This window comes from Rana temporaria, chromosome 3 (genome assembly GCF_905171775.1).
Source record: "Rana temporaria chromosome 3, aRanTem1.1, whole genome shotgun sequence".
Classification (NCBI taxonomy): domain Eukaryota; kingdom Metazoa; phylum Chordata; class Amphibia; order Anura; family Ranidae; genus Rana; species Rana temporaria.
The window spans coordinates 225,983,672-226,127,850 of NC_053491.1; the positions used below are offsets into that span (position 1 = coordinate 225,983,672).

General features: G+C 44.2%; 3 protein-coding genes across 4 annotated transcripts; all 3 read right to left on the reverse strand.

Annotated features, from left to right (window-relative positions):
* Positions 1-24,470: 24,470 nt before the first annotated feature.
* On the reverse strand, positions 24,471-65,710 carry B4GALT7 (beta-1,4-galactosyltransferase 7). 2 transcript variants are annotated; one of them, XM_040344379.1, is made up of 6 exons: positions 65,608-65,710; positions 46,230-46,568; positions 42,868-43,093; positions 32,625-32,708; positions 26,675-26,779; positions 24,471-24,756 (listed from the first exon to the last, which is right to left on the reverse strand). In XM_040344379.1, coding segments are annotated over exons 1-6 (912 nt in total). In that variant the 5' UTR covers positions 65,610-65,710; the 3' UTR covers positions 24,471-24,600. The 2 variants fall into 2 exon arrangements, with proteins under 2 accessions (XP_040200313.1, XP_040200312.1); XM_040344378.1 differs by lacking the exon at positions 65,608-65,710 and adding an exon at positions 60,382-61,023.
* A 16,811-nt stretch (positions 65,711-82,521) lies between these two features.
* TMED9 (transmembrane p24 trafficking protein 9) lies at positions 82,522-104,251 on the reverse strand. The gene is made up of 5 exons (XM_040344380.1): positions 104,071-104,251; positions 94,298-94,398; positions 94,089-94,214; positions 91,719-91,865; positions 82,522-83,518 (listed from the first exon to the last, which is right to left on the reverse strand). The coding sequence occupies exons 1-5, from the start codon at positions 104,198-104,200 to the stop codon at positions 83,369-83,371; spliced, it is 654 nt and encodes a 217-aa protein (XP_040200314.1). The 5' UTR covers positions 104,201-104,251; the 3' UTR covers positions 82,522-83,368.
* Positions 104,252-111,009: 6,758 nt separating this feature from the next.
* LMAN2 (lectin, mannose binding 2) lies at positions 111,010-122,595 on the reverse strand. Its single transcript, XM_040344381.1, has 8 exons — positions 122,416-122,595; positions 116,319-116,437; positions 116,108-116,225; positions 115,942-116,021; positions 114,117-114,278; positions 113,519-113,633; positions 113,309-113,428; positions 111,010-111,901 (listed from the first exon to the last, which is right to left on the reverse strand). The coding sequence occupies exons 1-8, from the start codon at positions 122,552-122,554 to the stop codon at positions 111,741-111,743; spliced, it is 1,014 nt and encodes a 337-aa protein (XP_040200315.1). The 5' UTR covers positions 122,555-122,595; the 3' UTR covers positions 111,010-111,740.
* Between the last annotated feature and the right edge of the window lie 21,584 nt (positions 122,596-144,179).

Here is a 144,179-nt window from a genome sequence, read left to right on the forward strand (position 1 = left end):
CTTTAGCCCAGATAAGGAGTTCACTTTATCATTCCTATATCTGCCAGTCCTGTCACTATTGGTTTCTATTGGCGCCCCTGTACTTGTATTAAGTTTTAATCACTTAACTGTCCTTGTTTGTCCCCTGTAGTCACAACTGTTGCAGTGCCAGATTGTGGCCCTAGGGCGGTTCTGGTGCTGGCTCGGCTCCTTGGGAGTATGTAGAGCAGGGGTCAAGTCCTGGGGAAAAAAGTGTGGGAACTCCAACCCAAGATCCACTCCCCCATCAAAAAAAAAAATGATACGCTCATATGCATAATTACTAAACCTCAAGTTCTTTCTAAATCCCACGATAACTCGCGACAGACCTCCGCAATGTCTCCTGGGAACAATGACAAAAGCTCCCAGGAGACATTGCGTCATCGAGGAAGTGACGCAATACCCGCACACCACCCGATACACAGGAAGCGGCCAGTAACATAAAGGATTACTAAGGTTCGCTTGCCCCTGACAGTGACTCGAGCTGGGCATCGCCGCTTAGTGAAGGATCGGCTCAGCTGCTCTAGTCCTGCAAAGGGAACTGAGTTCCTGCTGTGACAAAAGTGCAGGAACTTCGTTCCCACGCGTTCCCGCAGGACTTGAGCCCTGATCTAGAGCCACTATACAATCCAGGTTACCATTACTTCACCTGAAGACGCCAATGTTTAGCGAAACATGTAGGGACCTTTCACCTGTAACCTCAGTAGGCCTTCAATACCCTGGCCAGTGCTATCTGTATACTGTTGCTCTGCTGTTTTTAATGCACCTGTGAATGTACTGTATGTTTTAAAATATTTTTTGTAATAAAACTATATACGTTTTTTAAGTACTGTTTGTAATTTTCATCTGCTTAGGCACCATTATAATCCCAATCCCCTATCCCCCTTTTTGTTTAAATAATTACTCTGGATGAGGTGGCAAATTCTTTGAGGACACTCGAGCCATATTCCATTATATATTTTTTCTTCTAAAGAAACCATGCCCTTCTCCAAATATAAATGATGATTTTGCTGAGAATGAAGACCTCATTGATGTGAAAACATACAGCAGTGAGAACTGTCTAAGCAAGCTACAATATACACATTAAATAGTGTGGATAGACAAATCTGCAATGCTGGCTAATATATATTCTTACAACTGACATCCTCGGCTAGCAGAATGCCTAAAAGGCGGCATAGTGGTGTAGTGGGTAGCACTCTCACCTAGCAGTAGAAAGAGTCGCTGGTTCAAAACCCAACCACAATACTACCTGCCTGGAGTTTACATGTTCTCCCTGTGCCTGCGTGGGTTTCCTCTGGTTTCCTCCCACACTCCAAAGACATGCTGGTAGGTTAATTGGCTTCTGTCTAAATATATGAATGTGAGTTAGGGACTTTAGATTGTAAGCTCCTTGATGTAAATGTATATGTAAAGTGCTGCATAAACTGATGGCGCTATATAAATACCATAAATAATAAACAGTGGCTACACCTGATGTAGGCGCCCTGTTTGGCCAAATTAAAAAATAGATGATGCTGACAAGGTCAACCACCCCACCAATTTTGGCCACTTCGGCAGGATCTTACTTCAATGTGATGTAATGAAACCCTGTGATTTTCCTTTTCTTGTGGTAAATGGCTTCCAGTGGCTCCAACAATTACAATTGAGTTGTTTTGAACAGAACAATGTTGATCTTACCTCAAACTCCTGGAGTGCACAACCCTGTGTTATAGCATGGGCTTAGCAAGTTGCTACGATCTTACCCAGTGACAGTTTTGCTTTACCTGTGGTAAATGACTTCCAGTGGCTAAAACTGTGAGAAGTGAGTTATTATAAATTATTTAATTATTCATACCTCTGGTAGTAACTAAGCTATTTCAGTGGTAATTAGCATTCAGTTACCTTTATAGTTAATAAGGTTAACAGGCTCTGACATGTTCATACCTTTCTAATTGTACATGAGGCTTGGCTCTGAAAACCACTCTGTTGTATGAACTTGCAGCCTGATGCCATCGTTTTTTTTTTTTTTTTTTTACAATGCTTGACCCTGCCTTACAGTAAAATAGTGCCTTGTCAATGCAGATTTACAACTCCAGTTCCAAAAAGTTGGGATGCTCTGTCTCCGTAAAAACAGAATGCAAAGATTTTCAAACCTCATCTACCCATATTTTATTTACAATAGAAAACCAAAAACATATTAAATGTTTAAATTGAGAAAATTTACAATTTTAGGAAAGAAATAATATAATTTTGAAATCGATTGCAGCAACATGTCTCAAAAAAGTTGGGACAGGGCCATGTTTACTGTGGTGTAGCATCCCCTCTTCTTTTAACAACACTGTAAACATGTGGGTACTCAGGAGACCAGTTGCTGAAGTTTTGGGAGAGGAGTTTTTCAATACTGCCTGATATAGGATTCTATAGCATCAGGCATGGCATCCGCCTGGTCCACCACCACCATCTTCACTTTGCATGCACAGTTCTACATAGCCCAAAAGCCTTGTGGGATAAGTGATGTGGGCACACCAGCAGGCTTTAGGCAGGAAGGTTTGGGGGGGGGGGGGGGGGTCATCATTCTGCAAAAAAAAGGCAAAATCACAGAAAAGGGTATCACCCCCCCCCTCCCCCTCCTTTTTTTTCTTTGCTGAAAGGTGGGAAGGAGGGGTACAATGAACATGTAACAAGCAGAAGTGAGTGAACGTGTGCATCTCTGCACAGGAGATCCAGCTACAGGATTGAGCTGCTTGTACAATGTGGACCATACTTTGTTACAGATGAGTTAGGTCACTAAAGTTATACAGAACCTAAACTTTAGGTTTAAAGGAGTTATTAAGGCAGAAGGTTTTTTATCTTAATGCATTCTATTCATTAAGATAGAAAACCTTCTGTGTGTAGCAGCCCCCCATCACCCCCCTAATTACTTACCTGAGCCCCTTCTCTCTCCAGTGATGTCCATGATCCCCTTATCCATCCAGGACACTCCTCCTGATTGGCTGAGACAGAGCAGCGGTGCCATTGGCTCCCGCAGCTGTCAAAGTCAGTCAGCCGGCATTCCCCCTTTGAGCGACTATGCATGTGCCCGGCTACTGTCCCCCATGCCATCTCCTTGCTATATGCCCTGATACACTCCTTGCGTGATGAAGGGAAGCCGAGGTTCATACGGGAGTGGGAGGGAGACCTCCAGCACGTCTTCACTGAGCCCCAGCTGGACCACATGTATAGACTCACGCACTCGAGCGCGGTTGATACGAGGATGCAGGAAAACAGCTATAAGGTACTCACCAGATGGTATAGGGTGCCATCTAACCTTTCTAAGATATACCCCTCTCGTTCTGATGCCTGCTGGCGAGACTGTGGCCACAGGGGCACCTTCCTTCACGTTTGGTGGGAGTGCCCCAAGCTGCGCCCCTTTTGGCAGGACGTCCACGCACAGATCAAGCTTGTCCTGGACGTGGAGCTACCAGATTCCCCGTTAGAGTCCTTGCTCCACTTCCCTACTGTTCCGGTTAGTCAGTATCGCAAGTCTGCACTGCCTCATCTGCTCAATGCGGCCCGGCGGCTGATTCCGATCCATTGGAAGACACCCCGGATACCAACCCGCTCTGAGTGGGTGGATAAGGTCAATAAAATTATGGAGGCCGAGAAGTGGATGGCGCAGTGTAAGGACAAATATGATAAGTTCTATTCGATATGGGCCACTTGGATACACTACGTGGGCCCAGATGTGCTGCCTGTGCCTGGGCCCTCTCCGGGGGTGACTTCCTCTGGCGGGGGGCCCGGATCTGGAGAGAGGGGTGTTCTTGGAGGTCCTGATAAAGACGGGGAATGTTAAAGCCTATATGGATTTACCACAGTTTTCTCTACACTTTGATGTGCACGTAGCAGATGCTTCCCCCCCCCCCCTCCACTTCCTGTTTTTTCTGTACTGTCTTGTTGTCTCTTTTTTATTTTCGACGTCCGTCTGTCTGTCTGTGTGGCCCCTCTCTGTGTTCCCTCTCCCCGTTCCCTCACTGCATGTGGGTCAGGTACTCAAAGGTATGTTCTGCTTGTTATGGTTAGCGGAGGTGTTTACCTTCCACGGGGATGTGCTTGGGTAGGGCGGGTGGGGTGACCCACGATGAAGCAGGTTTATAATGTGACTTTTATATGTTGCTAAATTTTCCCCCTGACGTATTCCCAGGTATAGGCACACCCTGAATGTATTCTGCCACTGTGTTGCACTTGAATGCCCGATACAGGATTCGTTGTGACATGCAGTTTATTTGTTTTATCCCATTTATTGAGCCATGTTGGCCGATTGTATGTACGTATGTTTTTTCTTTAAAAAAAATTGGAAGAATAAAGATTATATAAAAAAAGTCAGTCAGCCAATCAGGGGAGAGAGGGGGCGGGCCAGGTCGGGGCTCTGTGCCTGAATGGATACTGGGAGCTCTGACTCTGCTTGGGTGCCCCCTGTATCAAGCGGCTGGCTGAGGGGCACTTAAAGGATGAGGGGGCTAGGAGCAGCGATGAGGGACCTGAGAAGAGGAAGATCCAGGCTGCTCTGTGCAAAACCAACTGCACAGAGGAGGTAAGTATAACATGTTTTTTACTGTATTGAAAAAAAACAAGCACAAGGCTTTATAATCACTTTAAAGTGTTACTTAAAGCAAAACTTGTTTTGTTTTGGATGGAGTGGAGAGGGAGTAGAACACCTGATTTTATTGCCGTCTGTGCCCATATCAGGGAGATTCACCCTCTCTATGTGTCCTGTTTAGTGTTATGAATTCAATTGAAAATCTGTGGAATGACTTGAAGACTGCAGTCCACAAAGGGTCACCATCAAATTGAACTGAACTTGCGCAGTTTTTCAAAGAATATTGCAAAGCCTATGTGCGATGTGCAAAGTTAGTAGAAACATATCCCAACAAATTAAAGGCTGTAATTAAAGCAACAAAATACTGACATAAGGGGTGTAATCTTTTTTGTGTGTGTGTAATACCAACAAGTTACATGACACAACGGGGAGGGAAAATGGCTAATTGGGCCCAATTTAGAAATTTTTTCTTAGGGGTGTACTCACTTTTGTTTCCAGCGGTTTAGACATTAAGGACTGTGTGTTGAATTATTTTGAGCAGACAGCAAATTTACACTGTTATACAAGCTGTACACTCACTACTTTACATTGTAGAAAAGTGTAATTTCTTCAGCGTTGTCACATTAAAAGATATAATAAAATATTTACCAAAAGGTGAGGGGTGTACTCACTTTTGTGAGCTACTGTGTCTATTTATCTATCTATCTATATAGATAGATAGATACACACACAGTACTGTGCAAAAGTTTTAGGCAGGTATGAAAAACCGAAGTTAGGCTTACCGGTAACTCTGTTTTCAAGAGTCTTCCAGGACAGCCCTGTAGATGTAGCTCCTCCCTCCGGGACAGGAAACACAATCACCCCCAATCATAAAAGGCGGTCCTCCAGGTCCTCTCCTCAGTTCATCCAAGAATTCCTGAAGGACTCTGAAAAACATAATCTTACCAACACATCGTTAGTACAAACTTCCATTTCCAGTTTAGAATAATATACACCGGGTGGGAAGCCAGGCTGTCCTGGAAGACTCTTGAAAACAGAGTTACCGGTAAGCCTAACTTCGGTTTTACCCTTTCGTCTTCCAGGACAGCCCTGTAGATGATAGACAAGAAACTTACTTATCAGGGTGGGGTTACTGCTTGGAGGACCCTCCTACCAAATGCCTGATCCTTCTCAGACATCAAGTCCAGGCGATAGTGCTTGGCGAAGGTAGTATAACTTGACCACGTTGCCGCCTTGCAAATCTCTTCTGGTGAGGCCCCGCCCCTCTCGGCCCATGAACTCGAAACTGCTCTAGTCGAGTGTGCTTTAACAAATGGGGCTTGTAGGCCCTCTAACTCATAAGCCTTCTCTATTGCCATCCTGATCCATCTGGCAATAGAGGATTTAGATGCCTTATGTCCCTTCTTACTACCTGAAAAATTAACAAAAAGGGAATCGCTTTTCCTAAACTCCTTGGAAGTTTCTAAGTAAACTAAAAGGCACCTCCTAACATCTAGTAAGTTTTGGGGTGCTCCCTCTGAGTCTGAGGTGGAACAAAAAGAAGGAAGGACAATGTCCTGTGTCCTATGGAATTTGGACACAACCTTAGGAAGAAAACTGGGGTCTGTTTTCAAAATAATCCTATCATCAAAAATTAACAAAAAAGGCTCCAAAATTGAAAGAGCCTGTAGCTCACTCACCCGTCTGGCTGAGGTCACTGCCACCAAGAGGACCGTTTTAAGTGTGATCCATTTCAGGATGGATTCCTCCAGAGGTTCAAAAGGTTTGCCTGAAAGTGCTCTGAGCACCAATGAAAGATCCCAAGAAGGACAGGTCGAAACCCTCACTGGCCTAGATCTTGATAAGGCCTTGAAAAAACTCCTAACGTATGAATTCTGCTGAAGGGAACACTGCAAGAAGACACTCAGGGCTGCTACCTGTACTTTTAGGGTGCTAGGGGAGAGACCCAGATCTACCCCAGCCTGCAAAAAATCCAGAATAGCTGGAATACCTGGATGATCTAACTCTTGTTCTCTCATCCAGGAACAAAATCTCTTCCAGAATTTGGCATAGATTGCTCTTGTAACTGGCTTTCTGCACTGTAATAAGGTGTTTATTACTTTCTCTGAGAAACCCTCTGCTCTCAATAACTGTTCCTCAGATACCACGCAGTTAGACTCAATCTGTCTATCTGCGGGTGAAGGATTGGACCCTGCGAGATCAGATCCTTCCGGATTGGAAGGGGAAACGGAGGAAGAATGCATAGTTCCTTCAGGATTGCGAACCAAGGCCTCTTTGGCCAACAGGGCGCGATCAAAATCAAGTCTGTCGCCTCCAACCGAAATTTCTGGAGCACTGCTGCTATCATCCTTACTGGGGGGAAGGCGTAGCAAATGTTGAACTTCCAGGGATTGGTAAATGCGTCTATCCTTAAGGCCTGGTCTCTGGGATGTATTGAGAAGAACTGGGTTACCTTCCTGTTCTTTTCTGAGGCAAAAAGATCTATTTCCGGAAGACCCCACCTCTGTGTTATCTGAGTAAATACTTCTTCGTTCAGGGACCATTCGTCCTGCTTCACTGGCTGGCGACTTAAGTAATCTGCCAGAGAGTTTTGAGTACCCTTTAGGTGGACTGCTGTCAGTGAAAACAAGTTGGTCTCCGCCCAGGAGAGGATTTTGTTGGATATTTCTTGCAAAGCCGGACTTCTTGTCCCTCCCTGCTTGTTCAGGTACGCAACAGCCGCTGCGTTGTCCAAACGAACTTGCAGGTGATGTCCTACCAAACTTCCCTGAAATGACTCTATTGTTCTTAGGATTGCCAACAGCTCTCTTTGGTTGGAAGAACGACTTGCCTCCGCTGGAGACCATGCTCCCTGGGCTACTGCTTCCCCTAGGTGGGCTCCCCAGCCCCAGGCACTTGCGTCCGTAGTCACTATTACTTCCACCGGGAAGGACCAGTCTAGACCCTTGCTCAGGTTGTGATGTCTTCGCCACCACCACAACTTCCTTTTTACTTTGGCTGAAATTGGAATCAGCGACTCTAAATCCTGACTTTGGCCACTCCAGAGACGGAGCATAAGTTCCTGTAATGGGCGTTGATGATGTCTTGCCCAAGGAACTGCAGGGAAACAGGATGTCATGAACCCCAGGACTCTCATTACCTCTCTGATTGAAATCCACTGATTGGACTGTAGTTGGGCAACGGCCTGACTTACTTTGGTAACCTTTTCCTCGGGGAGATACATTTTTCTCTTTACCGAAGATATCTTGTACCCCAGGTATACCACTTCCTGGGATGGCACCAACTGGGATTTGTCCCGGTTGATTATCCACCCGAGTGAGGAGAGATATTCCTGTGCAACCAGTAAATCCTTTTCTAACTGTTGAGCCGATCTGGCTACAAACAGTAGATCGTCCAGATATGGGATTACTGTGATAGCTTGATCTCTGAGAGGGACAAGAGCTTCTGCCAGAACCTTGGTAAATATTCTCGGAGACGAGGATAGACCAAAGGGCAGAGCTTGGAACTGGAAGTGTTGAATCCCTAGGGTTACACTTACTGCTACCCTGAGAAATTTTTGGTAATCTGGATGTATAGGGATGTGCAGATAAGCATCCCTGAGATCCAGGGTCGCCATGTAACACCCCGGGAACAGACATCTTGCAACTGTAAAGATCGACTCCATCCTGAACCTTTTGTACTTTACAAATCTGTTCAGGGGCCGAAGGTTCAGGATCATCCTGAACTTCCCTGATGGTTTCTTTACTATGAAGACATGGGAATATACTCCCTGTCCCTGTTCCTCCAGGGGCACCGGAATTAGAACTCTCTGATCCACTAATTCTCCTAGCGACAGCATGAGAGCTTCTGCCTTTGCCTTTTCCCTGGGTGGATGAGTCACCCTGAAGTTCCAGTGAGGCAGTGACGCAAACTTCAGCCTGTATCCGTTCTCTATTAGGTTTAGAATAAACGGGCTTGAAGTTGCCTTGGTCCATTGTGGGAGGAACTGCCCCAACCTTCCTCCCACGGGGACACAGGAGTCATTGCGGTTTTGGGGGGGTTGAGGAGGATTAAACAGGATTCCTCCTCTACCACGCCCCTTGTGGCCTGCCCAATGCTTCTTGGGTTGGCCTTCCTTCTTCTGGTTTTGCCAAAAGTTTGAACCCCTGAAGCCACGAAAAAAACTCTTTCCCTCAGCTTTTTTCTTTTTCTCAGGAAAGGCCTTCTTCCTGTCCTGAGTACGTTCCAAAGCCTCTTGGAGGCCGGGTCCAAAAAGGTGATCTCCTGAAAACGGAAGACCACGCAATTTTAATTTTGAGGCGGCATCTCCCGTCCAAGTTTTTAGCCATACTGATCTTCTGGCTGCATTGACCAAGGCTGCTGACCTGGCAGCCAACTTTACTGACTCCTCTGAGGCGTCAGCTAGAAAACCCACTGCCTTGAACAAGAGTGGAAAAGACTTTAAAAGCTCTTGTCTAGAGGTACCGGCCAAGATGTGTGCCTGTAACTGGGTGAGCCAACACTCTAGGTTTCTTGCTATACAAGTAGCCGATAGAGCTGGCTTTAAACTGATCGCAGAGGCGTCCCAAGCTCTTTTCAATAGTAGGTCCCCCCTTTTGTCCATTGGGTCCCTAAGGGAACCTAGGTCATCAAATGCCAAATCTGTCCTCCTGGAGACCTTGGCTAAAGGGGCATCCAGTCTAGGAACCTTGTTCCAAGGATGAGACACATCTGATTCGAATGGAAACCTACGTTTGAGGCTGCCTGAAAAAAAGGGTCTTCTTTCAGGTTGTTCCCACTCTCGCAGAATCATATCAATCAAAGACTTATGAACCGGAAAAACCTTGGTTCTGGTAGCATTCCCCTGATACATGAGGTCATGCCGTGAGAGCTGAACCTGTTCCTCCTGGATATCCAAAGTGTCATAGATGGCATTCAGGAGATCCCCCACATCATCTAATGATAATTTGTATCTGGCCGCCCTGGAGGAATCCTCCTCTCCCTCTGATTCAGATGCTGAACCTGCCTGAGAGGAAACAACTGATCTGGGAGTTCTGTCTCTAATTTCCTCCTCTTCCTCCTGAATCTGTAAGGAAGGAGCACTAGAGGCCCTAGTTAGGGACGGGGCTGGAGCCTGCATCCTGTCTATCAGTCCCTTAAACGACTGAAATGTGGATGCCATTTCATCCTTAAAAGATGATAACATTTGGTTACAAGTGGTTAACGAACTTTCCTTAACCAAGCTATTAACACAGTCAGGACATAAAGGCTTATCCCAGTTCGAACTTAGCTTTGTCCCACACACTGCACATTTCTTCCTAGGAGGCTGGTTCTTATCATGGGCCTTGACCTGTTAAAATAAACAACACAGTTTGACCACATTACCACCAGCTAAACCTTCATTCACCACTGTGACAAGGTTTCCTAGAAGGTGCAAAAAACCTCCACCAAACAGGCTCACCACCTAGGGGGGGGGTATCTGGGGTAACAATCCCCTACCTAACAGAGTAAGCCATGTGCCGTCACCAGGCCTTACCTGAGAGGTACCGGTGCCTGCTGGACCAGGATCGGAAATAGCCGCTGCTGCCTCCATGGTCCTGTGTTATTCGTTTTCAGTCTCCCTGAACAAACACCAGCGCCGGGTCCTTCGAGTCTCCTCCGCACCCTTTTTTGAAGCAGGAACGATACTCCCGGGCGCCCCCTGATGACGCGCTTCTGCCGAGAATACTCCTTCCTCTCTTTGGAACGCATGGAACCCGCCCCCTTATCGAATACCGGAAGTGGCGCGCCGATTCGATGGCGTCTCTCACCCTCGCAGCCACGCCACCCGGATCACTTCAGGGGACGGATCCCGCCGTCAACGGGGTCCGACTCTCGCCGAGCTCACGGCGGAGGAGACTCCAGCCACGCTCTCTACCCCTAGGGCCAGAGGAGTGCTGAAGGTCTGAGGTAGGTTCTCTCACATACAAAAAAAGCAAGATACGTTCCCAGATTGTATCTCCTCCCGTCCGGCAGGAAACACAAAAAACTGAGGAGAGGACCTGGAGGACCGCCTTTTATGATTGGGGGTGATTGTGTTTCCTGTCCCGGAGGGAGGAGCTACATCTACAGGGCTGTCCTGGAAGACGAAAGGGTAAAAATTGTATAAATGAAGAATGCTTACAGAAATAGAAGTCTTAATAGTTTATATTTATTGATAAACAAGCTGGAAAGTAAATGAACAGAGGAGAGATCCAAATCAATATTTGGTGTGGCCACCCTTTGCATTTCCCATTGCTCCAAACATGTTGGAGAATGATAAGAAATACAGATAGATATTTACCCATTATGCCATACCATCAGGGAGGCGTGTGATTGGCCCCAAATTTATTCTGCAGCAGGAGAACGACCCAAACATACAGCCAATGGGCTAGATTCAGCAAGCAGATACGGCGGCGTATCTCCAGATCTCCAGATACGCCGCCGTAATTTAAAATCTGCGCCATCGTATCTTTACGCCGATTCTCAAAGGCAGATACGTTCAAAAAATAGGCTTCCTCCGCCGATGTAACTTGAATACGGCGGCGTATAATTGTGTGCAATTTTACGCTGGCCGCTAGGGGCGCTTCCGTTGTTTTCGGCGTTGAATATGCAAATGACCTAGATACGCTGATTCACAAACATACGTACGCCCGGCGCAATTTAGTTACGTTGTTTACGTTAGGCTTTTTCGGCGTAAGGTTACTCCTGCTATTAGGAGGCGAAGCCAATGTTAAGTATGGACGTCGTTCCCGCTTCAAATTTTGAATTTTTTACGTCATTTGCGTAAGTCGTTCGCGAATAGGGCTGGACGTAATTTACATTCACGTCGAAACCAATATGTCGTTGCGCCGTACTTGGGAGCAATGCACACTGGGATATGTACACGGACGGCGCATGCGCCGTTCGTAAAAAACGGCAATCACGTCAGGTCATCATACATTAACATAAAACACGCCCCCATATCCACATTTGAATTACGCGCGCTAACGCCGGCCCCATTTACGCTACGCCGCCGTAACTTAGAAGGCAAGTGCTTTGTGAATACAGCACTTGCCTCTATAACTTACGGCGGCGTAGCGCAAATACGATACGCTGCGCCGCCGGAACTATGCGCGCCCCTACCTGAATCTAGCCCAATGTCATTAAGAACAATCTTCAGCATAAAGAACAAGGAGACCTGGAAGTGATGGTTTGGCCCCCACAGAGCCCTGGTATCAACATCATCGAGTCTGTCTGGGATTACATGAACAGACAGAAGGATTTGAGGCAGCCTACATCCACAGAAGATCCATGGTTAGTTATCCAATATGTTTGGAACAACCTACCTGCTGAGTTCCTTTAAAATTTTATGCAAGGAGGTTTGAAGACAAAGGATGGTCACACCAAATATTTATTTGATTTAGATTTTTCTTCTGTTCGCTTACTTTGCATTTTGTAAATTTATAAAAAATAAACAATTAAAATATATATTTTCGAAAGCATTCTTACTTTACAGCATTTCTTCACACCTGCCTAAATCTTTTGCACAGTACTGCATATATACTATATTACCAAAAGTATTGGGACGCCTGCCTTTACACGCACATGAACTTTAATGGCATCCCAGTCAATATTGAGTTGGCCCAACCTGTGCAACCATAACAGCTTCAACTCTTCTGGGAAGGCTGTCAAGAAGGTTTAGGAGTGTGTCTATTGGAATGTTTGACCATTCTTCCAGAAGTACATTTGTGAGGTCAGGCATTGATGTCAATGAGAAGGCCATGCTCACAGTCTCCACTCTAATTCATCCCAAAGGTGTTCTATCGGGTTGAGGTGAGGACTCTGTACAGGTCAGTCAAGTTCCTCCACCCCAAACTCACTCATCCATGTCTTTGTAGACCTTGCTTTGTGCACTGGTGTGCAGTCATGTTGGAACAGGAAGGGGCCATCCCCAAACTGTTCCCACAAAGTTGGGAGCATGAAATTGTCCAAAATGTTTTATGCTGACAACTTAAGAGTTCCCTTCACTGGAACTAAGGGGCCAAGCCCAACCCCTCATAAAAAATAAAACCCACACCATAATCCCCCCTCCACCAAATGTTTTGGACCAGTGCAAAAAGCAAGGTCCATAAAGACATAAATTAGCAAGTTTGGGGTGGAGGAACTTGACTGGCCTGCACCGAGTCCTGACCTCAACCCGACAGAACACTTTTGAACCCTATGGACTACGACTGGGGTGCCATTAACCATTTGCTTACTAGGCACTTAACACCCCCCCCCCCTGCCCAGACCAACCTAAATGAAATTTTTATAATTTTTTTTTTTCTCCCACAAATAGAGCTTTCTTTTGGTGGTATTGGATCACCTCTGCGGTTTTTATTTTTTGTTTAAAAAAATAAAGAAAGACAGAATAAAAACAAAATAAATAAAAAAGCGTTTTATATTTTATTATAACATTTTGCAAACAGGTAATTTTTCTCCTTCATTGATGTACGCTGATGAGGCTGCATTGATGGGCACCGATAAGGGGGCACTGAGAGGTGACACATAGGTGGCACTGAAGGGTATTGATAGATGGCACTGAGAAGTGGCAATGATGGGCGGCAGTGATGAACACAGATGAGTGACAGTGATGGGCACTGATCGGCACTGGTAGGTGACACTAGTAGGCAGGGTGGCACTGATTGGCACCACTGGTGGGCATTGATAGGTGGCACTGGTGGGCATTGATATGTGGCACTGTTTTGCACTGTTGGGCACTGATTTGTGGCACTGTGGGCACTGGCAGGCAATACTGGTTGGCACAGATGAGGAGGATCTGCCTTATCCTCTGTCAGCGCAAGGAGAAAAAAAAACATTACAGAGCTTCTGTTTGCATCACGTGATCAGCTGTCACTGGCTGACAGCTGATCACGTGGTAAGGGGCCAGAATCGCCAATCACCACCATTACTAGTAAAAATTATAATAAAAATGTCATAAATCTATCCCCTATTTTGTAGGCGCTATAACTTTTGCGCAAACCAATCAATATACGCTTATTGTGACTTTTTTAACAAAAATATGTAGAAGATATTATTGGCCTAAACTAATGAAGAAATTAGTTTTTTGGATATTTATTATAGCAAAAAGTAAAAAATATTGTGTTTTTTCAAAATTGCCGGTCTTTTTTTGCTTATAGGGCAAAAAATAAAAACCACAGAGGTGATCAAAACCCACCAAAAGAAAGCTTTATTTGGGGGGGGGGGGGGGAAAGGACATCAATTTTGTGTACAGCATCACAGGACCGCGCAATTGTCTGTTAAAACCACGCAGTGCCTTATCACAAAAAAATGGCCTGGTCATTAAGGGGGTAAATCCTTCCAGGGGTAAAGTTCTTAAAGCTCCAAAACGCTCAACAATCAAAATCCCATGTATTTAAATGGTGGCTGTTCTCATATGAGCATTCAGGCACTTGCAGCCCAATGCCCGAGGCTCTAAAAGCTACATGGGGTACCTTTCAGGAATATTTGGAGATTTTTAGCCCCATAGACTTCAGTTGTAACACCTGAAAACCCTAAAAGTATTTGCTTTTTTCAGGCGTATGTGCACAAAGCTTGAAATATGGATATGTACTCAAAAATGCCCAAATAAATGCCTGCAAATGAATAAAAAAAAACGCTCTGCTCGGGTGAGAAATGTATAAAAAAAATCGCTCTGCTCAGGGTGAGAAAGCATCCCCAGAGGCAGGCTGTTTTAGCACCCAATACAGTTCTTATCTGTATGATATGTATTCATAAATGTACAAAAGTATATGTAATATAAAAAGTATGACATGTGTGCCACCTGCTGGTCAAATGCTGCATGTGCTAATATAGTGTAGACCATGTCAATCAAAATCTATTCATGGGTACAGTTTTCCAGCAATCAATTTTATCTGACACCTTAAATACCAGGGAGACAGGGGGAGTCAGGGGGACATTTTTTAATAACTTATGTTGACATTCTTTTACAAACAGCTATTGCAAAAAAAATAATAATAATAATAATAATAATAATAAGATAGGGCAGAGCTAGGGAGATTAAATAAGATGTATTCATTAATTTAAACTTGATTTGTTAATTTCCAAAACTGCTTTTTTGCCCATGAATATTTGTAAAATATACAATGTAGCCCTTTGTACTGAAACGTTTGGAGACCCCCCTACTGTAATGTATATGTCCACCTATTCTTTTCAGTCTGTAATCTGGTGATCCTGAGATATTGTCTTTGCCGTCTCTCACACTGAGAAGTCCTGATATAAAAATAAAAAAAAGCCAGAACTAAGTGTTTTCTTACACTTTCAAATTCTGCTTCGAGTATGCAAATTAGCTAGATGCGCGAATTCCCAAGTGTACGCGTGGCCGACGCAGTAAAGTTACGCCGTTTACGTTAGGCTTTTCCCGGCGTATAGTTGCCCCTGCTATATGAGGCATAAGTGCGGCGTAACAATGTTAAGTATGGCCGTCGTTCCCGCGTCGAAATTTTAAAAGGTTACGTTGTTTGCGTAAGTCGTCCGTGAATGGGGCTGGATGTCATTTACGTTCACGTCGAAACCAATGACGTCCTTGCGTCGTACTTTGGAGCAATGCACACTGGGAAATTCCACGGACGGCGCATGCGTCGTTCCGCAAAAACGTCAATCACATCGGGTCACAGTAGTTTTACATAAAACAAGCCCCCCTGATCCAAATTTGAATTAGGCGGGCTTACGCCGGCCGATTTACGCTACGCCGCCGCAACTTACGGAGAAAGTGCTTTTTAGAATACAGCACTTGCCAGTCTAAGTTACGGCGGCGTAACGTAAATCGGATACGTTACGCCGCCGTAGAGATACGCCGCTGGACGTGAATCTGGGCCTCTGTGTGCAGAGCAACTTTAAAATTGTGTACGCCTGTGAAATAGAGACAAACTATGGTACCTAACAGTATCCATAGGCAACACTTTAAAAGCCTTTACACTTACAGGTTTATAATTAAATGTGAGCTCTGGCGCTAGAATTATTGATTGAAGTGCACAGCTTGTATAACAGTGTAAATTTGCTGTCCCCTCAAAATAATTTAACACAGCCATTAATGTCTAAACCGCTGACAACAAAAGCATGATCCCCTCCCTTCAGAGACTGGGCCGCAGGGCAGTATTCAAACACGATAACGACCCCAAACACACCTCCAAGACTACCACTGCCTTACTAAAGAAGCTGAGGGTAAAGGTGATGGACTGGCCAAGCATGTTTCCAGACCTAATCCCTATTGAGCATCTGTGGGGCTTCCTCAAATGGAATGTGGAGGAGCGCAATGTCTCTAACATCCACCAGCTCTGTGATGTCATCATGAAGGAGTGGAAGAAAACTCCAGTATCAACCTGTGAAGCTCTGGTGAACTCCATTCCCAAGAGGGTTAAGGCAGTGCTGGAAAATAATGGTGGCCACACAAAATATTGACACCTTGGGCCCAATTTGGACATTTTTACCTTTTGTTGCCAGTGGTTTAGACATTAAGGGCTGTGTGTTCAGTTATTTTGAGAGGACAGCACATTTACACTGTTATACAAGCTGTACACTCACTACTTTACATTGTAGCAACGTGTCATTTCTTCAGTGTTGTCACATGAAAAGATATAATAAAATATTTACAAAAATGTGAGGGGTGTACTCACTTTTGTGAGATACTGTATATGCTGGACCAGAAACTGTTAAACATCTTTTTCGTGTTTAAGAAAAAGAAAATGAATACAATTACAATACGGATTGACCTCTTGGTAGTTTGATTGGCAAATACTCTGTCATGCAACACTGTACCCAAATAGATTTTTGATCATTTGAAACAGAGTTTCCTTTTGGCGTTATTTACACATGTTGGAGTGACAAGGTTAAAGGGGTTGTAAAGGAAAAAAATGTTTTCCCTAAATAGCTTCCTTTACCTTAGTGCAGTTCTCCATCACTTACCTCATCCTTCCATTTTGCTTTTAAATGTCCTTATTTCTTCTGAGAAATCCTCACTTCCTGTTCTTCTGTCTGTAACCCGCAAGAGGCTGGTGTGGAGAAAGCGTCTTGAGGGGGGAGGGGGCGAGCAGGCAAGTCAGGACACTCTCTACTTTGCAGAAAGAGAAAGGAGCTGTGTGTTAGTGGGCATCCTGACCCTCCTGCTCACCCCCTTCCCCCTCAAGAGGCTTTCTCCACACCAGGAAGAAAGCCTTGCATTACTGTGTGGAGTTACAGACAGAAGAACAGGAAGTGAGGATTTCTCAGAAGAAATAAGGACATTTAAAAGCAAAATGGAAGGATGAGGTAAGTGAAGGAGGACTAAGGTAAAGGAAGCTATTTAGGGGGAAAAAAATTCCTTTACAACCCCTTTAAACATGGACATTTGTATTGGTACAATGTTGCTGTCATTGTGCTGTATGCTGGGTGTCCAGGGTGCCCTTGTGCCTTTAAGAAGGAATTGACTCCCTCCAGGCTCACCTGCCTCTGCCTATCATTTTTATTGCATGTGCTTCTACTATGGAAGCTCTCGAAATTTACAGTTAGGACTGCAGATAATACTGGGGTGCCGTGAAGTGACTCTGCAGCCTATGCATGGATTTGCAAATGTATGCCAACTAAACCAGTTTTTTAACTCAGAATATTAGACAGGACAATTCAGTTGGTTGCAGGCTGGTTGGTAAGTTGAGCTGGGAATTTTCTTTGGTTTTGTTTCAGATACATCGTCCTTCCATGTGCTCCTTGCTGCAAAGGCCTGTTATATGTGGGGGCAGTGGTCATTTATTTGTACTGCCTATAAAAAGATATTAGCCTGGTTACTTCTGGCATCTATAGTTGTAGTTACTATCCCAAGACAAATCATGCAGCTAGGAAAGTTACAGGAAAATCAGACCAGTGACTTAAAAAAACCAAAGACCTTGGATCAACAACCAGAAATTTCAAATGAGAGTTCAGGAACAGTTGCCTACAAGTTTTCTCAGTATGAGTTTCCTTTCATTAAAAAACACAAGCTAGATATACTGTATAGGCTGCTGAAGTTCTTAAAAATCTTGGCTAATACTGTAAAACTTGAGCTTGGTCAGTGGCGGTGCGTGTATAGAGGGCGATGGAGCGCCACCCCCTCTGGCTCCCGCACACGCCACTGATCACAATATACATAGATTCATTCATTGCATTGCATAAATCCATGTATTGGCACCGAATATTCAGATGGCCGGCCCCCTGGTGAGCGCCGGCCATCTGAATAACAGGCGTCTTAGCCAATCAGGTTCACTGGTTCTAGTTACCGGTAACCTGATTGGCTGAAGCGTCACCGAGGGCGGGAGAAGACACCGAGGGACGGTAGAAGCACGGCTGACCCCAGAAAGGTAAGTACCAGGCGGGGGGGGGGGGGGGGGGTTTTACAGGTCATTTCACAGAGGCAGCTAGCATTTTACTGGGCACAGTAGCGACAATTGCGGGGCACAGTGGCTACAATTGCTGGGCACAGTGGTGACAATTGCTGGGCACAGTGGTAACAATTGCTGGGCACAGTGGTAACAATTGCTGGGCACAGTGGTAACAATTGATGGGCACAGTGGTAACAATTGATGACACAGTGGCTGCGTTTGGCATGGCACAGTGGTGACAATTGATGGCACAGTGGCTGCGTTTGATGGCATGGCATAGTGGTGACAATTGCTGGGCACAGTGGTGACAATTGATGGCACAATGGTAACAATTGATGGCACAGTGGTAACAATTGATGGCACAGTGGTGACAATTGATGGGCACAGTGGCTGCGTTTGATGGCATGGCACAGTGATGACAATTGATGGGCACAGTGGCGATAAATGATGGCACAGTGGCTGCGTTTGATGGCATGGCACAGTGGCTGCATTTGATGGGCACAGTGGCTGCATTTGATGGGCACAGTGGCTGCATTTGATGGGCACAGTGGTTGCAATTGATGGGCAAAGTGAGGCTGCAATTGTTTTTTTATTTCATTTGTTTGCGCCCCCCCAAAAATGTTGAGCACCAGCCGCCACTGAACTTGGTCCTCCTCTATAACCCATTACACTGAAGAATGAATAGGGATGCTTGGGAAGGATCAAATTTGCATAGGACTGGCAGTTCACTTACCTGTCAACTACAGCACAGAAATTCTGTAGGACACACATAGGAATAATGATCTAGTGTAGCAGTCTATAAACGTTCCAAACAAAGAGCCAGTTTACTGTCCTTCAGACTTTAGGTGGGCCGAACTGTGGCCACTGAAATTAGAAAAATGTCCTGGCATCAGTAGGAGAAAGCAATGCCCCATTATTGGTGTCATTGGGTGGGAAAAATCATGTCCCATCATTGGTGTAACTGAGCCCAATCCTTGGTGTCATTGTGAGGAATTGTGCACCTCTGTTAGCATCAGTGGAGGGAATATTGCCCTAACAGCTGAACAGAATCAAGCAAAGGACCACATCCGGCCCCAGGGCCACAGTTTGGAGACCACTGATCATAGTGCTTTAAACACAGTGCACAGTGTCAAACGCCTATCGTGGAACGGGACCAGGAGGAAGCTGCGAGTTTTAAAAAATGGATGCCCAAAGTACACTGACTCCTCCAGTATAAGCCGAGAGGAGTATTTTCAGCCCTAAAAAAAGGGCTGAAAAACTTGGCTTATACGCGAGTATATACGGTAAGTGTCCTTATTTTAAAAGTCAGCAGCTGCAGTATTTGTAGCTGCTGACTAAAACATTTTTTAAAAAAATTGATGGACCTCTGCTTTAAGGACTTTGTTACAGACCACACTTTTCATAGGTGCGTTGTTGTGGCAGTCTGGTTACACACACAATTTTTAAAACAGTTTTTTGTTGCATACATTTTCAAACTGTATAGATTTTGTTTTTTCGCATTATCCTTAAAGTGTGCAGAGCATTTTTTATTTAATTACCAGCATGTATGTGTTTTTACAGTTTTCTACTATATATTTTACATGGTAATCAACCATGTCCCAATAGAAATATCATCAATTGTGCTCTTCTACTCTAATCTAAACATACGGTAATAATAGTTAGAAACAATTTGCTACAATGGAAACCACTTGGATCAAATTTTAACCATCAAAAGAAAGTGCCCATGGGAAATCTGCAGAACAGGGTTAAAATTGTATCACTCCACTTTACAGGCACAAAAATCCAGTTTAAACTGTTCCCCCATTTAATGAATTCAGAGGTTTGAGTTGCATATATTTGCACAAATACCTGTAAAGCCACACTGTCACATTAATGCACCACTGCATAGCATGGACTCTAAAGCCTTGTACACACGATCGGATTATCCGATGGGAATTGTGTGACGACAGGCTGTTGTCGGGAAAATCCGACCGTTTGTATGCTCCATTGGACAATTGTTGGATAACATGCTTTAACCACTTCATTACTGGGCACTTAAACCCCCTTCGTGTCCAGACTAATTTTCAGCGCTGACACATTTTGAATGACAATTGCGCAGTCATACAACACTGTACCCAAATTATATTTTTATAATTTTTTCCCCACAAATATAGCTTTCTTTTGGTGGTATTTGATCATCTCTGCGATTTTTATTTTTTGCGCTATAAACAAAAAAAGACAGACAATTTTGGGGAAAAAAAACACAATATTTTTTACTTTTTGTTATAATAACATCCCAATTTTTTTTTTTTCCTCAGTTTAGGCCGATACGTATTCTTCTACATATTTTTGTTAAAAAAAAAAACGCAATAAGCGTATTTGATCGGTTTGCGCAAAAGTTATAGCACCTACAAAATAGGGGATAGATTTATGATTTATTTTTTTATTTTTTACTAGTAACGGCGGCGATCTGCGATTTTTTTTTGTCAGGCCTGCGATATTGCGACGGACGTATCGGACACTTTTGACACAAATCTGGGACCATTCAAATTTTTACAGCGATCAGTGCTATAAAAATGCACTAATTACTGTATACATGTGACTGGCAGGGAAGGGGTTAACCACTAGGGGGTGAGGAAGGGGTTAAATGTATTACCTAGGTGTGTTCTAATTGTGTGGGGGGAGGGGACTGACTGGGGGAGGTGACCGATGCTATGTCCCTATGTACAAGAGACACAGATCGGTCTCCTCTCTCCCTGACAGGACGTGGAGCTCTGTGTTTACACACAGAGCTCCACGTCCCTGCTGTCACCGCCGATCGCATGTACCCAACGGACATCGTGGCCGCCAGGTACACGCATCGGCTTCCCAGCGATGCGCCGGCACAGTGTTTACCCGCTGCGCTCCCCCCAGTGGCGCGCGCGGGTAATGCACAGAAAAAGATGTCCAAAGACGTCCACTCGGCACTTGAGAGCCGCGCTGTAGACGTCTTTTGTCTATAGCGCGGATCTCAAGTGGTTAAAATTGTCCGCCAACAATTGTGTGTTGTCAGATTTTCCAATCGTGTGTACACAAGTCCGGACAAAACTCCAAAGAACAAACAAAACAATAGCAGAAGTTGCCCAACGGGTGGCGCCAAAGAGCTGAAAAACACATCATTTTGTGTTTGTTGGCCGACAATTCTTTGCCGTTTGCATGCAAGACAAGTTCCTGACCAATGCCCTTCGGATAAAAGTCCTACGCTTTGTCCGCAGAGAATCTGATCGTGTGTACGAGGCTTAAAGCCTCGTACACACGATCGGATTTTCAGACCGATTGTACGCTTCATCAGACAATTGTCAGATTTTCCATACAAATGTTGGATGGCAGGCTTATAAATTTTCCGGACAGCGGTCTGTTGTCAGATTTTCCGATCGTGTGTACACAAGTCCATCAGACAAAAGTCCAAAGTACAAACACGCATGCTCAGAATCAATGCTCACCAAACACGACATTAGCAGAAGGTGCCCAAACGGTGGAGCTCAAGAGCTGAAATATCACGTAGTACTTCACTACGTTCGTGTTTCATGGCCGACAACTGTGTGCAGTTTGTATGCAAGACAAGTTCATGGCCAAAGCCCTTCGGACAAAAGTCTGACTCTTTGTCTGCGAAAAGTCCGATCGTGTGTACGAGGCTTAAGGCTCCGTTCAAATAAATGCGAATTGAACCACATCTGATTTGCATGACATGTGAACCAACCCGGCTTTCAATGGAGCCAGTTCACATATATGTGGTGCAGTGGCAATGCAAATTTACTGCGAATGTAAAAAGAGTCCTGTGCATTTTATGAGCACTGCTCATTGCCTTCTATGGGAACGCACAGGTCAACAGTTTTGAAAAAAATCCATTCCATACCAGACCCTTATCAGAGTATGCAGGCAAGGAGGGGGGGGGGGGGGGTCAAGCATTCCTTAACCCTATGTTGAGAGCCAGGGGATTTATCAGAACCTGGAAGCCCTCTCTAACAAGTGGGCCCCCAGATCCCTGCCCCTGCTCTATGAAAATAAGTATGGGGCATGTCAAAAAGTAATAAAAAGACAGTTTGACAATTGCTTTTTTCTTTTAAACCGTGTCCCCTGATGTAGATCCCGTTGCTGGCTCCCGCCGTCTGCCAGTACCTAAATAGCTAAGGGGTGGGGCCACCCAGCTACCCCACACCTCTGTGATATCAACCCAGCATTCACCGATCAATAATGTCACAAAGGGCAGGGCCACCCGGCAACATCACCCTTAGTTATTTTAGAACCGTCAGACAGGGGAGCGGACAGACGGTGGGAGCCAGCAACAGGTGCAAACCCCATTTTTTTCTTCCCTAGTCGGCAGCAACGATTAGCATGGGAGTTTCCCTCCAAAACCATACCAGACCCTGGTATAGATTTGGAGGGGGGATGTACGCTGTTTTTTTTGCTGTGGGGTTCCCCTTTAGACCCATACTAGACCCTGAAAGAACTCAAGTTGGGGATTGGATCCTCGACAGGGAAGACCCCAGGTAAAGACAGCTCACCAGCCAAATTCTACAAGACACGCAGTGAGATTCTTGCCATTAAGTTATAGGAAGTTACTTCTTTAATTGACAGATTTCTCTTTACTGTCCTCTTTGTCTGAAGCGATTATAGCTGTGGTGCCCAAGTCTGGTAAGGATCTGGAACTCTGCTCTTCGTACAGACCCATTTCACTTTTAAATGTTGATGCCAAGATCCTTAGCTACCTGCCTCACCCAAGGTTATTTTGTCTCTGATGCACTGATCTCGCAAGCCTCTCCTGAGGTTCATGGTCTTTCAATCCCACCTTTAAATGAAAAAGTATCCTTGCATGCGGACACCCTTCTATACCTATGAGATGACCGACATTTTCTGGCGGCGGCCTTGAAAATTATTAATCTGTTTGGCTCATCTAGTCAAACCCCAGAGTGAATTGGATTAAAAAAAATTAAAAACAGTCCTATTTTCCTTGACCCGGGAGGTGTCCCCTGTGAGTTTGCCTGCCCCCCTTAACTGTGTGACAGGCTTTACATACCTATGTGCAGAAAAATCTAAACACACCATTTAGAAGATAATCTATATCCTATCCTCCAGCAGTGTATCCAAAGGAGTTCTGCCTGGAAGTCCTTGCCATTGACCCCAGTGGGTAAGATGAATCTAATTAAAATTACCTATCTTCCCAAATTTTTTATATATTTTCCGCCACACTCCAGTACCTATGCCGAACGCGTTAAATTAGATTAAGTTATTACCTTCTTTATCTGGATGGGTTCGGTCCCACGAATATCCTATTGCGATATTGTATCTTGTTTGATATTTTTTAGACGGGCGGTTTATTTGGTAATATTGGTATTTATTTTTCACTGTCGGGACAGGCAGAGGTGCCTGGAGCTCAATGCCGGCTACTATCCCCCACCCCCCCACATAGGTTGACACTCGGATAGCGGCTTAACTGGTGAGCGTCTTTGCAATATATTGCTTTTTTGGGTAGTTTTTCCCCCCTCCCTCTTTTTTTGTACCCCACTGTCAGCTTTCTACTGACATACCCCCTGTTATCATCCCCCCTGTTCCTCACTGCCAGCTACCTACCACCCAACCCCCTTAAATTTACTGGTGCACATCACATATGATGGATGCAGGGACAATTTTTTTTCTTTCAGACACCATCAATGAGCAGGGACTTTTTTTCTTTCAGTGACACCAAGGATGCAGGTGCATTTATACCCAAGTCCCTGCTCACCCATAGTGCAGTGACCTGTGTTTTAATTATTATTACGTAGCTGGTCTTGCCTAGGGTGCACAATAGCCTAGCACCGGCCCTGGGAGGGATATGCCGCTGTGGCCTGAGGAAACCAGCAGTCTATCTCCCTCTCTCCGGGCTGCAGCCCCTTGCCTTTTTGCCACCTAGCAACGCCCCGGGCGCTGACAAACCATACTACGCAAAAAAAAACAAAAAAACTGTCTAACTTTTTTAGCCAGCTCCTAGATCCAAAGCAAGTTTGTCAAGCCTTGAGCTAGAGCTACAGGGCGGCCTGTCGTTGCCATGTTTTAAGAAAACTGTATCTAAAAATTTGCTGCAGAACCACGGCTTTGGAAATTCACAATGAAAACAGGAGGGGAAATCCGCACTGGACATGTGTGAACCTAGCCCAAAGCCTCGTACAGCCTTCTGACAATTGTTGTCTAACTTTTGGCCAACAAATGTTGGATGGCATGCTAGTAAATTTTCGGCGGACAACGGTCTGTTGTCTGATCTTTGTATCGTCAGTACACAAGTCCATCACACAAAAGTCGAAAGTACATACACGCATGATCACAGTTGCCAGTGTCAGCTTGCAACCTCAAATGGCTGATGTCACAGTTGATCACATTTGCAGCACCAAGGCAAGTGCATATCTAAATAGAGGCTAGTATGAGGTTGTCTCCATCTTCAAAAAGGATAGTAGGGTTTAACTGTCTGCAACACTTATCTAAATGTTGGAGCAACCAAAGCCCCAATGTAGTAGTATATGGCCAATAACAATGCAGCATGAGATTTTCCATAATTTTTATTAGAATATATATAAAAAAATTTACAGTTCAAAATTTAACTACAGGTTCACATGTCTGCCTGGAATACAGGCCATCTCAGTCCTTTGAGTCATAAAATACTTTATGAATTTAGTTAAAAACACACCATGGAGTATCACTCGTGTCACAATCCAGCAGTACGTTCAGCACTGTACACGGAGCACCACCAATGGTTAATTCTGATCGAGATTCCACGCGATACTGGACACTGTGTAAACCTCCCTCACGGTCTACTTTAAATTGTTCCTGGGATGTACAGAAGAGAAGAGAGAACATGAAATTATTTGGTAAAACTGACTTACAGTAGTAAAACTTATCCCATCAAACCAAAACGCGGCATAATATATTTTATAGGGAAACGATCTGCAGCTACAGGTCTTGCATATGTATTCTCATGTCCCATGTTGGACTCTCACATTTTGTAGTGTTACAGCCTATAATTAAATTGGCATTTTACCATTTAGTTTACACAACATACGCAACACACTGGTGGTGCAGGTTTGTCACAACAGAAAATACCTTGGCTGCAACAAAAAGGTGAAAGTGAGGGCACACGAGTGATGCTGGCTATACTGTACAGCAGGATAAGGAAAATTTGAATTAAAAAAGTGGGTCCCCCCCACGGAGAGCGTTACCATATACCAACTGAAGGATCTGGATTTGTGATGGGGCACCTTTTATGCGAATTACACATTGGAGCAGGAAGATACAAAGGATTCGTTTGGTGTACCTGCGGAGGGTTTATAAACATGCTTACTTCAGACAGACAGGCACTTTTAAAGCGGCAGTAAACCACCAGTGATTCTTTTTTTTTTTTTTCTCTAAAACCAGCAAAGCTATAATGTGCTAGCATGCATCCCATACTAGCATATTATGTGAAACTTAACCTTAGAACAAAGCCCTCGAGCAGTGCGATGTCACCGCTGACAGGGCTTCCATCTTTCGGGTCTTCCTTCTGGGTTTGTGGGCCCCGGCTGTGTGAGTGGCTGGAGCCGCAATGACGTTTATAGCCCAGGTCTCTAAAGGAAGGGCCAGGGTGTCTGTTCCTTCAACGTCACCAGCTGCATGTACAGTAAATATCTTCTTAAAAGATATTTACAAGACCTATAGGTAAACCTTACCTATTAGGTACAACTCATGCAGGGGTGTTTACTCTCACTTTAATGATGGCATGTACTGAGGATTTTTACCTAGAAAGTACTCTTAAAATCGTTATTGATATTATTTATGACTGATGAATGTGGAAGAGGGGGGACATTTTTGACATGTGTCATGTGTCATGTGTCATGTCAATAGTCTCTTTCTTCCAGGCGTTTCGTTCCCAATATACAAGACTTAGGCTTTCCTCAATAACGTGAAGTTTATTCTTCAAGATAGACAAGCAAAAAGACACTGCTTACATGTTGGCAGCTGGTAACACATGGCAAGATGGTAATTCAGAAGGTTTCAGACGGAGTAAATAGATGTTATGATGGTACATCTTTCTGCTCGGCTTCCATAGTGAAAGCTTCCTGCTGGGTGGACTTCCTACCTCCATCTCCCCGCAGGGTCGGGTGACCCCGAGGTCCTAGCTAGCTACTCAAACCACATGGATTCTTATACTGTTCTAAAAGCCAAGCTAAGCATATTTACATTTAGAATAGCTCCAAGAAAGGTGATGCTACTGTCATAAACGTAACACCCACTTGTGTATATTAAGTAACATTACTCCACCCATTGTCTTGACGTAGAACTTCAAGAATAGATGTAACCTACAGAGCAAATAACCTTTTCTCTTCTTAGCAACATTCAAAATAACCATTTTTAAATATTGATTCTCAGAAACTTTTATCACATAACATAGTAATAAATTCAAAATCTAACAATGACATACAGAATATCATTCTCATTTGACTGCATTATTCAGTTTCTTTTCATTAGTAACAAAAGTTTAGAATGGTTACAGAACATTTGCCAGAAATATTACCATTTTCCATAGATAAATTACATTTTTTTGTATCGATGCCTCAATGAAAAGCTGTCTGATTACAGAACAGAATTCTGCATTTTAGTGCATGCTTCGTATAGTAGATTGCAGTACTAGTTAGGGCATATAACAAGTTCTCTATGCAAGTACAAACACTGAAGAGCTTAAAGGTTCTGTTCATTGGTGCTATAAGTGTACCTGCTTCTGAGAAGCAATCCGTTTCTGGTCTCTCTTTCTCCATGCGGGGTCATGAATGTGCCTGAAGGTTTGGTATCCAGTTGTTATTCCAGAGGGCCGATGGAGCTGAAAGTATTCAAGTATTAAAGAGTTTATTACATGCAGTTGAATGGCTTCATTTATTGTAAATGATAATTTACTGCAGGGCTCAAAATTTCAAGTCTTGAGCCACTAGCCAGGCCTCAAGGGTTACTCGCCACCAGTTTCCCCGTCCAACCCCTACCATGCCCCGCCCCTAATTCTGCCGCTAATCACGCCCTCATAAATTATCTCCTGAAATGACACTTAAATGTTTTATGCAGAATTAAGTTAAAAAAATAAATATTAACAACAACTTTATCAGTTCCCCTCAGCACAGTCTCACCTGTGCCCATCAATGCAGGCTCACCTGTGCCCATCATTGCAGCCTCATTGTGTCCCACATTACAGCCTCATTGTGCCCCCATTGAAGCCTCATTGTGCCCCCATTGAAGCCTCATTGTGCCCCCATTGAAGCCTCATTGTGCCCCCATTGGTGGTCAGATCATGACAGGAGGAAGAGGAGAGCCACGGGATCACCGAGCGGTATAGCCCGCTGTAACAGCTTACATTGAACTTTCCTCCACTCTGTTCGCTCTCACACACAGCCCCACCTCCTCCTAACTCGCGCCTGTAATAGACAGAACACCTCCCAGCATTGGACCCGCATTCTGTCTATTAAGCCCTGCTCTAAGGTACATTTAATTAACTTTCTGATTTAAAGATAAATGCAGTGTTTCCTGGTTAGCCTTGGCAGTTTACTTGTTGCCTGCAATGGTTCCCTAATTAAGGTTTTAGCATAGTAGTAATGTTTCCTGGGTTGGCAGTTTGCCATTTTTTTGTTACTTGAGTGATATGATTTTCCGATCAAATACGGTAAATTGCTAAGATTTTTTACATTAGGAAGCTGGCAAAAACACCTACACATTTCCCTTGCAGGTAATTAGCCACCTGACAACCTTAAATATTCAATGTGCCTCACCGCTTCATTGCATGATGTGGAGTGGGGGGGGCGAGCACTGCCTGCGGGGTTGATCGGGAGCCGTTCTCCCACTGTTCACCCCTCTGCTCGCTCTCACACACATCCCCGCCTCCTCCTAACCCGCGCTTGTAATACAGAACACCTCCCAGCATTGGACCCGCATTCTGTCTATTACAGGCGCGGGTTAGGGGGAGGCGGGGCTGTGTTACAGCGGGCTATACCGCTTGGTATATACCGCGGCTCTCCTCTACCTTCATGCTCTCTGCCACGGGGTGAACAGTGGGAGAACAGCTCCCAATCAACCCCGCCGGCAGTGCTTGCCCCCCCCCCCCCCACTCCCAGGCAGCCCAGCTCCTCGCCAGACCTAATTTTCCACGCGCAGAATGCGAGTAGGCGAGTGGAAAATTTGAGGTCTGATCTACTGGATAATTTCTATTGTTGCAGATGAAAGGACATCTACCCTCCCTCCTCAAGCATTTAATATGAAGAACAAGTTTAGCTGAGTCCGCATGAATTGGTTAACTTGTTTAGAACTTTATAACCAATTTTCCCACTTAAACCATGTTTTAACATTTCTATTGTTACTTTTAATACTACAAGTGTTACAAACAATTACAGTATTAAAAACAGAGGCTCACTGCAAGATAATGGCTACAGAGGCTTCTGCAAGCTTAAAGCATTTTTCTTAAAGGGGTTGTAAAGGTTATTTTTTTACTTTCTAAATAGGTTCCTTTAAACTAGTGCATTGTTGGTTCACTTACCTTTTCCTTCGATTTCCCTTCTAAATATTTTTTTTTCTTTATCTGAATTTCTCACTTTGTTTCTCCTCAGTAAGCTTGCCCCCACCATCCATGGGGCTTAGTCAGCCAGAACAGCTTACTGAGGAGGAACAGGAAGTGAGAAATTCAGACAAAGAAAATAAAGAAAAAAAAACATTTAGAAGGGAAATCGAAGGGAAAAGGTTAGTGAACCAACAATGCACTAGCTTAAAGGAACCTATTTATAAAATACAAAACAAACCTTTTACAACCCCTTTAATAAATAGTTTGCCTCTGACAATATTGTCAAAGCAGCGTGTGCTTGCTATGTCATACCACTGGCTAGATCATTGGCTCCCAGTTTTTAGGGGGGTATAAAGCTGCAAGTCACAGCTGGGTCTGAAAGCAAGTAGCCTTGCAAAGTCTCAGCTGGCAGCCGTCAAAGGGAGGCCCTCCATCAATATATAATCAGCACAGAGCATTGTGCTGAGGAATAGTAATACACAGGCTCCTTTCGGGAAGGAGTTAGAGCTAGCTTGTACATTACCCATTTGCAGTAAAGTAACAGGTTCACATTTCAGCAGGGAGAGTACAATGCACACACCTTATATCCTCTCCCAACACCCCATTCATCTGTTGGAGCCCTAAATAAAATCAGGATGTTTTAACAAGCATTATTCCAAGAAGTAGTGATTCATGAAGATCTGTGAAGTTCACCTAAAGTGAACCACTCACTAGACCATTGTCTAGTGAGCACATACTGTATATTTGGGGGGGGGGGGGGGGTTGCAGTTTACCTTAAAGTGCCCAGACTATGGACATTAAATGATTTACATATAAATTAATAAACAGCCAAAGAGCTCTTAACCAGCCCCTAACTTCTATAGAGGCTTGCAATGTGAAGCTATTCACTACCAAAAACCATAGAAAATAACAAGCCTATGACTACAGGGACAAGGGTCTGTTTTTGGGGTTTTTTAACCTCCAGATCCTTTGAGGTCAATTTAAAAAAAAAAAAAAAAAAAAGGCATCCATACACAATAAACCAATGTTTTCCAATCACCCGAATTAACACTGCATCCAGTTCCAGTTGTTCATTAAAAAGAAAAAAAGTGCAGCAGCATGTTTTTTCGCACCAAAATGCAAATGGAATAATTTTTCTAGTTAAAAATGCATAAAAAAATAAAAAAAAGCATGGAAATGCGCAAGTGGAAACAAACACTGAATGTAGGGATTGTGGCGTGAACGAACCATTAAAGTTTTACTACTTGTTCAAAATATGTAAATCCTTTGGTGCGCATAGTCTGAGCACAGGTTCACGTTAAAGTAAATTTGAATGCGATTTCACATTTTTAAAAGTGCTTCCATATGTTAATCACTGTGATGAATGTAGAGAATTAAAGATGAGCTACTAGAGGCAGAGTACATGAGTCACTACAATGATCTCCCTTAACCACTTAAGACCCGGACCTTTATGCAGAAAAAGGACCTGGGAATTTTTTGCGGTTTCGGCACTGCGTCGCTTTAACTGACAATTGCGCGGTCGTGCGATGTGGCTCCCAAACAAAATTGGCGTCCTTTTTTTCCCACAAATAGAGCTTTCTTTTGGTGGTATTTGATCACCTTTGCGGTTTTATAATTTTTTGCGCTATAAACAAAAATAGAGCGAACATTTTGAAAAAAATTCAATATTTTTTACTTTTTGCTATAAAAAATTTCCCCCAAAAACATATAAAAAAAAACGTTTTTTTCCTCAGTTTAGGCCGATACGTATTCTTCTACCTATTTTTTTTTACTACTAATGGCGGCGATCAGCGATTTTTTTCGTGACTGCGACATTATGGCGGACACATGAGACAATTTTGACACATTTTTGGGACCATTGTCATTTTCACAGCAAAAAAATGCTATTAAAATGCATTGTTTACTGTGAAAATGACAATTGCAGTTTGTGAGTTAACCACTAGGGGGCGCTGTAGGGGTTATGCGTGACCTCATATGTTTTTCTAAAGGGGGGCGGGGTTGGACGTGGGACGTCATTGATCGGGTTTCCCTATATCAGGGAACACATGATCAATGAAGCTGCAACTGTGAAGAACGGGGAAGCTGTGTTTACACACAGCTCTCCCCGTTCTTCAGCTCCAGGGACCGATCGCGGGACTTCGGCGGCGATCGGGTCCGCTGGTCCAGCCGTGCCATTCTGCCGACATATATCTGCAGGAGGCGGTCCTTAAGTGGTTAAGCCGGGTACACCCAGTTTTTTGGGTTGCACGAAAAAAAAAAACAGCTCGGTCGGAGATAATCTACTAACCATGCAATGTTAGTCCAGCAATCTCCCCTACTGAGCTGTTGTGCCCCCGCCAGAACGCTAAGGGCGCTGATCGGGAGTCAGTTGGCTGCTTATTTTCCAGCATGCACGTCCGACAGAAGCCAGTTGAATGGCCGGCTTCTGTCAGAAAGACCGACATACAGTGGATATAAAAAGTCTACACACCCGTTAAAATGTCAGGTTTCTGTGATATAAAAAAAAAAAAAGAAGGATAGATCATTTCAGAACTTTTTCCACCTTCAATGTGACCTGCAAACTGTACAACTCAGTTGAACAACAAACTGAAATCTTTTAGGTGGAGGGAGGTAAAAATAAAACATTAAAACATGGTTGCATAAGTGTGCACACCCTTACAATAATACTTTGATGAAGCACCTTTTGATTTTATTACAGCACTCAGTGTTTTTGGGTATGAGTCTATAAGCATGACACATCTTGACTTTGCAATATTTGCCCACTCTTTGCAAAAATGCTGCAAATCTGTCAAATTGAGAGGGCATCTCCTGTGCACAGCCCTCTTCAGATCACCCCACAAATTTTCAAATCGGATTCAGGTCTGGCCTCTGGCTGGGCCATTCCAAAACTTTAATCTTCCTCTGGTGAAGCCATTCCTTTGGATGTATGCTTTGGGTCATTCTAATGCTGAAAGAAGAAGTTCCTCTTCATGTTGAGCCTTCTAGCAGAAGCCTGAAGGTTTTGTGCCAATATTGACTGGAATTTTGAACTGTTCCTAATTCCCTCAACCTTGACTAAGGCCCCTATCCCAGCTGAAGAAAAACAATCCCAAAGCATGATGCTGCCACCACAATGCTTCACTGTGTATGGTGTTCTTTTGGTGTGCAGTGTTTTTGCACCAACATATCTTTTGGAATTATGTCCGAAAAGTTCAACTTTGGTTTGATCAGACCAGAACACATTTTCCCACATGCTTTTGGGAGACTTCAGGTGTGTTTTTGCAAAATTTAGCCAGACTTGGATGTTTTTCTTCGTAAGAAAAGGCTTCCGTCTTGCCACTCTACCCCATAACCCAGACATACGAAGAATACGGGTAATTGTTGTCACATGTACCAGTAGCCAGTACTTGCCAGATACTCCTACAGTTCATTTATTTTTGCTGTAGACCTCTGGTCAGCCTCCCTGACCATTTTCTTCTCTTTTCATCAGTTTTGGAGGGATGTCCAGTTCTTGGTAATGTCACTGTTGTGCCATATTTTCTTCACTTGATGGTGACTGTCTTCACTGTTTTCCATGGTATATGTAATGCCTTGGAAATTATTTAGTACCCTTCTCCCGACTAATACCTTTTTAACAATAAGATCCCTCTGATGCTTTGGAAGCTCTCTACGGACCATGGCTTTTGCTATAGGATGTGACTAATAAAATGTCAGGAAAGACCTACTAGAACAGCTGAACTTTAATTGGGGTTAAATGTCTCCCATTTAACATGAGTTTAAATGCAATTGCTCAATTCGGAACAGATACACATCCCCATGTATAAGAGGGTGTGCACACTTATGCAACAACATTATTTTAGTTTTTTATTTATTTTAAATGAGTTGGATATTATGTGGCAATATGTAGGTTTGGTTATAGGACACTATGGCCCCAGGCACTGCATTGTGTGATTGGGTCACTGGTAAGAAAAAATGTAGAAACCGTTGGAGGGAGCTGGGTGGTAATGTAGGGGTGTACATAAAAGGTAAGTGGTACTTGCTGATAGCCCATCACATCAGCGGTCTGATCCGGTTTCCTGTTTAGTAGTTCCTCTTTCTACACAGGTTTGGTTTTAACAGATTTAATTCACAAGAATATACTAGGGGTTACCTGGAGACCAGCTCCTTTGATTCTTCGGTAAAACTCATCATCTTCACGACCCCATCCCCAAAACCGATTTGACATTCCATTACACTGTAGAGATGAAATAGGATACAAATAATGTAAATATTATTGGTAATCTGTACGCTAGTATATACCTACAGTTGCATACGATACCCCAGCAACACTGATATTACAGATTACAACTATCACAGAGCAAAGTCTAAAAAAATCCACTGCGACCAATTACATTTAATTTTACTGTTTGTTTAGTACATTATGATATATTCCCTTATGAAATAAGCATGCTTGTTTTTGGTAGTTTACAAGTGATCATGGGTATCCCCATGACTAAGCTCTGTGGGTGGAATGAAACATGTTGGGGGCGTTGTCTGGTTGGAAACCGAGCTGAGCCAATCATACACCTTCTTACTGGGTTTTGCAGAGATGTGCCACTTCCATGACTTTAACCTTTTCCATTAGATGTCTAGATCTGAGACGAGCACTGGCCTTGTCTGCACTCCAAGCAGTTGCTACATAAGAGGACCTCTTTTCTTAAAAATACCTGAACAACAGGCCTTCATTATGGACTTGCTAGAATTTTCAGCAAACCACAATTACCATAAGTATTATCGACAACAACGAGGTTGGTAAATTTAATTATGGCCAAATGGGAGGAGGACCTCATCTATAGAAACCGGAGTCCACATTTGATCCTTTGGGCCAGGTACATTGATGACGTCCTCCTCCTATGGGATGGTACCAAATTCACAACTAGATTAGTTTTTTCCTTCCTTACTACTAATGATCGGGGAATTAGATTTGTCCATGAGGCGAGTCAAGAAAAAATTTATTTTCTGGATCTTAAAATAACTAAAGATGAAGATCGTTTTAAGACAAAGTCCTTTTTCAAACAGACAGATCGGAATTCATTTATACCTTTGGGATGAGACAAAACTGCACGGCAATGGAGGGCTATAAATTCCAGGCAGGGATATTAAAGAATAGACTGCAGGAGAAAGGTTATGATCTGGATTCTCTAGAAGCCACAATGGAGGAGGTAGCGAAGATTGATAGATCAGTGCTATTGGATGTTGGTCCCAGGAAAATGAAGGACAGACCTGTTATAAAACTTTCATTACAACCTTTTCAACGCAATATTACTTGATAAAAAGAAAAAAAAAAAAATCATACACAAACATTGGCACCTGCTAGGAAATGACCGGATTATATACCAGTCAACCCATAGGTCATCTTAAAGGGTCCCTAAATAACAAACATGTTATACTTACCCCCACTGTGCCCACGATCCATGTCTTCTAGGGTCCCTCGGCGGCTGTCTCTGTTCCCCCCAGCAATTAGTAACCACAGTCATGCAAGAGCTCGCATGGTGGTCACTAATTGCGGGCGCGCTCCCGTGATACAGCGACTCGGCCCCACCGCGTCACTGGATGCGATTGACAGCAGCGCCAGCCAATGGCTGCGCTGCTCTCAATCCATCCGCTCTAGCCAATCAGCGGCCAGGCTGAGTGGCGAAGAGAATATCGGGACCGCGCGGGACTTTCGAGGGGTCAGGTAAGTATAACGGGGGCTCAGGGGGGGGGGGGGGGGACAGCAGCAGATGTTTTTTCACCTTAATGCATAGATTGCATTAAGGGGAAAACATTTTTTACAACTCCTTTAATAGGAGTCCCCTCTTTTAGAGAAAGGGGGGCCCCCAATGTAGTGGATCAACCAACCAAAAAGGAGTCCTTTTTCCAGAACCTTTCGGGCTACCATCAGTGTCGCAAGTGTCAAGTTTGTACACTTAATAAGAGTAAAGCGAGGAAAACGGAAACTCTTTTCCACTAGGTCTAAAGAACACATAATTGAGCCCTTTATTACCTGCAGCTCAATGGGCATTATGTACTTGTTACAATGCCCATGTGGGCTTCAATATATAGGCTGGACTAAACGGTCCATGCAGGTTAGATTGGGAGAACACTTCACCAACATCAAAACAGGTTCCAAATATCTTTCCTTTTCTAAACATTACGATATTTGCCATAATCGTGATCCAGCCAATACAGCATTCCTGGGCATTGATAAATTTAGTGCTCATTGGAGGGGCAGCTTGTTAGTTAGGGAGCTTTTAAAACTCGAGATGGCATCAAAGTACGGCGTTATACCCCTTACGGCCTAAACATAGACACAGACGTTAACGCCTTTATAGATAATGGCTGAGCACTGTAGATATGATTAAGTTGTATAGTTGATGATATTGGTTGTGAACCAGCTCAGAATTCTGAATAGATCCTCAGATCTTGACCAATTAAATTCTTGTTCTCCTTCACTTTCCCCTGGTGGTGGAAGACAAGAATTTCAATTAATCTCATATACAAATTTAGGGCCTTGGGTTAGTATTCCCTTATGCAATCAGTCTTGGGGGAGTATAGTGAACCTCCTCAATTGGATGCATTCACTTGTATATGGCTGGCACACTATAAGTGTGCCATTTTATAATTCAGTTCTAGTCTTGATTTTTAGTGTGTGCCTTAGCTCACGTCTCAGGTGAGAGATAGGTGATACACTTAATATAGTGTCCCTTTTCTCTTTTTTTATTCTAAACTATTTCTAAAATAGTTTACAAATTTCTCTTTTTAGGCACTACTTTTTTTTTTTTTCATATTTGGACTGCCAAGTACCAACATATCATTATGAGTGCAGTGTCACTGGTCTTGGGGGATTTGCAGGAACCGCTGGGTGGCCAATTCAAGTAATGGGGGCACCAGTGGTTGGTGCATCCTTTAATATTATGATACTCTTCTTAATAGGTAAACGTTACATGTGGTTAAGTTGAAACACTTAACTCAATGTTTCTGTTGATATTTAGCCCTTTGGAACACCAGGTTCCCCTATTATTTGATATCAGCCCTGTGGAACATCAGGTTCTCAAACTATTTAGTATATCCATGGCATTTCGGTGTGTGTGGGGGATGCGGAGAGGTGATTCCAAGGGCTCTGAGATGGGTTGTCATTTGATCTAATTGGTTTCTTATTTTTGCGTTCACCTCTATTGTAAATACCAGCATACTCACAATCGCATCTTATAGATAGAAACATCTAGTGGCCACTATGGTAATATTGTAAATACCGTCCGGTCATGTTAACTATTTTCAGTATTGGCAAATTGCCCCATTCCAAAATAGTGGTGCCACGTTGGGGATTCCCAGAGCTCTGAGCTGTGTGTTCCTTACACCTCGTAGAATACAAATAGCGGCGAGTCAGCACGCCGCTCGTGCCCCTAGACGACATCATCTGTGACGAAACGGCGCAGGAAGGAGCGGCGTGCTGATGTCACCGCAAACAAACGCCAAGTCCCGAAAGAAACGGGCGAATATCGAGAGCCGGCCGGCTCGAAACTTTATGACATGCTTTTAATTTTCTACATAACTAAGTGTACATCTGTTTTTAATAAATCAGTTTTATGCAGTATTACACTATGAGAGTTTTTCTCACCCACATGGGGAACTATTAATCACAGACCATTCCGAGGATTCTTGGTGCAGAGGACTCAGGAGTGTTACTGTGGTAATTGGCCACAAGCGGATTTGATCTTCCTAAAAAAAATTGATGTTACAGGTGGAGGACCCTTTTCTATCTTATTTCATCACTCTTCCTCTGATGTTAATTGATTTGAAGTCACTGCGGATCTCTTCACCGAAGATGTGTGCATTTTAGAACTGTGTCCTGGAACCTTGTGGTGGGGCAGCTCACATTTCTTGGGTTTGATACCAAGAGTGATTTGAGAACTGGAAAAGCAACTTATCCTGGTTGAACGTAATTCATTTCCATCATCTGGGTTCATCATTTTTGTTTTGATTTTGGACTCAGGAGGATGAATTCCAGGCCTTTGGATTGTATTTGGCTCATGTTTTATGCATCACATAATTTATGTTTATATGTCACTAATTTATTCCTCATTTTGCAGCGCAGCTTATTTTATTTAACATAAGAGGACCTCATGGAGCTTCGAGTGGCACATGTCAATTTAATTTGGGTCACAATGTATACATTCACAAGTTATGGAAATTAAACTTAGTCTCCAACCCATCTGAACAGGCTGGCAGAGAGTAGAGGTTAAGTCAATCCTCTAAGTCATGTTGTTGTACGAGTAAATTAGAGTTGAGCTATTTTGATCTGTAAACAAGAGAAGTTGCAGCAAAAACATTGAACATATTGAAAGTAACAAGCATAGTACAGCACTGCACAAAATACATTACAAGTGGTAGAACAGTAGGTATAGATAACAACGTACAATGTAATGTACATAACCACGTAACCACGTTTATACTCCGCAGTCCTGAAGGGGGGGGGGGTTGGGTTTGTTTAAAAGAACGTTGCAAGATTACCTGAGGCAATCATAGTTTCAGTGTCTGTTACAATGCAAGGAAAACAGAACGGTTGAGCCAGTATTCATAGGCGTGGGGAGGTTGGCTATCAATCCGTGCAGGTACATGACAACATGACCAGGGTCGATGTTCAAATGGAGAATGTGTTATTTGGTATACCTTCAAGAAACCATTGATGCTACGGATATGAGAGACCTAAAGTGTTGAGTATTGGGAGACTCAAGCTAATAGAACCTTTCCTCTTGCCCTTTTTTTTAATTTATTTTATTTGGGAAGGAGGGCATTTTACAGCCTAGTGTGTGTTATAGGTGCATGCGAAAAATTTGATAAATTTCCAGGCCAACCTGGGCTGCAAAAAAACAAGCAGCGCGGTAAAACGCTTAAACAAAGGGTTCTTTTTTTCTCCTTATAAATAAATGTTGTTCCTCTTTTACATTTAGTTCGCTTCTCAGCTCTTCAGCTCAGTGTCATGTCATTATGTGGCACACAAAATGGGAAGTCTGCCAAAGACTACAAACAATAAAGCACACACTGATAATTTATTCTTGACATGCGTCAAAATGTCTCGAGGGGGCTTTTGCAGTTCACAACATCGAGCTTTACCCACTATTTTAAAAGTCTCCATCACTGAATTATGAGCCTAGAACAAGCATCGCTATAATCAGTGTTCCTGAAGGCTTGTCTACACAAGCATTTTTATTCGTTTTACCTGCTAGTAGCGCAGTCAGACTAGGGATACAATATACGAGACTGCTAGGGAATCACCATTAAGCTGCGTACACACGATCAGTCCATCCGATGAGAACGGATCGGTTAACCGATGAAGCTGACTGATGGTCCGTTGTGCCTACACACCATCGGTTAAAAAAAACGATCGTGTCCGAACGGGGTGACGTAAAACACGACGACGTGCTGAAAAAAACAAAGTTCAATGCTTCCAAGCATGCGTCGACTTGATTCTGAGCATGCGTGGATTTTTAACCGATGGTTGTGCCTGCTAACGATCGTTTTTTTTCCCCATCGGTTAGGAATCCATCGGTTAAATTTAAAGCAAGTTGGCTTTTTTTTAACCGATGGTTAAATAACCTATGGGGCCCACACACGATCGGTTTTGACCGATGAAACCAGTCCATCAGACCGTTGTCCTCTGTTTAACCTATCGTGTGTACAAGGCCTTCTAGCCCCTAAACAAGGCTTACACTACAGGCCCCTTAAAAACAAGTTGTCCCAAATTTGATATTCCTCTCAGAAAGTTTTGTTTTAAAAAAAGGAGGAGGAGAGGGGAGAAAAAACACACACACACACACACACACACACACACACACACACTACACAACATCTGTGTAGCAGAATAGCAAAGACAGAAGACAGGCTAAAGAACATATTTCCTTCACTGGTTTAAGTACCAAAACAGACGGTCTGCAGGGGCCTAAATGACTGCACATTAAAATAACAAAGGGTTGTAGGTTGGGCACCAGTGATCTAAAAGATACCCATTAACATGATGGACAGAGATCTTTACACTAGAGCAAAAACAAATCGGCTCTACTCAAACACACTATATACAGTGGATATAAAAAGGTCTACACACCCCTGTTAAAATGTCAGGTTTCTGTGATGTGTTAAAAAAATAAAAAAGAAAAAAGAAAGAAAAAAAGGAGACAAAAAGAGAACGTGACCTATAAACTGTAAAACTCAGTTGAACAACAAACTGAAATCTTTTAGGTGGAGGGAAGTAAAAAAAAAAAAATATATATGTATATATTTATTAATGTTGTATAAGTGTGCACACCCTTAAACTAATACTTTGATGAAGCACCTTTTGATTTTATTACAGCACTCAGTCTTTTTGGGTATGAGTTGACTTGGCAATATTTGCCCACTCCTCTTTGCAAAAATCTGTCAGATTGCAAGGGCATCTCCTGTGCACAGCCCTCTTCAGATAACCTCACTGATTTTTAAATCAGAGTCAGGTCTGGCCTCTGGCTGGGTCATTCCAAAAACGTGAATCTTCCTCTGGTGAAGCCATTCCTTTGTTGATTTGGATGTATGTTTTAGGTTGTTATGCCGACAGATGAGGTTCCTCTTCATGTTGAGCATTCTAGCAAAAGAAGGTTTTGTGCCAATATGGACTGGTATTTGGAACCGTTCATAATTCCCTCTACCTTGACTAAGGCCCCTGTTCCAGCTGAAGAAAAAGCCCCAAAGCATGATGCTGCCACCACCACGCTTCACTGTGGGTATGGAGTTCTTTTGGAGATATGCAGTGTTGTTTTTGCATCAAACATCTTACGGAATTACGGCCAAAAAGTTCAACCTTGGTTTCATCAGACCATAACACATTTTCCCCACATGCTTTTTGGAGACTTCTGATGTTTTTTTTTTTTTTTTTTGCAAAATTAAGCCGGGCTGTCGCTGTTTAAATGACAATTGCGTGGTCATACTACACTGTACCCAAACATAATTGTTAGCATTTTGTTCCAACAAATAGAGCTTTCTTTTGGTGGTAATTGATCACCTATGCAGTTTGTATTTTTTGCAAAAAAAAAAAAAGAAAATGTTGAAAAAAAAAATGTTGTTGTTTCCGCTTTAACATTTTGTAAATAAGTAGGTTTTCTCCTTCACCGATGGGCACTGATAAGGCAGTATCGATGTGCAGCACTGATGGTTGGCACTGGTGGGCAGTAATAGGTGACGTGACACAGACATCACTGATGGCACTGGCAGGCATTGGGGATGGGCACCGATTGGCAACTGCCTGGGCACCGATTGGCATTTCCCTGGTGGTCTAGGGTGACATACCTGGTGGACCTGGCGGCATCCTGGTAGTCCTGGGAGGGCATCCGGGGGGGGGGGGGGGCTGAGTTGATGAACAATCAGCCCAGACCCCTCACTGTCAGGAGAGTAGCCGATTGGCTCTCCTCTACTCACATCTGTCAGACGTGAATGAGGAAAAGCAGATCGACGGCTCTTCCTGTTTACATCGTGATCAGACGGAGGCTCTTTACCAAGATCTGTGTAGCGTTGTCAGTTATCCTGCTAGATGTCATATGATGCCCAGTCAGGATAACTGACCCACTGCCCGGCCGTCATTCTACTATAGGCAGGCCGGGAAGTGGTTCATTTAGGCCAATATGTATTCTTCTATATATTTTTGGCCAAAATAAAATCCCAATATTGATTGGTTTGCGCAAAATTTATTGAGTTTACAAACTATGGGACAGATTTATGGCATTTTATTTTTACTAGTTATGGCGTTGATCAGCGATTTTTAGCAGGACTGCGACATTGTGGCAGACAAATTGGACATCAAGTGACACTAATAACAGTGATAAAAGCTAAATAAAATTGCACGGTCACTGTATAAATAACACTGGCAGGGAAGGGATTAACATCAGGGGCGATCAAAGGGTTAAGTGTGCTCCTACGGTGCGATTTCTGTGTGGAGGATGGACTGACTAGAGGAAGAGAGACATACGTGTTCCTGATTAGCAGGAACACAAGATCTCTCTCTCCCTCTGACAAAAACGTTCTGCCTCTGCAGCAAACGATCGGCGGGTCCCGGCGGCCATCGCAGCTGCTGGACCCGCTGTATCGAATCACAGCGGGAGCGGGTCGGCGGCAGTGCACACCGCCCCAGACCCCAAGGAGGAAACAATGTAAAGGTACAATGTTTCGCGCAGCCGGGCCGCCCTGTCACAGTGAATGTGCGGTAGGCAGTCCGGAAGCAGTTAAAGGGTCACTAAAGGAAAACATTTTTTTAGCCAAATAGCTTCCTTTACCTTACTGCAGTCCTGGTTTCATATGCTCATTGTTCGTTTTTGCTTTGATGTTGCTGTAATTCCTCTCTGTTCTGGACACTTCCTGGTTGTCTGTTTCCTGATCACCACAGTACTGGGAGATTTCTCACTGTAGTGACTAATCAAGGAGGTGCGATTACTGTGTGTCTAAAACTCCTCAGCACCAATCCAGTTTTGTTTTGCAAAACCTTCACTGCCCTCTATTGGCTCTCTGGCTCTGTACATCAGAGAACCAGGAAACAACAGCAACAACTAAACTAAACTGTAGGTACATTATATGATTGGTTTTTATCTATTTTTAATCATCATTTCAGCAAAAAAAAAAAAAATGTTCCTTTAGTGACCCTTTAAACGTATGTTTGCTTTGCAAAATGGAGGTAGATCAGGAAACAGGATTTGTGGCCACACATACCAGACTGAAGTGAACACAGCCTCATCTTATTTACTCATCTGAGCAAACATTTACTTTGCAATGTGGGCAGTCTTTGTAAATTTAGTAGATCGACCCAAATGTTTCACCCTGAAAATGTTATTACTTTTACATTACCTGTCCATCACTGACAACCTTAAAGCGTTACCAAACCCAGGACCCTGCATTGACTATATCTGGTCTCCCACAGTACACAGAACATGGAAATGCAATTACTTTAGTAAATATAAACTGTCAAATACCTTTTCTCATCAGCAGTATATAGCAGTCTACTGACTTCTTTCAGTGTCAAGCCAAGCACCGATTAAAGCTTGTAGGAGGATTTTTCATTCTCCTTTGACTGTCCTATGAGGCTTCATGACCCCTGACTCTGTATGGACAGTGCCGATTGGCCCTGTGTCAATCACATGCACTCTCCAAAAACAAAACAAAACCCACACACAACTCTAGCAATACACACCAAACTGAGCACTAGGAGAACTAAATGCAACACCATAGCTTTCATTTTGGATGGACTAAGGGGCGTTATAACCTCTGGCAGGTTTTTTTTTTTTTGCCGTCTGTCGCCCATTAGGGAGATTTCCCTTCACTTCATGCAACAGTTGTCACCAGGATAACCAGAACTAGTGTGCATTTTTTTTGATCACTGGTCCCCAAAAAAGCATCAGGTGTCCGATTTGTCTGCTGCAATAATCGCACGCGGTCCCCGCTATAAGTCGCTAATTGCCTCCATTTACCAAAAATATGCAACAGAATAAATTTTTTACTGGGTATGTTTTATAGCAGAAAGTAAAAGAATCATTTTTTATGTTTGTCTTTTTTTTGTTTATAGCGCATAAAATAAAAACCGCAAAGATAATCAAATACCACCAAAAGAAAGCTCCATTTACAAAAAAATGTATTTGGGTACAGTGTTGCACAACTGTCAGTTACAGCAGAGTTCCCCTTCCACTCAAAAAGTTAAAAGTCAGAAACTATACATACTGTAGCTGCTGACTTTAAGACCCCTGTATACAGCGCTCCTAAAATGCCCTTGGGCAGAGCTTTCAAAGCACCTTAAACGCTCTGCAAAACGGGAATTTTTAACACCTTTTTTGGGGTTAAAAGTGCCCTGCCAACAGCCAAAACGCGGCGCAAAAGCTTAAACAGCGGTAAAGCACCGCTAAAACGGGTGGCGCTTAACCGTGAACGCGGCCACTGCTCCAGTGTGAAAGGGGTCATAATATTAGGACACTTACCTGTCCTGGAGTCCAGCGATGTTTCCATTGGCTGTTGGGTGCTGCCACCGCCATTGACGGTAAGGGAACCTGGCAGTGTAGCCTACTGCACATGCGCGAAGTATGGCTGCGCTCTCCTACTGGCCCGACAGTAGGGTAAGGAGAAGGGGAGGGGGCCGGACTTCTGACATACCTTGCATCGGCGAGGTCCGACGGAAGTGGGGACAGGGTTCCTGATCAAAAACAGGCATACGCTCCTCCTCCCTCGAAAGGTGCCAAATGTGGCACCAGAGGGGGGAGAGACAGATACGCAGAAGTTCCACTTTAAAAGTAACGCAGTGTCATATCGCGAAAAATGGCCTGGTCATAAATCTACATCAAATAGTTAAGAATAAGAACGTAAAGCATACTTACCAGTTCATAATGCTGTTTGGTGAGGAGGAGGATCCCTCCAACATAGGTCTTGTAATGATACAGGGGGTGAAGTTCTGGGGAAGCCACATGGAAAGGTCCCTTTTCTGGAAACCCATAATCCAGTTCTGGGTTAAGAGGTAGCAGGTCAACATCATGCATAGCAATGTAGTCGGTTTCATTTCCACTCTCTAAGAAGCCCACATTTATCAGAGAAGCCCTGTTAAACCTGAAACGTAAGAGAACATGTAACTATAAAAAAGGCACAGAGAAGAAGAATTTAGGTGATATAAAACAGTGTTTTTCTGAACCGATAGACAACTTTTTACCATAGTTTGTACAGATTGTGGCCATCTAGGTATAGTCGGTACTTATGCTAATTCCATGGAAAAAAATTAAATTATTACAATATTACTTGATGAATAAATTGTGCTTTCTATATCTTCCAGGAATTCAGCTTTTAAATCTGAGTAGTGCATAGCAACAGCATATCATGTTACAACAGGAAAACTGCATGCTGGGAGTTATTGCTTTAATTGCCTCTATTTTGCAATTATTTCAATGCTAGCAAACCATACAGGAAGCCTCCACAAAGCCAGTTGTGATTCTGTAATGTGATCCATACAGTTTGTGATGTTTTGGAAGCAATGTAATGGATTCATAATTTACGGTACTTCGTTATTTTTAGTGTTTTACATGACCATATTGTAGGATTAAAAAATATATATATATATATATATATATATATATATATATATATATTTTAGTGTTCTATATTATGCAGAGTGTAATCTCTCCAGGAAGAAATAACATTCAGAAATACAATTTACTCTCTTCCAATGGGGACAGTAGTTACAGTGACACCCCAGGATTTCCTCACTTTGGAGGGATTTCTTCTCAATTCCTGTTTTGGCAATGGGGCAGGAAGTGAAGGGAAATCTCTCCACGGGGACATAGATGGGGGGGAAAAAACAACTCACAGGGGTTATAACCCTCCCTTACTCTATCCACAATGGGGCAAAACAAACTTTTGCTTTTAGTTGGACATTAAAGCGGAGGTTCACCCTAAAACAATTATATTCCATTACATGCAGCATACTTCCGACAGCTACAGTATGCTGGTATTTTTTTTTTTTTTTCGCTGTACATACCGTTTTATAGTTCTTTTTCTTTTCTCACTCCAGCGGGGAATAGGCGTTCCTATGAAGAGGCGTAGATGATTGACGTGCGGATAAGGCGCGTTACGCATTCCGAAAATAGCCGAACTGGTACTCGGCTCTATACGGCGCCTGCGCAATCAGCTCTACACGGCTCCTAGTCTGTGCGCAGACACCATATAGCGCCGAGTCCCAGTCCAGCTATTTTCGGAACGCGTGACGCGCCTTATCCGCACGTCAATCATCTACGCCTCTTCATAGGAACGCCTATTCCCCGCTGGAGTGAGAAAAGAAAAAGAACTATAAAACGGTATGTACAGCGAAAAAAAAAAAAATACCAGCATACTGTAGCTGTCGGAAGTATGCTGCATGTAATGGAATATAGATGTTTTTTAGGGTGAACCTCCGCTTTGGAGTTGTAAAGGAAAAATGTATTTTTTGCTCAAATGACTGTTTACAGGGTATAGAGACATAATAGTTAACTGATTCCTTTTAAAAACGATTAAAAATAGATAAAAAACAATCATATAATGTACCTTTAGTTTCAGTTTCGTTTTTGCATGTTATGCTGCCTCTGTGCTGTATAGAGCCATAGAGAAGTGAGGGTTTGAAAACGAAACTAGAAGCTCCCAGTACTGTGGTCCAAAGGAAACAGACAACCAGGAAGTGTCCAGAACAGAGCAGAATTACAGCAACATCAGAGCAAAAAAGAACAATGAGGACAGGACTGCCGTAAGGTAAAGAAAGCCATTTAGCTAAAAAAATTAATTCCTTTAGTGACCCTTTAAGGCTGGGCTCACACTATTGTGAATTGGATGTGGATTTTCCGCATCCAATTCGCATAGCAGGATATTGTGACTGTCTCTCTATGGAGCCGGTTCACACATCTCTGAAGCAGCTCAGGTGCGAATTGTACAGGGGCCCTGTGCGTCTTTTGGTCCATTACAGGTGCGAATTCAGCCCAAAATCAGACCTGAAATGGTGAATGGGGACACACCGGACTCCTGCTGTGAGCCGCTGTGATCTCTAGTGTGAACCCAGTCTAATGTAAACATCCCTTGTAATAGGAATAGTGTGTGACAGGTCCTCTTTAAGGAGAGATGCGGGGTCAATAAGACCCCACATCTCTCCTTCAGGCTGGAAAGCATGAGATCCTGAAAAAAAATTCACCAATCTCATGCTTACTAGCCGCAATTGCGGCTTTGTTTACTTCCGGGTACCCTAGCGTGACGTCATCACATTGCGCCCATGCCTCCGACAGTCATAGAGATGACTGGTGACCATGTGGTCACCAGTCATCTCTATGCTTCCTATCCGGCGCAGGGCGATCCTTTCTCCGGGGCCCCGATGGCACAGGCAGGAGGGGGGGATGTCCCCTCCCGCCGCCTATAAGAACGTTTAACCGGCGGAACCGCCACTATGATCGTTCTTATGGTGCGCAGGATCGCCGCCGGGATGGGAGATCCCCTTTGTGGACGTCATATGTCTATGTGCGGTATTGAAGTGATTAAACACAAAGGGGGGAGATTTACTAAAACTGGAGCACTCAGAATCAGCTTCTAACTTTAGCTTGTTCAATTAAACTTTAACAAAAACCTGGAAGCCGATTAATTTCTATGAAGAGCTCCACAAGATTTTGCACCATCCAGCTTTAATAAATCTCTCTTAAAGTACCTGCGGACACCTAAGGGAGCACCCTATTCTGCACAATTCCAAGTTACACAAAATACAGTGCTCCCAAAACGCCCCTGCCCATTGGAATGTATGGGCAGTGCTTTCAACGCACCTTAAACACTCTGCAAAACTGGAATTTTTAACATCTTTTTGGGGTTAAAAGTGCTCTGCCAACAGCCAAAACACGGCGAAAAAGCTTAAACAGCGGTAAGGCGCCGCTAAAACAAGCGGCGCTTAACCGCGAACGCGGACATGGCTCAAGTGTGAAAGGGGTCATAATATTAGGATACTTACCTGTCCTGGAGTCCAGCGATGTTTCCATCGGCTGTTGGGTGCTGCCGCCGTCATTGCCGGTAAGGGAACACGGCAGTGAAGCCTGTCACAATTTTTTGTAAAATATGTAGGTATGCTATGTGCATGGGAACACATAACGAACATAGTTGGGTATCCTCAAACTTGACTGCAATAGAGTAAATACACTTTTTGAAAGGGTACCATTAGAGAGTACTGGGAGAGAATTGAAAAAATACAAACCTATAATGATCCACTTGATTTATTATAAATATATGGTGGCGGATTTTCTTCTCAGACAGGTACTGGTGCATGTGGGGTACAAAGCTTAGGAGTTCCTCAAAACGTTCCCTAAAAGGAATAAGTAAGGCAAGACGGTGTGGACCCCATGAGGGATCCTCACTTATAGTCCTAGGAACTGGTGGACAGGGCTGCTTAGGAGATCTTTCTTCGTGCTTCTTGACATCTCCTGTGCAGCTGAATTGTAACCAGAGCATAGATAAAAATCCCAGTAATAAGCACGTCAGAAACAGTTTGAAGATGCTGCATTTCCTTGGCAGAATCCCAAGAAAAAGGCCAGACCTAAAGAAAGAAATTGAAAAGCTTATTGAAAACAACACCTCAACATGAAAATCCTGTACAAATGTGGAATTAAAGCTTATATATCATAGCATGTTACATCTGAATGTGGATCATTTATACCTTATCTTAAAGTGTTACTAAACCCAGGACGCTGCATGCACTATATCTGGTCTCCCACAGTACTCTACACAGAACATAGAAATGCAATCGTTTTAGTAAATATAAACTGCCAAATACATATTTTTTTTCATCAGCAGTTAGAGCAGTCTTGCGACAGTCTTTTTTTCATTCTATTCTGACTGTCCTATGAGGCTGCAGGACCCCTGACTCTGTCTTATTGGCCCTGTGCTGACCACATGTACTTTTCGAAGAAATAAAAAATAAATAAAAAAACAAACACTCTTTAGTAATACAACCCAAACTGAGCGCCTGCAGCTTGTCCCCAATGCTCTGCACTATCAGGAAAATGTTTGGGGACAGTGGAAGAAAGGGTGGAACAGAGAAGACAGGAGGAAACAGCCTTTTTTTACACAATGCAGAGGATTAACCCCATAGGTTCCACAGTGAGTATAACAAGCATGCTTTACTGCATATATAGACTGATCATACTGTTGTGAGTTTAGTAACTTTTTAATGTAAGTACACAATGTAAAATCATGCCTACAGGTAAAACAATAAAGTTTTTTCTAAAGGCAGAAGGTATTTTTTATCCTAATGCATCCTATGCTTCAAGTTAAAAAAAAAAAAAAAAAAAAAACCCTGTGTGCAGCAGGCCCCTTCATCCCCCTTAACTGGTTCCCGACTGGCTTGCGTACATGTACGGGGCAGAATGGCTCCCCTGAGCGAAACCCCGTACAGGTACGGAGTTCATTTAACAACCGCCGGAGGAGACATGCGCACACGTCCGCTGCACTGATCAGTGTATTTTTACAGCACTGATCGCTGTATAAAATGTTACTGGTCCCAAAAATGTGTCAAAAGTGTCCAATCTGTCTGCAGCAATACCGCAAAATAATAATAATAATAATAATAATAATGACACAAATCTTTCCCATAGTTTGTAGATGTTGTAACTTTTGCGCAAATCAATATACGCTTATTGCGTTTTTTTTTTTTTACCAAAAATATGTAGAAAATTATATATATATATATTATATATACACACACAGTTGCAATAAAAAGTATGTGACCCCTTTTGGAATGATATGGATTTCTGCACAAATTGGTCATAAAATGTAATCTGGACAGGCGCATGCGCGCAGCTTTCAAGATGGCCACCGGCGTCTGAAGCTCCGCTCCACCACGGCCTAACGCTGCCCACCGGAGCTGACTGAACGCCCCCACAGCTACCACACCGGGCCGATCAGGTAGGGGAGGCACCCCCGAACCCGCGGATGTCGTTACCGCCAGTCCGGAGGGACTTATCAGGCCAAATGGCGGCGTCTCCTGGCCCCCTCAGCTATGCCAAGATGGCGGCTCCACGAGGCCTAGAAACGGAGCAGAAGGAGGACTCAATAGCCGACCAGGACCATTCCCCCCCGCAATCCCCAGGTACTGGATTCCCCCCCTTAGCAGCTTCTCCATCATCCACGGAATCACTGCTGGGCAGGATGGGATCTGCATTCCCCACTACCCCCATGCTAGACCCACATACAGGCCTGCTGCTTACTGTCAGTGAGGTGCAGGAGGAGGCCCCCATTCCCACTGACTTTCCCTCTATGATGGCTGCTTTCTCCCAAATGCTGTCCAGGAGCCTGGCACTGAACGCAGCACAAATTACATCATCCATCCATGCAGACTTGCTGCAGTTGGGGATGAGGATGGACACTATAGAGCAAAAGGCGGACCAGGCAGTGGCGCGAATCAATCAGAATTCCACTAGGTTACAAGAGGTACAGGATCAACTGGAGATGGCATTTTCTAAAATCGACGACCTCGAGAACCGTTCGAGACGCTATAATTTTAGGGTGCGGGGGCTCCCGGAGTCGGACAAGGAGGTACAAGCTGCGGTGAAAACCCTGATTAAAAGCCTCATCCCTGATATCGCTGAGCACCGTCTTGAGCTAGATAGAGCACACAGAGCCTTACAATCCCCCCGATCGGATGGCCTGCCCAGAGATATCATTGTGAAACCGCACTACTATGCTGTCAAAGAAGAGGTGATGAGGAGAGCTAGGAGATCGGACAACCTCACTTTAAACGGCCACAATATCCAAATTTTTGCGGATCTGTCACCTTACACAGTGCAGAAGAGGCGCGCACTCAAACCGCTGCTGCAGGTCCTTATGGGAAAAGAAATCACGTACAGATGGTCCTTCCCGCTACGAGTGAACTTTTCCTACAGAAACAAAAATTTTGGCTTCTCATCATTCACAGAGGGGGAACGCCTGCTAACCCAACTAGGACTGATTGTCCTGGAACCGCCATCCTCACAGTCCGGCAGGGGGACACCTGGATCCACGAAGAGACCGCCGCCCGCAAGCCCGCTGCAGAAGAATTGGCTGACACAGAATCACAAGCGTTCCAAGGAGAACTCTTTCACATGAGATTCATCGGCTGAAGTACTACCAGTCCTGACTGGTCGGAACCACTGAAGATCTACCCATCCCGTATGGGGGTGGAGGGTCCCTCTTTCCCCCCCGGTCCCATCGTTGGCCCTTATGGGAACTGACTTCCTATACCTCTATCTGGTTGCCTTGTTGAGGCCTATCGGAACTCTGATAAGCAGTTGTATTTTTTTCCTTTATTTTACTGTTAGCGTGTGTTGCGCTTTGGTCATGGTATAGGGACTGGGACTTTGGTCCGGGACTCTGGGGGGGGGGGGGGTACAGTTTCGGGAGCTCTAGGGCTCCTGGGGGGACTATCTTCTTCAGCATGGTCGCTAGGGATTGTTTAACATCATACATCGTATCCTTGCTTGGGAGGCTAGGGGGAAAATCAAGATCACAGTTTGGTAGAGCGGGGGGGGAGGAGGGGTCTCAGTTCGTTTAATACTAATGTACTAGGAGAAAGGGGTGGGTATTACATGGCCCACAGGCTCCACAGGCTGGCATATTTTAATACGGGTTAAGTCACTGGATACTGGCCCTTCTCCTTCTCTCCCTCCTCCAGTTAGTTCATGTTGGGGGCTCGGTTACAGTTTGTGGGTCTTGCCTACACGGAAGGGGCGTTCAGTTTTTGTGTATCATAGGCTCCCGGTTAGCCCTAAGTGATAGAATAGAGGTGACGGGCCGTGGTGGACTCAGTGCACCTCCATTGGATCAGGATCACCCTTGGTGAAGCCAGATCCGTTACCGGTAGCCCGGTTTTAGGGTTATTTCGGTGCCCTAAACTTTTTGGGGTGAGGGCAGTGTTGCCCACTACACCCCGGGGTGGGGGGGGGTCAGGGGACCCCCGGAATACGGTCAAGAAATGTCCACTGAGTTTGAGGTTTGATTTGCTCGGCGGCAGCTATGTATTAATGTTGTCTTTTCTTCTCCCTTCTTTCTCTTTTTCACCTCTTTTACTTCTGACTTCTCCACATCTCCCTAGGGGTGCTCCACGGTTCCGGGGTGTGTTCCGGTGCCTCAGCCCAGACCCAGGGCTCGCGACGCTACAAGTGCCAGAACTACGGAGGGAATACTCCCGACAGGACACAGGTAGGCTGCATTGGTATAGGGGGGCTCCTGAACCACTGATCCATGGCTGACACATGTCCCCCTCCACCAACACTCAAGATCATCTCCCATAACACTCAGGGCCTAAATTCCCCCGTTAAACGCAGGAAGCTCCTCCAGTCATACCACTCTATGCACGCTGAAGTCCTTCTACTGCAGGAGACACATTTCCCGTCCACCTACAGACCCACATTCCTCCACCACAGCTACCCCCAATTTTACCTTGCCTCGGCCGACACTAAAACGAAGGGGGTGGCCATATGTTTCGCCAGACACATCAACCTGTCCCTGACGGAATCTATAGTGGACCCGCTGGGACGCTATATCCTGGTTTCAGGCCATATCGACGGGGAACTATACACCTTCGTCTCCTACTACACACCGAATAAGGGCCAAAGACCCTTTTTTGAATCACTATTACGCAAACTACAACCACACTTGAGGGGCACTGTCTTCCTGGGGGGAGACTCAAATACGGCGTTTGACTTCTCACTGGATAAGACGGCTAATGGCACACCTAAACCTAAACGCCCCTCCAAACAGAGCTCTAATATAGCCAAGCTCCTCCACTCGGTGGGGTTGATAGATGTTTGGCGGGAGGTAAACCCACGCACAAAAGATTACACCCACTTTTCTGCCCCCCACAACTCCTATGCCAGGATTGACCACATTTTCACCCACGCCACGACACTGCCTTTAATATGTAACGCCAGGATTGTAGACACCCCCCTGTCAGACCACTCAATGGTCACTCTGCTTACTGGGAGGCCAACGGGCTCTAGAAACCCGCCTCGCTGGCGCCTGAATGAGTCGCTTCTAAGCGATCCGGTCCAATGCTCCTTACTAGAGGAGGACATTAAGGAATATTTCCTTATCAATACAACGTCTGAAGTCTCCCCTTCCACGGTCTGGGCAGCGCACAAAACGGTCATCAGGGGAAAACTGATACAGGTAGCCGCTAAACTCAAAAAGGAACATAGGGCTGACATTACCAGGCTTACAGAGACCTTTTACAAGCTGAAAAAAGCACACAAACGCCAACCCACGGCTGACTCACTTGCCCGACTGGACGAAGCGAGAGCGCTTCTTAACCTATCACTGACGACTGCGGCCGAGAAGCACCTCAGATGGTCCGGGGCTAGGTTTTACTCCCAAACTGACAGGATAGGCTCACGCCTGGCCACCAAACTGAGCCCCAAACAGCGGGCGCTTGCTTTCCCTAAAATACGGGTCCCCACAGGGGAGCTGACGCAGAACCCAACTAAAATAATGGACTCATTCCTTCAATTTTATTTGGGGCTATACAAGCCTGCTCAAACTCCCCCTTCCCCGACAGGAAGGGATTTTCTAGACGACCTCCCATTGCCATCCCTGACGGGGGAACATAGGGACATCATGGAATCCCCTTTCACTCAAGAGGAAGTATTGTCCACAATTAAGGCCCTCAAACTGGGCTCATCGCCGGGGCCGGATGGCTTCTCCACCGGTTACTACAAGAAATTTGGCTCATGCCTGGCCCCACACCTGACACGACTGTTCAATTCTCTCAGGGATGGAGCCCAACTGGGGACAGACCTAAACTCTGCCTACATCTCGGTCATTCCGAAACCGGATAAGGACCCTAGCGAGGTGTGTAATTACCGCCCCATTTCACTGATTAACAACGATATTAAAATCATGACAAAAATACTAGCGAATAGGCTGTCCGGCTTCATAGCCTCATATGTACACAAAGACCAGGTGGGCTTCATCCCTGGGAGACAGGGGACAGACCAGATCAGACGGGCCATAGACATCGTTTCCCTTCTACAATCACAGTGGGACGGAGGACCGCGGCAGGAGGGCTTCCTATTATCTATTGACCTACATAAGGCTTTTGACACTATAGACTGGGAGTACTTGAGGGAGGTTCTGAAAAGGTGGGGGTTTGGACCCAACTTCATGAGCCTCATTGGGTCACTTTACTCCAGCCCTTCCGCCCAGGTGCGACTTATGGGCAGATACTCTAAATCCTTCCCAATTGGCAGAGGGACCAGGCAGGGGTGCCCCCTTTCCCCGCTCCTGTTTGCTGTGGCTATCGAAACGCTGGCAGTAGCACTTAGGACGAATCCTGATATCAGGGGGGTATTCTGTGGACCAAAGGAACACAAATGTGCCCTGTACGCGGACGACCTCCTACTCTTTGTCACTTCACCCCTTACTTCCACAACAAAGATACTCCAGACCCTAGGGGTATTCAGTGAGGTGTCGGGCCTGCGGGTAAATGTGGGCAAATCTCTAGCTATTAATATTTCAGTCCCCCCGGACCTACTTAAACAGCTTACTGATACCTTCGACTTCCAATGGGCTTCCTCACATATTACGTACCTAGGCATTAAGCTCACACCCCATATCGAAGGCCTCTTTAAAGAGAACTACCCCCCGATGATCAGCAAGTGTAGAGGGGATTTGGGGAGGTGGGCCAAATGTGGGCTGTCCTGGCTGGGCCGGGTGAACGCGGTAAAAATGACCCTTCTGCCACGTTTACTATACCTGTTCCGCTCGCTCCCGATCGCGGTACCGAAACATTTCCTTAATAAATTCCAGGCAGAGATTACCCGGTTTGTGTGGGGGAAAAAGGGGTATAGGTGTCCGTCGGGAGTTCTCTATCGTTTAAAAACACAAGGAGGTATGGGGCTTCCAAGTTTATGGGGGTATTTTCAAGCGGCCCAACTAACACAAATTTCGACGGCCTTCTTCCAGGGTTCGAAACCGGACTGGCTTGCAATGGAGAGGCAGGCCATCCCATCACATACCATTGATTATGTCTTGGGGTGTGACCCCAATCGCAGACCAGCCATTTTAGCGCCCACGCTATCTCACTCCGTAGCCCTATGTTCTAAACTATTTTCACGTCCCGGACTGATTTCCCCTCTGAAACCCCTCTCGCACATATTCCATAACCCAGACTTTCCCCCAGGGATGGACATCAAGGCGTTCCGGTGGTGGACAGATAAGGGAATGTACAGGATAGGTCACTTCCTGGCTAGAGAGGGCCCACTGTCACTAAATCACTGCAAAAAACAACTGGATATGCCCAATGAGGAACTCTTTAGGCTATCTCAAATCTCCCACTATCTCCACTATCTGGAAGGACAAGCCAGCTCCCCCCAGGATAACGCCATATGAAAACTGGTGCGCAAACTCTAGGGATCAGAGGGGTGGGATCTCGTTAATTTATGTGACCCTGGAGTCTAAGACGGATAAGCCCTCGTATGCCTGGGTCTGGGAGGAGGAGCTGAACACATCTTGGAGCACTGCAGTCTGGCACCGAGCAACGGAGCGAGCATATAAAGGTATTCTCAATACATGTCTCATTGAAGCTAGTCTTAAAGTGATGTTTAGATGGTATTACGTCCCCTCTAGACTGGCTAGAATGTTCCCGGGGTCCTCTCCATTATGTTTTAGGGGATGCGAACTGGAAGGTAACATGTTACACACTTGGTGGACCTGCCCCCGCATTAGATCCTTTTGGAAAAGAGTTTTCCGCACTATGGGCTCCGTACTAGAGAAAAGGATACCTCCACAGCCTAACACGGCGCTCCTAAATCAGTGCATCCCAGGCCTACCTAAACACTCCAGGATCTTATCAGTTTTCATTTTATTGGGGGCCAGGATGACCATAGCTAAAGCTTGGAAGAAACCCGCAGTTTCTTTCCGGATGTTTAGGAGGAAAGTCTCCTGGATAATGTCACAAGAACAAATAGTAGCGAAGCGGGCGGATCAGACTGACAAATTCAGGTCAATTTGGGAACCTTGGGCTACCTTCTGCAATGTTTCTCTCCTGCCTGGGGTACCGCCTGGAAACGGGAACACTCCAACCTGATCTTATCTATGCCTCTCTGTCATTTCTCTCTTTACCACGTTTCTCTATCTCTTTCCCTCTCTCCCCCTGTAAGCACCTCCCTTGGTGCTAGATGCTGCTGTCGGGTAGGATGTTACACTCCAGGTTACGCCCCTCTTAGGGGGGTTGCCTCGAGAGCGGGCAGACTTTGTCCCCCAAGGGGGCAGGGCGCGGCTGATTTATTCCGGCCCAGGCCCCTGACCCTGGTACGCGGGACGCAGTGTGATCCCTTGTAGGGGCGTGCGGTGTGCCATGGGTTATGGGAACTGGGCGGTACTAATGTATCAGGAGGAACCCTGAAATGGCGCTCACACTACTTGATTTAACAATGTGCTCTGCCCGCTCTTGAGGAGTTCACTGAATATGTTTTTTGTTGGGAATGGGGAGATTCTCTCCCGACATGTATTTGTGAGATGGAACTGTAGCTTCGTAAACATGTACCAATGTTAACTGACATGTTGTGCTTTGATAAAATATCAATAAAAACATTTAAACGTAAAATGTAATCTGATCTTCATCTAAGCCACAACAATAGACAATCACAGTCTGCTTAAGCTAATAACACACAAAGAATTAAATGTTACCATGATTTTATTGAACACACCATGTAAACATTCACAGTGCAAGTGGAAAAAGTATGTGAACCCTTGGATTTAAAGCGGTTCTCCACCCTAAAGTGGAGTCCCGCTGATCGGATCCCCCCCCCCCCTCCGGTGTCACATTTGACACCTTTCAGGGGGGAGGGGGGTGCAGATACCTGTCTAAAGACAGGTATTTGCACCCACTTCCGGCCACACGCTACGGGCAAAAGACAGGTTTTTCTGAATTCCCGTCTGTCGCCCGTTGTGTGCTGCGAACACTGGGCTCCCAGCACACAGCGTGTGAGCCAATCGGCGGGCGCAGCGCGACTCGCGCATGCGCCGTAGGGAACCGGGCAGTGAAGCCGCAGCGCTTCACTTCCTGGTTCCCTCAGCGTGGATGGCGGGAGGAGCAGCAGAGAGACGAGCGATCGCTCGTCCTCTGCTGCGATCGGCGCTGGACTCTAGGACAGGTAAGTGTCCTAATATTAAAAGTCAGCAGCTGCAGTATTTGTAGCTGCTGGCTTTTAATATTTTTTTCCCATGGCACATCCGCTTTAATAACTGGTTGAACCTCCTTTGGCAGCAATAACTTCAACCAAACGTTTCCTGTAGTTGCAGATCAGACGTGCACAACGGTCAGGAGTAATTCTTGACCATTCCTCTTTACAGAACTATTTCAGTTCAGCAATATTCTTGGGATGTCTGGTGTGAATTGCTTTCTTGAGGTCATGCCACAGCATCTCAATCGGGTTGAGCCACTCCAGAAGGCGTATTTTCTTCTGTTTAAGCCATTCTGTTGTTGATTTACTTCTATGCTTTGGGTCGTGTTGCAACACCCATCTTCTGTTGAGCTTCAGCTGGTGGACAGATGGCCTTAAGTTCTCCTGCAAAATGTCTTGATAACATTGGGAATACATTTTTCCTTTGATGATAGCAATCCGTCTAGGCCCTGATGCAGCAAAGCAGCCCCAAACCTCGATGCCCCCACCAACATACTTCACAGTTGGAATGAGGTTTTGATGTTGGTGTGTTGTGCCTCTTTTTCTCCACACATAGTGTTGTGTGTTTCTTCCAAACAACTCAACTTTGGTTTCATCTGTCCACAGAATATTTTTCCAATACTACTGTGGAACATCCAGGTGCTCTTGTGCAAACTGTAAACGTGCAGCAATGTTTTTTTTGGACAGCAGTGGCTTCCTCTGTGGTATCCTTCCATGAAATCCATTCTTGTTTCGTGTGTTACGTATCGTAGATTCGCTAACAGGGATGTTGGCATATGCCAGAGACTTTTGTAAGTCTTTAGCTGACACTCTACGATTCTTCTTCACCTCATTGAGCAGTCTGCGCTGTGCTCTTGCAGTCATCTTTACAGGACGGCCACTCCTAGGGAGAGTAGCAGCAGTGCTGAACTTTCTTCATTTATGGACAATTTGTCTTACCGTGGACTGATGAACAACAAGGCTTTTGGAGATACTTTTATAACCCTTTCCAGCTTTATGCAAGTCAACAATTCTTAATTGTAGGTCTTCTGAGAGCTCTTTTGTGAGAGATATCATTCACATCAGGCAATGCTTCTTGTGAAATGCAAACCCAGAACTGGTGTGTGTTTTTATAGGGCAGAGCAGCTGTAACCAACACCTCCAATCTCATCTCATTGATTGGACTCCAGTTGGCTGACACCTCACTCTAATTAGCTCTTGGAGATGTCATTAGTCTAGGGCAGGGATCCTCCAGCTGTTGTAGAACTACACATCCCATGAGGCATTGTAAACACACTGACATTCACAGACGTGACTAGGCATGATGGGAATTGTAGTTCCGGAACAACTGGAGGGCCGTAGTTTCTAGACTCATGGTCTAGGGCAGTAATCCTCAAACTACGGCCCTCCAGCTGTTGCGGAACTACACTTCACATGAGGCATTGTAAAGCTCTGACATTCACAGACATGACTAGGCATGATGGGAATTGTATTTCCTGAACACCTGGAGGGCCGTAGTTTGAAGACCCATGGTCTCGGGGTTCACATACTTTACACCACTTGCACTATGAATGTTTACATGGCGTGTTCAATAAAAACATGGTAACATTTAATTCTGTGTGTGTTATTCGTTTAAGCAGACTGTGATTGACTATTGTTGTGACTTGGATGAAGATCAGATCACATTTTTTGACCAATTTGTGCAGAAATCCATATCATTCCAAAAGGGTTCACATACTTTTTATTGCAACTGTATAGGCCTAAACTGATGAAGAAATTGTTATTTTTATTTAAACATTTTTGTGGATATTTATTATAGTGAAAAAAAAATCCCCAAATTGTTGCTTTTTTTTTTGTGTATAGCTCAAAAAATAAAAAACGCAGAGGTGATCAAATAGCACCAAAAGAAAGCTCTTTGTGGGGGAAAAAAAAGGACATACATTTTGTTTGGGTACAACATTGCATGACAGCGCAATTTCCAGTTAAAGCGACGCAGTGCCAAATTGTAAAAAGTGTTCTGGTAAGTAAGGGGGAAAAACCTTCTGGGGCTGAAGTGGTTAATACTTACCTAAACCCCATCTCGATCCACTGATGGTGTACAAAAGACTGAGCTGCCCGAGGACTCTCCCTCCTCATTGGCTGAGACAGCAGCAGGCAGCATTGGCTCCCGCTGCTGTCAAAGTCAATGAGGAGAGAGAGAAGGGGGGTGGGGCCAACCACGGCTTTGTGTCTGAATGGACACACAGGAGCAGTGGCTCGGCTCAGGTTCTCCCCCCCCATAGCAAGCTGCTTGCTGAGGGGAAACTTAGCAGGAGGGAAGGGCCAGGAGCATCAGCGAGGGACCCAAGAAAAGGAGGATCTGGGCTGCTCAGTGCAAAACCACTGCACAGAGCAGGTAAGTAGAAATGTTCTTATTTTTAACAAAAATAAATAAAAAAGAAGACTTTAATATAACTTTAACTGCCTGTGATAATCAGAGTTGGAAATAAGACCGCTGTAACCTCCACTAAAGCACACAACACTTTACATCTACAGTGCAGGCAAGGTCAGGCAAGGTCAGGCAATATGTAAATATGATGCATTCAAATAGGGATGCAATGTGGTCTACAAAACTCTTATAGCTTTTAGATGCTGATTTTGCTACAATGCAAAAAAGGGGTTTCTCAGTTGTGCAGTACAGAAATGCAGAAGAGCACATGTGACAAGTCCTGAATGAGGACCATATACTATTTGATTAATGCAATTAATCCAAGTGTCCCTTACAGCAATCAGGCTGTAGGAACAGCATCAAAAGTATAATAGGATTCGGCAACACATTGCCGAATATCGCTGTCTTTGAGCAGTCTTCATCCATTTCCATGCTTCAGGTGGTGTTGTTTTGTGCAGTGAAAAACAATATAATATGTGACATCATATCTGATCAGCATCCTGGTATCTGCTTCCTGTTTTTACTGTGTGGGATTTTGTGCTAGAGAAACGTCTGTTCTTGCAGCGGGCATCACTGGGGTTGTAGAGATTCTTGTAGGTCCTCTCTGAGTTGATGAAAGTGTCCATGTTGAGCATGGACACTCCAGAATCCTCCATATTCTTCACAGATCTTAGTTTGGAGGAAGAGACCTGGTTTTGCTAAAAACTCGAGATATATACAACATGGAACATTTTTAGGAGCTCCAACTGAAGTCTATGGGGCCAAAAACACACAACTCTGCTAGAATAAATGTACTTTTAAGCAAGTATCAGTTTTGAAAAGGCGCTGTTGAAAATAATGGGAATCTTCATGTTGCGCATGGTCACTTCAGGAAATCACTCAGGTGTGGAAGGGAGCTTAAAGACTAAGGGCCAGATTCACAGCCGAGATACGACGGAGTATCTCAGATACTCCGTCGTATCTCTCAGAGTATCTATGCGACTGATTCATAGAATCAGTTACGCATAGATAGCCCTAAGATCCGACAGGTGTAATTGTTTTACACTGTCGGATATTAGGATGCAGTACCGCGGCCGCCGCTGGGGGGAGTTTGCATCGTAAACCAGCGTTGGGTATGCAAATTAGTAGTTACGGCGATCCACGACGGTTTTTCGCGTTCGCTACGCCGCTGCTAGTCTAGTTTCCCATCGCAAAGTTAGTCGTCGTTTTAGGTGCCCTAATTTTAGACAGCACACATATGTGCTGTTAAAAGTATGGCCGTCGTTCCCGTGTCAAAATTAAAAAAAAAAATTTCTTGAGTAAAACGTCCGGGAATACGAAAGTACGCTACGCACGCCGCACGTCGTCGCCGTTTGAAAAAATGACGTCACTTCGCACAGCGGGAAATTCAAAAGGGAGCATGCGCAGTAGGTGCGGCGCAGGAGCGCGCCTAATTTAAATGGCACACGCCCCTTTGAATTACGCGGGCTTACGCCGGAGGCTGCCAGCGTAAGTTTTCATGCAAGTGCTTGGTGAATCAGGCACTTGCGCTGAAAACTTGCGCCGCCGCAATTCTACGTGAATCTGGCCCTAACACTTCTAGCAACTTGTTACACGCTATACCAACATATTGCTAAGCAACCCTCCCACTGCCAAAGTGCCCCACCTGGCATTACACCCATTATCCACTGATATTATCCACAATGCTCTTGCAATGCCTTTATTATTATTATTTTTTTATAAAGGTGAACTTAGCCTTTAAGAAGCCAAACTGTCCCCTTTCCTGCATATGGTCAACCTCACTACTAATTTGGATGATGCCAGATTCTGGGACCAAGGATGAACAGCAGCAGGCAGAACTTCTATGGCCCTTCCTTCTTGATAACAGATCAGATTTGAAGCTGAAGTTTAATGAGTAACTTAAAAATGAAAAAACAGCACCAGGTATGGTATTCACTAGGGTTGCACCGATACCAATATCTACATTAAGCATTTGCATGAGTGCTTCTACTCATGCAAATGCTCCGATACCTAAAACTGATACCTTTGCTGTGGGATTTGAGCCCATACAAAATGAGTGGGCTCAAATTGCACTGCAAAGAGTAACATGTAATTTGAATAGGAATGTGGTGCGATTCCTGTCCAAAACACATGCGTTTTCCCACATCGCTCCTGTGTAAACCCAGGCTGAAGTCACTAGGACAAGTCTGGGTTCACACAGGGGTGGTGCGGGAAACTGCATGCGATTCAGACAGGATTTGCATCGCATTCCTGTTCAAATCACATGCGATTCTTTGCAGTGCAATTTGAGCCCATTCATTTTGTATGGGCTGAAATTGCACCGTATCGGTACTCGCTCTTAAAAAACTGGTATTGTGCATCCCTAGTATTTAACAATGAGTGAAGAGCGTCCCGTGTGTTGGTGACTGATACGTTTTATTCCTCTGGACACTCCTGCAGAGGTGATCTTCTAGTGCTGCGTCGGGGGGGTAACATGAGCGACTGCATATCATCCCTTTCCGCCCCTCCTCCATTTGTAGAAGCCATGCTATCATTTCCCACAAAACAAAACGCATTCCGTAATTGGAGGTGAACCTTTCATTTATTATGCGTTCCTCTACGCATAGAAAGCTTTTTATTGTGGAAACTGATAGCACGGAGCCTATGAATGGAGAAGTGCTGGGGTATCCAGGGTCAGAGGACTTCTGAGTACGTGCATTCTTTTTTACGTTTTTTCAATAACGTTTAGCTTAAAAAAAAAAAAGGGGGAGGAGGAGAGAGATTAGCGTGCAGCTTATGTTTCTTACCTGCTGTCTTCTCGGAGATACAGCGCTGGTTTCCTTCGTGTCAGATACATTTCTGCTAGCACACGGCTCACCAATTCTTGAATCTCACATACTCAAAGCCATTTCCAACCAGCAATTAGAGCATCCTGCTATCTGATCTACATCTGTCAACACATCATACAGAAACACTAACTCCCCCTGTGCACATTAGCTATCCCTCCATACCACAGCCTGCCTTTAATAATACTATAAAAGTAAATAATAAAACAACAGCTAAGAAACAATACTCCCCTTTTAAAACTTTTCCCAACCCATCATAATATGAACTTGTTAGCAATAATCAGCCTGCCAGCTACACACACACAGCACTAGTGGATTCATTGATGTATACTAGTACCATGGAATGCTATAATGACAGCGAACCAGGCGAGCTATTTACATATGCCAGTATAGCGTGCACCTAGATAACTCTTCCCCCTGTCAGTACCAGAGGCTTCCTACACCTCACACAGAACCTGTTCCCTATATCACCCTCTATACACCCCTGTCCTGTCCGTTCCGCTATTCCCGGCTGTCTTATCCCCCTAAAACCCGTTACACGCTGGCTAGTGAGAGACTCGATCCGTCAGAATACGTGTCCCCACCAGAAACACAGCGACTCGCCTAAAGGTTCCGGTGCTAAACGTTCCTACCTTTACACAAACAGGAGGTTTTGGTGTGTTGCGCTCACTCATTCGTCTGCATATAATTATCCCTAACACAAGCTTCTTTATCATACGTTTATCTCTATTATTAAAGCTATAGTATGGCCAAAAACGATTTTTGTATAGCAAAGAGACGTTACCTCCATGTTTGTCTACTGCAGAATTTGTTAAAGCGGGATTATACTCACCTTGGCTCCAGCGATGAAGTATCGCTGGCTACTGACATTTTCAAGCGGCCTGGCAGGGCCCGCCCTATGATGGGACCGGGTGGTACCATGGGTACCAGGCAGCACTTTTAGGGGGGCAGCATACTGATGCCCGCCAGCCCGTTCCGCCACCCAAATAAAATTGATGTCCTTTTTTTTCCCACAAATAGAGCTTTCTTTTGGTGATATTTGATCACCTCTGCGGTTTTTATTTTTTGTGCAATAAATATATTTTTTTTTTACTTTTTGCTATAATAAATATCCCCAAAATTTAGAAAAATAAACTATTTCTTCAGTTTAGGCCAATATGTATTCTTCTACATATTTTTGGTACCACAATTAGCGTACATTGATTAGTTTGCGCAAAAGACATTGTGGCCGCCGGCAATTCACAGGTCCCTTTATACTCCTGGATACATGTATAGAGCCATGGCAGGTCCTTTTATACGCCTATATGCATGTATAGAGCCATGACAGGCCCTCTTTATACATCTATAGAGCCATGACAGGCCCTCGTTATACTCCTTTATACATGTATAAAGCCACGACAGGTCCTCTTTATACTCCTATATACATTTATAGAGCCATGGCAGGTCCTCTTTATATTCCTATATACATGTATAGAGCCATGACAGGTCCTCGTTATACTCCTTTATACATGTATAAAGCCACGACAGGTCCTCTTTATACTCCTATATACATTTATAGAGCCATGGCAGGTCCTCTTTATATTCCTTTACATGTAAAGAGTCTCAACAGGTCCTCTATATACATGTATAGAGCCATGACAGGTCCTCTTTATACTTCTTTATACATGTATAGAGCCATGACAGGCCCTCGTTATATTCCTTTATACATTTATAGAGCCATGACAGGCCCTCGTTATATTCCTTTATACATGTATAGAGCCATGACAGGCCCTCGTTATATTCCTTTATACATGTATAGAGCCATGTCAAGTACTCTTTATAGTCCTATATACATTTATAGAGCCATGACAGGTCCTCTTGATATTCCTTTACATGTAAAGAGTAATGACAGGTCCTCTATATACATGTATAGAGCCATGACAGGTTCTCTTTATACTCCTATGCATGTATAGAGCAATGACAGGTCCTCTTTATACTCCTTTATACATGTATAGAGCCATGACGGGTCCCCTTTAGTTATCATGATATAAAATAATGAATGTGGGGGCCTTTTGGTTGGCGTGATTTTTTTTCGGGGGGGGGGGGGGGGTAGCATTTCATTCTTGGTCCCAGGCAGCACAATGTCTTGGGCCGGCACTGCGGCCTGGTATCGTTAGCCAGCTGCTTTCATTGGCCAGGCCGATATGACATCACTCCTGCACATTGGGGAATGCGGTCAGCTTCAGCATTGCCAAAGTTCTACAGTGAGCTGCGCATGCACAGCTCACTGTACAGAGGTGGACGGGCAGCAGGGCTCAAGTCCTGCGGGAACGCGTGGGAACAGCAGGAACTCCGTTCCCTTTGCAGGACTAGAGCAGCCGAGCCGCCCGAGCCATTCCTTCACTAAGCGGCGATGCCCAGCTCGAGTCACTGTCAGGGGCAGGCGAACCTTAGTAATCCTTTATGTTACTGGCAGCTTCCTGTATATGGATTCATCGGGTAGTGTGCGGGTATTCCGTCACTTCCTCGATGCCACAATGTCTCCTGGGAGCTTTTGTCATTGTTCCCAGGAGACATTGCGGAGGTCTGCCGCGAGTTATCGCAGGATTTAGAAAGAACGGAATCGGAAAAAAAAAAACATGTGGTTTAGTAATTATGCATATGAGCATATCTTTTTTTTTTGGTGGGGGAGTGGATCTTGGGTGGGAGTTCCCACACTTTTTTCCCCAGGACTTGACCCCTGACGGGCAGGTAGGTAACTTTGATACAGAAGAGACATAGGGGTGGACTGGCAGGTAGATAAAGTTCCACTTTAAGGAGTATGGACGAGTTCAGGTGTGTTTGGACCTTAGTCTGAACCCACCTGATCTATCCTACCAAAAAGCTGTAACTGCGCACTGCCAATTGTAAGTGGCTGAAGCATTCCCCGCCCCATTGCCACATTTATACAAGAGGTGTGTGTATGTGGAGGTGCAGGGAATGCCTTGTCTGTTTGTGATTGGTGCTGTGTAGGGATGAGCTCCGGCGTGTTCACATAAGCCATGTGCAGAGCCCGCCAGGAAGTCTGCACGGCGATGCGCTAACCACAGGCAGGGAGACATTTCCCGATATCTGCAGCCGAGCATCGGGACAATGGGGCAGGGAATGCTTCAGCCACTTACGCTTTTTCTCTCTCACCCATTCTCTCTCTCTCTCTCTCTCTCTCTCTCTCTCTCTCTCTCTCTTACCCCCTCTCTCTTTTACTCCCCCTCTCTCTCACCCCCCCCCCCCATTTCTCTCTCTCACCCTTCCCCCAGTTCAAATTTGTTTATAACAAAAAAATTGTATTTTCATTTTATTTATTTCCATAAAAAGGCTTACCCAAATCCTCAACACCAGCCCTGAATATTGCTATACATTTAAAGGAGGCCTAGGGTTCCTGTCAATACCAGTTTTTGTTTGCTCTAAATCTAACTAAGCGCTTTGTCAGATCCACAAGTAGTGTGCCAACTGGAATTTAGCAAGCAAGTGTGCTGGAGGAAGTGAGGAGTGTAAATAGACTGTACAGGAGTTGTACCTGAAGTTGTTTGAAGTTAAGTGGGCATCCCCTAATTTTCCCAATCCCTATCCAAGTTATATCCCCTCAATAAAACAAACAAAAAAAAGTACTGGACTGTTTCCTGACTCTGAAGTGACTGTGAAAAGTGCCTGGCTGTTCAGGGTGGGGTATTCCATTTCACCTGTGGCTCCTTAGGGGGTGCGCTACATTGGTATTTTCCAAAAAAAGGTAATTATACATGGCAATTACTAAAAAAAATCATATAAAAGTGTAGCTCTGTTGAAAGGAGAATGCGTGAACTGATAGCAATGACCTTTGGAACCCCAATCAGCATCGTTCTGTATATACTGTGCTCAGGTTTTAGTGTGTTCCTCAATGTAGTTCAGCAAGCATATGTAAAAGATAACTCCCAACACAGAAGTCAACCAATAAGGGATTCAAAGGGCCTCTTTACCAGTTCATATGATTGCACAATGAAAAAAAGGACGCCAATTTTGTTTGGGAGCCACGTCGCACGACCGCGCAATTGTCAGTTAAAGCGACGCAGTGTCGAATCGCAAAAAGGGGCAAAGTCCTTTAGCTGCATTTTGATCCGGGTCTTAAGTGGTTAAGAGTTACATATTACAGCAATATTCTGTTCCAATTCCCACATGTAGAGCAACCCAATCTCTAAGGCCCCATACACACCATAGAATCTATCCGCAGATAAATCCCATCAAATGGGTTTCAGCTGATAGATCCTATTGTGTGTACACGCCAGCGGATATTTATCCGCGGATAAATCTCCCCTGGGATGGATTTCCAGCAGATGGATATTCGCTGACATGCAGAACAAATCCATCTGCTGGAATCCATCCCAACGGATGGATCCGCTCGTCTGTACAGACTCACCGGATCCATCCGTCCAAAGGGATTCCCCGCACGCGTCGTAATGATTTGACGCATGCGTGGAATTCCTTATATGACAGCGTCGCGCCCGTCGCCACGTCATAATCGCGGCGACGGCGCGACACGTCATCGCCAGAGGATTTCCGCGCGGATTTCAATGCGATGGTGAGTACACTCCATCGCATAGAAATCTGCGGAAATCTTTGAGAGGATTTATCCGTGGAAACGGTCCGCTGGACCGTATCCGCGAAAAAATTCTCTCGTGTGTATGGGGCCTTAGAGATGGCTCCCTCCTTTTTTATACTTGCCCCCAGCAGAGGACGGTACTACAAAAAGCCCAGTAAATCTGACCAGCATAGTTAACTCCTAACTTCCTGGAGGCACCAGCTTAAAAGGGAAGCATAATAAAACAGTGCAACATTTAGTACAGATAAGGCTTAACAAAAAAACCTGATCTAACAACTTACACTTAGTAGGCGCCTGCCTACAGACAGGATCGTCTCCTGAATGCCTAACAGCAGCTACTTAACCACACTCTGTGGATCGCTTTTCAAAGCATAAGCTAATATAAACCTAGCCTGTTCTGTGGTGGGTCTTATGGTTAGTTAATTTTCAGAAAAAGCTGGAGCTTTTACTGTTTAGTTTGTTTTCATCTACTTTGCCCTAAGCTTTATTACTTTTTAAAAACTGACAAATGCTATTTCTGATTTTCTGCTTCATGTGTCAGAAAATAAATACAATACAGTCAAATGAATTCAGTCATAACTGACGGTGGTACTCACATCTGGGTCTGTTAGGTCCATGCAACTGCTACCTTTCAGATATGGAAGGTCTCCAGATCATTGCAAGGTGTTGTCCCACAAAGGAAAGATCTCTGTAAAACTGTACACTCTGTTATCTAAAATATCATTCAGCTAACCCTACCCACAAGATGACAGCAAACAGGAAATACCTGTAAAACTTATCATGTAACAGAGTACAAATCCTGCCCAGCTAACAGCTTCTGCTCATTCTTAGTTTCAACAGTTCTTCTAATGTGGTAGGATCCAAAGACTCTCTAGAACAGGGGCCTTCAAACTACGACCCTCCAGTTGTTTAGGAACTACAATTTCCATCATGCCTAGTCATGTCTGTGAATGTCAGAGTATTACAATGCCTCATGGGATGAGTTTGGAAGTTCTAGAGAAATGTTTAAATAATGCATTACAATTTAACTAAACTCATTTGATTTTAGTCAACTAATATGTAACAGAGATTTAAGTCAACTAAAATGTACTGGGGAAAAGCTTCAGGAACAATTTATTGTCAAGTACAACACCTGGAGAACCGGTCTACCTACTAGCCATAGTTTGCCCCTGTGGGTCAATGGCCATGAGATGAGAGACGCATCAGTGGTTCTTTTATCTGACCTTTTACCCATACCCCATACATACAGTATATCTTTCCTTGCTAATCTGTCCAGGCGAGAAGAAAATATTCTGCCGATTTTATTGAAAAATAGAAGACAAGTTGGCAGCTTTAAACAGAAGTCAATAATTCAAGTGTTTAATAACAAGCAATTTTATATTTGTTGGTGACTTGAAAACTGCTATCTCTTACAAATAAAAGGGTGTGTGACCTAAAACATTCTATATTTTGAAGAACCTAGGGGACTAGTTTTAAAGTAGGTATTTTTTGAGCAGTTCATTCAGCAAATGCATGCTATACATTCATCTGTATCTGTATTTTATAGCAGGTAATTTCAAAGAGGATATGCCCTATGTCAGGGCTCAAAATTTCAAGTCCTGAGCTACTAGCCAGGCCTCAAGAGTTACTCGCCACCAGTTACCCCACCTAATTCATACACTGCCCTGCGCCTAATTGCACCCGTAAACACACCCTCGAAGATTATCTCATGGAATGACAATGTTTTATGCAGAATCAAGTTACAAAATTAAATATTACCAACAACAACTTTAACAAAATGGGACAGGGCACTGGGGGCAGACCAGAGGGACAGGGCACTGGGGGCAGACCAGAGGGACAGGGCACTAGAACTGGGTCTCTTCCCCATTCTCTTGCTGTCTCCTCTGCAACTCCCATCCATCCTCTCTCTCTCTCCCATTCATCTCATCATCAGGAGCCTGTGTGTGCGGCTCCACGCTTGCATGTCCCCACTTCCCCCTTTTATTCAGGCTGGCAGAGAGGAGAGGAGCTGTAGCACAGCGGGAGGGAGTACAATCCAGCGCTGAGATCCACACAACTGCACAACCATTGACACCATAGCACAGCGCACACTGACAGTGCACAGCACACATTGAGACCAGTCTGCTCACAGTGCTCAGGCTAAACGGTTGGACACTTACATAGAGCACAAGGAGAAGAAAACTGCACAAACTAGAAGGCTGTCGCTCTCATGTCAGGGCAACTTTCAGTGAGCGCTGCATCAGAGTGGTAATTTTTGCAATCCTCCACCTCACTCATTACTTTCTGCTCTCCAGCTACATTGGTTGGGGCCCGGGGGAGGGGGGCAGACTCAGAGAGGTCATACTGTTAGGTCCCATGGCTTAATGAGAATTGTAAGGAGAGCACCTGTGTACTGCTCTGCCTGTGCGCGGCTCACTAGACTTCTTTTCCCGAGCATGCACCTTTCCTCTTCGGCCGCCAATCTCATCGGGACTCTAAGTGTAGGCACAGATTGAAGGGAGATTGGTCATGCAGCCCTGTCATCACTCGCCCCCAGCTTAAATCCACTCGCCAAATGCTAGTAGGCGGGTGGAAATTTTGAGGGCTGCCCTATGTATAATGCAGTTGAATCTTGTTTGATTTTAAATACAAAAGGCAAATCTTTGTTTTCTCTTTTTTGCTTTGAATGTGGCTGCTGATGGGTGTATCCCTTTTGAAAACGGTAGATTAACAGGGTGAATGCCCTTTGAAAATGATAGCGAATGTTGTAAAATGGAGGAATGTCCTGCAGACATTTGCTGTGCGAATCGCACAGTGAATCCTTTATAAATAGACCTTTAAGATGAATGAATTTTTTTTAGCTGTTTGTTATTTTTGTGTAATGTTTTTTTTTCTTCTTTCAGCTCTTTTTGTATTATATTGATAATCTTTATTTTCAAATATAATTTTACAGATAGGATTTTTTTCCTATAATATATTTCTATAATAAGAAAATGGTCATTGGTCATAAGACTATAATACAAAATAAAGATGTATTTTCCAAAAAAATAAAAAATGTACTGGGGATTTTAGTCGACTAAAATACAAGTAAAACTTAAATGGCATTTTAGTTAAACAACTATGACTAAAATAATATAAAAATTTAACGTCAAAATTAACACTGGCGCACAGATTTTGAAGGAACTCAGCAGGTAGGATATTCCAAACATATTGGAGAACTAACTGCAGATCTTCTGTGGATGTAGGCTGCCTCAAATCCTTCTGTTTCTTCATGTAATCTCAGACAGACTGATGATGTTGAGATCAGCACATCTTGAAACCCCAGTCTGCTTTCAAATCTTTGCCTAAAAAGAGACCTTGCTGATTTAGTCTTCTTGCTGTGCTCAGTCGTGCCATTGTGTATGACCTGTGACATGAAACTGTCTTCCTCAACCTCACCTTAGTCACGGAGTTTGGCTGTTCCTCACCCAGTTTTAAGCCTTTAAGCCACCCAACTGTTTCTGTTTCAATTAATGACTGTGTATCAACCTCCATATGAAATTGATGACCAATAGCACCTGCTTTGTATAATTGATTAACCATACACCTGACTGTATTAGTATTATTGTATTGTATTAATATTATTAATATTGTAGTTAATATTCTGTAAATGTATTTTATATACTTTCTTTTACATGTAATAAATATCTTAGACAATTTTTCTTTTCTCTTTTTTGCTCTTGAAAAATAACCTAAACTTATTGTAAATGCATGTGCATCCCTATATCCGGCGGCATTGCTACAACCTTGTGAAAATTAATCCATCTTCTCTTTAAATTACTGACCATCCTTGAATTCTCTACATAGTGCTCAGGTTGTGTCCTTTGGGTGACCATATGGACGCCCAGTACGTCTGTGTCAACAATTGGCCAGACACCCGATCCATTGCGCGATCTCCGTCTCACTTGTTCCCCTCCGTTGGCCTCCACACATGCCTTGGTGCTCGCCTTCGAGATGTGAGGGAAATTTCCCCTCCGACCATCAGAGGGAGTGATGCCCTCCACCTCTGAGGTTGGGTCTTGGGACCCAGCGGTGGAGGACGGGGCGGTGTATGTGACGCAGCTCGGTCATTACATCCGCATCTGGTCTAGGCCAGATGGGGGGTATTTAGGGCCGCTGGCTCCAGCCACTAGACTCTGCTGGAATCCAGGGACATATGCGCTGTCACTAAACGCCAGGTAACTACCCAAAATTTTTGATTATAGGAAAAGCCATTACTATAGATTTATGTAATTGTTCTGATATAAGCTGTTGCCACTTCAGAGCGTAAATTGAGCACTTTTGCTACGCTAGTGTAGTACTAAACTATTCTTTCTTTTTTCTATACTGCAAGTGCCTTTCCATTCTTTAAAATAGTTTTCTTTGCTTTTTGAACGTGCACATGTATGTATTAATCTGTTATGTATTTAAAATAAATTATGTATGTGAAATATGATCTTAAATTAACTGTTGATGTAATTATCATATGCATGTATTCTTTCTTCAATAGAAGGCTTGTACCTCTAATTGGACAGCATCCCCTGAAGAAGCCAGATATATGGGCAAAACATGTTGGGAACTCCATTCTACAGTGCTGTATCCATAAAAGTTTACTGATATGTACTTGCCAATTGTTATGTTTTTAACAATTTTTTATTTGCTCTTTAAATAAAAAAAAATCTTATATATTATAGTTGATACTATTCCAATTTATTCTGCACCTTAAAAATCCCAATTTCTCTTCCTGTATCTAATCAATTAAGGGATGTGGTGCTAATATTAAGTTGGTTTGCCCATGATCATAAAGCCCTTTCTCTTTATTAAAATTGATTATCCTATGTGCTCCCTAATGCTTTTTTATTTATTTTTTACATCCTGCTGATTTCGATTGAGATTCAAAGAATGCTAAAGTTTTAAAATTGTACAGTTCCAACTAAAATCCTGGTTCACTGGTAACATGATGTCCCCAATCAGGGGCATAAACCTCAATGACAAGGATTCTCACACCAGCAGCTGGACACTGGAGATGCAGATGAATCGAATGCACCTTCATCACTGGTCTGGGGTATTTTGGAGGAGTGGGACCATACACCTTTTCTTGCTATCTTCCTTCTTAATTACCAGTCTTGTGCCATTGGAAATATTGGTTGACATCAATATAACAACAATTGAGAAATCGTCTTATGAGCAGGAGCGGTAGTCCTTGCGGAGGGGTTGTTTAGGCATTTTTAATTAAAAATTACCTATAAAATAAAAACGTTAAATCAACCCTAGCACCTACATTTTGCATTTTTCGCACATTAGAAGAGATTCTTGATTTAGGTGTAAAAGCGAGAGAAATATTTTAGGGATTGTTACAACACATTAATATGTGAAACCTTTTTCTTGGTAGCAGGTGATACTGCTTTATTTCACAGCTGAAGTGTGCAATATGTATTTCTATGTTTTTGGGAATTAGGACCATAATGCATGACAGCAAAAGTAACATAAAGCCAAGTAAAATAACCTAATGTGATCTGAATGTCGATCTAGGTAGACATCTTGTGGTGAGTAGTAATCACTGCAATAGTACTTCCAAGAAAAGTATGCTCTACCAGCTCATTTAAGCATAACTTCCCTCTCTCAATCACAATTGACCATTTTTCATCCTTCTGCTGCTAGCCTTAGTAGATAGATATGAAAGAATATCATATTTACTTGTTTTAAACTTTTTTTTTTTTACATTTTTACTTTCTGGTTTCCGGACCTAGGCAAATTATGTCATACATTCCAGGAGTCTTCAGGAGGGGTTTTCTCAGCTAAGTACACCCTCATGTCTGAATACCTGAGCTAGGGGCAAATGGCTTTCAGGTAGTAAATGCTGCATGAGTCACATGCCCTTCCTTAAGACAACCATGGCTAGAAATGCTAGGGGGGTGTTTTTCAAAGTGATTTCTCAATAAAATAAAGCATGGAAACATTGATGGATGGGTGAGCCTGTTTTGAATGTTAAAAATGAATTAAATAGCATTTTTTGGTGCTCAGATGCATTGTACTTTCACTATTACATATTCATACCTCCCAACCATCCCTGATTCACTGGGACCGTCCCGGAAATTGGTCTCTCTCCCAGAGTCCGAGCAAATCAGGGTTGTCTTGGTTCCCGCACACCACAAGCTACACTTGTATGGCAGCCTCATCTCTCCCCTCTGCCTCTGACACACACAGACAGTGGAGAGTGGAGTGCACAGAACCTGCCCCTCCTGCTGTGATGTTTTCCTGTACAAAGAGGAGGAGGGGGATGCCAGAACGGCGTCAGATATCACCCCCCACAGTACTGTCCTTTGCCTTTTCACATCACACCCAGCAGAACTGTCCCTTCTTCACATAACCCCCCCACAGTACTGTCCTTTTCCCCTTCACATCAGCTCCCAGCAGAACTGTGCTCCCTTCACACCCCATCCCCACAGCACTGCCCCCTGTCACATCATCACATCCCCCCCATTAGTATGCGTTGCCCTCCTCACATTAACACCTCCCAAGAATTGTCCTTTTTTTCACCCCCCCCAGCACTGCTCCCTCCCTTTACATCACCTCTCCTCCTCACAGCACTGCCTGTCTGCACATTTTACTGTGTCCTTATTTGGCCATCCTCGGATGGCATTGATGTCATGTCCATTTGTACCCCCTTTTGCCATCGAGGGGGACTTCCAGTGCACGCTCCATCCTTGATGTCATGTATCTCTCCTCTGCTGTTCCCGGAGTCCATCTGCAGTCTACTGATGTCCAGGCCATTCTCGGGCATGGCCATCGCGCCTTTGTGACATTACACGCATGCGCCGCGGCTGTTTATATGCCGCATCTCATCTGTGTTCTCCTAAATAACGCGATCGCGGGTATGAATGGAACAGCCACTAAGTCCTCGGTCTCGGACGGGAGGGCATCCGTGATAGGCGGAACACTGAACACAGTGTCTGCTGGGAAGCCGAGTGTTCCGCCTATCACAGAACAGCACGAGGAGGAGGCGCGGCTTTTGAAAAATGGACGCCCGTGGTCTGACTGAGATTCTGCATGTTAGGGATAAGGTAAGGGATCGTCGAGGCATGAAATGGTGGCACAGCGATGCATGTAATGGTGGCACAGTGAGGCATGTAATGGTGGTACAGTGAGGCATGTAATGGTGGCACAGTCTGGCATGTATTGGTGGCACAGTCTGGCATGTATTGGTGGCACAGTGAGGCATGTAATGGCACAGTGAGGTGAGGCGAGGCATGACTAGTAGGAAAGGGGTCGTCTTATACGGCGAGTATATCCCAAAACAAACATTTTAGCTGGAAAATTAGGGGGTCGTCTTATACGCCCAATTGTCTTATACGCCGGCAAATACGGTACTTATAAAAAAAAATGTAAAAGAATAAAAACAAAATTATAAAATTAAACCTCTGAGTAAATTTGATATTGTAACAATTTATAGATAAAGCAATTCTAGCAAATCAGCTCATCAATGGTAATCAACTTTGTTCCTGTGGAAAAATAGAATAACTTTTCTAGACCTTAACCACTTGCCGCCCGCCAATGACAAATTGACGTCGGCAAAGTGGTTGTAGAATCCTGACTGTACTTCATATGACGTCCTCAGGATTCTGAGCCGATGCGCCACAATGGGCATCACTGATTGGCAGGCATTGTTTGGCACTGATTGGCATCCATTAGTACAACACATACAATAGTGCCCATCTATGCCCATCCGTGCCACCTATCAGTGCCCATTCGTGCCGCCTATCAGTGCCCATCCGTGCTGCCTATCAGTGCCCATGCGTGCCGCCTATCCGTGCCACCTATCCGTGCCCATCTGTGCCACCTATCCGTGCCGCCTATCCAAGCCCATCCATGCCGCCTATCAGTGCCCATCCGTGCCGCCCATCAGTGCCGCATATTTGTGCCCATCAATGCCACATCAGTTCCACCTTATCAGTGCCCGTCAGTGCAGTACCATCAGTGCCCATTAGTGAAGGAGAAAACGTACTTATTTACAATGTTTTATAACAGAAACAAAAAAAAGACTTTTGTTTTGTAAATTTTCGTTCATTTAAAAAACAAAATTGCAGAAAATAAATATCCCAGAGGTGATCAAATACCACCAAAAGAAAGCTCTATATGTGGGTACAAAATGATAAAAATTTAGTTTGTGTACAGTGTAGCACGACCGCGCAATTGTCATTCAAAGTGCAACAGCACTGAAAGCTAAAAATTGGTCTGGGCGGGAAGGTGTATAAGTGCCCCGTATGGAAGTGGTTAAAGCTATTCTTATATGGTATATCTAGTAAGAGTCCAAATATCAATAATAATAGGCCCCATTAATGAAAATGCTTGAAGGAGCCCTTATAATTTAAGAACATTTTTAATTGAATATATAGAGTAATAAAAACCGAATTAAAAATAAATAATTAAATAAATGAAAACATGTATATATATATATATATATATATATATATATATATATATATATATATATTAAATATTAAAAGAAATTATATAAAAAAAAAAAATATGTCATAGAAAAGATTTAAGTGCATAAACTCCACTCAATATCATCCCCGGGACATCACATATGTTACCATATGCAATGCAAGAATTATGACAAACATCTTAAGGAGATTGAAACATAAATATCCCCCCCCATTAGAAAGAATCAGTCTGTACTATCTTCTTCTTCAGGTGGAGGAGAAGTAAAACAACCTCTTTTGTGCAGGCTATGCGGGGCCTGACCCATCTGAATATTTGATGACTTTTGAGGTTGTTGTGCAGATGAAGAATTATTTCCATGTTTAGGCCCATCTATTGTATTTGTGAACCACAATAAGTTGGATTAAAAACAATACAAAGAGAGTAGTAACCCAACCTTGAGTCTGTCATGGGACTGTCATGGGACTTTAAATGAAAAATTTTAGGGTGGGATCGTGCTGCCTTGGAAGACGACTGGAAACAGAGTTACCGGTAAGAATCTAACTCTGCTTTTTCCCCAGTCGTCTTCCAAGTCAGCCCTTGAGAGGATAATCAAGAACTCACCAGATCTAGGGTGGGACAACAGCTTGGAGGACTTTCCTACCAAAAGCCTGGTCCTGGCTGAAAATTTTCTCTTCTGGAAGAGATGTTTTCTGCTCTATGTAGCGGAGTAGATACCCCAGGAACCGAATGTTTTGGGTGGGACAGAGGTTTGACTTCTCCAAGTTTAGAATCCACCCCAGCGACTTCAACTACTGGTGTGCTTCGTTGAGGTTCCTTACCAGCTGCGCTTCTGATGGTGCTGCGAACAGTAGGTCGTTTAGATAAGGAATTACTGTCATCTTCTTTAACTTTAGAGGGGCTAGAACCTCTGCCAACACCATGGTAAATATCCTCGGTGATGAGGACAACCCGAACGGAAGAGCTCTGCTCTGAAAGTGGTATTCCTTCCCGTCTATTTTACTGCTAACCTTAGGTATCTCTGGGATTCTTCTCTGATGGGAATGTGAAGATATGCGTCCCTGAGATCCATGGTCGCCATGAATGTTTCTGGTTGCAGAATGTTCTTGACTGAGAAAATGGATTCCATGCGGAATTTTTTGTATTGAATCGTTTGATTCAAGGGCTTAAGATTCAGTATTAAACAAAACTTCCCGGAAGGTTTCTTGATGACGAATACGTGAGAGTAAAAACCCTTTCTTTTTTCCTTCTCTGGAACTGGGATAAGGACTTTTTGATCCACCATCTCCCCTAGCAACAAAGGCAGAGCTTTTGTTTTTTCTGAATCTCTGGGAAGCTTTGTCAATAGGAATCTCTCTGGAGGATGGCAATTGAATTCCAGCGAATAGCCCTTTGCGATTATTTCTAGGATAAACTGATTGGCTGACGCCTTTCGCCACTGCGGTAGGAAGGCAGCCAATCTTCCCCCTACTGGCACTTGGTTGTCACTGTTTGGTGGCCTGGTTAGCAGCGCCAAAGAGTTGATTACTCTTTTGTTTTCCTTTGTGACCCGTCCAGTTTTTCTTCGGGAACTCTTTCTTCCCTTCTTGGGGACGATCTCTTCTTCCACGAAAAAAAAACTTTTGTGGAAATTTGCGCTTTTCAGCAGGAAAGGACTTCTTATCTGCTGTTCTCTCCAAGGCCTCGTCTAGGCCTGACCCAAAAAGCAAATCTCCTGTGAAAGGTAAATTGCATAATCTTTTTTGTTTTGGATGCGGCGTCACCTCCAGGTTTTCATCAAAATCCCACGCCTTGCTGCGACAGCTAGTCCACCTGACCTTGCTGCCAGTTTAACGGACTCTGCAGAAGCATCTGCAATGTAACCTACTGCTTTGGAGAGTACAGGAAGCGTCTTCAGGATCTCCTCTCTAGGTGTTCCATTTTTTATATGGTCCTGTAACTGGATTAACCAGAATTCTAGGTTTCTTGCCACACAGGCGGTAGCTAGCGCTGGTTTTAGGCTAGCGACACTTGTCTCCCAGGCTCTTTTTAGGATGATATCACCCTTCTTATTCATTGCGTCTTTTAAATGCCCCATGTCTTCAAAAGCTAATGAAGAATTTTTAGAGATTTTGGAGAGTGGTGCATCCAATTTTGGATTTTTGTTCCAAACCTCCTTTGGATCGTCACTAAAAGGAAATCGCTTTTTGTGACTAGCCGCAAAAAAAAAAAAAAAAATTCTCTGGATCTGTCGATTCGTTTTTCACGGTATTGAACATCACCTGATGAACTGGGAACACCTTGGAATTCTTCTTCCTCAGACCTTGGTACATTAGGTCATGTTTGGAAGGTTCTTCTTTTTCATGTTCAATTTCCAGTGTTTCATAAATGGCCCCAAGCAAATCATCCACATCCTTTAGCGATAATTTGTAATTGGGACCCTTCCTTTTTTCTTCACCCCCCTCCTCCTGTTCTGGTTCTGAGTCATCGCTGGCCATAACGCTAGCTGCGCTGCTGCCTGCTCGCTCCCTCACAGATTCATGCGACCCTGATGCGACTTCTGATCTGGGTGAGGCCATGGGAGAGGGGCTTCCCGAAGGAACTGCTGGAGGTCTAACCTCTGTAATGAACTTTTTGAGATCCTTAAAGTTGTTGGCCATATCATTCCTCACGGATCCAAAAATCTTCGCATAAACTGCGTCAGACTGTTTTTGTACCAGCTTGTCAATGCAATTCTGGCATAGCGGCTCTAAGTATTCCAAAGGCATCTTGGTATTACACTTTGCACACCGCTTCCTGGGAGTGGGCTTTGGTCATTTAGGTGTTTTCACCTGTCAAAAGACACAAAACACAGGGGCCCCATGGCGGTGAGACTACTTACTCCACCATACCATCTACAGTGCACACCCGGTGACACTACCCCTGTAAGCCCCCAGCTAAGCTAGTGACCACCACCATCTAGCTGCTGTTCCCTTAAAAATGGATACAAAAGGTCACCCACTGGTGCCTACCTGTACCCTGCTGGTGCTCTCGCCTCCTGGAGCCTGGCCCGACGGGATCTCGTCGTCCTCCAGCAGTTCCAGATGCACAGCAGAGCTTCCTGATACACCGTGTTGTGTTCTGCTAATGCCTGTAGCCACTCCACGTGTGTTTGCACCAGCGACTGTTTCGAAATTCCCACGCCTTTAAGGGGATTGGACCAGCTTCCCTGGCGCACGGCGATGATGTCACTTCGCCGCATCTTCCGGGTCAAGCGGAGTTTAGCTACGGGTACACACCCCCCCCCCCCGATGAAGCCGCCAAGGGAATGCAGGATCGGCACCTCTCCATGCCTGGGCACAGGGGGAACTTCCGAAACAAGGACACCTCCTGCCACTGCCTTTAAGAGGGTTGCCCGTGGTCGCGAACATCAACCTCCTCCACCGCATCTGACGGCACCGGTGAGTCCCCTGACCCCCTGCCACTCAGTAGCTCCACCGCTCCTACGTTTGCTTTGCTGTCGCCTGTAGTCTTGCACTTTAAACGCCATGCCGACCGGACCATTGCCCTAGTCAGCTTCTGAGAGATGGAGCCCTCCAGGTCCCTGGCAACATGTCTGTAACGGAATGACCCGTGACACCCAGAGACTTTGGAAGGATGGGGGTACTTCTGTGCCAGCGTCACTAATGACTCTAGGTTCACCCTGTGCCCCTTTTGGGCATAGGGTGACTGATAATTCATGGATTTCAGGAGATCTGGACATATTACAGGTGATTTCATGCTGACCCACAACAGGTCAATAGGCTACTGAAAGACATCTCATTGGCCATTGTGTGATGCTAAAACTGTGTTGTGTCTATTGTACTGATTAAGTCTGAAAGGTCAAATGTCTCCTTTCAGGGGTAGGGAATTAGCATGTCAGTTATGATTAAAGGAATGTATTTTGTGAATAGCAGGTGAGAGTCATAACGTCTGACTTCGCAGGTGTAGTAATTAGGTCATGTTAATTATGTCAGACCGGTGCCGAAAAGTCTGAGGGATGTGTATTGGAGACTCGTTAGCCCCCCCCCCCATTGTGTGATGTGTGGGTGGAGTGTGTCTTCGTCCCTGTGATTGACTGTAACATGCCTGTACTGCATAAAAAGCCGAGAGTGTACCATTAAAGATTCATTCATCCATTTTGAAACCAGAGAACAGAGCGTATGTCTCGTTTATTCTGGGAAATGAGATGGATCGTGTCTGATGTCTGTCGGACAAGCTGTCGTGGGGCGATGGAATGGGAATATCGTAAACGGTGGTGACCGTTACAATGTCTCCTCCGGATGGAGGAGACATAGCAAGACTGACCAGGGACCGCCTCTTAAAGGGTGGAAAAATTTGTGGCAACGTGTTTCCTAATTGTGAGGAGGAGCTCCATCTCTCAAGGACTGACTTGGAAGACGACTGGGGAAAAGGGTGTTAAAGAATCTTCTGATCTTGTGGAGTTGATGTATTTCCAACAATGCAAAAGTGAGTTGCCCCATTAGTTCCTAAAGTCTTAAAAAGGGATTTCAAATGAGTGTTCTAGAAATTTGAAACATCGGATTTGTGCATGGTTATGAGAAGTATGATAAAGGAACAACATTTCGGGCAATTACTGTAATTTTTTTCTTAACCCAAACATTTAGGTTCCCCCTTCATGGTCTGTATAAGGGCTCATTTACACTTGCTTCGGCTTTAAACACACATTAAAGCGCCTACCACTTCAACATGCTTTTATGATGCATTTTTAAAGCTTCAGTAAAGCTCTTTTGAAGCTTGGCAGGTGCCCTGTGTGTGGGTATCTAATTTCTTCGAGTCAAAGCGAAGCTAAATTGAAGCTTTCAAAATCTTTAGGTGCTTCAAGCGAGCTTTGCCACAGACTTCTATGGGGGCTTTGAAGCACCACTAAGGGCTCCTTGCTTTGGCTTCAGCACACATTAAAAGCGCCTACCGCTGCAACATGCTTTTACGTGGTTTTTATGCTTTGTTAAAGCGTGTGTGTGTAAAAAAATAATATCAATTTGCCTCATTGTTAACCCTCACTTCAGGCATCAGTCTACTCTTCAGTGCTGAGATACAAGGATAAAGGAATGGTCTCTTCCTTCTCTACATATAACAAAACCTATATATGTGTAGCGCTGACATTCTTGTATATTGATGTGTGTTTGCATACTTTAATACAACATCTATGGACATTGCTATGTTTTTAGTATTTGGAGCCATCTAGTGACCAAATACTGGTAATGCAGAGAGATGTTTTGTTTAGTATTTTGGTTGCCTTGGAGACGAGGAGAGACCCAAATACTGGTAATGCAGAGAGATGTTTGGTTGAGGATTTTGGGTTGCCTTGGAGACGAGGGGAGACAGGAGTGTAAACAAAAAGCCTTCTGGATGCTGATGCCGAGCTGCTGGGGGGAGGGAAGGCTGAGCTCGGAGAGCTAGAGGACAGTGGCTGGATTGCAGAGACCGAGAGACACTCATCCGAGCATCGGAGAACCGGATCCATCCAGCGGAGCTGAACAGAGCTGACGGAGAAGCAAGTTGCAGTCATAGGACCCTGAACAAAAGTTACTACCCGGAGCTCCGATCCAGTGGGTGAGCGGGTCACGACCCACAGTTTGCTAAGTTTACACGCAGTTAGACTCATATACAGGCCTCACTGGGATTTATAATTCCACAGAGGAACTGAAACTGAGAAGGCTTGAGGCCTATCTAATTTGACGTTTCAAGCGATTTTAAAATAGTTGTTGCAGTTACACCAGGAGCATTTTCACTTCAATTTGACTCATCAAAACTGTGGATTACAAATCACTTTAGCTAGCGAAGAAAAGAAGATCCAAGACCAAGTACTTTAAGTGAGATCTCACGCATAGCTAATTTAGGGGGAGCTCCCAGGTATAAAATGTTTATGTATACTGTTTTCAAATAGCTTATGTTTAAATCAATTGTGCTGTCTTACGTTGGGATGACAGCACAATTACTGTAATCACTTCTTTGCATATTTCACAGTAAAATATATCTCTGGTTTAAGTATCCAGTAGGGTTGTCCCGATACCACTTTTTTAGGACTGAGTACGAGTACCGATACTTTTTTTCAAGTAGTCGCCGATACCGAATACCGATACTTTTTTTTAAATGTGTCCCCAAATGCAGCCATGTCCCCCGTATGCAGTAATGTCCCCCGTATGCAGCAATGTCCCCCGTATGCAGCAATGTCCCCCACATCCAGCAATGTCCCCCGTATGCAGCAATGTCCCCCGTATCCAGCAATGTCCCCCACATCCAGCAATGTCCCCCACATCCAGCAATGTCCCCCACATCCAGCAATGTCCCCCACATCCAGCAATGTCCCCCACATCCAGCAATGTCCCCCACATCCAGCAATGTCCCAATATCCAGCAATGTCCCCCACATCCAGCAATGTCCCAATATCCAGCAATGTCCCAATATCCAGCAATGTCCCCCACATCCAGCAATGTCCCAATATCCAGCAATGTCCCCCACATCCAGCAATGTCCCCCACATCCAGCAATGTCCCCCACATCCAGCAATGTCCCCCACATCCAGCAATGTCCCAATATCCAGCAATGTCCCCCACATCCAGCAATGTCCCAATATCCAGCAATGTCCCAATATCCAGCAATGTCCCCACATCCAGCAATGTCCCAATATCCAGCAATGTCCCAACATCCAGCAATGTCCCAATATCCAGCAATGTCCCCCACATCCAGCAATGTCCCAAAATCCAGCAATGTCCCAACATCCAGCAATGTCCCCACATCCAGCAATGTCCCCACATCCAGCAATGTCCCCCACATCCAGCAATGTCCCCCACATCCAGCAATGTCCCAATATCCAGCAATGTCCCAATATCCAGCAATGTCCCCCGTATCCAGTAATGTCCCCCGTATCCAGTAATGTCCCCCGTATCCAGTAATGTCCCCCGTATTTATCCAGTAATGTCCCCCACATCAATGTCCCCCACATCCAGCAATGTCCCCCGTATCCAGTAATGTCCGCCATATCAATGTCCCCCACATCCAGCAAGGTCTCCCCATATGCAGCCATGTCCTGTTCCCCTTACCTTCATCGCGCCGCATCCCCCCTGCCGCCGACTGCTTAATATGGGCGGGGAACATTACAGCTTTGAACAGCTGTAATGATTGGCGCCGCGCTGCGTATAGACACTCCCCCTTGCTCGGGATTGGACAGTTCACCCGAGCAAGGGGGAGTGTATATACGCGGCGGGCGGGAAAGACTACAGCTGTTCAAATTAATGCTGTAATGTTCCCCGCCCGTATTAACCAAGCGGGAAATGCGGCGGGATGCGTTGTAGCGACGGGCGGCGGCGGGGGGGGGGGGGGTGGAGTATTCTATTTTGGTATCGGGGGTATTTGCGGGAGTACGAGTACCCTCGCAAATACTCGGAATCGGTCCCGATACCGATACTAGTATCGGTATCGGGACAACCCTAGTATCCAGTTGTTGTGGCGTACTGTTTTTCTCACTCCAAGTGCAGTCAGTGGATCCTGGGGTTATAATACAGGTATTTTGTATTGTCTTACATTGTATTGTATTGCATCACAGCTGTGCCAAGGGGATTGAGCCAAGTTAGTGGGGTTTATTGGTAGAGTGCAGGCCCAAATTAAACCAGCAGCTCCTTCGGGGGTCAGTGCTACATATGGATAGAAGTGCAGCGCAAAAAACAATAAATAATGACAACAGAACTAATAATATACAAGTCTTAAGAAGAGATGATATAGCAGTCCAGAGAGACGATGAAACAGCCAGATCCACGAGTAGTATTCCACCAGTGCTGAAACAGTCCACAATATCGTGACAGTCCTTCCACCTCCAGTCCAACTATGCACTCTCACCTCATTATGGACCCCTGAGAAACAGGTAGTCAAACAAGCGGATATCAAATGGGTTAACACGGACCAAATAGTTCTCTCGCGTCTCCTTGAAACTCAGCATAGGACGCCAGGTCTTGTATATTATTAGTTCTGTTTTTTATAAAAAAAAATTGTGCCGCACGTCTATCCATATATACACCATTTATTTGAATTTTGTCGAAAATTCTTCAGTGACCAGCTTGCATAACAAAGGGGGGGTTTTATTATATTTTTTGCGCTGATTGCACTTTGTTTTTTTGTATAGAACAAAACCTGCTTGGTCTTTAATAAGAATACCATAACAGCTACAATGACCTTGACAGGAAAGGCAAATCTGCTAATATATAGTCTACCTTAGCTTCATCTTGCATCAATCTACATGGCATAGATACAAAAATGGTATGCTTTGTTTAACAGAGGAAAAAGATATGCAAGATATTTCAATATGGTTGTGCAGGCAGTTGGCAAAATAAGTTGCTTGTGCCTTTACTTGCTTACCCATTAAAAAGGTAAAAAAAAAAAAAAAAAAAAAAAAAAATCACCCAAATAGCTTTCTTTACCTTAGTGCAGTCCTCCTTCACTTAGCTCATCCTTCCATTTTGCTTTTAAATGTCCTTATTTCTTCTGAGAAATCCTCACTTCCTGTTTTTCTGTCTGTAACTCCACACAGTAATGCAAGGCTTTCTCCCTGGTGTGGAGTATCGTGCTTGCCCCCTCCCTTGGACTACAGGAGAGTCAGGACACCCACTAACACACAGCTCCTTTATCTGAAAAGTAGAGAACGTCATGACTCTCCTGTAGTCCAAGGGAGGGGGCAAGTAAAAACACTCCACACCAGGGAGAAAGCCTTGCATTACGGTGTGGAGTTACAGACAGAAGAACAGGAAGTGAGGATTTCTCAGAAGAAATAAGGACATTTAAAAGCAAAATGGAAGGAGGAGGTAAGTGACGGAGGACTGCACTAAGGTAAAGGAAGCTATCGAGCAAGAATAAATAATTTGTACATTTACAACCGTGTGTGTGTGTGTGTGTGTGTGTGTGTGTGTGTGTGTGTAAAAAATAAAAAAATAACCATGCTTTACAGAATATATAATTTATATGTTCAGTCTGCTGCATACCACAAAATATTTCATTACTATTATATGCAACACATCTGATGTGAGCGCGCATGTTGATAAAGTCAGTACAAGCAAGTCATGGTGGAGGAATATTTGTTTTTATTTAAAGCAAAACATGAAAAATATCAGACATTCAAAATCAGTAACTGCAGGATCCATATACACCAGAATCCCAGTGGCCTAAATCCCTGAACACAATAGGGAGCCGATATTGAGAGTCTCTGAGAATAGCTGTAGGTGGTATATTGTATTTTGGCAAGTGTGATTGATCCAAAAAAAAATTCTCATTCTGGTTTAGAAGCAGCAGCCAGGTTGCTTTCTGGGAACTGTAGCTCTTTCCTTCACTAAACATGTTTATCTTCCAGTGAACTGATTCAACCCATCAGATGCCATGGCCATTTCCTCCAAAGCAGTGCAAACCTAAATCAGGTAGCGATCCCAAAAAAAAAAAAAAAAAAAATCCATATCCCCCAGTCAAGTTTAAAAGCAGATAAAAATTAACCCAAAGACCAATTCACCATAAATTCAATCATATAGGCAATAATAAAATTGACTTTCCCTGATCAAATGAAGCAGAACAAAAGGGGGGGGGGGGGGGTAATCAAGTTTATTTCAGTAACTTTTGTAATCTGTTCATGGCCTGTTAAAAAAAAAAAAAAAAAAATATGGTAACAAAAATGTAATCTCTGAATACGATCGATGAACAAAACAAATCTCATTTTAGATTTTTAAAAAAAGGTTCCAAAATTCTGTCAATGCTTGGAGCAAAATGTGACAGTTTCCAAGCAGAATGTCCTGGTCCCACGTGCTAAAGTCACCTTGTAACAGTTCTATCCAGCAGATTTTAGAGGTGCAGGAAGCAAAGCTGGATGTGGTGGGGTCCATCATTTCTGGCACAACAATACCTGCTTTCTTTGAGTAGCTTACACCAGTTTCTTTGCTTCAAAGAAACTTTTAAGATGCCTCATCTGCCAAATTCCAATGGCCACGAGTATCAGAGTCTGGGCAATAGACCACCACAGAACACGCTGGTTGGTGCTTTCACTGGTCTGACGGAACCTTTCCTCCCGCCACTAAATGGGAAAATGAATAAAGAGGTTAGAAACAGAGAAAGACTGAAAGCTTTACTTATAGAAACAGTGTGGCAGAAAAACAGACCAAATGGTGCACATGAAGTTCTTCCTTTTTTTTTACTTTTTTGTCCAAGTATAGATCTAGGTCTGTCCCATGCATGTTTGAATCCACATATAGATGATCGACTCACGACAGCAACTGCCCTTTGATGCTTGGCATATCAATCCAGTAGAGCTAGTTAGTCAACCGTAAGTAGATTCAAAACATGCTTGGGACAAACAGGGATCTATACTCAAGACAAAAAAAAAGGGATTTTTAATACAGCTTACCTGTAAAATCCTTTTCTTGGAGTACATCACGGGACACAGAGCGGCATATTCATTACTATATGGGTTATATGGAGTACCTTCAGGTGTTGACACTGGCAATCTCAAACAGGAAATGCCCCTCCCTATATAACCCCCTCCCATAGGAGGAGTACCTCAGTTTTGTAGCAAGCAGTATGCCTCCCAAAATGGTCCCCAAAAAGAGGGGTGGGAGCTCTGTGTCCCGTGATGTACTCCAAGAAAAGGATTTTACAGGTAAGCTGTATTAAAAATCCCTTTTTCTTTATCGTACATCACGGGACACAGAGCGGCATATTCATTACTATATGGGATGTCCCAAAGCAATGCTCACAATGAGGGGAGGGAGAACATCTCCAAGACAAAAGGATTTAATTTAGAGAAATACTCAAATCATAATAAATCCAACTTAGTTGAGAAAAATAATCTTAAATTTTAAATTTAACTCAAAAAAGAGGAGCCCCCGGAATCCGAGGGTCTCAAACTGCAGCCTGCAGCACTGCCTGCCCAAAGGCTGTATCAGACTTCCTTCTTACGTCCAACTGGTAGAATTTTGTAAACGTGTGGACAGAAGACCAGGTTGCCGCCTTGCAAACCTGAGCCATAGAGATCTGGTGGTGTGCTGCCCAGGAGGCGCCCATGGCCCTAGTAGAATGAGCCTTTAATGATACTGGAGGAGGCAACCCTTTCAAGCCGTAGGCCTGAGTGATTAATTGCTTAATCCACCTAGAAATGGTGGACTTTGCAGCTGCCTGCCCCTTCATGGGCCCATCCGGTAATATGAACAGCACATCTGTTTTCCGGATCTTCTTTGTAGCTTTAAGATAGGCCTTCATGGCCCTGACGATATCCAAGGTATGCAGCAACCCTTCCTTTCTGGAAGTAGGTTTAGGGAAGAAGGATGGTAATACCAAATCCTGGTTCAAATGAAAACTGGATACCACCTTCGGTAGGAAGGAAGGATGAGGGCGGAGAACGACCCTGTCCTTATGAGAAATAAGATATGGTTCCTTACAGGATAAGGCCGCCAGTTCCGATACTCTTCTTGCGGAAACTATGGCGACCAAAAATACTAACTTTCTTGTCAGTAAAACCAAAGGAATTTCAGCCAACGGCTCAAACGGTTGTTTCTGTAAACTTGACAGAACAAGGTTTAAATCCCACGGGCAAAGCGGGGATTTAACTGGAGGTTTAATACGTAAGACCCCTTGAAGGAAGGTCTTAACCAGCGAGTGGGTGGCCAGCGGCCGCTGAAACCACACTGACAGAGCAGAAATCTGTCCTTTGATTGTGCTTAATGCCAATCCTTTATCCACTCCTAGCTGGAGAAAACTTAATACTCTATCGATGGTAAATTTGCGAGAAAGCCATCGCTTGGACTCACACCAGCCTACATAGGCCTTCCAGACCCTGTAATAAATCACCCTAGAGACCGGTTTCCTGGCTCTGATTAGGGTAGAGATTACTTTCTGAGACAGACCTCTACCCCTGAGAATCAGGGATTCAGCTTCCAGGCCGTCAAATTTAGATGCCGTAAGGCAGGGTGGAGGATCGGACCTTGCGATAGCAGGTCTGGCCGTAGAGGAAGAGTCCAAGGGTCTCCCACTACCATCCTTAAGATTAGTGAGTACCATGCCCTTCTGGGCCATGCTGGAGCTACCAGGATGACTGGTATGTGCTCCACCCGGATCCTGCGCAGCAGGCGGGGTAGTAACTGGAGCGGGGGAAACGCATAAAGAAGTTTGAACCGATGCCAAGGGCAAACCAACGCATCGGTTCCGCAGGCCATCGGATCCCTTGAGCGGGACATGAACCTGTCTAGCTTCTTGTTGAGTCTCGATGCCATGATATCCACGTCCGGCACTCCCCATCTTTGGCAGAGTGCTTGAAAGATTTGTGGATGCAGAGACCATTCCCCCGGCAACAGAGTCTGGCGGCTTAAGAAGTCCGCCTGAAAGTTGTCCACTCCTGGAATGAATATTGCCGATATGCAGGGCACATGAGCCTCTGCCCATAGGAGAATCAAGCTCACCTCTCTCTGAGCGGCTTGACTCCTGGTTCCCCCTTGGTGATTTATGTATGCCACGGCCGTGGCATTGTCTGATTGAATTCTCACCGGGAACCCCTGCAATTTTGACGTCCAAGCCCTGAGGGCTAGTCGAGCAGCTCTGAGCTCCAAGATGTTGATGGGCAACTGCTTCTCTGGCGTTGCCCAAGTACCTTGGCGAGTGCAACCATCCAAAATTGCTCCCCAGCCCATCAGGCTGGCGTCTGTGGTCACTATCTTCCAAGCCACTGGGCTGAAAGACTTCCCCTTCAGTAGATTCTGAGGGTCTAACCACCAACACAGACTTTGTCGGACTCTTGATGAGAGCGGCAACGGGATATCCAAGGCCTGTGGCCTTCTGCTCCATGCTGACAGGATGGCTGCCTGCAGGATGCGAGTGTGGCTCTGGGCGTATGGTACCGCCTCGAATGTGGCCACCATCTTGCCTAGTAACCTCATACATAGGCGAATAGTCGGTTCCTTCTTGCTTAGAACCAGTAGGATTAATTCCTTGATGGCTTTGACCTTCCTCAGAGGTAGAAACACTCTTTGTTGTTCTGTGTCTAATCTCATGCCGAGATATTCCAACTGCCTTGTGGGCAGGAAAGCTGACTTTTCTCGATTTAGGACCCAGCCGAACTTCGAGGTATTGGACCGTGAGGGCCACTGCTCGCTCCAAGCCGGGAGACGAGTGATCTATGACTAGGAGGTCGTCCAGGTATGCTAGGATCGTGACCCCTTGGATCCTTAGTTTGGCTAGGATTGGAGCTAGGACCTTCGTGAACACCCGGGGGGCCGTAGCCAACCCGAAGGGAAGCGCCACGAATTGGAAGTGACGCGAAGCCACCATGAAGCGTAGATATTTTTGATGTGGCTGATAAATTGGAAGATGAAGGTAGGCATCCTTTATGTCTATGGACGCCATGAAGTCGTCCTTTTGGAGTGTGGTAGCTGCTGACCGCACGGATTCCATCCGAAATGAGCGGATCTTTAGGTATGTATTTACCATCTTTAGGTCCAAAATTGGCCTGACATCTCCATTGGACTTCGGGATGATGAATAGGTTGGAGTAGAAACCTAGCCCCTGTTCCAGGACTGGTACCTCTACTATTACTTCCTGGGAAAGTAGATGATTTAATGCCGACATTAATGCGGCTCCTTTCTCCGGATCGTTTGGAATCCTCGACTCCTGGAAATGAAGAGGAGGAAACCTTAGGAAATCTAATTTGTAGCCCGTGGCCACGGAAGACCGTACCCACTCGTCGGGAATGCTGGCTTCCCAAACCTCTGAAAAGAGTCGCAGCCTTCCCCCCACCTTCGTGGGTGGGGGCGTCCCTTCATAAGGTCGGCTTGGGGGCTGGTTTTGCTGGTTTGCGAACCCACTGCTTTCTGCCTCTAGCAGCCTGTCCTTGTGATTTGCTGTTGAAGCCGAAGTTTGCTTTCGCAGGAGGCCGTCGATACTGTTTGGCATTAGAGGGCCCCTGCCCAGGGGAGTACTGTCGTTTAAACGCAGGCCCCTGAAACTTCCTCTTAGTTGGCAAGAGAGTACTTTTGCCATTTGAAATGGTTTGAATGTATTTATCTAGGTCTTCTCCGAAGAGTCGTCCTCCATGGAAGGGGAACCCTACCAGGAGCTTCTTGCATGGGGGCTCGGCCTCCCAGCTTTTTAACCATAAGAGTCTTCTCATATGGATAAGGGATAACGATAAACGTGACGCTTGCTGGATAGAATCCTTAATTGCGTCTACTGTAAAACATATGGCCCTAGGGACATCCGAAAATTCTTCTGCCTGCTGGGCAGGAATAAGTTTAAGCATCTGCTTAACTTGATCCGATAATGCTTGAGCAACCCCAATCGCAGCCACGGCTGGCTGTACTACTGCCCCTGCAGTAGTGAAGGAGTTCTTAAGTAGTGCTTCCAAGCGTTTATCAACTGGATCCTTGAATACCTGTATGTTTTCTACAGGGCATGTTAATGATTTGTTAATACATGAGATGGCTGCGTCCACTGTAGGAGTAGCCCATTTCTTGGAAAATTTATCTTCCATAGGATATAGGGCAGAGAATCTTTTAGGTGGTAAGAAGATTTTATCTGGCTTGTTCCAATCTTGGAACAAAACTCCCTCTAGTAGAGGGTGGATCGGAAATACTGCATTGCTTTGAGGCGCCCTCAGTGAGCCCAAAGCTGAAACCGTAGATACCTGGAGATCTGGTACTGGCAAGTTGAATGCATTATGGACCAAGTCCGTTAAGGCTTGAATCCACCAGCTCTCCCCTTGGGAGACTGCTCCAGACTCCTCTGTATCCGGATCTTCGATCCCTGAACCTACTTGGTCCTTGTCCAAGAGGTCGTCCAATTCCCATGAGGAAAGGACCTCCTCTTCTGAGGGTCCGCGCTCGGGCGACGGAGATCTAATCCGTTTACTGCCCCGCATAGCTGTGGCTATCATTTTTCCCATTCTTTTCTCCATCTCTCTTAAAGAGGTGAGTAATACCTTGTCCGTGACCATCTTAGGGTTGGACTGACCCGCGCCAGCTCCAGCCCCAGATCCCGATGGCCCCAAGGCTCCCTGTGGGGAAAGCAGCGGCATAACTTTGTCCGAGACCTCAGACTCTCTGGGGGAATCCCCACCTCTTGTACCCTCTGACCCGGATGCCATGGTACAATACCGAGGTACACCTGCTACCTATTGGTATTTGGAACTATAAAAGTTAATTGCCCAAACACCTGTTTGGGGGATAAAAAAATGCTTCCTCTCCCCTAGATGACTTTTCTTTTTTTTTTTTTTCGTTTTTGTTTCAAATCCAGGAAAGAAAAAACATTCTGTCCCCCTGAGTAGTATTGCAAAGAAAAACTATGAGATGGAAAAGAAACAGCCTATTTCTAGGCTTGAAAAACAGTCTTCTGAAGACTGCAATATCCTTTCTGGCCACTGTGTGTCCTCGGCGCCCCGTGCTGCCGCTCTGGTCTTTCTTCCCCAGTTCCAAAGTATTGAATGGAACAAACAAGGAAGGGCCGCCCCTTCCTTAAGCCACTGAGGAGGAAGACTGAATGGAGCATCGCCTGGAGGCTTGCAGGTAAGCACAGCTCTCTGACACACATATATACTTTTATATCACACAGGCCCCACTCAATGCTTTTCCAACACTACAAGGGAGGTCACATCTTATGGGGAATAATACATATAGAGCCATCCTATCTTTATGATATGTGACTAGTTTGCCAGATGCAGTGCATAACTTTAGGCATGTCCCCTGTGACCCCCCAGAAAAAAACCTGCTAAGAACCAAGTTCCGCAAGTTTTCCCCTCACTTACCTGCTCCATGCCGCAGGACTTTGCCAAGCAAGAGGCCCAATCTTCCCCCATCTCCGTGGGGATGTCTAGACCTTCAGGCCCTGGGTTCCTATGAAGGATCCACTGTCCTGGGCCCATATAGCACCCTGGCAACAGAAAACATTAGGCACCCAAAGGTTTCTAAGTTCTGGGCCCAGGGTCCAGCTCTCTAAAAAGAAAAGCATTATGGGCTATACCCCAAGGGTTTGGGGTCCGGTTACTGACCACTTTAGCGCTGAGGCTTTTTTGGACAGAACCGGTAGCTCACCTAATCCCAAGGATGCGGAGGCAAGCTAAACCATGACTAACACCTAAGACACTGGCGTAAAAACTGAGGTACTCCTCCTATGGGAGGGGGTTATATAGGGAGGGGCATTTCCTGTTTGAGATTGCCAGTGTCAACACCTGAAGGTACTCCATATAACCCATATAGTAATGAATATGCCGCTCTGTGTCCCGTGATGTACGATAAAGAAAATAAAAAATAGACAGGCTGGATGGAGCATTTGTATGCCATTGGTCTTGTCATTTTCAAGTAACAGAATTAACCACTGGAAGATTTTTACCCCCCTTCATGACCAGACCATTTTTTTGGCAATGTGGCACTTCACTACTTTAACTGGCAATTGTGCGGTCATAAAATACTGTACGCAAACAAAATGTATATTTTTTCACACAAATCGATCTTTTTGGTAGTATGTGATCACCACTGGATTTTAATTGTTTTACTATACAAAAAAGGGCCCAAAATATATTTATTATAAAATTGTATTTTTTACTTTCTGCTATAAAACTAATCCAATAAAAAAAAATTGATTACATTCAGGCCAAAATGTATTCTGCTACATGTCTTTGGTAAAAAAGACACACACGCACTCCCCCCCCCCCCCCCATACTGAAGATTACCATTTACATCAAGAAACAGAACGCAAAACATGGCCTTTAAGCCATTTTGTAACTTATTTTACTTCATCTTTTTTTTTTTTTTTTTTTAAATGGGCAAAAGGGCAGGATTTTTAATACAGAAGAGGCATGCGCACACACACGCACACACCTCACTGTAGAAATGTGGCAATACCGAGGCCAACGGAACTCCCGCCCATGCAGTGGAGAGACGTCACCAATCTCCTTCCCCCTACCCTCCGCCCCAACAGCCATTCACAGGGATTTGTGAATGAAGAAACTACAAGTACTGTCTTCCACCCCGGAAGATAGCTTCTAGTTCTCAATGGGCCAAGAGCATGCTAATCAGCACACTCGTAGTTCACTCACTCTTCATGCAGCTCTGAAACGGTCGGTACAGGCACAGAGCTGTAGGAAGAGCCTGCAGGAGCCAGAGATTGCACCCACATTACACTAATCACAGGTGCAATGCTTTGCAAGATCCTGCATTGCCTTACAACTCCCGACACCTAAAGTGGATGCTGTTTGCTACTGAGCCGCATTGATGCTGCCTTTCATCTTCAGTCAGCCCTCTGTGTTGTATTAGAAACTGAGCCTATACCACTGCTCTGGCATGCAGGTCTGTGTTTGGGTATATGTTATATCTCTCACACACACACACACACACACACAGTGACGCTTGCGAGTTCAATACTTTGATTTTTATGAAAATGATTACTTTTAATGCACCGGGTCTGTGCGCCCTATGGGTACACTCCGCAATATCTTACATGGTCTTTAACAAGTCCAAATTTATTGTAACTCCATAAAAGATGAATATATGAGATAGATATAGCCGAAACTGAAGAATATTTTATGGGGATATAATAGTATAACATTTGTTGTTTATAGCTTAAAAAAATAAAAACCGCAGAGGTGATCAAATACCACCAAAAGAAAGCTCCATTTGTGGAAGAAAAAAAAAAGAAAAAAAAAAACAAAAAAAAAAAAACACACAATTTTGTTTGGGCACAGCGTTGCACGACCGCGCCATTGTCAGTTAAAGCTATGCAGTGCCCAATCACAAAAAATGGCATGGTTATTAAGGGGGAAGTTCTTCCGGTCCTTAAGTGGTTATAGAGCATGCAAGAAGTTGTGTGCTTCTACCCATTTACTTCATTGACAGCTGAGCGACTACACATCCTGCACTGGACAGCTCAGGAGGATTTCTACATAACCTGGGGTAGTAGCTCCTTTTTCTTCCATCTTTTTTTATCTCGTACTTCGTTGTGAACTGTCCCTGTCTTTAGCCTATGGTTCTACAAGACCTGTCATTAGTTGAACATTCCTAGATACCTTATTTGATACCAATCAATACCACCGATTTTTGTTAATGCTTTAGCAATCTACAAACCAAATTTTTCCCCCCTCGATAATTTTGGATAAACAGCAGCAAGATGCTGATCCTATCTGCACAGGGTTTAAGAGATGTATTTACCAAGTGTTATATCACATTAAATCATCTGACAAGGTCATACTGAGGGGAAAAGACAAAAAAACAAAACACAGAAACAGACACTTATTTCCTTACTCTTTGGTAATTTTGCTCCTTTTGAATCTGTTCCACTTGCTCTATCAGTTGACGCACACGTAGTTGTAGCTCGCTTAGTTTGTCCTTGGCAGCAATCTGGGCATAATCATTGGTATGCTCCCCAACCTGGATGTCAAGGTGAACCCTCTGTAGAGAGAAAAAAAAAAAAACACACATTTCAGAAAGTGCTGAAATATGCCACATAGGTAAAAAGGTGGCTTCAAGGACACAAATGAAGCCAAGTAAACATATAAACTCAAGAACCACTGGCCAGCAGTCAAAACACAATTAAAGATTTATATGTTGTTCAGTCACATGACTGTGGTAAGAAAAAGAAAAAAAAAAAGAGAAGAGGCCAGAGAGCTTTAGATGATGAGTGAGACACGTAAACTGACAATGATGTCAGGGCTCAGCAGCCATGATAAACCCTGGTCAGTTTTACTGGGGAAGGGCATAGCCAGGCAGGATCAGTCAGGTTTATTTTTTTAGGTGATCGGAGGGGCAAAATTACACAGCACAAGATCTGTGTGTTTTTTTTTTTTTTAGGGTAACACACTTTAACCACTTCCATACAGGGCACGTATACACCTTCCCGCCCAAGCCAATTTTCAGCTTTCAGCAGAGTCGCACTTTGAATGGCAATTGCGCGGTCATGCTACACTGTACCCAAACAAAATTGGCGTCTTTTTTTCCCCACAAATAGAGCTTTCTTTTGGTGGTATTTGATCACCTCTGCGATTTTTTTTTTTTGCGCAACAACTAAAAAAAGACTGAAAATTTAGAAAAAAAATTACGTTTTTATTTTTTTCTGTTAATTTTTTTGTAAATAAGTACGTTTTCTCTTTCAATTACGGGCACCGATATGGCGGCACTGATGAGATGGCACTGATGGACATCGATGAGGTAGCACTGACGGGCACAGATAAGGTGGCACTGACGGGCACAGATAAGGTGGCACTGACGGGCACAGATAAGGTGGCACTGACGGGCACAGATAAGGTGGCACTGACGGGCACAGATAAGGTGGCACTGACGGGCACAGATAAGGTGGCACTGACGGGCACAGATAAGGTGGCACTGACGGGCACAGATAAGGTGGCACTGACGGGCACAGATAAGGTGGCACTGACGGGCGCTGGTAGGCGGCACTGATGGGCACAGATAAGGTGGCACTGACGGGCGCTGGTAGGCGGCACTGACGGGCGCTGGTAGGCGGCACTGATGGGCACACATAGGCGGCACTGATGGGCACACATAGGCGGCACTGATGGGCACACATAGGCGGCACTGATGGGCACACATAGGCGGCACTGATGGGCACACATAGGCGGCACTGATGGGCACACATAGGCGGCACTGATGGGCACACATAGGCGGCACTGATGGGCACACATAGGCGGCACTGATGGGCACACATAGGCGGCACTGATGGGCACACATAGGCGGCACTGATGGGCACACATAGGCGGCACTGATGGGCACACATAGGCGGCACTGATGGGCACACATAGGCGGCACTGATGGATACTTATGGTTGGCACAGATGGGCACTGATAGGTGGGCACTGGGCATGGATGGGCACTGTGGGGTGGCACTGATGGACACTGTGGGTGGCACTGATGAACACTGTGGGGCGGCACTTATTTTTCCTATGTTGCCAGTCAGTGCCCATTTGTGGGCACTGATTGGCATCTTTTTTTTATTTTTAATGGGTTTATTTTTTTTTTACTTTTTTTTTTTGAGACTTTTTTTTTTTTTTTTTGCCCTACCCTGGTGGTCCAGGGTGGGCTTCCCTGGTGGTCCATGTGGCGATCCGAGGGGGGGCTGCGCTGATAAACAATCAGCGCGAACCCCCCCGGTCAGGAGAGCCGCCGATCGGCTCTCCTCTACTCGCGTCTGTTAGACGCGAGTGAGGAAGAGCCATCGACGGCTCTTCCTGTTTACATCGTGATCAGCCGTGGTTGGACACGGCTGATCACGCGGTAAAGAGTCTCCGTGAGAGACTCTACCGAGATCGGTGTTGCGGGGTGTCAGACTGACACCCCGCAACAACGATCGCCGCGATGCGCGCCCCCGGGGGCGCGCAGCGGCTTAGAATCCTGAGGACGTCATATGACGTCCAGTCAGGATTCTACAACCACTTTGCCGACGTCAATGTGTCATTGGCGGGCGGCAAGTGGTTAATAATCCCAAGCTTTAATGTGCAGTAGAAAATTTACAGACATAACTTTGGAACCTTTTTTCTATCATTAACAAACTAAACCAATGTTTCTTGACTTTCTTCTTGGACCAACTGGTTTTTAAAATCTACAATAATTTGTAAAACCTTGCATTAGTTATTGCGTCCATTACAGAGGTCCCAATACTCACCAGCATACCCCCAGCAAATAAGGAAAATTTGGTAGAATTAGAATGCAGGCATATCTGATGCTCTCCTGGAGTGTGGGAAGTAAAGATGAAGCGCCCCTCTGAACCATACTGACGAGACAGAATGACCTAGAATGGAAGCATTGGTCATGAATCAGAAAGGACATTGTTATAGCAACAACTCAAAAACTAGTTTGGAATGATGTACTCACCTTATCATCAGGATCCTTCACCTCTACTAACATGCCAAGTCCAGGAGTGGCGGGCATATACTCTTCCCTCTGCTTGTCATACAGCTGGGTGCGGTAATTACCTGCATTGACATAAAGAGACCGTTTGCTGTATGTATACTTTAAGTCACAATCATGCACCTGTTATTTACAGACAGATAAGACCAAATACTAACGTTTGTGGCTACTGTCAAAAGCAAAGCCAATCATCTTAAAGAGGAATTGTAGCCTGCTCACATAATTTGTAATAAAAACATCTTTGCCATTCTGAAGCTTCCCTCCAACCACTTTGCATATTATTTTATATATACTGTCATTATGTACTTCCTAATATTCTGCAGAAATCTCCCTCCACGGAGTCTGGCTACAACCATTTTAACTGTGGGCAGCTGAAGCTGCTGCCTTGTTCACTTCCTGGATTTACACAGACGCACCTCCAGCTCTGCATCCCTGCAGCTTTCATTGGTCCTCTTATGACTCACCCCCCCCCCCCCCTTCCTGGCAAAGATATTTACTGACAGAAAAGTTTTACTATCCAAAGTCAAGGAAAGTTGAAAAAAATTACTGAAGGTCCGCTTTAAGTAGCGGTCTTAAAAAGATGATTTGGGACAGTTGACATTATTACCAAAATGAGCAATCAGCCCTAGAAGTATTCTCGACTGTCTTCTAAAATACAACATCTAAGCATGCAAAACACTGTACTAGCAATGTATATGGAACATATTTCTTTTGTCTTCTGCTGAAAATCAGAAGCTACCTGAATGTCAATTTCCCCCCCAACCCCCCCATTGATGAAAAAAGTGAGGGAGGGATGTTTACCCACCTAAATGTTTGCTTTCCTCGGAACTTTGCTTGCCTTAAAATTCTCATTCCCTTGACCGATTGGCAGGCTCCCAATCATTTCCCTTTCCTATGCAGTGCCACACAATCTCTTTGGCACCCTCTGCTGGCCTTTCCTAAATCACCAACACAATTCCATTCCCAGCCTATAATAGCACAATAAAGTTTAAACATGTATTTCACTACCAAATAAGAATAAGTAGGGGGCATCTACTAGCTGTTGAAAGGAAAACACAGGTCCATCTCCGCTCACTCACTTTGACAGACCTGCCAAAGCCCCGCTCTCCTCTACACAGATCGGGAAGATATAGAGTACATATACACACACACACACACACACACACACCGCCTGTCCGTTTTCATCCGATTCGTCAGACGGATGGATTATAGGGTCACCATCCATTTCTGCAAGTCTTCACAACGCTGTCGCACACTGTTGCTGCGTATGTTGGCCCATTCCGCCATGCAGATCTCCTCTAGAGCAGTGATGTTTTGGGGCTGTCGCTGGGCAACACGGACCTTTCAACTCCCTCCAAAGGTTTTCTATGTGGTTGCGATCTGGAGACTGGCTAGAGGCTCCAGGACCTTGAAATGCTTCTTGCGAAGCCACTCCGTTGCCCGGGCGGTGTGTTTGGGATCATTGTCATGCTGAAAGACCCAGCCACGTTTCATCTTCAATGCCCTTGCTGATGGGAGGTTTGCAATTTAAAATCTCACAATACATGGCCCCATTAATTCTTTCATGTACATGGATCAGTCGTCCTGTTCCCTTTGCAGAGAAATGGTCCCAAAGCATGATGTTGCCACCCCCATGCTTCACAGTAGGCATGGTGTTCTTTGGTTGCAACTCAGCATTCTCTCTCCTCCAAACACGACGAGTTGTGTTTCTACCAAACAGTTCTACTTTGGTTTCATCTGACCATATGACATTCTCCCAATCCTCTTCTGGATCATCCAAATGCTCTCTAGCAAACCTCAGACGGGCCCGGACATGTACTGGCTTAAGCAGGGGACACGTCTGGCACTGCAGGATCTGAGTCCCTGGTGGCGTAGTGTGTTACTGATGGTAGCCTTTGTTACGTTGGTCCCAGCTCTCTGCAGGTCATTCACTAGTTCCCCCCATGTGTTTCTGGGATTTTTGATCACCGTTCTTGTGATCATTTTGACCCCACGGGGTGAGATCTTGCGTGGAGCCCCAGATCGAGTGAGATTATCAGTGGTCTTTTATGTCTTTCATTTTCTAATTATTGCTCCCACAGTTGATTCCGTCACACCAAGCTGCTTGCCTATTGCAGATTCAGTCTCCCCAGCCTGGTGCAGGTCTACAATTTTGTTTCTGGTGTCCTTCGACAGCTCTTTGGTCTTCACCATAGTGGAGTTTGGAGTGTAACTGTTTGAGGTTGTGGACAGGTGTCTTTTATACTGATAACAAGTTCAAACATGTGCCATGAATACAGGTAATAAGTGGAGGACAAAGGAGCCTCTAAAGAAGAAGATACAGGTCTGTGAGACAGAAATCGTGCTTGTTTGTAGAGACCAAATACTTATTTTCCACCATAATTTGCAAATAAATTCTTTCCAAATCAGACAATGTGATTGTCTGGATTTGTTTCCACATTTTGTATCTCATAGTTGAGGTATACCTATGATGACAATTACAGGCCTCTCATCTTTTTAAGTGGGAGAACTTGCACAATTGGTGGCAGACTAAATACTTTTTTTTCCCCACTGTACATAAAATAAAGATAACATTTCATGTGTCCTTTACCCTTTGCTGTTATTTTAATGCTACAGAAATATACTTACAAGGTCAGTGGTTCCAGCGTTGCGCTCTTCTCTACGAGCGATTTCCTACTCCAGTCCCTGTTCCAGGTCACCATCTTCCTCTTTCTCTTTATAGTTCTTGCAGGCATCCCCCACGATGATGCAGGGCCTGATGCATTCTCCTGCACTGTGGGGAAGCCTGCAGCCTCCTGGGATACAGGAAGTTCGTATCCCTAGAGGATGCAGGGGGAGTAAAAAAAAAAAACAAGACACCAATTTTGCCTAGGTGAAAATGGTGACGGGGTTGGCTCAACCGTGAGTAACAGGAGGATTGGGATGGTGGAAAGTGTAGTTTTTGCGCAACTGTCTACTGTATACTATGGAAGTAGAAGTCAAATTTAAGCCCGACTGCGTCCAATCCCCCCCCCCCCGGGGATGCAGATTATACAGGAACCTTATCCACACCTGGTGGTCAGGCCCCAAACAATTATCAAGTCCTATACCTGATCTCTTGGGACTCTTTCTGGACACAGGCTACTTTTGTAATCCTATGACTCGTCGCAAACAAGAATGGAAACTCATCACACATGTCCCTGTAGCCGTCACCTCAATGATCAATCAGCAGTAGTTACAACTCACTCTTCCCTTATAATCCTTTAAATACATTTAACTATATTCTGGTTAAGAAAAAAACAAACACACACACACACACACACACACACACAATGAATCATGACAAACATCCTGAAATTTGGGTCCCATTGATGAAACGCCAAAGAAATCTGATCATTCTTTATAGAAAGGAATAAAAAAGTACAGTAAAACCTTGGTTTGAGAGCGTTTGGCAAGACAAGCTAAATGTACACAATACATTTTGACTTGATATACAAGTAGCATCATGTCACAACAGGGTATAAAAGAGAAGAGAGGCGCCACCAAGTGTACTGCAGGGTAGTCTTCCCGGTCACAAGCCGGCAGGGCAGAGGATGATCTAGGTGGACAGCTTTACGACAAATGCCTGCATATTTAGATGTGCCTCTTTTAATCAACCATTTGAGTACCTAAATGTTGCACCTTCATTAAATGTAACAACATTGGTACTCTTAGAGGCACCTCTCTTCTCTTTTATAATCTGAAGCTCCTGCTGGAGTTAGCTTCTAATCCCCCTATGGAGGCTTCCATGTGTGGATGGACCTTTTATGGTTACACAACCTATCACATTGCTATAATCTTCATATGGACTATAAACGGAAGGACCTATGAATAAATGGCTGTGGAACAAATCATCCGAGTTGCCATTATTTCTTATGGGGAAATTTGCTTTGATATACAAGTGCTTTGGATTACAAGCATGTTACTGGAACAAATAATTCTCGCCAAGGTTTTACTGTAGTTCCAAAAATGTATTGATTTATGATGCTCCGCCATGATTAGACACCATGCACACCGTTTTATTGTAAACGTTTTCTCCTGTCTGAAAAACGCAGTTTAGATGAGTTTTTAACACAGATTTTCTCCCAACTAGTTTAGCAGCGTTTGGGAGTTTCATTGGCAAGCCTTTACATTTATTCAATTTAAATAAACCTTGGCGAGCATTTGTTCCAGAAATATGCTTGTAATCCAAAGCACTTGTATATCAAAGCAAATTTTCCCATAAGAAATAATGGAAACTCAAAATGATTTGTTCCACAACCATTTATTCATAAGTCCTTCAGTTTATAGTCCATATGAAGATTATAGCAATGTGATAAGTTGTGTAACCATAAAATGTCCATCCACAAATGGAAGCCTCAACAAGGATTCAAAGTAAAATCCAGCAGGAGCTACAGGGTATAAAAGAGAAGAGAGGCGCCTCTAAGTGTAGCAATAAGTTGCTAAATGTTGTACCTTCATTAAATGTAACCATATTGCTACACTTAGAGGCTCCTCTCCTCTTTTAAAAATCATGTATGTGACATGACACTACTTGTATATCAAGTCAAAATTTATGGGAAAAAAAATAGCTTGTCTTGCAAAACGCTCTCAAACAAAGTTACTCTTAAACCAAGGTTTTACTTGTCTTTGTCAAAAGCTTCTCTACTGAACTCCATTCTCCTGGGTTCAGCAGAGGAGCATTTCACTGCCTCTAAACTCTGGTAAAAGCCTATGTGTACATGGAAACATATGGGTTGATTTACTAAAGGCAAATAAACTGTGCACATTGCAACCTGCAGTTGCACTCTGCAAGAGCTGTTGCTCAAGAGCTTAGTAAATGAGCAGAAGCTTTTCTGACTTCCATTGTGCAATCATGTACAAGCAAAAATGCTGTTTTTTAAATTTCCTTGCACGTGATTGGGTATTCTTTGCAATGTGAAGCTTTACCTCATTCACCAAGCTCTAGCAACTGCACAGTCTATTTGCTTTTAGTAAAATCAACCCAATAGGCTTGTAATGAGAAGAAAAAACACACACACACACACACACACACACACACACACACACACACACCAATAGTTCATAGATGTGACTTTAGGAGCAATTGGCCTTACTTTCTCTGTCATGTTTGCCAAAAGAAAAATATAAAACGCGTATCCCTATGAACAAATATTATATGAGGTGTTTAACCACTTGACCTATGGAAGATTTACCCCCCTTCATGACCAGGCCATGTTTGCGATGCGGCACTGCTTCACTTTGACAATTGCATGGTCATGCAAACCTGTACCCAAATTAAATGTATGTCATTGTTTCCCCACAGAGCTTTCTTTTGGTGATATTTGATCACCACTGAGTTTATTTTTTGCGTTATAAATGAAAGAAGACAAACATATTTCAAAATGCTACAATATCCAAAAAAATGAATTATTGAATTTCTTCATAAATTTAGGCAAATATGTATTCTTCTACATATTTTTGGATAAAGAAAAATCCCAATAAGCATATATTGATTGGTTCGTGCAAAAGTTACGTCTACAAACTGTGCGATATTTACTGGAATTTCAATTTTTTGCTAGTAATGATATGCAATTTTGCAGCAGACAATCTTACACGTTCAGGGAACCAGTGACACCAATACAGTGATCAGTACCAAAATTATGCCCTGTCACTGAACTAATGACAGGCTAGAAAGGAGGGTTAAACATCTAGGACAGAGGGTCAAATGTTTGCCTAACCAGTGTTTTGGTGTACAGTGTGCTGTGTTTACTAAGGGATGTGCTGGTTGCAGGGAAATAAAATCCAGCACATCCCAGCTGACAGGATGAAGCTTTGCATGATTTACATATGCAGAGCTCAGTCCTGCCTCTCACCGATCAGCGGGTGCTGGTGGACATCCATTGGCCAGCACCCGCTGATGAGCTTCTGCTGCCTCTAATCCATGGGTAACCAACCTCTGCCCGGGGCTCACATGTGGCCCACGACCTCCTGCACTGGGATGGTGGTTTGGCAAGCATCACCAATGAAGAGGTTATATGATAAAATGCCCTGTAATTACATTTAGAGTGCTTTCTCACTCACAGTGCCCGGGCATCGGCGGTAAAACGCTGTTCTTTTTAGCGGTGCTTTACCGTTGTTTTTGCGGCACTTTTCACCCCTGCTAGCGGGCGAAAAAGGGTTAAAAGCACCACTACAGCGGCACTTTGCCGGCAGCGCTGCCCATTGATTTCAATAGGCAGGGGCGCTTTAGAAGCGGTGTATTCACTGCTGCAAAGAAGCTGCTGGCAGGACTTTTTCTGACGCCCAGCCAGCGCACCGCTCCAGTGTGAAAGCCCTCAAATATTCACACTGAGTGAATGGAGCGGCTCTTTCACGGTGCTTTGCAGGCGCTATTTTTAGCACTGTAGCACCTGCAAAGCGCCTCAGTGTGAAAGGGGTCTTAGTGAGTGCTCTCCCTGAATAGAAGTACATTTAAGCTGCAAAGAGGCGACAGATATACATGCGAGTCTTTCAACATTCTTTGAGAAGGAATGGTTTATTGCCCTCTGCTACAATAATCTATAGTGGGGGTCAGCAACCCATCAGTTGCAATCTACAAGTCGACCGAAGGGTTGAGCTCAGGAGGCTTCAGGCACTAGTCTAAAGCTGCCTGAGCCATCTTGCCGGGAAGCTGTCGGCTTTGATAGAGGCCATCTGAGCTCATTCCCCACCAGGTTGGCCCTATTTCAGCAAGGCAGGTACATCAGTGTTCTTCCTCTTTTCCGAGGCGCAGGGAAGCCACATGTCTAAAGGCACTATGTTGATCTCTGCCAGCCATCCTCTCCCATCCATTTTAGGAATATGTATGCGACATTATATGGTATGGATGGGAGAGGATGGCTGGCAGAGAACAGCATGCCAGAGGAATGCATCATCTCTACTTCCATGCATATGGGTGAAATCATCTCCCCGTACACTGCCCTACTTGCCTATGCCCTTCTGATGCCTGTACATTCCCCTTCTGTCCTCTGCCCTGCTGACCCCTGTACATTTGCCTTCTGTCCTCGCTGATCCATGTACACTGCCCTACATACTCATGACCTCTATTCTGCCCCACATATTTTTGACCCCTGTACACTGCTCTACATGCAAATGACCCCTGTAAACTGTCCTCTGCCTTGCAGACCCTTGTACACTGATCTACATATTCATCACTACATCTACAGCTTCATTCACACCTGGGCGGATTGGATCACGGCCGGAATTGCTGCAATTCTTTACCCGCAATTCAGAATCATGTCAAAACGCGTGACATGTTTGCGATGCCGTTATTTCTCAACGGCACACTAAATGCGGTGCGATTTTGCCTCACGACAAATCACAAAAAAATTGTGCAAACAAAATTGTTCCAGGACTTTTTGGGCGACACGCATTCCCATGATTTTGCCGAGCCAATTGCAGCAGTCACACTGCGTTTGGGGTTCCATTGAGAAATGGCATGCGTCCTGTGTTATGCTGCAATTCTGAATTGCTGCGATTCCATCGCCCAGGCGTGAATGGAACCTTACTGACCTCTGTACACTGGCCAGTGTAAGTAGCAGGGAGCACAGAACAGCCAGACCAGAAATTAGACTTGCCAGGCCTGAAACTAGTCAAGCAAGTCAGCCTACAGTACCGGTTGTTCTACCTTCACGGTGGACTTCTGCATCAGCCTTGAGGTGAACAATAACTCTCCAGACATGAAACAAATTGTGAATAAAAGTAAATGCTGAGTTTTTTTTACTGAATCTAATGTTTAAAGTAGGCCAAGTTTATATTTTTAATTTTGACATTCGATTTTTTTTCTAAGGTTCTCCCATGCCATCCTTACGTTTCATTAGGTGCTTGTGAGCTCATTTATTTTTAAAGCGGAGGTCCGCCCACCCCACAAAAAAGATTATACAAATACTGCAGCTGCTGATTGTAAAGGTTCAGGTTTTTTTTTTTTTTTTTTTAAATAAACAAACATGTCATACTTACCTCCACTGTGCAGTTCGTTTTTACACAGAGTGGCCCCAAACATCCTCTTCTGGGGTCCCATGGCGGCTCATCCCGCATTAGATAACCCCCTCTGGGAAGCTCTCTCCGGAGGGGGTTACCTTGCGGGCGCGCTCCTTTGTCATACACTTGGCGCCCATAGACGTCGAGTGCATGACTCGGTCCACGCGTCATTGGATTTGATTGACAGCAGCAGGAGCCAATGGCTGCGCTGCCATCAATCTATCCAAACACCAGGACTCCGTAGAGAAGAGGACACAGAGAGCAGGTGAACTGGCTCAGGTAAGTAAAACAGGGGGGCCCATAATTATCAGGTATTTTTTCACCTTAAAGCGGAGGTTCACCCTCAAAATTAACTTTTTACCTAACCTATCTCCAGCCTTAATAAAGGCTTGTAGCGTTGTCATTTTTTTTTAAGTCTGGACACTTACCTGTCTTCAGCCGCATTTCCGGTTCTTCTTCCTTGCGGGGAGTGGGCGTGTCGCTCCTTTTCCACGACGGGGAGCTCTGCGAAATGTCTCCTGGGAGTGAGGGTTGATCCTCCCAGGAGACGATTGACGTGCGGGTAAAGTGCGTCATCGCCTTCCGAAAATATCCGACAGGGACTCGGCTCTTTACGGTGCCTGCCGTGTAGAGCTGACTGCGCAGGCGCCGTAAAGTGCCGAGTCCCCCTCGGAGATTTTCGGAAGGCGATGACGCACTTTACCCGCACGTCAATCATCTATGCCTCGTCTTAGGAACGCCTACTCCCCGGGGAGCGAGAACCCGGAAGCCGGGTGAATAGAACAAAAAAAACGTAAGTACAGCTGAAAAAGAAAAAAATAATCCAGCATACTGTTGATGTCAGCAGTATGCTGGATGTAACTGTATATAGATGTTTTAGGGTGAACCCCCGCTTTAATGCATAGGATGCATTAAAGTACAAAAAACACAAACCTTTACAACCCCTTTAATATATGAACACTTACCCGTTCAGGGTGCCCATGATGTCAGCACCACAGCCGATGTTCGGATTCGCTGTTGGGTACAGCTGCCACCATTGCCGGTAAGGGAACCTGCAGCCTTTTAGCTTCACACCCGGTTCCCTACTGCGCATTCCAATTGGTCCAGTGGCAAGGAAAGAATGAACGGCCAGACTTCTGACTTACCTCGCTGCGGTCCGACGGAAGTGGGGAAGGGGAACCTGTCAAAAACTACCTTAAAAACAGAACTCTGGGAATAAAATCTACCCTTGCAGCAGCCCCCCTGTAATCTAGGGGTGGGGGAGTGAGGTGTAATACTTACCTGGCTCCAGAAGGGTGATCCATCCAGTGCAGCAATCACATGCTTGTCTCCTGATGTACATAGCAAAGCTGACAGCCCTACCTTGCATGTGACAGCTCACAGCTTTAGGTAGAAGACAAGCATGCTGGAGGGAGGATCAGGAAAGTAATACACCTAATAATACTAATATTTGATTGCACTACTAGGACTGGTTAGGTCTAATTCCTAGGAGTTGAGCTTCAGGGTCCCTAGACTGGAACAAGTATGAGAATACCTGATCACTGTCCTCATCCTTGTGACTGGAATCAGGGGCCAATCACTTCCACGGTGAGAGGTCAGTAGTGGCTGCCTCCACATTATTCTTCATACAGGTTACCACTCCCTGGTGGAGGGGCGCCTGCAGCTGCCCTAGCATAGACAATGGCTATACTCCATGACTAGCCCCTCCTGTGCCTCACCTATCACCATGGTCTCGTCAGGAATCTCTTCGATGAAGCATTTCTTCTCGGTCTCCCCGATGTGGAAATACAAGGCGGACACCGGGCCCAAACAAGCGGCCAGAGACAGCAGGAACCAGGCGGCAGCCATCTTCAAGCACGGCAGGAAAAGCTCACCGGAAGCTGAGAAAGATTCACCGGCTGCCACGTCCTCCAGGCCGACCAATCAGAGCCGCGCCCGGGCACACTGCAGCGCGTGACGTCACCCAGCCCAGGAAGTGGCTGTGTCAGGAGAAGCTGACACGTTCCCCTAATGAGAGACTTCTCCTTGTCACCAACGTTCTTTACGCACACATAGACCATAAAACAAAACGTAGCTGCTACAATGTTAGAGTGAATGTAAAGCCAGCAGTGCAAATGGTTAAACCTCCGCCAGTTTTTATTTTGATGTCTGCTTCCTGTTGGAGAAACTTTCCTTAATTTCCTGTCCAGAAATGCAACAGGAAGTGAGAGGAAATCTCCTTTCTTATGTCCGCTCAGTTTCTGATTCAATCTGAATAAAACGAAGAGAATGGCTCCTCACCCACAGCCTGTTCAAAAAGGAATGCACTGACCTTCCCATCAGGTCTGCCTGTCAAAATATCAACAGGCATACCCAATGTGGTTCACCAGTGTGAAAGGGACCTTAGACACCTGTCCCCAGAACAGGTTCTCCACTGGAATAAAAAAAAATGACGTGGGGTCCCCCAGACTCCAAACATGCAGCCTGGCAGGTCAGGAAAGGGGGGGGTGATGAGCGAACTCCCCCTCCTCCTGAACCATACCAGGCCACATGGCCTCAACATGAAGTGTGCTTTGGGACAGGGGGGGCTCTGCCTTCCACCCCAAAGCACCTTGTCCCCATGTTGATGCAGACAAAAGCCTCTTCCCAACAACCCTTGGCTGTGGTTGCTGGGGTCTGCGGGCGGGGACTTATCAGAAAATCTGGAAGCCCCCTTTAACAAGGGGACCCCCAGATGCCCTGCCTATTCACCAGAAAAGCATAAACGTAAATAAAGACAGTACAAGAGTTTTTAACAAAGTCCTTTATTACAAAGTGTTCCCAATGAAGATCTATTGTCAATCCCAATGCCACCACTGGACCGGGGAAAAAAAAAAAGCTTGCCACAACGCTCCCGCTGTCTTCCTACTTCCAGTGACATATTGTAAATAGCCAAGGGCCACCTAGTGGCACTGCCCCCCTGTGAGAGAATCGATTGGTGCATGCTGGGTCGTCCACGTCACAGGGTGACGTCATTGCGGCTCCAGCCAGTCACATCGCCGCCATACCCAGAAGTCACTCCGGGTGGTGGCGACAGAGGAGGGGAACGAGGACTACTGCGGGGGCTTCGATCACAGGTAAGTAATTCATAATGAGCTAGTATGCTATGCATACTAGCTCATTATGCCTTTGTCTTGCAGGGTGGGTTTTTTTCATTTATTATTTTTTTTTTGTAGAGGGTTTACTTCCTCTTTAATGGCTGTATGTTGAGTTATTTTGAGGGGACAGCAAATTTAAAATACGGGAAAATAACTTTTGTGAGATAATGGAGTTGATTTACTAAAGCAAAATTCACTTTACACTACAAGTGCAGTTGCTGTAGATCTGAGGGGTAGATCTGAAATGAGGGGAAGCTCTGACCACCACCATTACTAGTATAAAAAATAAATACAAAAATTCGAATATAAATACCATAGATTGTAGATGCTATAACTTTCACACAAACCCATCAATATACACTTGTTGGGATCTTTTTAACAAAGACATGTAGCAGAATACATTTTGGACAACATTTATGAAGAAACTTTATTTTATTCTTTGGATATGTTTTATAGCAGAAAGAAAAAAAATATATATATATGGGTGGGTTTCCGGGCATAAATCATTGGACGGGACACGCTGATTGGCTAGTGGTCAGTCCTGACTCTCCTGTAGTCCAAGGGAGGGGGTGAGCACGACACTCCACAACAGGGAGAAGACCTCACATTACTGTGTGGAGTTACAGACAGAAGAACAGGAAGTGAGGATTTCTCAGAAGAAATGAGGACATTTAAAAGCAAAATGGAAGGATGAGGTTAGTGAAGGAGGACTGCACTGAGGTAAAGGAAGCTATTTAGGGGGGGAAATGGTACCTCTCCAACCCATTTAAATGAGGGTTTTCATTTACATTTGTTTCTGTGAAGAGTTTATAATTGTTCCCTTTTTATAGGTTGTGCGGTGTTGGATTTGCCAGTGATATTGCAACGTTGTTTCTTTTATGTACTGTACAGTATCTTCTATAAACATACTATGATGGATTAGGCCCCTTTCACACATATGGACAGTCCATCCCTTTTTCATCCATCCGTTGATGAATGAAAAAACGGACATCAATGCATTCCTATGTAAAAATGCACGATCATTCATTTCCATCCGTTTTCATCTGCTTCCTTCAACATCCGTTTTTTTTTTATGGATTAAGGGCCCTTTCACACATACGAGCAGTATGTCCGTATTTCATACATCCGATTTCGGATGAAATACGGACATACACGTATTCCTATCAGATAGGGGTGTCAGTGGATGAACATCCGCTATGGTCCGATTCTGCAGACGGAGGAAAATCCTATTTTTCCATCCATCTGCGGATCGGATGAACACGGACAGACGGTCCGTGTTCATCCAATCCCCCCCATTGAGGAGAGCAGACATCTGACGGCTCAGCGGGGATCAACGGAGTGATCCCCGCTGAGCAAGCGCATAAGAAAGGTATCCGTATGTGGGAAAGGGCCCTAAGGCTGCATTCACACCTGAGCGTTTTGTCACCTGAAGCACCCCAAAACGCTAGAGGGGAAAAAATACATTATTCTCTATGGAGATGGTTCACATCTCCACTACAAAACGCCTGACGCCGAACGCCTGAAGCCCAAACAAGTTCTGGACCCTTTTTTGTCGCTCAAATTTGGGCGTTTTACATTGGTGACCCTAGACCTGTACAAAATCACGGTAAAAAAAAGCCGCGTTTTATCACGGCAAATTGCAGTAAAAAACGCTGCAAAACGCTACGCTCAGGTGTGAATGCAGCCTAAAGCCCTACTTTTCATCTGTAATAAAAACAGAACAGACGAAAAATGGATGTTATCGGATGACATCCACTTACATCCGATCAGCTGACATTCGTTTTTAAACCCTTTGTCCCCCCCCCACTCTTTTAGCACACTGTATATGGTTGCTAAGGCTGCCACCACGTCCTTAGCAACTGATGCCGCCGACAGCTGTATCAAAAAATAAAAGTAAAAATTGCCAGCAACAAAAAAAAAAGGCATTTTTAAATGGCATGGTGTCTCCCCCAAAATTCATACCAGACCCTAATCCGAGCATGCAGCCTGGCAAGTCAGAAAGGGAGGGGACGAGCGACCATACAGAAGGGCCTAGTATGGACCTAGGGGGACCCCACGGCAATTTTTTTCGCCATTTTCTTTTTGCCAGCAATTTTTTTTTTAACATTCAGCCGTCATCAGGGAACCTTGCAGGGATTTTTTTTTTTTTTAATATGCTTCATACAAGAAGAAAGGATCTTTACAGGCATAAAACTCTACAAGGACTGCTGATTGGATCGTTCTGTGTATTTTGCTATATGTTGACGATTGGGTAATATTCATATCCTACTTTATCTTGTTGGCTATGATTAAAGGAGTTGTAAAGGTTCATATTTTTTCACCTTAATGCATCCTATGTTTTTTAAAAAAAAAAGTATCCTTTAGTGTCACTTTAATTGGACATCTTTTACACTGAGGGCATTTTGCAGGCGCTATAGCGTTAAAAATAGCGCCTGCAATCCGCCCTTAAACTGCTGTTCTATTCACTCCAGTGTGAAAGCCCGAGGGCTTTCACACGGTATCGGTGCGCTGGCAGGGCATCAGAAAAAGTCCTGCCAGTAGCTTCTTTGGAGCGGCGAACTCACCGCTTCCTACCCATTGAAATCAATGGTGATTGACAGCACTGGGATGAAATGGCTCTTATGGCCCTAGCAAAGCCAGCGAGACCCAGAAGTGAGGTGAGAGAAAAGATGCAGACGTGCACAACGCTGGATAGAATGAGGGCTCAGGTAAGTAAAGGGGGGGGGGTGCCCAAAGAGTTACCATAAAGGGGTTGTGGTTAATTTTTTTTTTTTTTTTAATAAACATGTCATACTTACCTCCACTGTGCAGTTCGTTTTGCATAGAGTGGCCCCAATCCTGCTGTTCTGGAGTTCCACGGTGGCTCCTCCCCACAATTGCTAACCCCCTCTGGGAAGCCGTCTCCCAAGGGGGAGACCTTGCAAGCACGGTCCTGTGTCATACAGTCGGCGTCCATAGCTGCCGAGTGTCTGACTTTGCCCCCCTTCATTGGATTTGATTGACAGCAGCGGGAGCCAATGGCTGGGTTGCTATCAATCTATCCAATCAACGCGGAGACGCAGTGGAGAAGGATGCGTAGAGCAGGTGCACTGGCTCAGGTAAATAAAAGAGGGGGGCTGGAGGGCCCCGTGACAGCCAGCGGTTTCCTCACATTAATGCATTAAGGTGAAAAAAAAAAAACACGAATCTTTAAAGCATTTGTTACTCCAACATTCCATCTTCCTGATATGTGCAATACACAGAGGTTTTGCCTTTCAGTCTTGACTAAAATCCCATAGTTTTAATCCTGTTAGTCGACTGAAATATGAGGCTTTAACCACTTCTGTACCGTAGGACATCATATGACATCCTGGACTTCAGTGGGGGATATCTGAATGATGCCTGTAGCTACAGGCATCATTCAGATATCCTTTTCAGGCGGCGATTCTGCCCACCATAAGAACGATCGTAGCAGCGGTTCCACCGCTTGATCGTTCTTACAGGCGGCAGGAGGACGTCCCCTCCCTCCCACCGCAATCCGGCGCTTCCCTGGGCTCTTCCGTGCCATCGGAGGCCCGGAGAACGAATCGGCCGACAAATGAAGAGCATAGAGATTTTATTGACCCCACATCTCTCCATAAAAAGGACCTGTCACACACTATTCCCATTACAAGGAATGTTTACATTCCTTGTAATAGGAATAAAAGTGATAAATAAATAAATTGTAAAAAAGTGAAAAAATAAAAAAAAATTAAGTTACACATGTAAACGCCTTTTAAACCACACATGTGAGGTATCGCCGTGTGCGTTAGAGCAATAATTCTAGCACTAGACCTCCTCTGTAACTCTAAACTGGTAACCTGTAACATTTAAAGCATTGCCTATGGAGATTTAAGTACCGAAGTTTAGCGCCATTCCATGAGTGTGCGCAATTTTAAAGCGTGACAAGTTAGGTATCTATTTACTCGGCGTAACATCATCTTTCACATTATCCAAAATAATTGGGCCAACCAGAATAGGCGCGTATGGAAGTGATTAAAGTGGTTGTAAACTCTGTACAACCACTTTTACCTACAGGTAAGCCTATATTAAGGCTTAACTCTAGGTGCTGGAAATAACTCCTAAACCTACACGGTTTAGGGAGAGATTTACAATATACACATGCACCAACATGATCAGCGCATACGCTCTTTAGAAAGGGCACGTAAGTGAAAGAAAAAAAAAAAAAAAAAAGAAGAAAAGAAGAAGAAGAAAACTCAACATCTGGGGTGACACCAGAACAGTAAATAGAGGGGAAATCTTCCAATGGAGATAACCCAGAATTTCAACACTTTGAAGGGATGTCCTCTCACATCCAGTTTTGGCTATCAGGAAAAAAAAATCTCCCCTTTGGGACATAGGATGGCAAAGAAACTGACAGGGGGCAAGTCACCCCATCAAATCATTCTCCGCAGCCATTGCCTTTTGTACCACCACCCCCCTTTAGAATCTAAGCTCTACGAACAGGACCCTTCTGTATTGGATTGTGCTGTCCTCCCTTTACATTGTAAAGCACTGCGTAAACTGTTAGCGATATATAAATCATGTATAATAACCCTCCCCTACTCTTAAAAAAAAAAAAAAAAGTTTTGCCTTTGGTTTATACTTTAAGTTAACCACACATATTGACAAATTAAAGGATAAGTTCACCTACAGTAACATGTTACACCCATGTTTAGACCCCCCCCAATTGTGACAGCAGGCCAAGTATCTTCTCCCCCTCACCCACTGGCACAATTTTTGAAAAACAGCCATGCAGGGCTCCGCCCGCCTAGCAGTGTCTTTCATTCAGAGTTCCGCGAATGGGAGAACTACAACTACCGTTGGCCATTGCGGCTGATGGCCTGTTCTCAATGAGCTACTGTAGTAAATCCAATCAGCACAAACAAATACTTCAGGTAAAACACAAGATAAAAGTATTTTCCCCCCCAAGTGCAATGGACATTTCTGTTAAGGGGTCCTTCATGTAATTATATATATATTACATACATACATACATACATACATACACACACACACACACACACACACACACACACAAAAACAAGCAGGTGTGTGTATGTAACGTTTTCAATGAACTACCAGGGTGCCGATGACCACTCTAGGTAGTTCAGTGATCCTTCCTGTCATTCAGTAACTACCTGTAAGAGGTGCAGGCAGGCAGCTACACCGACAGCTTGCAGGAGCCTGAAATTGCAACCATGATCTGCTAATCGCAGGTGCAATGCTTTACAGGCTCCTAAATAAAAAATATATTTGCAACAATATGCACATTTAGTAATTGTTTTTATTTTTTTTTAACGAGTCTGAACTTATCCTTGCTGCATCTTTGAGAGTGCAAGATGGACTGACCAGTTATAGTGCAAGAGGCAGAAACCTAAATGGTCTAGCTGAAGCTTAAATATTACATGGCTTGTGATGATACAGAATTTATAAAAGAAGGTACATTTTTAATGAATGCACAAGGAAACCTTCTCATACTAAACAGCTTAACTCCCATAAAACCACAAAGAGAAACTTGAGACGTGAGACACGTTTTCTTTTCTTTAATGGGTAGCCACTTTGGACACAGCCAAATATTCTTACACTCTTACAGGAAACCCCTGAACATTTTTGATTTTAAAATAAAGCAAAAGAAAAGAAACGGTGGTATACAATCATACTCGAGGGATTTAGAAGATATGTAGTGCAGGCCAAGGCAAAATGTCTTCTTTCTTCTTTTTTGTAAACATCTGAGCGTCAGTAAGAAACAAAAAGTAAATAGAGCAACCAAATGCAAGATCTTCCAGACCCCAAGCTGTCATTGACACAGTTCTGTGCAAGCAGTCATTTTAATCCACAGGATTGGGCTGCTTAAAGGCTACATCAGATTATCGGTCAGCATTGAAGAACACACTGCAGAATACATCAAGAGCAGGCTTTGTAGGTGTAGCATCTATGCAAAACTATACAGCCATGTCTTGGCCCAAAACTCTTTCAAGCATGCTCCACTAAAGTTAGGCATTTATATTAAAAAAATAAATCAAATCATTCTGATTTAAACCCCCCCCAAAAAAAAAAAATCAGTTGCAAACCTCAAAAATTGTTACTCCTGTACCCACTTCCAGAGGATATTCTTGTCATTGTAAATAAAAAGTACGAAAATACCACTTAAATTATCTTCTTTTTAACCCACATAAGAAACTGCATTGTAGAATCCATTTTCTGGAAAAGGAGAGTTCACATTTCAGAATTTTTATTCCCAGCATGCCTGGCTAGTAGAATCTCTTGTTTCTTTCTTGACGTTTTTGAAACACTACGGCTCCAACTACAGCGCAGACTATAATACCCAAGAGAGCAGCGAGAAGTAGCAAGAACACTTTCCAGCCAGTTAGAGGGCCACTGCGAAAGTTGCCAGTTGGATCGTCAACATTATCTGGAAAATATACATAAAGAATATATTTAAAGCTCTGCATAACCGACCAATTTGTATTAACATTTATTATCAACATGCATCAAACACGGCAATATTGCATGAAACCTTAGATCCCTTTATCTGCAATTGCTCAAACAGCAGCAGCTTCTACATTCCCGATTTGATTAATCATATGGAGGGTGTCATAACCCTAGATTTTTCACTTTAAAGTGGAACTTTAATCAGAAAATTATAGTATATACACTCAAGTATAAGCTGAGGTACCTAATTTTACCCCAAGAAACTGGGAAAAACTTACTGATTCGCGTATAAGCCTAGGGTGAGAATGCAGCAGCCACTGTAAGTGGAAAAGAGGGTCAACAATGCCAATTTGCACACCTCACTGTGCCCAAGTCAGTGTACCTGAAATTTTTACAGGCACCGGCATCCATTTTATTTTTTAAAAGTTGCGCTCTCCTGGTCCCGTTCCCAGATAGGCGTTTCCCAGCAGCCCATTACGGACGTCTTCTCATCCTCGGTTTCCCAGCAGACACGGTGTTCAGTATTCCGCCTATCACGGACGTTCTCTTGTCCGAGGATGAAAAGGACGTCCGTGATTGGCGGAACACTGAACACAGTGTCTGCTGGGAAATGCCTATCATGGAAGGGACCAGGGGGAAGCCACGACTTTTAAACAATGGACACTCACAACCCTTCAGGTACACTGTATAAGCAGAGGGGGGTATTTTCAGCCCTAAAAAAACTCTGCTTATACTCGAGTATATACAGTAAGTAGAAGTGGTTAAAAAGACCATCATAGAATGTTCAAGAACAGTCAGGCGAGCTTCAGTACTAATCAGAGAGTGCTAGCACTTTGTCAGAATAGCCCTATGGAGGGTCCTAGAGGTCTGGTTCACGCTGATGCAAATCCCATGCCAAATAGGCATCAATGGCAGCTTCCAAATCGGTGCAGCGCCGCACAGATTCCCAGGGTGCGATTTCCATTGACATCGTCTCTGAAATCTCCTCTGAAGTCAGGACTGACATGCAGGGATGAAATCGGGGGGAGTTCAGCTAAACGCGCCGCGCCCAATTTCAATCCCACAGTCAGTGTGAACCAGGGCTTAACCTGAGAATACTATATGAGGGTAAAGCTAGATAAAAGATACCCACAGAAGTATTACAAACACACACACACACACACACACACACACGTTTTGCCTTTCATTTCTATTTTAAAACTAAATTGGTTGTTTTACAAGCCAAGGGTTCACATATACTTCACCATCTACCTTGTGCATCTTATTCTGAAGCTAGAATGGTGGGTTTTGCAAGACATCAAATTACACCCAATACTAGATTTTCAGTACTAGAGAAATATAAATACATGTCAATAAAAATAAAAAAAAAAACACATTTTATGCTCACCTTTTGGAGACTTTAACAGGCTAACACTGGGCTCTATTTTAGTCCAGTCAATGTTCTCTTCATCAGGTGAATGTTCAACCGTGAGCTGGTAAACCTTCATGGAGATAATATCATGGTTATCTATAGGAGAAAAAAAAAAAAAGATGCCTTTAGTATATGTGCCAGAGTTTTAGTAAGCAAATAACTGTGTTTAAGAACAATCTTTTTAACCTGACAAGTCTCCAGTTGCAGCAGTTGCTCCAAAATAGTATCCTGTTGGTAATCTAACACCTGAAATGTCAACGCAATTCTTCCATTCATTTTTACCTTCGATGTCAGTCATCACCTTTATGAAATACAGAAATATTACAATTAAAGACCATAAGTCACCATTTTTAACCAGCTAAGCATGATAATACTATTTTAGAGCTGACATTTTTACATACTTTTTTTTTTTTTTTTTCGCAGTTTTGGCACAAGAGTTTACCACTTTTCAGGTTTATATTTCAGTTGTAAATATTGCAATGACCCCTTTGGGGAGAGTCTCTCATTTACTGCTCTGAAGATCACACTAAAAGTAATAGGAATCCTCTAACATGACAGACAGATAAAATTCTGACATATGTTCCGTGCTATACCAATTGTTGAAAGAAAATCTGACCAAATGACCTGTTTAATTTATATAGAAATGTTCTGTACTTGACGAGAAAATAAAAAGCAATACGAAAATCACAAACTAGTGATAAGGTAATTTCTGACATTTAGCAACCCAATTAATGCATATATCTAAACACTTAGGGAAGCCAACTTTATTGAACAAATGTCTCACCGTAAGACGCCCACGGGAATAGCGTATGGCTACAAACGTGTCATGGTTGGCATTGCGAAGATCAGCTGTGCAACCCGCCAATTCAGCTGTCCGCCCATCTTTGCTGTGATCATACTCTACAGAGCCATTGTTCACCATAACAGAGATATAAGGATAAACACGCTGCAAACAGAGTTTGGACAAAAATAAGGACAACATCATTTTTACAAAACATAAGATACTAAGCTGCTTGATAAGTAGCTTAAACTAGTTAAAATAATAGAATAGCAAGTTCTAATATACAAGAATATTACCAAGGATATAGGTACATAGTTAATCTGGTTGGGAAAAAAAAAAAAAAAAAAAAAAAAAGAACACACACACGCACACAAAATCCCATCTAGTTCACACAATAGGGAAAAAAACAAACAAAAAACAAACAGAAACCTCCAAATCCACAAATCTTTATGTCATTCCCCTACATAGCTTGGTGTTATCTGCAAATACTGAAATTGTACTTTTAATCCCAAACTCATTATTAAAAATATATTCTAAAATGGGGAATTTTTTTTCTATAGAATTTAATTTATATATCTCAAATAGGCACTTTTTTAGTGTCTTAAAGTGATGTTAAAGTAAACTTAAAAAAACAAAAACAAACTATACATTTACCTGCTCTGTGCAGTATTTTCTTTTTCACAGAGCAGCCCTAAACCTCCTCCTCTTAGGTTCCCCTGCCGGTGCTCCTGACCCCTCCCCTCTTGCCGAGTGCCTCCAGTGCAAGCAACTTGAAATGGGGGCTCCCAAGCTGGGGCTCTGAGTGTCAATTCACACACAGAGCAGCGCCTCGGATCCACCTCTCTCCTCATTGGCTCACTGGCTGTGACCGACAGCAGTGGGAGCCCACTGCTGTCTTAGCTAATGAATAGGGAGAGTCCCCTCATGCGCATTGCTGGAAGATCAGGCTCAGATAAGTATTAGGGCGAGCCGGGGGGGGGAGCGCTACTACACAGAGATGTTTTTTTTTACCCAATGCATAAAGGTAAAAAACCTTCAGCCTTTACAATCACTTTAAAGTAAACCTTATCAGAAAATCTACATGTTTAAATTCACTCTCCCCACTCCCTGCTGTTCTGTTTGGTGACACAAGCTGAAGGGAATATCTTACATACATTTTAGTGGTACAGCATTGTATCACTAAGTTTCATGAGTTTTATTCACAATTTTTGTTTGAAACAGCAAGTTTCAGCACTTCAGATTGATTTGCAAGTGTAGATTTAGATTTATACACATGAAGGGAAAATGTTATAGACCAGAGAGGTGACACAGCAAATAGGTGAACTTGACAGTCTACCATGAACATTAAAATATGAAAAGGTAAAAGGGACCCTGAATAAGTTTCCTAAAAGAGTGTTGTGCAAAACCTAATACTGGAGAACTGAATAAAAACACCCATCATATGTTGTCCATAAAAGGGGGCACAAGCAATCATTTTCCAATGAGAAAGGACCTTATCTAGAATGCCACCCCCCAAACAGAACTTTCAGCTACCGTACTTCTGAGGCCAAAAAATGGTAGTGCCCATATAGATGCTATGGTTTGGAAAAGGCTATGCAACTGTTTAAATAACCAGTGAAAGACACTCACTTACAGAGCTGACATGAAAAAAAAAAAAAAAAAATGAATTTACCCAGAAGTCTTTCTTTTGGAGAAGCTTACATGCATACACTTCTCAAAAAGCATTGCCTGAAGTGAACTTGGTAATCGGTAATCCACTGAAGGCAGTGTGGAAGGAAATAAAAAAAAAAATAGAAAAGACCAAGCAGTATGCAGGAATAACACTCACCTCTGTTGTTTCATCATTAGGATAGGTGTCAACAAAGACTGCCAGACCATGAAATTTATCATGGTTTCCAAACACAGGACCTTAAAGAGGTTATGGAAAGTTATTAGTGACTGCCAATCAACAAAGCGGGCAAGCAAAAAAAAAAAAGATGACAGTAATGATCTACCTGGCTCTAACCTATCCTTTGCATACCAAAGTGCAAAGCCATCTCCGTGTAGGTTCTTCTTTCCTGCTCCATGTATCCGGAAATGGACATGTAGCTCCCAGTCCTTCAAAAAACAAGGCTGAAAAGAAAACACCCAAACAATTACTGAACACACTATTTTTGAGATACTTCATTTCAGGCATTAGGTTTTTTGTAGAACACTTTAACTTACTATTCTATTCCAGATAGAACCCTCTTTACTCCGCTCATCAGGAGTTAAACGGACGTATTGACTTGTAAGCATTGTACTACCCATGAAATCCCATAGTGGCATTGAACTAGAACCCACACCTAAAAAAATAAAAAATAAAGTTAAAACAGAAAACAAAAATAAAGTCAGTGCACTGCCTATACATGTGGCTAGGTAGGGGCACAAAAGAGAAGATTTTTTTAGAACAGTGGAAAAAAATAGAATCCTTAAAAGCCACAGGTAACATTTTCCACCAAGACTACAACAAGTGCATGCAAGCTGCAATGACTGACCATATAATTAAATTAAGGATGCATGTTTGACCTACTGGAACAGAGGAGGGAGGTGGGAAGAATGGGTTGCAAAGTTATTCTAAAGGCAGACGATCAGATATTCTGACAATTGTGTGATGGACTTGTTTTGTCGGATAATCTGACCGTCTGTATGCTCCATCGGACAATTATTGTAGAAATTTACAACAAATTTTGAATAGCATGCTCTCAAATTGTCCGACAACAAATGTGTTCCGTCGGATTATCCAATCGTGTGTACACAAGTCCGGACTAAAATTGGACTAAAGTATAAACACGCATGCTCCGAACCAATGCTAACCATCAGACATTAGCAGAAGTTGCCCAAAGGGTGGCACTAAAGAGCTGAAAAAACAAGTAGTTTTGTGTACATTGGCTGAAAAAGTCTGTATGCAGAACAAGTTCACGGCCAATACCCTTCGGACAAAAAACCATGGATATGTCCGATGGAAATCCGATCATGTGTATGAGGCATTAAAGTCCAACTGCAGGCACAGGAAATTTCTGATGTCTAAACCTACTAATAGTTGACCTGTAAAGGTGACAGGGGCCTGAGCAAGTCAAGTTCACCTGGCATTTTAATGCAAGTCCGATGAGCTTTATGATAAAAATATTACTTTAAAACTGATTAAACACTGAAGGGTGTATACTAGAGGGGCACCGAATAAAAATGTTAATGTGCTTGACTGACAACTGAAAATTACAGTTTTAAAAAATATATATTATAATATATATACACAAAATTGTATTTCACATTTTAATTAATATTATGTATTTAAATGAATATAAATTTATTGGCACCTTTAGAGCCATAAAAAGCTTAAGAAAAATGTATCCCTTTAAATTCTATGTTTGTCTTCACAAAGGTTCATTGCACTTAGATTGTGGTGTTAAAAATCCTGCTTGCTGCATTTCTGATCAGGGAAAAAAAAAAAAAGACGCACCAAAAATGCACCTTCCTATTGAAATGCATTGAAAATGCAGCAAGAACACATCAATAATGCACCCATGTTATGTTTTTGATGCGGTTTTGAAGTCACATGACCTATGAAAAAACACACCATAAGCACAGTAAAATGGTGGAAGAATTGCAATAGAATCGCGTGCGTTTTCGGGGCCATCATCATTTTCGGACTTATGTTTTGGTGGCCAAAATTTTGCTTCATATACCTTTAAAACTGGTTATATATTGGTTGGTGTATGACCGATTTTCTTAGGACAGACATGACAACATACAACCACTACCTTAACCAGGCAATTGAGTCTACTAGGAGTGGCTGTGTTATTCTCTTTGTTCTACAGTAGCCAAGCGTTACAGCTCCTCAAGGCAGGGTGTCACTGAGAAAGATCTAACAAAACCAGATAAAGCAAACTAGAATAGGAAACCCAAAAAAGAAAAAATTCTCCTACTATCCGATGTCTAGAATTTGTCCATCCAAAGAGGGAAAATAGCTATCAATTTTAAATTACTACTGTCGTTTTTAGCTACACAGTTTGAAGGGATAAAAATAGGGAAAGCTCTAATGGGAACAGGAGGAAAAGCCTTTGCAGCTACAAATGACAATGTATGGAGAACTAGTGAGAAATAATCCCCGATATAAATCACATACATAATCGCTAACCTTCCAATGCAAATCCTTGGCTTACTATGGATGCCATCCCTCCTAACCATTAAGACTAATACAATACTAGTGTGTTGCAGGATAAATGCCAGCAGACAGGTAGCCAAAGCACCTGGACATCTCAACTGGCAACAGGCAATTTTTAATCCCCATCTTCACTTGGAGTTTAAATCAGGTGGAGAATTTTCTCCTTATCTGGAGATCTAAATGAACAACATGTTGAAAAAGATGCTGTTTAATATATTAATATTTCTAAAACAAATGTTGTATGCAACTTAGATGTGTACTGTTGGATATCTAGAAATGGCAGAAATTCAAGTTACTCTAAGATGGGGGGCTTAGTAGAACACTGTTTCCCCACATCCACATTCCACCGATGGAGGGGAAACTAAAGGCGTTGAATGATCAGCATAAGGGAGCGAGGATTGCTTTGTATTGAGGCGTCTATGATATATGTGCTTGCTGGGGGGAAAAAAAAAATTACAAAATAAAAATATGGACCTAAAAACAAAACGCATTTCAGGCGCATCAACACAAAAGATGCTCAGTGTCCTGTTTTAGTTCTAAAGCAGCCACAGCCTAAAAAGAAAAAAAACACTCCCCTGCCAGAAAGTTGTAGAGCGGGATAAGGTTTTTTTTTGTTTTTTGCAGCTGCTGACAAAAGGACAAGTTATTTTTCTACTCAGGCTGTGACTGCATTCACAATTCATTTGAACTTTAGGCGCTTACAATAAATGGTAAATTATATGTAAAACCCAGCTGGATGGGCAGAAGGTTGCAGACAAGTGGCACAACTTTTCTAAATAGCAGCTGCTATTAACTCCCACAGCGCCACTAGACAGCCACTCAGGGCAGTATCTAAGGACAATGAGTAAAGCACTATAGGCAAGTTTTCTTCTTTTACCAGAAGAAGCTGGTTGCAGGTAATGGATTGCAAACAATTGCACTTACCTGGAGTGTTTGGTGCTGCCCCCCCCCCCCCCGCCCCAAAAAAAAAAAAAAAAACTTTAGGTTAAAGGCTAAACTCCGGGCTTAACAAAAAAATTTTTTACATCCAGAAGGCATGTGTAATATTATTCATATCTTGGTGTCCTGTGTGTATTTCTTCCAGATCTGTGCAGTAATCTACTATGAAACTTTGTCCTTGGTGCAGGAGCTTCCTGTAATAAAAACCAGACATTGCTGACTTCCCCATTCTGCAGAGTGACTGGCATTGTCTCTGCCACCTCTGGCAGTTTTCTACACGCAGGCTGCAGTGGTTGGACCTACTGAGTCCCTTCCACAGCTCTACTCTCTGCACAGCAGTGTCCCTTCCACAGCGGTGTCCCCTCCACAGCTCTGCGCACAGCGGTGTCCCTCCCACAGCTCTGCGCACAGCGGTGTCCCTCCCACAGCTCTGCGCACAGCGGTGTCCCTCCCACAGCTCTGCGCACAGCGGTGTCCCTCCCACAGCTCTGCGCACAGCGGTGTCCCTCCCACAGCTCTGCGCACAGCGGTGTCCCTCCCACAGCTCTGCGCACAGCGGTGTCCCTCCCACAGCTCTGCGCACAGCGGTGTCCCTCCCACAGCTCTGCGCACAGCGGTGTCCCTCCCACAGCTCTGCTCTCATAAAATGCATGAAAGTAAAAACCTTTAGGACCACTTTAACATGTAAAACTAATATGAGATTTTTACACACCAAGTTTACATCCATTTTAAAAGTTAACTCTGGGCAAATTTTTACCATGCAGTGGGGAATGAAGCCGTGCTAAACTCGCACGACTTCACTCCAGCAGCCCAGTGTGAACCTGGGCTAAAAGTGTGAAAATGTTTGAACGATAAAGGCTTTTTGTTTGACTTTCACTTCCTGTCACAAAGCCAAAACAGGAATTGAGAGGAAATCCCTGCAAGTTAAGGGAATGCCTTGGGGACCCCCAGGTCACCAGAACTAGTGTCCCCATTGGAAGATTTCACCTCTATTACTTTTCCGGTGGCAACCTAAAATTTGCGATTTTCTTTCAATGATAATGGTAAGCAGAAAGGGTGAATCTGACCTTTTTTTTTAATAGAGCGGAGACTATCAAAAAAAAAAAAAAAAAAACCTAGGGACAATTTTCAACTTTCAGCGCTGTGACACTTTGAATGACAATTGCGCGGTCATGCAACACTGTACTCAGATGAAATTTTATAATTTTTTTGAAATAGAGCTTTCTAGCTACCAGCAAGAATGAGTCCTTACACGTAGGCTCCTTTCACATAGCTGCAACTTGAAAGTCATGCAATTTCAAGGAATGGCCGAGTAAACTTGAGGTCTATGGACCTCAACTTGCATCAAAGACAGACCAAAGTAGTACAGGGTCTACTTTGAAGTCGCACATATATGAATGGTTATCATTGGGAATGATGGGGCACGACTTGTCATGCAACTCGGTCCAAATTTGCAGGAAAAGTCGTACAAATGTGAAAGGGGCCTTAAAGCGGATGTGCCACGGGAAAATAACATTAAAAGTCAGCAGCTACAAATACTGCAGCTGCTGACTTTTAATATTAGGACACTTACCTGTCCTGGAGTCCAGCACCGATCGCAGCAGAGGACGAGCGATCGCTCGTCTCTCTGCTGCTCCCCCCGCCATCCACGCTCAGGGAACCAGGAAGTGAAGCGCTGCGGCTTCACTGCCTGGTTCCCTACGGCGCATGCACGAGTCGCGCCGCGCCAGCCGATTGGCTCCCGCTGTGTGCTGGGAGCCGAGTGTTCCCAGCACACAACGGGCGACAGACGGGATGTGACGGAATGCCCGTCTTTTGCCCGTATCGTGTGGCCGGAAGTGGGTGCAAATACCTGTCTTTAGACAGGTATCTGCACCCCCCTCCCCCCTGAAAGGTGTCAAATATGACACCGGAGGGGGGGAGGGTTCCGATCAGCGGGACTCCACTTTAGGGTGGAGAACCGCTTTAAAGAGCACCTGTCATTTCAGATCCATCACTGCAGCGCCTGTTAGCAGGTATCCACTCACCTTGTTGCGTCACTGCCACATCACCAGCTGTCCCATTAAAGTTAACGGGACTGTCGGTGAGTCAACAGCGGTTCAGAGGAGGTGACAGTTGCTCTTTAAAAGTCATGATTTAAATCAAGTCCACTCTGGCTGCACTGATGGGGCACTAATTGGCTGCACTGATAATCAGGACACCAAGGCTACTTTGACACAGAGGCACTTTGCAGGCGCTATAGCGCTAAAAATGGCACTTGTAAAGCACCTCTCCTTTCACTCCAATGTGAAAGCCCGAGGTAAAAAAAATGGCATGATGGTAAAAAAAAAGTCCTACTAGCCGCATCTTTGAAGCGATGTAGGCGCAGTGTATACACCACTCCTAAAGCGCCCCTGCTCATTGAAATCAATGATCAAAGGTTTTAACCCTTTTTCAGCCGAATAGTGCCACAAAAACGATGGTAAAGCGCCGCTTTAGCGCCAATGCCTGGCACTGCTCAGTGTGAAAGCAGCCTAATGATGAGTGTGCCGATTGTCAGTGCAGATGTCCCCTGTGTGGATTTGCCAGTTTTCGGCTCTCCTTTCCTCACATTATGTCAGTATGAGAGGAGGATTGCCAATCACCATTAAATCTGTTTACATGGTGATCGGATGTGATTGGACACAGCTAATCGCGTGGTAAAAGTGCCACCTTGATTGGCTCTTTACCCCAATTTGCGATTAGCTGCATCCAAAGGACGCATGATCCCAGTTCACTATCAATATGGGCTGCAGGGGGGGGGGGAAATCGCAGGCAGTGAAGGCGTGGTAGGGCGTCATATGATGGCCTCCTGGCAAAGAATGAACGCGCTGTCGCAAAGGGGTTAATCAGTACAGTTGTTATCAAAAAATACAATACATATGCATGGCATCACTTCCGAATTCGTATGAGAATTTTCATAACTTTAGTAACTCTTCATTTTCGATATGAGACTAACATGCAAAACATTTTTTAAAACAGATGGTAATTCGTCTAATAATCTCATTGGGTGTAAATAAAAAAAACAGTTGTATATTTACACTGAGGGTTTCAGTGACCATGGTAACCCCTCTCTGTTGCCTCTGACTCCTGAATCCCACAAGACTATATCCAGCAGCCCCTGTATAAGCTGAGCCCTGACCCGTCCCATGTCTTCCTCACCTTGGTAAGGTTTGATAAGAGAGTGCTCCCTCTTCACGTGCTCGCTGTTCCCATCGGTCAGGTCTCCGGCGGCCCCGAGAATGGACAGACTAAAGAGAGACTGGAGACACAGCAAGCTGTAGATGTAAAGAGCCGCCATCACTACCCAACTACTAACGAGAGAGCCTACTTCCGCATACATCACTTCCGCCTCTCATTCGCCCACACATACCATTCACTTTGTATCCTGGAAACATACATCAGAACTTTAATTCACAGCCAGCAGCTATTTCGGCGTATAAAGAAAAAAACACCCAGCACGGAAGCTTATGTTTTAATTAAAAGAATCTGATCTGTATCACGCTACACGAAATCTCGCCAGGGTCAAAAATGGCCGCAGGATACACTACAATACCTGTGTTACATCAGAAACACCTGAACCAACGCTACTAGTCTGAATTTGCAAAGGGATGACGTTTTCCGCTCCCGATGCTTCATAACAGGCGCCATTTTGTTGGAGCATATGCCAGTTCTTTCAATGGGGATTTGGTCTCGTAAAAAATGGCGGCAGCTGTAGAACTTACTCTACCAATAGGACCCATTTTTGTGAAAGTCGCCTTCGTTCTCTTGCAAATCGGACGCTGTGCAAACAAATCAGTGATCAGCTATCGAAATCGTTTAACCAATAAGTAAGTAGCAAGTAATCACTTCTATCCAATTAAAATGAGAGCTGCTTGACGTTAAGAGTGACCAGTACAGTACATTCCAGAAAGGGTGTGCTGTGTTTTTATGAGTAGGGACAGAAATAGAAGACATGTCTTCTTATCAGTTGTGTTCCTGCAGGTGGTGACCAGGATGTACATGCTGGAGGAGCTTCTTTATTATGTGTATAACCTAGCTTTAGAAACAGTTCCTATTCTGTATGTTTGTCATGTGAACAAATGTTGGTCAAAGCTCCCAACTGTCCCTAATTTCGAGGGACTGTCCCTGATTTGGAGCAATGTCCCGCTGTCCCTCATTCCTCCTCATTTGTCCCTTTTTTCTATATAGTTGTATATAAAATGCACTTTGTATCTGTTTCCCAGTGCTAAACCTTTCATCCAAATTCTAAATGACTGCATTTGTAAATGTTAAAAGCCAAAATATAGGAATGGTAGTGGTAAAAAAAAAGCCCTTGCAGACTTAACCTTTGTTGGGCGTTAATTCTCCTTTAACCACTTCCATACCAGGCAATTACGCACCTTCCTGCCCAAGCCAATTTTCAGCTTTCAGCGCTGTCACAATTTGAATGACAATTGCGCGGTCATGCTACACTGTACCCAAACAATTTTTTTATTATTTTGTTCCCACAAATAGAGCTTTCTTTTGGTGGTAGTTGATCACCTCTGCGATTTTTATTTTTTGCGCAACAAATAAAAAAAGGCTGGGAAAAAAAAAAGTTTTGATTTTTTTCTGTAATTTTTTTGTAAATAAGTACATTTTCTTCTTCAATTACGGGCACTGATATGGCTGCACTGATGGGCACTGATAAGGCGGCACTGATGGGCACCGATGAGGTGGCACTGATAGGCGGCGCTGGTATGCGGCACTGATGGGCACTCATAGGCGGTACTTATGGGTGGCACTGATAGGTGGCACAGATTGGCACTGATAGGTGGGCACTGATGGGCATGGATGGTCACTGAGGTCTGGCGCTGATGGACACTGAGGGGTGGCACTGATGGTGGCATTGCTGGGCATCACTTTTTTAAATGTTTCCTATGTTGTGCCCATGTTGCCAGTCAGTGTCATTTGTGGGCACTGATTGGCATCTATTGCAAATATTTTTTTTAATATGTGGATGGCCATGGGGTGCATACCTGGCCATTTACGTTGCCCCCTTCCCTGGTGGTCCTGGTGGCTTCCCTGGTGGTCCAGTGTGGGCGTCAGCGGGGGGGGGGGGGGGGCTACGGCGATGAACAATCAGCGTATACCCCCCTGTTAGGAGAGCCGACGATCGGCTCTCCTCTGCTCGCGTCTGTTAGACGCGAGTGAGGAAGAGCCGATCAACGCCTCTTCCTGTTTACATCGTGATTGGACACAGCTGATCACATGGTAAAGAGCCTCCGCCAGAGGCTCTTTACCGAGATCGGAGATGCAGGGTGTCAGCCGGCATGTTATCCTGCTGGACGTCAATAGACGTCCAGTTAGGTTTACAGAACCACTTCACGGACGTCAATTGTCTATTGACCGGGTGGGAAGTGGTTAAGGGGGTGTGGCAGGGGGTGTGTCCTATGCCTACATACATTTGCTAGCAGGTGTACCTCATTCCCATCTGAAAGTGTTGGGAGGTATGATGTTGGGGAAGATATAAAATGACATATGCAGAACTTTTTAAATCTGATTTAGATTATTATTATTACAAGGAATTCCTTTTTCGCTGCAAATGTACATCTGTATTAAAGCGGAACTTCAGACATTTTTTAATCTTTGCCTGGTATGTTGATGGTATTGATGTGCATTGTAGGACACTGATGAGCACTGATAAGTACTCACTGATGGCACTTATAAGCATTCACTGATGGCAGTGTAGGGCACTGATGAGCACGATAGTGGCACGGCACCGTAAGGCACTGATGAGCACTGTAGTGGCACTGTAGGGCACTGATGAGCACTGTAGTGGCACTGCTGGGCACTGTAGTGGCTCTGATGGGCACTGTAGTGGCAGCGATGCCAGTGTAGTGGCACTGATGGTCACTGTAGTGGCACTGATGGGTACTGTACTGGCACTGATGGGTACTGTAGTGGCACTGATGAGCACTGTAGTGGCAATGAGGGCGCTTTAGGCCTCGTACACACGACCGGATCTATCCGCTGGGATTGATCCGCGGATCAGTTCCAGCAGACAAATCCGGTCGTGTGTACGGCCTAGCGGACATTTTTCGGCGGAGATTTCTCCAGCCGACGGATTTCCAGCGGATAAAAATTTCTTAGCATGCTAAGAAATTTATCCGCTGGTATCCAGTCCAGCGGACTGATCCGGTCGTCTGTACAGACTCACCGGATCAGTCCGTCCGCTCCCCTTCATCGCATGCGTCGTAATGATTCGACGCATGCGTGGAAGTATTTACCTTCCAGCGTCGCGCACGTCGCCGCGTCATCGTCGCGGTGAGGGCTCGACACGTCACCGCGGATGTATTCCGCGCGGATTTCGATCTGATGGTGAGTACAGCCATCAGATCCAAATCCGCCAGAGGATTTATCCGCTGGGAACGGTCCGGCGGACCGTTTCCAGCGGATATCCTCTGGTGTGTACGGGGCCTTAGGGAACTGATGGGCACTGATGAGTACTGTAGGGCACACAGAATCAATCTGCAAACTTAGGCTGCTGCAATGTCTTTCTCCTCTCCTCACACGCTGTATCGGTGTAAGGAGAGAGCTGAACCGGGCATGACCCTGATTGGTTTAAAAAGTGATCACTCCATCATTGTGGTAAAGGGCCGCTGTGATTGGCCCTTTACCCCAATATGTGATGTGCTGGGTCCCACGGATGTGCGCTCCAGGGTGCACAGGAGAGGCGCAAGCACGGGAGGCCATCATATGATGGCCTCCCAGAACTAGCCGGCCGCACTGTAGCTGGCGTTCGGCTACAACATGGTCGGCAAGTAGTTAAAGGAGAAGCAACAAAAAAAAAGCAGCTGTGAGAGTATGGAATGACTTAAAAGGGTTGGAAACCCTCCTGATTTTTCACTTTAATGCATCCTAAGTTTTACTTACCTGAGCCCTGGAATGTCCCACGGTGAGGACGCGCTGTCTCTCTGCCCGGGGTTCTCAGCTCTTTATTGGATAGATTGATAGCAGCGCAGCCATTGGCGCATGCTGCTGTCAATCAAATCCAATGATGCAGGGGTGGCAAATGGGGGGCGGCAAATTTGGCTATGGACGCCAAATGCTGGACTCGGGAGCGCGCCCGCAAGGTAACTCCCTGGGAGAGCGCTTCTCCTAGGGGGTTATCTGATGTGGGGAGGAGCCGCCAGGGGACCCGAGAAAACTGCGTTTGGGGCCACTCTGTGCAAAACTAACTGCACAGTGGACGTAAGTATGACATATTTGTTATTTAAAAAAAAAAAAAAAACTGTGTTTCTGCACAGTGTGCTGTAATCCCGACCCCACCAGGGGAGGGCTGGCAGCCTTGGGCCTGGGGGGCAAGTCCAGTCAAGTGGCCCATAGAGCGTGGAAAAGTGATGGATCGAGGAAAACAGTCTAAGATTTTTCATGATCACAAGAGTCTGCACAGAGCCCCCCTTACATCAGAGTCCGTACAGAGGCCCCCCTTACATCGGAGTCCGCACAGAGCCCCCCTTACATCAGAGTCCGCACAGAGCCCCCCTTACATCAGAGTCCGCACAGAGGCCCCCTTACATCAGAGTCTGCACAGAGCCCCCTTACATCAGAGTCTGCACAGAGGCCCCCCTTACATCAGAGTCCGCACAGAGGCCCCCCTTACATCAGAGTCCGCACAGAGCCCCCCTTACATCAGAGTCCGCACAGAGCCCCCCTTACATCAGAGTCCGCACAGAGGCCCCCCTTACATCAGAGTCCGCACAGAGCCCCCCTTACATCAGAGTCCGCACAGAGCCCCCCTTACATCAGAGTCCGCACAGAGCCTCCCCTTACATCAGAGTCCGCACAGTGCCTCCCCTTACATCGGAGTCCGCACAGAGCCCCCCTTACATCAGAGTCCGCACAGAGGCCCCCTTACATCAGAGTCTGCACAGAGCCCCCCTTACATCAGAGTCCGCACAGAGGGCCCCCTTACATCAGAGTCCGCACAGAGCCTCCCCTTACATCAGAGTCCGCACAGAGCCTCCCCTTACATCAGAGTCCGCACAGAGCCTCCCCTTACATCAGAGTCTGCACAGAGCCTCCCCTTACATCAGAGTCCGCACAGAGCCTCCCCTTACATCAGAGTCCGCACAGAGCCTGCCCTTACATCAGAGTCCGCACAGAGCCTCCCCTTACATCAGAGTCCGCACAGAGCCTCCCCTTACATCAGAGTCTGCACAGAGCCCCCCTTACATCAGAATCCGCACAGAGCCTCCCCTTACATCAGAGTCCGCACAGAGCCTCCCCTTACATCAGAGTCTGCACAGAGCCCCCCTTACATCAGAGTCCGCACAGAGCCTCCCCTTACATCACAGTCCGCACAGACCCCATATACATCAGATCTGATGTAAGGGGTGTTCTGGGAAACTTGATTTAAGGGTGCATGCTGTGGACTATTGTGTAAAGAGGGTCTCTGACACAGGCACACCTGCACAGTGGGAGGTGAGCAGCGGCCGTGACCTGTGTTAACAGAGCTCCAGCAGGCATATTCCTGCTCTGCAAAAACAGCATTTGGTAGTGGCGGCTGGTGGCTATGCATAGTGTAACCAGCCCGGGGGGAGACTGCCACCCTGCCCCCCCTGCCAGACCTCCCCTGGACCCCACTATCAGGAAGAAGAGATGTGTAGTCACAAAACCTTTTAACCTTGTAAAAAAAGGTAAGAAAGATAATTTCTGAAACTAAGAAAAAGCAATAATGGCATCTGCATAGTTATAACTCTATTAGAAAGTGTCTATAACATATGTTCACCACTTTAAAACCTGTCAGGCACCTGATGAGCTATACTCACTTAGGTTTATGAATTCTGAAATGTGGGAATTTTCACCAAAAGCATATGTATCTCTGATTGATTGATTGATTGGTAAATAATGTAATTTTACTTTTCGATAAGTAGAACTAAAGGCAAAACATATTTTTTTTATTTTGGATGAAGTCAGGGTTAGTTTTTGACATCTGTGTCACATCGGTAAGGGTTTCCTTCAGTTCTTGTCCCACAGCCAAAACAGGAAGTGAGAGAAGATCCCTCCAAAATTGTAATCAGGGCCACCAGAACTTGTGTCCCTAATGGGAGATGTCCCCTTTATTACTATTCTGGGGACAACAAAAATGTTGATAATGGTAAACATGTCATATAGAGTGGGTGAATCTGTATAATGAGGGCACCGACAGCAATAAAAACCTAACAGCTGTTCCAAGACCTCCATTATGTCCAAAAAGTAAAAAAAAAAAAATGTTTTTCCCTTAGTTATGATTTAAAGTTATCATTCACAAGATAGTCCTGACTAATTTTACTACACTGGAGGTGGAGCTTCTTCTGTGGCATGTAATGCTATTTTTTAAATATGTGTATGTAGCACTACCCCCGAAGGAGCTGCTGGTTTAGATTTTGGGTTTTGCACGTTACCTCTAAGTTCGTTGTCCAGGGGAGGAAGTCTGTAGAAATTGCAATGTCCACACAAGATGTAAAACCTTTAACCGTAGGTTTTATTTCTGCCGCATAAAACTTGTGAAGGAAGTAGAGAGTATAGAGAGAAGGGAAAGGTTCAGGTACGTGGTACAGAATGCACAAAAAGTATCTAAAGTTCCAGTATTCACCACTCACTCATGAGTGGGTATTGCTCACCCAGGTAGACCCCTCTCACATGGCCTAGCAGCCGGGGTGATGCACGGACAGTATAGAAACAGTCTCTGCCACAGACCGTCTGATAACACAAGATGGATAGTCAGGAATCCTCTGCCACAGGATTTCTGTCCCAAACTTCCTGCCTTACAGCAAAAGAGCCTTTAAGCCAATCCGGCTGACTGTAGGACAAATTGCATAGTGGATCCCTTTTCCTTAACAAGGTCACTAGGCCTATCCCGAGACATCAGCTTGCTTTGCTTGTCTCCTCCAGGGCAGGTCCTCCCCCAGTTTCCTTCGCTAAGAAGCTTTCCCCACAGCTTAGGATCCTTTGTATAACCATAGGCCCCAGCCAGCATAGCTGGGCCTACCTCATAGAAATACAGCCTCGGACCAACGTGGTCTCGGGCTGGAATCACGCACACTCACCTCACGCCAGGAGGGCCACGAGGCGAAGGAACCCGAAAAGACGGAATCTACCCCTTAAGTATCCCCTCCCAGCATGCACAGTGGGGCACCACTCCCACTGGGCTGCTGCCGAGAAGGGTCACTTAACACACCATGGTTCGCCCGAGTTCCAACATGGGCCTGAGGTGGTAATGCCAATCTCTACCTGCCAATCTCTACCGAGCACAACCACAGCCAGAACAGAGGCAAATTTATATAGAATAGCAGAGTCTGAGCCCAATTATGGCTTAGATGCCCCCTAAATTTATAGTAGCGCCTTTGTCATTGGGAGCCCGGCGCTACATTTATAATTTCCAAAGTCTTCACATGGGCCACTACAGTCTGTTCCCAGCAGTCCTCCAGATGAAGAAAGCAGGGCTTAAAGCGGATCTCCACCCTCAATTCAACTGCAGCTCAATATTACTACTGCTCCTAGATAATGAGGAATCGGCTATTTTCATTTAATTTAGTGTTTGTGTACCTTATTAATAAGCCAGGCTTCCAGTCTGCCCCCCCCTCGGGTTTTCGATGGGTTTTCTCCAGCTTCCTGTCCCGGGCTGTGTCTGCTGGGAGTCTGTGTCAGAGCTCCCTAATTATAATATTCCACTCTGTTAGCACAAACATCGCGCGACTTCGTTTTGCCTGCCGTTGCGATGACAACAGAGACACTCACGCCGCCGGTCACCTTTGCCAGTGCGCATGCGCGAGATCGAGCGGTGGATGCTGGGACAGCATCCACCGCAAATAGGAAGTGCCTGCTTGTGGGAATCGAACGCCCAAAGCAAAGATGGCGACAGAAGGAAAACAAGAATATAAGTATTTATTCTGGACGGATTTACAGCGGAGCGGCGGTCGGACACCCGAAACTTGAGTTTAGCACAGCAGTGCTATTACACATTGAAATAGCCAATAAAAAAAAAAAACGATTTGGCGTAGGAGATCCGCTTTAAATGATGATGTAAGTGCTACTATTGTGAATGAAGGGCTTTGTGGCAGAAAATAAGTGTTTTGGAAGACAGCTCCAAACTGAAGGTGAGTATTGCATTTAGTGCTGAATGTTGTTCTTACATCTGCTAGGAAACTCTTTCAAGAAAAATAATAATATTGAATTAGGAAAGGATGGGGTGTATGAAAAGAGACAGGACACTATGGTGGAGAGAATGTGGCTGCTCACCCCGATAAAAATGATGAAAAGAATTTTCCCAAATGGGGTTATTGCGCAGCTCAAAAGGAAAGAGGTAATACCATGTAATAAAAAAGTTGTGTTTATTCACATGTTAAAAAGTGGACAAAAATTGGGTAGCATAAATGGATGGAGCATGAGTTGTATCAAGTACACAAACAGCGTTTACATAAATGTATAACAAGCAGTACACAAACAATGTTTATACAGTCAAAAATGTGCATTGTAGTAAAAACAATCTAACGAATGTTTCGACTTTTGAAGGTCTTCTTCAGAGAGTTTGTGTGGCTTGATGATGTGTCTCAATGATGTGCTGCAGTCCAAACGGCAGCATCAGGCGGTCTAATAATCCTTTTGAGCTGCGCAATAACCCCATTTGGGAAAATTCTTTTCATCAGGATGGGGTGTATAATTTACTAGCTGTAGACCCCAGATATGAATTGGTAAACCAAAGGTTACACCAGGGCTATCCAGAAAAATCTCTAGTTTCATGATTAAATGATCAAAGTGCAATAAATTCTAAATGCAAACACAAACAATCTGGAAAAATCTTGGATGGCCAAATAAGTTTACAATTTAAGCTACTGGTACAATTGTAAATATTAGCTTAAATCATCCATCTGATACGATTTCTCAGTTCATTTGAGATATTTAGTAGTGCAAATAATGATGTTCTAATGGCTGTAGTAAAGTAAACAAAAAGCTATGAAATTATGTTGGGAATGTTTGTTTGCCCTCTCCATCATCACAGTACAGATTTTCAGCTTGAGAGGAACAATTATAGTAAGTAAAAATGGCATTTCTAATTTTTAGCCTGCCAAATATTTGGTATTTCCCTGTTTATATTACAAAGAGAACGTAAGCCCAGAAACCATTTTTTTTTTTTTAGCAGGGAACTTTAGTCTTACAGTAAATATAACAGCCGGATTTAGTTACTTTGTATGAAAAGTATTAAGGTAACCTTACACCTAGGAGATGTACAAGGATGTGACAACTAGTACATTAATCTAAACACATACATTCAGTGGCACTGTAACTAAGCTTTGATTTTTGATATGTTGCAATATTTGAGCTGTCCTGTTTTACTGTATTTTCCTGTTTGACCTATTTAACAGTAAATAAAAGAAAGTCTTTGTATTGTGCCACTGTTTTATTTTTGTTATGAAACTGAAATACGGCCTAAACAGCTAATACAACTCTTGTGCTACCACTCATCTAGCCTAAACAGATATTTAGAAAAACAGAGGGGGACATGCAGAACTGTCCCCCAGAACCTATGAAGGCAGAGTGCTCCTTCACAAGGAATATGTACAGTAGCTTAGCAGAATTGGTAAGAATTGGGAAAGGAGGAGAGCTGCTGGCACTGCCTATCTCAGGGTGTTCACAGGATGGCTTTTCTATCATGTCTGATCAGTGAGCCCCCCTGATTGTTGACCAATCTTTTACCACAAAGACTGTCAAACATTGTCATCTCGTGCCTTTTGACCACCTAAGGCAGTGGTCTTCAAACTGTGTCTCGAGGGCCAGATAAGGCACTCTTCTTGCCTCTGTCTGACCCTTGGGACACTATTCCTCTGACTGACACCAATGATGAGGCACCATCCCTTCCATTGACACCATTAATGGGGCACTATATCTCCCACTGACACCAATGATAGGGCACTATTCCTACTTCAAAAACCAATGATGGGGCACTATTTCTCCCATCAACACTGTCCATGGGGTACTATTCCTCCTGCTAAAACCAACAATGGGGCACTACTCCTCCTGTTAAAACCAATGATGGGGCAGTGTTTACTCCCACTGATGCTGGGACATTTTCTACTCACACTGGCCACAGTACGGCCCCCCTAAAGGCTGAGGGACAGTAAACTGGCCATTTCTTTAAAAAGTTTGAAGACTCCTGACCTAAGCTTTTTTTTTATAAAGTAATAATTATTTTGTTGTTAATATTTGTTATAAAAGAAAAAAAAGAACAATTGTAAACAGTTGATTTCTCATGTAAAACATATATACACACCAAATAACAGTATGATGTATTGTTAAAGCTCAGATTTACAAAAACTATGTGACTAGGGACATGAGATTCAGAATTTAATTATGGTAAAAACTCATGGACAGGTGGTTTCTATACAAAATACATTAATAGAACACAACTGGAGGGGAGGGAGGAGTCTAGTAATGGCGCAGTTTGTGCGCCGGAGCAGCTAGATGGGAGCTCTTGGTCTCCAGCCCAGCCCCAGGGAATGATATCTCCTTCCTTCCCCGCACTTGATCCCCCTCCCCGCTCTGCATTGACCCCTCTTTCCCCCGTCTGATCCCACGGATCCTGCTTACCATGCACGACACGACTCGCAGATGAGCAGCATACCTGCATGGAGGAAACAAGCGGCTTCCCGTCTCTCTGGCTCTTCAGCGCTGCAAGTGGATGGGGTACTGCCCATTGATGGTGCGCGGGGAGGTCCCGGTGGAGTCCTGGGAAGACCGAGATTGAGATTCAGATCAGGACGGTAGGCGTTGGAGGCGAGGGGTGCTGGTAGAGGTGAGCGAGGAGAGCGGGGAGTCCCAGAACACGGACCGCAGCTCTGTGCACGAAACGCTCGCTAGTAGGAGGGCGGTACAGCAGCAGCGGAACCTGCACGGGTTGTGTGAGCAGTAGCTGCCTGTATCCCTCGCTCCTCATACCCCTCCACATACCACTACATACCACTACATACTACTACAGTCCCTCTCCGGCTAGTCTGTATCAATCCCCCCCTTAGAGGCATCAAAGCGGTGAGTACTATATTAATTATAGTGAAAAACTGTCGGGATCATAGCTATATGTTCGGATGAAAGGTAGAACACAGCAAACTGGCTACAAGAGGAATTTACAACAAAGGTAAAGCAAAACGCTATACTTACTACGACCCTTGGTGCCTCTCTGTGTATTCTCTTTAACCATACCTCCTCATTCAAGGATCTCAGAAGCTGAAATCCCCATATAGTTCCCTGTAAGGTCCGGGTGGACAGATTGGTCTATTGGGTAATTCAGCAGAGTAAAGGCGAGTGAACGATCTGGGTCCAAAATATGAGTACAAGGGGAAGGGGAGCGAGAGGGGGGGCAATTTCAAAATCCCCCCGATTAAGTCATAACCCGGGCCCGATGAGAAAATTGGTGACCTATGGGGGAAATGGAGACAAACAGGCAGTGGAAAAACAGCAAGGTGTTAAAAGTATCCAGACGAAGAAAAAGGATAAGAAAAAAAACGCTCCTAAAAACCCTGTAGAACAGGATACATTGTCCTAGTCTAGAATAGACCAGGAGGTGGAAATGGATCTTGAACAGAGAATGGAGGAGGAACAGCAAGATAGGGCACTATTACCAACAAAAATCGGAATACAAGGCATGTTTGCTGCTCTAGAAAAATCACTTAAATCACAAATGGAGAGAATGGAGAGAAACATGGGGCATATGCTGGAAAGATTGGAAGAAGTAGAAAAAACAGACTGTAATGCAATCACTATTAGAAAATTAGAGGAATAAATTAAATCTTTAAAAAAGGACCATCAGGAACAAGCGTACAAATTAGAAGACCAAGAAAACAGAGACAGAAGGAAAAATATTAGAATACGTGGAGTACCAGATTCATCGCAGCAGGAAAATCTCCCGGAAATAAGGAAAATTTGTAACCCATTGTTGGACAGAGAAATAACCTCCCCACTAAGAATAGAACGAGCGCATAGGATAAGAAGACCAAGAGAAATAGCACAGGAGAATCCTAGATATATCATCATGCGATTTAAACGTTGGGAGGAGAAAAATCAATTATGGAGAAATCTGAGAGGAAAGTCGCCAATAAAATTTGAAGAGTATAGTATTCAAATATACCAAGACCTGTCTCAAGAGACTCTGAAAAGAAGAAGAAATTTAAAACCATTGTTAAGAGTTCTGCAGGAGGTTTGCCAGTGTGTCTGATTGGCAGGAAAAATGGTGTCACGGCAAGACTGAGGTTTATGGAAGAAATACCAGAATTCTGCCAAAAATTAGACATTCCAATACCAAATAGTCAATGAAAGAGACTATCAACCAGGGGGCAGATTGGGGGAGGGGGTGGACGAGGGGGGGTTGGGAGGACCTATAGGGGATTAATTAAGTAAACAAAAGAGTGGGATATGGGGACCGGGGTCCCAGGGATTGCTCTGGCGCTAACACCCTAGGAATAGGGGACAGGAGATCGTGGCAGATAGAACTCCACCTTAGAGATAGGAGCATAAGAGCGCCAAGAGGGGCGCAAAAGAGAATGCTCTACACTAAGACCATAGGGTCAAGGTACAACTATGGGACGGGGATAGGAGGGAGGGAGAGGGGCGGTCAGGTGGGAGACGGGAGGGAAGGGGGGTAAGAAGGGGATTATGTAAGACTCTATTCTTGGGCAATCTCAACCTGGTACTATGGAGATTCTCCAAAGAGAAGAGCAAAGGGGGTCGCCATAGGGGTAGGGAAAAATATCTGCTTCAAGGTTGAAGAAAGGAAAGTTGACTCAGAAGGTCGCTATTTGTTTCTGAAAGGGGCCCTCCAAGGGAAAAAATACACTCTTGCAAATATATATTGCCCTAACAGACACCCTCAAAAATATCTTAGGGGGATTCTGAATGCCCTATTGGACTTTAAAGAAGGTTATGTAATCCTAGCAGGAGACTTTAATAACTTAATGGAACATCACCTCGACAGTACATCTGGTGCATGGATGCGAGATACTAAACAACTACGAATGGTTAGAAAAAAAATGTTCAACCAGCAATTAATAGACCCATGGAGAATTACATATCCAAATAAAAAAAAGACTATACATATCACTCATCCGTGCACGGTACGTACTCGAGACTGGATTATATTATGGTGGATCACTTGGTCTGAGAATATGTAACTGAAACCTCAATTGGTATTATATCAATTTCAGACCACTCCCCGGTAATAGTAAAAATACGGTTTAATGAAATAGAGCAAAGAAAAGGGACGTGGAATCTGAATGAAGAACTTATAGACGATACAGAAGTAAGTAAGATAGTAAAAAAGGAGATTAAACAATACTTTGTGACAAACAACACACCAGATGTGAGTGCGGCAACAATATGGGAAGGCCATAAGGCGTACATTAGGGGCAAATTAATTTCTATAGGGGCTGGGAAAAAGAAGGCAAGAGAACTAAATATGAAAAATATAACAAAGGAGCTATATGAACTTGAGCAAAAACATAAAGCACAAGGAGAAAGTGAAATGCATCAAAAAATTGTGATTAAGGGGGCCCAACTTAGAGACTTGATGGAACAGGAAACTAGAAAAATATTTAATAATGTAGTAAAAGAAAGATATAAGTGGGGAAATAAACCTGGGAAATACTTGGCCAGATTATCTAAGAAAAAAAAATATATAAACTATATTGAAAAAATAAAAAAAATCAGGTAGGGGAGATGAAGTATAAAACTTCTGAAATTGCAAGGGCCTTTCAGACTTATTATAGTACATTATACTCTATCAGAACTAATGAGACTCATGAGGAAAGCAGAAGAATTCAAATTCAGGAATACTTAGAAGAAGTTAACTTACCAAAGATATCTCAAGAGAACGCTAAACTCCTAGAAAATCAAATTACCCAGGAGGAAATATATAACGCCTTTCAGGAAACGGCAGGGGGAAAGAGCCTAGGCCCGGATGGATTACCGTTTAAGTACTATAAAAAATTCAAAGAACTCTTGGTCCCCAGAGCTGTGTAACTACTTAAATAGAATAGGAGAAGAGGAAGAAATAAGAAAGGAATCTCTTCTTGCCAACATTTCAATTATACCTAAAACTGGAAAAGATGGATCTTTGTGCTCCAATTATCGTCCAATAGCATTGTTGAATGCTGACATAAAAGTATATGCAAAAATATTGGCAACGAGGATAAAAACATTAATGCCCAAATAGATAAAAAATGGGGGAGGTTGGGACTTTATATGAGATGCGATTTTAGCAATATGCAATTAAATATAAACATGGAGAAAAATTTTTTTTTTTACCATGTGGCCAGGCTCAAAGTTGTCAACCAAAAAGCACTAAACCAAATTAATCTGTCTAACTGATGTAAGTAAAAACAGAGGTTTAGTTGCAAGCATTTGCAAATACCTGGGAAGCTGCAGCGCCAACGTCACGGCACTCTGTGAAGCTGCAGTCCTAACTATGAATTTAAGGTCTCCTGAAAGGGAGCCCAGGTGTGCTAATCAATAGGCAGAGGACAGGTGATATCCTAAAGCCCGCCCCTACCTATAGTTGGTATGGCAAAAGAGGGCACTGGAAAAAAAAAATGACAATGCATAAATAAACTGATCGGTGGTAAATCTGTGCAGGCACTCCATTCCACTCCTAAATCGCATCTCCATCCCTGAATAATGTTCAAAAAGAGGTAGTATCTCTATATGCCTCATTTAAAGTCCCACCCCTATCCCCCCTCTTTTTAAAACATTAATGCCCAACCTAATAAATGTGGATCAGGTGGGTTTTGTAAAAGGAAGGGAAGGGAGAGACAATAGCATAAGAACCATACTGTTATTACAGCAAGATAAAAAGAAGAAACCCCCAGTCGTACTCATGTCAGTCGATGCAGAAAAAGCATTTGACAGAGTCGACTGGGGGTTTATGATGGATACCACTGCGGAGCATAGGTCTGGGACCCAGATTTATGAAATGGGTAAAAAAACCTGTATAATCATCCTACGGCCAGGGTGAAGGTCAATGGGAGTGTGTCGTCTGTGTTTGAAATGATGAATGGAACCAGACAGGGAAGCCCGCTCTTGCCCCTCCTATATGTAATTTTGCTGGAACCCTTATTAGCTAAAATCCGAAATAACCCGTATATAGGGGAGGTGAAGGTGGGGGAGGAGGAACATAAGGTTGCTGCGTATGCAGACGACATACTCCTATACTTGACTAAACCCAGACTGTCATTACCCAATGTAATAAAATAAATAAAAAAGTATGGGGAACTTTCCAATTTTAGGATTAACCCTATAAAAACGGTAATCTTAAACTTGGGCCTGGATAAAAAGGAAGAAAACTAACTACAGAAAGAATTCCCATTTACGTGGGAGAAAAACATTTAACATACCAAGGAATAAAGATCACACCTACAGTAGAAAAACTCTATCTAGCCAATTTTGTCCCCTTAATCAATGAAATAAAACAAGATCTGAAAAACTTAGCGAGGAGACCTATATCATGGGTAGGTAGGGTCAACGCATTCAAAATGATGATATTACCGAAAATAATCTATAAATTCCAAATGCTTCCCGTAAGAATACCACAAAGCTTCTTTAAGATAATTAAAACTGTAATCCTGAAATATATTTGGCAGGGTAAAAAGGCCAGAGTAAACGACATACTTTTAAGTCGAAAAAAAAATGGGGGCTGGCACTCCCAGATATAAAGAGATACTACCATGCGGTAATATTAGCAAGATTAGCAGAATGGAAAAATTGATATACTAAAAAGAAGTGGGTACAGATGGAAGACATATTAAGCACGATTCAATTATATAAAAATGTTTGGATACCTCCTAGATTTAGAAAATTGGGCACGGACACTCACAACATAACGAAGAATGTATTTAAAATATGGGACACATTGCACAGGCGTGAAAAATGGGAGCATAACTCCCCATTAATCCCATTAGCCGGCACAATTTTTTTCCCACCCGGTAATAGGACACGGATGGGAAAGCAATTGGGAGCTACACAGTTAAGGGACATTGTCACACAAGGTAAAATAAGGTTAAGACAAGATTTAAAAACAGTAGAGGGGGAGCAGCACTTTAGTGAATGGGAGTATTTTCAGTTAAAGCACTTCGTGAGCACTATACCACAGCCATCTAGAGATGGTAAAACACTAAACCCAATAGAAAAGCTCTGTACCATTGAAAAACACAGGGAACACTGACATGTATAGAAAAATGGGGATACGATATGGGTAAAAAATTGGAAGATTCACAAATGATAGGGGCAGTATTCAACTTTGCAGCCTATATTGCGATAATTGAAGCAAATTACAAGTGTATGGTATGCTGGCACTTGACTCCAGAGAGAACGAGTAAAATACACTCAAATAACTCCTCGTTTTGTTGGCGGAACTGTAAGCAAAAAGGAACAACCATGCATATCTGGTGGGATTGCCCGAGAATACAAGAATATTGGGAAGAAGTATTAGAGTATATAGAAGAAATAACAGGGGAGAAGATCCCACAAAACCCCCTGACTTGTTTATTTCATGGTACAAATAAAACAAAAAAACAGTATGGGAAAACTCTGGTCCCGGTTCTGCTTAACGCGGCAAAGGGCTTAATTCCAAAAAATTGGTTGCACCCAAAGAGGCCATCTATAAAAGAGTGGATACAGCGAGTAGACTATATAGCAGAAATGGAATACCTAGGTCGCGGTGAGATGGGATGGGACGAAAGATATAGAGCAATATGGGAGAAATGGAGAGCTTTTAAAACATCAGAAAAATTTGCGCAAGGAATGACAGAAACAGACAGGTGAAAAAAAATGTGAAACGAAGCGAAGATACAGATCGGGGGGTGGGGGGGGTGGGTTTGAGGTGGGGTGGGAGGGTAGGAGGGGGGGTCAAGGGGGGGGAAATAGAATGAAGAGGTAGGTTAATACTTTAGCTGTACTCCGCCCTGAGGAAATGGGTTTTATTATCATGGTTGGCTTGTTCAATAATGAATAATTTTCTAAGAAATAACTATCATTAATAATAGGAAGAAAGAAAAAAAAAAGAGATAAGATGGAAAACCACACATGATGCAAAACCATAGTAGAGACGCTATAAGCATTTTAAACGTAAGCAAGTCTCGTGTTCCTTTTTGGTGGAGTCTGAAGTGGTAAAAAAAAAAAAAATAGAACATAACTGCCACAGTAAACTTTTATCACTGTTAGGCCTCGTACACACGACCGAACATGTCTGCTGAAACTAGTCCGCGCACCAGTTTCCGCGGACATGTCCGACCGTGTGTACGGCCTAGCGGACCGGATTACTGGGCTAGCGGACAGGTTTCCAGCGGACAAATGTTTCTTAGCATGCTAAGAAACATGTCCGCTGGAAGCCTGTCCGTCGGACATGTCCGATGATTAGTACGACTCATCGGACATGTCCGCTGGGCCGAAATCCCTTGCATGCGTCAAAGTGATTCGACGCATGCGTGGAAGCATTGAACTTCCTGGGTCACGCACGTCGCCGCGTCATCGTCGCCGCCACCACGTCGCCGCGTATTCTGTCCGCGGGGAATTTGGTCTGATGGTGTGTACACACATCAGACCAAAATTCCCCAGCAGACATGTCCAATGAAAACGGTCCGCGGACCGTTTTCATCGGACATGTCTGGTCGTGTGTACGAGGCCTTAGGGAGACAAGCTTAACAGAATAGAAGTAGATGGGTGTAAGGAAGGGGAGGACAACCAGAGGGACCACAATTTTAGAAATGTTATTGGACAACCCCAGTGCTGATAAGTTAATTCCCCTATCTGGTATGATATTGACTGCATTCTCCATTGTTAAATAGTTGGGGGATTAGGGGACAACCATCACTGAGTGATCAGTTTGTGAGCAAGAAAAAGTAAATGTACTACTGTAGTAATAGCTTAGACCAGATTCTTTGGGATGACACTGAAAAGAGCAAGTGTGGAATCAAGAGGCAGATGGAGAAAGCACAGAGTATTCATTGTTTGAAAAATGAATGACACAAAAACAAAATAACTTGGGCTCATCCAAAGCACGTGGATTAGAGTATCAGTTCCCCCTAGAGCATCTGGGACAGCAGAAGAATAATACTGAACCCCATGGGTCTAACTTTTGAGGAATGTAATATGCCCTGTGTATTATAAATAATTGCATAGGTTTTTGAAAAGGAGATATATCACTTCCAGGGTCTCTGTCCTCTGTTCCTTATCTATATTTCCAATAACTTACCTCTATTTCTCTTGACAACACAATTGTATCTTAGAGCTAGCTGCCACCAGAAGGGTAGAATATACATCTTCAAACGTGCTTTTTTTAGTTGAATTTGAAAAGGCCACTATTTTAAGAACACTAGAGGTGTGATCTGAGATTGGGTCTGTGGAGCATAACGAAGTTGCAAATACTGGAAGAGAGAACAATTGTTCTGGTATGGACTGGAAAGATGTTAAAGTGTTAGACCCCATACACAGACCTGTGGCAAAGGTCTGTCCGGGGGAAATTCACCCACTCTGGCTAGAGTGGCGACGAACTGTACTATTACAGAAAGCAGGATTGCTTTCCTACTATCGAAAGCCTGATACCGCAAAGTTCCTTTACTTCATCAACCTTTTCTGTCTACCTCAAGTTGATGTTGGTCGTGTTGGGCCAAGAAAGCATCCAGAAAACTTTATCTACTCACTGGACATTCGATTAATGCTCTACTCACTACCTTCACCCCTAGACAACACATAGAGGTAACTTAATACGCTGATCCCAATTTAATCAGCGGCTCCTGAGGGGGTAGCGCTACATAGAGAAATAAGAGATTCTCGCAATCAGAGGTGGCTCTTTTATTAGGAAAAAGGCCTTGCATTTACAGGTGTTTCATGGCCTGCCTAACTTACCCAATGCATTACCCCAGTTTTGAGGGACAGGGGACCTTAGCGCTGCTGTGCTCAGGCAGTGTTAAGAGCCCTGACTCAGGAACAGGGCCGCCAGTGTCCCTAACAACCAGTGAATATTGGTGACACCACCCCTTGTGACATCAATGACCCAGCATGCCCTCAGTCAATGACGTCACAAGGATGGTGGGTTCACCAGGTGACAACTCCGGGTGGCCCCCACCCCTCAGTTATTAAAGATCAGGATCTGGGGGATGCTTTGTTAAAATGGGATTCCAGATTCCGATAAGCCCCCTGCACGCAGACCCCCAACCACCGGCCAGGGTTGTGGTGAAGAGGCTCTTGTCCTTGAATTATTTTTCCCATCATGGGCGTGAGTGGGGCCCCATGTCAAGTTTTGCCTAAGGCCTCACAAAGCCTAGAGCCGCCTCTGCTCGCAATAGCGGATAGGAGATCATCCTCTTGCATATTTTGAATTTCCCATCCTGTAATTGTTGTAATTGCAAGATACCCTTTTCTGTTTTCTGTAAAAAAAAATAAGATACCTAGTCCTAGAGTTCAGAGAGTTGAAACCACAATACTTTAGTGCAATAGTTTTGAGGTGTATGATAACTGGAACGCATACTGTGAAGAAACAAATAGAGAAAACAACATAATGTGCAACAGAGCAAAACAAGCAGTCTCTCAAAGAACCATTTAAACTGGCTCCTCACCGAAGCTACAACTGAGGGGCAGCCTCTTAGCTGAACACAAGTGGAGCTCACAGTAAATGTCGCATTCTGTGACATATAAGTGAGACGTTAGCCCGACTTTTGATAAATAATATCTCCTTTTTCATCTTCAAAGGAAGAATAATAACTCAAGCACTAATGAAATATAAACAATAGGTAATTCAAGCTAGTGCAGTAAAGCATAGATGTTGCTCATGTTTATCCAACCATTTAGTTGCTATTGCAGGAGAATCAAAGATATTAATTAATGCACAACAGTTAGCAGCTTAGAAAGGTAAAGGGTGGCATATGAAATATCATGTTGATGGAGGTGCTTCTTGACTTTAAAATAGTATGTCTTGTAGTTAAGCATTTTTAAGAGGCAAGGTCTGAGGGGCACTCCAGGAGGCAATGTTGTGGAGGGGACTTTGTGCCCTGAAATTTTTTCAAATTATTTTTTTAGAACAAAGGTATCCGACAAACTGCTTTCAAACAAGAATAGCAGTAATATCTTGTAAAATACAATAAAGGAAAATACCATATAAATCACGTACAAATTAAACAACGTTCAAGGGTACAAAGTATAAAACGTATACAAGCAGCATAATACAATTTGAAAATTCTAGGCCACATCGAATATTAAACACTGCAATGTCGAGATTCCCCATCTACTAGGTGGTGACAATCCAAATCATCGGAGTTATGGCACAGTGTAGACCACAAAAAAAAGTAAGGTCGTCAATCCCCAGAACAGGTCTCCTCCATTAGGGCCTTGCCCTCACCTGAGTAAACGAACATGTTCCAGGGGAGCCACATTTTTTTGCCTGTTCTGAGCACAAAGTACCAGGTCTCCCAGCTGGTTGATATCTTCCACCTTGTTGAGCCACAATGAGATAGGAGGGTGAGGGTATGTCCATCTCAAGGTAATGCAGACTTTGGTGGCGCTAAGCAAATGACACACAAAATATTACTTATAGGTGCTTACGGGGATTTTAGAGCAATGGAGAAGAAAGAAGGCAGGAACCGAGTAGTCTGTAAACTTTTGTGTGAGTCTTTGCACCTCTTGGCAATAATTTTGGACAAGACCAAAAGATGTGGAGCAACATCCCCCACATCTCCCGGCATCTCCAGCAACAATCTGATGCCTCAGGGAAGTCGGTTGCGACGGTGCGCGATACCATCTGGTTAGTACCCTGAATTTTTTTCACTCCTTGCCTAATAAGCAATACATCTTCTTTAATGCTTTTATGGCCATGAAAAAGAAGTGTCCCATGTGGTCACAGCAGCTAGACCATCTCTGTGTCTATAGCAGGTGTAAGCACATTAGTATGCCTGTCAGGAATAATCACAGAATTTGCCTTCTGATCCTACATGGCTGTCTGATCAGTAGGAACTTGAGGGGTAGCTGCCTGGGAACTGTTCTGCAGAAGGTGTTGTTTAGGCTCTGTTAATGGAGGTTTAGATTGGTGCTCCTTAGCAGGAATTCGTGCAAACCACTCAAGGTGGGCTGCAGTGTCCCGAAATTCTCCTTTGCCCCTATCTGTGGTAGTGTCCCAGTGACATCTTGGGCAGGGCACTGTGGTGCTGCTGCACCCTCCCTGTTATTCTTAGGCCTCGTACACACGATAGGATAGCCAGAGGACAACGGTCTGAAGGACCGTTGTCTTAGGTTAACCTATGAAGCTGACTGATGGTCCGTCGTGCGTACACACCATCAGTTAAAAAATCAATCATGTCAGAACGCGGTGACGTAAAACACAACGACGTGCTGAAAAAAATTAAGTTCAATGCTTCCAAGCATGCGCCGACTTTTTAACCGATGCTTTTGCATACTAACGTTCAGTTACCAGTCCATCGGTTAAATTTTAAAGCAAGTTCTCATTTTATTAACCTAAGGATAAATAACCTATGGGGCCTACACACGATCGGTTTGGACTGATGAAAACGGTCCTTCAGACCGTTGTCCTCTGGCTATCCTATCGTGTGTACAAGGCCTAAGTCATTGTTAGAATGACCAGGGGACACATCAGATTCATTTTAGAGTAAGGCAGGAGTGTAACCACACAACAGGAAGTAAGAAAAGGTATCCCAAATGAAAGTTGTCACCTCTATTCTTGTTTAGGGGATATATGGTATTTTTCATCCTTTTTAATCCCAGGGACAGTGGTCACCATGACATATATTGAAGGTAATTCTAACAGGTATAACCCTTCCATATTTTGTCCTAAATGGAAATTTTGCCTTTTGATACACTTAATGGAGGTTGTCAATGTAAAGGAACAGACTGCTTGGCCAAGGGTGTCTTCCATGCTACAAAAAACATGTTTT

Bases quoted from the DNA above. Each gene is read 5' to 3' on its own strand.
- B4GALT7 (XM_040344378.1), bottom strand. From the start codon at position 60,431: ATGTATCTGACACGAAGGAAACCAGCGCTGTATCTCCGAGAAGACAGC. The intron at 46,569-60,381 runs GTAAGAAACATA...TTCTTTCTTTAG, and splicing joins TATCTCCGAGAAGACAGCAG to GTCTGGCCTTTTTCTTGGGA. The intron at 43,094-46,229 runs GTTTGTATTTTT...CTTACGTTTCAG, and splicing joins AATCAAGTGGATCATTATAG to GTTTAACAGGGCTTCTCTGA.
- TMED9 (XM_040344380.1), bottom strand. From the start codon at position 104,200: ATGGCTGCCGCCTGGTTCCTGCTGTCTCTGGCCGCTTGTTTGGGCCCG. The intron at 94,215-94,297 runs GTGAGTACATCA...CTTCCATTCTAG, and splicing joins TGAAGGATCCTGATGATAAG to GTCATTCTGTCTCGTCAGTA. The intron at 91,866-94,088 runs GTGAGTATTGGG...TTCTCTCTACAG, and splicing joins TATTTGCTGGGGGTATGCTG to AGGGTTCACCTTGACATCCA.
- LMAN2 (XM_040344381.1), bottom strand. From the start codon at position 122,554: ATGGCGGCTCTTTACATCTACAGCTTGCTGTGTCTCCAGTCTCTCTTT. The intron at 113,429-113,518 runs GTTAAAAAGATT...TTTCTCCTATAG, and splicing joins TGCAACTGGAGACTTGTCAG to ATAACCATGATATTATCTCC. The intron at 111,902-113,308 runs GTGAGCATAAAA...TATATTTTCCAG, and splicing joins CCTGTTAAAGTCTCCAAAAG to ATAATGTTGACGATCCAACT.